Raw genomic sequence first — 144,179 nt, forward strand, 5'->3', positions numbered from 1 at the left:
GAGGCCACCCCTTCCAAAAATGCCACTGTCATTATTAAATTCCTTGAGACCAATATCCTCTCCATATTTGGTTGTCCTAGAAAACTCATCACTGATAATGGTGCAACCTTCAAATCGAAAAAGATTATTGAATTCTGCCATAAACACCATATCAATTTGGGAAATTCAATAGCTTATTACCCTCAGGGTAATAGGTTGGCTGAGTCCTCAAACAAAAGTTTGGTAAACATCATCAAAAAGATGTTAGAGGACAAAAGAAAGTCTTGGCACAACAAGTTGGTAAATGCACTTTGGGCTGACAGGCTTACCACCAAAAAATCAATTGGCATGTCACCATACCAGTTGGTCTATGGGATGGATGCAATTTTTCCATCCTCCTTAGGAGTTCCAGTCATGAAGATCATCGAAGAAGTGCAAGCTAAACCCAATGATGTACAGAGAAGGATTAATCAAACTATCCAATTGCAGTAGTCCAAGGAGGAAGTATACCACAGGACCCAATTTATTCAAGAAAATGTTAAAAAGATTTTTGACAGGAGAACAAAAGCTGACGACTTTGACATTGGGGACCAAGTGTTGAGATGGGATTCAAGGAGAGAAGACAAGGGCAAACATGACAAGTTTGATAATCTTTGGAATGGGCCATATGTTGTTCATGCTTTCAGGGGGATTAATGCATTCTACCTTAAAGAGCTAGATGGAGCAGACATACCTGGAGGTCCTGTCAATGGCAGGATGCTGAAGCACTTCATTTCCTAGCCTATAGATTTTTCTTTCATCATTTTAAATATCATAGTATTTATGGTTTTGATTGGGTAACTTATTAACAAAGGTTAAAGCCCGCAGCGAAGGCCCTAAGCCTGGATTAATGAGCTACCAATAGTATCCTAATCAACAAAGAAATCAGATGAATACATTACAGACATGGAGTACTCGAGGCTACTGGTCATATGTTCTTGACACTTCACTTTGAGAAGTGACATCCCCAGATGAAGCCACTATTAGGGTCCTATAAATTATAGGATCTCAAGGTGATTGAGTATTCTTTATTTTTGATTTCACATTGTATATAAGTTTCAATATTCAAATGATTTCCAAAAAAATAGAAAAATAGAAAATGAAAAGAGGGTATGTTAAAAAAAAATAAGAAAAAAAATGAACCCCACAAAAGAAAATATAGAAAATAACACTGAAAGTGTTGCAAGTCCAAGTGCCACTATTGATAAGGTAGATCTTTTATTCCGTTTTCAAATAAGGATTGTATGAAAATTGTTCTTGAATGCCACAATGATTAAAATTCTGTTCAGGTCACAGAGTTTAATCATGAGTGAACTCATTTAAATTTCTGTTAAATAAATTAGTGAATGAAGGTTTACCAAACAGTTTAAACTTGGTAAATCAATAGCTAGGTAGAAATAAAATTGACTCAACAATTTAATCTGAGTCAATGGCGAAATAAGTGGTAGGATAAGGTAGGTGTACATAAAAATAAAAATGATTTGGGTCTACTAGCTTAAGTGCACCCTATAAAGCAAGAAGAGAAAATGTTAGCTTAGAAAAAGAATGGATCGCAAAAGGGTAGGTAGAAGCAATATGGTGGTTAGAGGAAAAACATGAAGATTTTATCCTAAAGTCAAATATTAAGTATTATTTTCATGTGCAGAAGAAAAGACAAAGGATTGAAGTTGTACTCTAAAGAGTAATATATCAATTAATTTTTGTGTATTAATCCCCTATTCCTAAGTTTTAAAACCCTAAAGTCACCCCTCCGTTCATATTTTGGCCCACCCACCTATTCCTAAGTTTATTACCCTGCCATATACTCCAAATATTCCCCACTATGCATTAAATTATTTTCTCCCGATGCCATCGAGCAACTCGTCACCTCACATTAACACTCTGCCACATTTCCCTCATCTGGGCCCACTTCCCAAGATCTAACAACACACACAGCATTTCATCCCCCCCTCACCATCCGAACTTTACCATCGGGGGGGGGGGGGGTGGGGGGAGGTGGGTGTCCAAAATGGGCAGTATTCAAAACCACGCCCGCCACTACGTGTCAACACTACATCATTTTGGACCCCCCTCAGGCGAAACCGTTAACTGCCTCCCCCCCCCTCCAAAACGCAGTTTCTCCGCCTCCAGATACCACTCTTCTACTCGTTGTGCTCTCGCCACTCACCTTCAACCACATCTTTGCCCGTTGATTCCACCAATCACATTCTTTCCCTCCAAAATTAAGTTATTAAACAATCAATTGGTTTAGTTGTTAATCCAACAGACTCGCGCCACCTTCAACAGAAAAAAACAGGCTGTTATATAATTCTTCCTTTCACTCATTAACTGGTTACTAAATTCATGCATTGCCACTGTTATTGCTCTGTTATAGGTTTGCTGGACCAAACTCTGATATTTTCACCCGCCAGCGACACTGTCCACTCACTCATTTTCAGCCTCTTACCTTTGTTCTTATCTACAAATCCTAAGTCCTCTTTGTGTATTAAAGCATTTAATCTAGTTTTCACTATTGTCCTTAGTCTTACCCAAAGATGCCTCCTAAGGACAAGGGACTAGAAGAACCTGTCAATCCTCTGATCTATCCTCCCATTGATTTTCACCACATCCCTTTGGCTGACAGAGACCATAAAATCCATGAAACTCTCTGCGAATTTGACCTTTTTGAGATGTATTGTTGGCTCGAGGACAAATACATAGACAAATCCGATGACATTCAACTATGGGAATCCAATTTTCCCCACTATATTTTTCCCTGTACCCACAACACCCCAGATTTTTTTTGGAAGTGTCATACATGTTATTTTCCAAGCCAAAGAGCCATCATTGCCCCCACTAGAGAAATTCTATTTACTATCACTCCTCAAGCCATAGACAAGATGATGCAAGCCCCCACAGTAGAGAATGCCACCCCCTTTTCCTATGAAGCACTTATTGAATTGAACCAGAAATTGGACTTTGCCAAGAGGGCCAAAACCCTTGAAATTTTCTTAACAGAAGATGCCCCATTGCCAAAGAAAAATCCTCCCTATCCCTCCTCTATTTTCCCTGAAAGGGCCAAGCAAATTATCACAAGCATCTCTTACCTCCTTGGCTACTACTCAAATCAGTGGGTAGATGAGGCCATTATAGGATTTTTGTCCATTTTCTCTGCTGATTCTAAGCTCTCCATCATATTTAACTTTAGCCAATTTCTTGCAGATTCAATTCATGAGCAGTTTATCAAATTCCAGACTGAGGAGGTGTTTAAGTATGCTTCTATGTTAGTCTATATGTTCTTATATTTTCAGGGAGACAACATCAATCTTGCTTTACAAAAGCTGGATGCAGAAGGGAACCAATAGTCAGTCATCTTCTGGACTACTTTGGTGATGAAGGAACAAAAGGAATACACATACAAATAGTTCATAGAGATGTTTGTACATCCAACAATCAGTCTCTTAGGCAGCAGAACAAAACCAAGGATCAGTGAAGAAATTAGAAAGGTGTTGCAACTATCAGACCAAGTTCAGACAGGGGATTGGTACCTCTATCAGAATTATACAGAATTGAGAATATTTGGGTGTGAGATTGCCCCTTACAAGCTGCCTAAATTCCTCCCAATGAGGATTTTTTCTCTAGAGTACATAAGACAGATGCTTAATATGGATGAGATCCACTTTGTAGCTGCCAAGAAGAAGTCCCAATTCAAAATTAAAACACAGATAGGGCCTTTCATTTGCAACAACAAGGCAACAGGGGAAGAAGCAGATAAGCTACTAAAAGAAATGCAGTTCAGCCTTAGTTTCACTTGGTCATATGATCCATTAGGGGTCATTTCTAAATTAAGAGTGGAAAACAAATCCACTGCCTATTTTCACACAGCCAGACCAGAGATAGAGAAGTATAAAAACCAGCTAGAATGGGCTGAGAACACCCTACAAGAGGTAGAAGAGCAGCTGGTGTCATCCTCCACAGTACAGACTCCTACCATGCAGGAGAAAATAGCTAAGAGAAGCAGAGAAGAAGAGTTCCATTCAGGGACTCAAATTTTCAGTGAAGGATTCAAAATTATGTCTAGGAAGAAGGCCAATCTTAGTTCCAAACTAAACCTAAGCAAGGATTCAGAGCAAGAGAACATTATCACCACTAATGAGCCACTTGTTTCCTCATTAGTGGGTGATCAGACCACACTGTCTCCCACTACCTCCACGGCTTCACAAGATCAACAACAAATGCAGACCAACACATCTACTACAGGGGAGACAGAGAAAAGTATAATGGATATTTTTAAGGAGATAAAAGTAAGGAATGAGGCCTTGAAGATTAACACCTACAATCAGTTCTGGAAGCAGACTTCTGGTTCTCAAAGCAAGCTGTTGTCAACCTTTGATTCAGAGAAAGGTAAAATGCAAATGGAATTCCTCCAGGCACAGGTTCCCCAGCCCAAGGCAACATCAGACTACAAGAAGACAACATTTGAGTTTGATGTAAAAGACATACATCCCATTGACCAAATGGAGATGCACAAGCAGATTGGGGAAATTATTTTTTCCACTGTCACTAACACTGCTATGAGTTTGTCTAAACTGTAGGTTACATTAGCCAATGTTCAATCACAACTAAAGATGGAGAAGGTCTCTGCACTTGCCAAAGACACCAGGATCAAAACTCTGGAGGACTTGGTGATCAAAGTGGGTTATTACCATGTAAACTTCATTGCTGCAGAAGAGCTTGTAAGGAAAAATAATTTAGACATGGCAGCACTAAGGAAGCAGTTGAAATTATCAGCTACAAAAGATCCTCTGGCCAAGGATATTGAAGAAACAGAGACACAAAAGGCAGACATGATGAAGCTCATCATGGAGCAGAGTGCACAGTTGAAGAAAATGGAGACATAGATGGAAAATATGATTAAAGAAAAGGAGCAAGGTGCAAAAATGACTGTTGTCCTTTTGGAAGCACTCCCTATTACAACCATCCCTACAACCACATCTTCTACAACAAGCACAGGGGATGCTATAGATCAGTTGGCAAATGAAGTGCAGAAGATGTCTCTCCAGACTGAATAGATTAAAATATTGCAGGCTCAATTCAATCTTCTACAGTATCACCAAACAAAGACTGAGACTTTTCATGTAGCAGAGCTATAGAGAGCTCAAAATCAGAGAGAGGTATGGAAGAAGTCAAGCGCTAAGTCCTCTATTGGCTACACCCTGGACCATGTTAAAGAAATCATATGGAACAATATCATTGAAGAAATAGATGAAATCTGGCCATTTATCCAGATTATATTCGAGCAGAAGGAATTGATGGAGAAAGCCAAGCAAACTATTTCCACTATCAATGCCGAATTGGGAGAAATGCCTGTTACAACCAACAATATCATAAAGTTCCTCAATTCCAAAAATAGATATGAGCTGGAAGATCTAGGAGTAGATGACAGAATAGAAACCATCTTGGAAGTAAAGAAATTTCTAAAAAAGAAGAACTTGGTTGTACAACTGACAGAGAAATGTCACACTCTGAAGGTAGCAGTTAACAGGTTTTTCACTAGAATAGATGCATTGAACAAGAAAGGTCTGCCGTCTCTATTTATTGTCAATGACAAATTGATGACCAGGGAAGATTACAAGAAGAAACTTCAAGACATTGCAAAGGATATAGCTAAGTCTTCCCACATCAAAGGTACTATGACAAGGATAGCTTTTTATGAAGCTATGAGAAACATAAGTTTTATCCAACACAAGATAAAACAGATTTTTGCAGTAAAACCCACTTTTTCTCGATATACTGAGGTATATGAGATCTATCGCAAAGTAACAAAGATTGCTATTCCAGACGAAGAGCGGTGGGATAAGTTGTGTGAATTCTAGGATTAAAAAGACAGGTCAGCTTCACCAGCGTAACACCCGAATAGTGGCCACTCAACAACTGTTCTCCTCCAAAGCAATGCCAGATGTCCATATCACTTCACCAGATTCATTCCTTTTGATCGCATTATTTCATTTCTGTTAGTTCAAAGTCAATAATAGAATTCCATGTCATTGAGGCATTAATTTTAATCTTTTTGTAAATTTTGTTTAAATACTTCATTCTGTCGAAGTATTGAGGGTTGGTCCCTGAGCATTGTAACTCTTTCTATCAAGCATTGTACCTTTTTCATGTTGCTGGAGCACCATTAATGAAAAGAATTTTCACAGGATACTTGTGTTATGAAATACTGGTGATGTTTTTCCTACTGTAATTGTGTTTTCATTGTTATTCTTCTTATGTTATTCATCTAAAATCTAATTGTAAAACAAGAGATGTGAAAAATAGGATATGTTTTTGAACACCTTATTTGGACTGCATTTACAATCCGCATGTTTTCTTCTGAAAGTCTGATTGAGAAATTCTTCTTAATCCCTGTTGAATCACACCTTTTCTCCATTCCATATATTTAATTTAAAGATCCAATAAATCTAGCGAGCTTTCCCTATGATTACTCCTTTGAACTTTTGGTGCAACAATCTAGTTTTATTTGACTCCATAGCCTAATGGAAAGAAATTAATTTGATCAGATCAACCAACCAATCAACCAAACTCAAACAAACAACCAAGCATAATCATAACTAGCCTAAAATCAACCTAAAAACCAAGTTAAATCATAAAGAGAGAGCCCTCTCTGAAGCTGGCAGGGCTAGATCCCAACTTCAAAAGGTGGTTTGATGTTGTCCAATGTATTTACTCCCACAACCTCAAAAATATAGAATGATAACAGTCCACCGAAACAAGGGTGAGCTCTCCCCTTGGAAAACTCCGCGTTGAACATCACTGTGACCCAACTAAGCAATTCGAGCAACAAGAGAATGTATGATTGAAAAAAGACCCCAAAAGTTGCTAAGCTCCTTCTATTTATAATTTCCAAGCTACCTCCCCATGTGGGTCCCTCCATCAAGTATTTTGACCCCCTTCCTTAGCAAATCTAATCCCATCCTAAGGTGATGCGTATTTCAAGTGGGTGTGGCCCCCACGTCCCACCATCAAAATAATTTTTTGCCTCCTTTCCCTAAGTCCTAGCCCAAATTTTTTTGGGTCTCATAGTAAACAAAATTGCCAAAATTGTGATAATAAACTCAAGGAAAATTATTCTAGGAAGGGACATTACAATTTATGTAAATTTGGGAATTTTGTGATACACACAAAAACTTAATATATAGAGCACCATCATTGTCACTTCGATTCTATTATTTTAATAATACCATATCCTCCATAATTTATTGTCATTGGAACGATCCTCATCATTGTTTTGAACTAGAATTCAAAAATTCCCCATTGCATCATTGACTTGCCCTGTATAATCTCACCATTTTAACTCTAAATTAAGTTTTCCATCAATTTACTTCACCAACGAGAAATATACTAATTCAATGTATCTTTAACTAGCATGATTCTAGTACCGTTTCATTCCCTGGAACACATATTGTGCACAGATTCCATCTAATAGAAATACAAACATTGTGAATTCTGGGGCTTGATTCACCCCTAAATATGATTTTTCTCTCCTCACATGACACTACAACTCATATGATAATATATTTTCCCAATTGAAAACTTGGTCACGAGTCACCACTGCATTGAGTGTATATATCCAATTCTCCCCGAACACCTTAGCATTCTTGCACCCATACAACTAACAATACATGGCTACCAAATATTGGTATACATCTCTCAGAATCTTTGTTGGACAGACTGCGGATGGGCGATGGAAAAACTTGATAGGCTCTCAACACCATGATTTGATAACGTCACTTGTGTCGAGGTAGGCCCATCTTGTGTAAAGGTTATCAGTTTCATATTCACTGTGCTTGAGCATCTTATAATATGCCTACATGTCTTCACCATAATAGGTGGCAATCTGACTGCCACTCTTACTGCGGAGCAGAAGGTGAGAGTCATCCATATGTATAATGATCCATTCGATCACCTCTGCACATGGTATGACCGGAATCTGCATGCGATCCTATGCATTCTGGACTTTTTTATGTTGATGTACGCATATACATCTTCTAAGCCCTCAACAAAGTTTTCTTGCATGAATGTGTTGCATATCTTGCTCCATGTGACCTCTATAGTTTTATCAATAAAGCACTGGGTGTTTGCATATATGGGAATGTTTGGATTTGTAACTTCGATAGGTTCATCAGTGCTTGCTTTTGAGAGTTCTTTGGAGGCCACTTTACGAGGCAACATGGATCCAACATATGATGACAAAGTGACAATACTTGTAGCATGAGCACTTGTTTATGGCGACACACTCATAATGACAATATTAGCTTAAAGCAACCTACTTATGCAGCAATACTTGTAAATCATGTACAAAGAGCCATCACATGTAATTAGACATGAAAATCTATGAACAAAAACACAAAATAACTTGCATGCATGAGAAAATGGGCATGCAAACTAGGAGGGTGCACTTTCAAAGCACGAAGGAGTGTAAGGGGTCATTCAAGGCTTTATAGTGCGCTCATGTGCTTAAAAAAGTGAAAGGAAACCTCAAGGCTGCATTGTCCCACTTCGAAGGGTCAAAAGGGTGAATTGTTGTGTCTTCGGCCCTTCACCATGCACTCATGCACTCAAGGAGAAAGGGAGGGCACAATGTCGCACTTCAAAGGGATGAAGGATGATGTGGTCAGGTATTTAGGCCTTCCAGGTGTGCTCATGTTCTCAAGAGCAACGAGGTCACACTGTCACATGACAAAGGGACGAAGGAATATGCTTCATGTTTTCGTGATGCTTTCATGTGCTCAAGGGAGGGCACAATATTCGTGGTGAAGAAGTGCACTCAAGAGGAAAAATTAGTCAATCTAGGTGCAATTTTTGAGATTGATCAGGCTTCGAGCTCAAGAAGTGTTCTCTAGCTATTGGAAGCTCAGAAACAAGTTTAAACAATAGGTTTTGATGATAATATGAGGAGAAGAAAGATCCATAAGGTTATATAGTTTTTGTTGCAATCACAGTGGAATATGAAGGGTTGGAGAATGTGAAGAGTTTTTGCATGCGACAACATATTAACACTTTGCAGCATGAAGATTGAGCATAAAATTTGGCAATCAAATTGAAAAACCAAGAAATGACAACAAGAAAAGTAAGAACAACAATGAAATCATGAAAGGGAATGAAAAGATTCAACATGCAAAACTTACTTGTAGTTCTAGTTGATGAAGAGTTTCTTGATTCCCAGTTGTGCGCCCAACTTAGATGGAATGATTATGTAAATAAATGATTAACTGAGTTGATTTAAAGAAGTTAACATGCAAAACCGATTCATGTATGTGTGCCACTTGACGAGTGAAAGGATTAGTTAAGGGAAGTTAAGTGGGATCTTATTTTCTAGGAGTGCACCCACATGCAACAAGTTGCTCATGCATGCACCCAGGAAGAGCGCATGTCTTCGACATGAAGGAGTGTGCTCAAGAAGGGTGCACTTGCTCAACATGAAGGAGTGCACTCAAGGAGGGTGCACTTCTTCAGCCCAAAGGAGTGCACTCAAGTTGGGTACATGTCTTCACCAACTTGGAGTGTGCTTTTGCTTTTCTGAGTGATTTTCTTACTTTTGTTTGTTTTTTCTGTGCTTTTGAGTGTTTTTCTAGTGTGTGCATGGCGAGAAGGTAAGTTTCTAAGTCAAGATAAGTGATGTGTTCACCCAACCATGAACTATCTAACTCAATCACTTCTAATGGTTAAGTGAAGATGCTTAGGAAACATTGACTTAGGAGGGTGGGACACTTGGAGAAAACACACATAACAAAATCAAACAACGTGACGTCACTAAGGAGCTTGAAACGACAGTTGATGTAGGCTCCAAAATTGACATAGGAAAAAAATTTGGAGGGTCACTGTCATAACGACAACACATGGCTAGAGGCCCATTAGTCCAATGCTCTAGCTCTTACATGGATGTGTTGCTTATGAGTGGATCATGGTCCTATGAGAAAAGCTCCCCTTATTTGGCTTATTTGTGGACCTTTGAAGATAAATTGACATCACAAAGGTTTCCACACAAATGTGTTCCTTTGGAGCATCATATGAAATTTAATTTTCTTCGACAACAGGATGAGACTATTTCATCAAACTTAAAGGTAGTTATATTTCTACCTATAGCAACAACCAAAATATCCCACGAATCTGGTAGAGAACACAACAAACTGATGCACTTATCTTCATATGAAATTTCTATATCAATAGATAGCAACTAGCTTACCACAATATTAAAGGCATTTAGATGCTGTTACCGAGTCTCCATCCTTCATCCTTAGGTTATACAACTTTTTCCACAAGAACAGTTTGTTCACTAGAGACTTAAATTGGTACAAAGTCATTAAATTTTCCCACAAAGCCTTCATTGTAGCTTCCCCTGATACATTCAACAATAGTGAATCTAAGATACAAAACCGTATTTCACTTTTTTCCTTCTAATCCAAATTCACCTAGTCTTTTGCTGACATTTTCATTGGTTTAGTACCTGGATCTACCGTGATCTACTAATATTTATCCACTAATAGATCCTCCATAGTGAGCTTCCACAACTCAAAACCCTAACAATTAAATTTCTTGATCTCTATCTTTTGACTGTTCGCCATCTTCTTTCACCACAAGAATCGATCATGCAGATCTCCCACATAATAGGGTCTACCACAGGCCCGAGCAAAACCCATTAGTAGCAAACACGTCCCCTTGAAGTCGAAACAACTCTGATACCAAATGTAGGTTTTAACCCTGTACATAAATTACCTACAAAACAAATCTTAAAATAAAAAAATATACAAAGAAGAGAACATAAAACAAATATACACAAAGACTTTCCCCTGGATCCCAAAACCGGGACTACCAAATTGATTTTTCATTATGTTTCTTTCAATCTTACGATACATATATATAAATTCCGAAGCATTCATAAACTCCAATCTATTAACCCTGGATTAGAACATAACCATAGTTCCCTTCACCAAATCTACAAAATACCATGGGTAGAAAACCATCATGCCTAAAACCATGTGCAAAACCCATGCAAAAACCATGGGTCTAATCATGGAATAATATAACACACACCAAAAAAAGGATCACAACCATCCCATGAAGTAATCAATGGGTGAGATACCACTTGCTATACAAGGTAAGGATCATGACCATCCTATTGCCTTCTGATCTTCCTAGCAATGACCCTAAGAGTCATGTGGTAGAACACTAGCATCATAATCAAGCTTAGGTGAGATACCTGACCTACCAACGGTAAGGATGACACACCCCCAAGCCTCCTCAACCCATTGACCAAACGAGGAGGGAAAATCCCAACGAGACTGACTTGTGGGTATGTTTCCAACTGGGGCATACTCTGCTAGACTAAGATAGGGGAGATACCTGACTTTTAAAAATAGACAAGGATCATGCATACCCTATGGGTGACAAATAGGGGAGATACCCTATTATCCATAGATCCTTCAACCCCTAGACCTCTACGGCTCAATTCCTCACCTTGAGAGCTCAAACAGGAGGGAAGATCTAGCTCAGTGTTCTTTATCATCCCAAAGCCTTACTTATGAGGGTCACTTCCATAAATCCATGATACTCTCTCTATAGATTAGAAACATATCAACATGCTCATATCCGACACTGATTCAAACAATTCACTTAAGAGGTCAATCATATTGCTTTATGCAGTTCTTTTGAGCAACAATTATTTTTTTCCTTGTTCATATGAAACATCAAATCAAATATTATGTTTGACAAAATACATCATAAAAGGATACCTTATTCATCTTTCCTCTCATGGAGGCAACAACCACAAGCCTAAGTTTGTCTCATACAAAAAAAGGTTTCAATCTATGAAAATATCTCTATCCCAGCTCTATACATACAAGATTATTTGCTATTCAGATCCAACTCTTGTTGTCACAATATATCGTTTCCATATCCAAAATATGCTCAAACAACTCTCCAAAGAGCTTCCTTAACCAAAATATCTTGCAGATAGCCATGTTAGCAACAATGTACTCAACTTCAACCATGCTTAAAGCTACAAAATTCCATTTCCTGCTCATCCAAAATGTCATGGTAGATCCTAAACTAAAGAAACACCCAAATGTGTTCTTTTTATCAATAATGTATCTAGCCCAGTCAACATCAGTGCATTTATACAACCTTATATCTCCTGTGGTATATCTTAAACCAACATTTATTGTCTCATGCATATTATTTCAAAATTTGCTCAGGAGCAACCAAATTTGCATGAAGCGAATTAAACATGAATTGACTCAACGTGTTCACTACAAAGCATATATCCAGATGGGTGTTCAAGGAACATTATTGGCTCAATCAATTGTCGGTACTCAAAGGAGTCTGCCAAGTTAGGTCCAACAACTTATCTGCATAATTCAATTCCATAGAGGTTTCCAAGGATTTGCATTTCATATTTCTAAATCTTTCCACTAGCTTCATGTCATATTTTCCTTTTCCAAACTTCTAATCCTAGAAAGTAATGCATCATGCCAAGATCCTTTATTTCAAACTTCGAGATCAAATCCCTCTTACTTTGATTATCAAAGGCTCATTACCTGTCAAGAATAGATCGTCAACATATAAAACCAATATAAAAGGCATACCTTGGAGCACTTTGAAGTAGAGGTTAAGATCGACCCAACTTCAAAGCTTCACTAGGTAGTTGTCAATGCGGACATACCAGGTTTGGGGAGGTTGCTTCAAGACATACAATGCTTTCTGAAAACATAACGTTGACCAAGCCAATATACCAAGATTCAAACAAGTCAATAAAATCAACCTAGTCTGCTTATCAAGCCTTAAATGTCAAAACAAAAGCTAATATCAAAGCCATAGAAAATATCATTAGAAAACTTTTCAATCTAAGTAAAGTTCACACTCAAGTACCAGGTTACAACCTTATCTATTTTTATGTCAAAAATTGTCATTTACCAAGCAATATCAAGTCAAACTTCATCAAGTCATCCACATGATCATAATATGAATAATTTTTGCCACTAAATGTGAATGCATACACCAAGGACAAATCATAAAAGTTTTCGCCATCCATTCTTTGTGAAACATCTGTAATAACCAGAATATAAATTACTATGTACTGAGGACTAACTATTTGTTGACATAATAGTTCTAACATATTAGGACAAATAACATACTGATATGCAGACCCCTACAAACACAAGATAAGTTAAGATATTCACATTCTCTAAAACATAAAGATCTATGGATAATTAAGTCAATTATGAAATTCTCGTCATGATTCTATTAGTGATGATTTTTCAGCCTTGCAACATAAGTATGAGTAGATTCCAAAAGGTAGGTCACTACACATTTTCTAAAGAGGTCTTGCTATTAAACAATTTTCATTTTTATCCCTACAACAGGTCAAACATTATATCGATCTTATTGTTCTCATTCTCTATCCATGGGAATTTCTATCACACGTTTCATGACTATAGGTTTGTCTACTCATGGTGTGCTCTTGATTTTATGCATAAGGTTTTAGTTTTTGAATCTAAAGGCTCACCTGAACCCATAAGCCTTCTTATGTACAGTTGGGAGGCTTGTAGCCACACGCTTAAGCCTTTTTCCCAATGGTTGGGGATTTGGACTAGGAGAAACCTTCTTAGCTTAAACCAAATCTTTCCAGAACTAACAACATCAAATGATCATCTATGCATGTCCATAACTCTTGCTTCAACAATCAAAAGTCTTCTATTCATTTACTGCAAATAATAATAGATGTTGGGGTATAATGGAGAGTTTCTCCCTCTGAATGGTAAATTTCTTCAATCATCATCAATCAAGACATCAATCTGTCTCTCATAATATAATCATGCATAAACTTTCGAGGTCATGAAATCAAACTATATTAGGTTCTCAGACATATATCATAACGAATCATGATCAACTACTTGATCATCACATATGAGCATGTAATCAAACATTCATCAAGGGTTAGTGTCATATAAGTGTATCTTCATACTTTAAGGATCATAATAACAACAAGTTAGGGCATCCAATTTTGCCACATTATCAAATTTGTAAGCTCATCAAAACTTAACCAAGATTAACATGAATATCCTGAGTATTACTTTTACTATTAGGGTTACCATGCTTTTCATATGCATTAACATTAGGATCAAAATCAATGTTTCTAGCTTGCTTTATAATATAAGGAAATCCATCATGTCTAAAGTGTAAGATACTTTCCAAATATCAAGTGCACCAATATATAACATGTACTAGAAATCAAACTTACTTTCATATGCATGCATGAGTCATTAATGAAAGTGATATCCTCATCATACCTCAGGGCTCAACTTTCCATCCAATATTGCATATATAACACTAAAAAATACACTACACATACCTTGTATTATTCATATGACTTTGCAAGTTGTAGCACTTATTTGTTATTGGCAGTTGTAGCACTTGCATATTGTAATTTTCAAATGCTACTTTGAAAACTTTCAAATACTTTCCTCAAGTACTTCTTTCCTTTTCCAACACCAACTCTTCTCTTCCTGCACTAGCCCTTTCTTTTCCTGCAACTAAGATGATCCTCAAGAAGGATCTGCTTATCACATCTCATCTATAGGTTAGAAGTATTTAGATTCTCAAATATTCATGCAGGATGTATAAGAAATAATCGAAACAATAAGTCTAGTATCACAAAAAAATAACAAAAATCTAAAAGGTACTTATTTTTAATGAGAAGTGATCATCTTCTACTTGAACCAACCTTTAAGAGTTATTGCAATCCATTATTCATGTAACAATGTTGCCTTCAAATATTTCAACCAACTTCATCAACAACTAGGCCTAATTGAGACTAGCCCATCTAGGGTCACACTGAATATGTACTTAGTGCTAGAACACCATCTCACTCATCATGCTAGGGTTTTAAGACTACATAACTCAAACCTTTACCATAATCGAGGGTTTCTTCCAAACCCTAATCTCATGATATCCATCAAACCTTAATAACGAAATTACCTAGGGTTTCCTTCAAACCCTAGCATTCTTCAGGTCTCCTCTTGCTTCCATCAAAGGTGTCTTCTCAGGGATGTTCTCAATGACTTTCTACAACCCATTTCTGATACCATATTAACTTTTCTGAGGGCTATATTGTTATTTGATTTAGATAATCAAATTTCATCATTTAGACATTTAATTCACCCCACTAGATTATAACATCATTACATCATATGAAATTATGTAGAAAGAACAATATTATCAACAATGCAGCAGAACATAGAGGAACAATAGAAGAAAAAAATTCACACATAGAGACACCAAGATTGGTTGGAGACTAGGGCAAAACCCCACAAAGGGGGAAAACCTTTTGAAGTTCTTCTTATTATTAGATTGTCATAAAATGTTCAGCAACGAGAGAGTATAATAATCTATTTCTTCATTTACAAGGCTATACAACAAAACTAATCAAACCATATGATGGGTCCCATCAATAGGAATATTTAGAGGCCCATATTGCTATCCTCTATGTTGAAGGAAAATATAACTAGGTTCGGTATTTGTCAATATAACTTTGATCTTTGTACTTGTCAAGAAAAAGAAATATTATTTTTATAAATTATATGAATGAGTTTCTTGCTCATTCCATAGGTATAGGAAAGTCAAAGAGTTAAAGTTATGTGCAAAAAGCTCTTCTTGAGAATATATGTAAAATGTATACTAGTCAAGAACAACCCTCCAAGACAAGCACAATCCTCCAAGACAAGCACGAAGAAGTCTGCCTACAAAACAATGAAGAAAACAATTAAGTCAGCCTCAAAATATATATATTAAAGAACAGTCATGTTGGCTCAATTAAAGTGACATGTCTAGTCATGAATACAAGTCGAATTACCTACACACAAACCACTATATATACCCCATTGGGGTCACCATAGAAAATATATTCGTACACCTATGAAATTTTGTATGGTGCAGGAAGCTCTGAAATTTCGGATTCTCTCTGAATTTCAAATAGGTGTGGGAAGTACAGGAGGTTACAGGATCTCATATGTCTCAAGGATGATTGCAGTAAGGAATCTCAGATACCTACAATGGTTTGAAGTGCTATTACAGTATGTATTTAGGAAGTCAATCCATGATATTTTCGACCTCCTTACAGTCTCATAGTCACCACCATAGCAACATAACAGTCTCGTCATACTTGTGAATCAAAGGGTCCTAAAGTAACACCCTTTGTCTCGGCATACTCTCTAGGTGTCACTATAGTTTCAGCATACTTACTAGTGATCTCATTCCAACATTCTAGACACAATCAAGATCAAGGTGAAGTAGTAATGATGGTATTGGTCATGATCACTAACTCGGAGCAGCTAACATGAAAGTATAAAATACCTCGTTGATATGGTGATCTAGGTGGAAGTACAAGAAATTTTACAACTACAAGAACCTCTGTGGCACTATGATGATGATCTCAGTGAAGTAGCAACAATGATGATGATGATTTCTATAGTAAGAAGAGGATTGATGTCTTGGTCTTGGAGTGCCCTAGTAGGTCAAGGGTCAAGGTCTCGGTATTCGTCAATTGGAATCGCTATAAGAAGAATTGTGTTCGGGTTTTCCTCTCCAAGAGGGAGAGGTTTTGGCCTTAGAAGAAACCCAACATCTTGTGTTCTTGTCTCTTTGTTTTGATAGCAGTTTGATGAAGCAAACACACACACCAATAAGAATAAGAATATCAAGATAAGATAAATTGTAAAATCACTTCACAAATTGTTATCATGCTAAGAAGAATCACTCTAACTCTAACTGCCCTAGATTCTTCAACATGGTATCAGAGAAAAGGTTTAGAAGTCAAAGGAAGGGCAGCAAAGAGACATATAAGGATCAATCTTCAAAGGCATCAAAGTGAGGTTAATGGTTTTGTTATGAATAAAGGATAAAGTCTATAATAAGTAGTCTACATCAGCAAGGATTATCATCTTGGAGAAGGTAAAAAATCTGAGGAGAAGTCCTAATCTACACTACAACAAACAAAAAACACAGTACCTTTCACAGTCTTGGTGCTAGCCTCAAAATTTGGGTGTCATTACAACCCATGTCATACAACAACAATCTTAATGACTTAAGCAGTTTCGATGATTGGTTTGAACAATGCTCAAAGGCCACAAAGATCTTTGCTCATGCTAGTTAAATCAAGCAAGGTTCTACTCTAGGAAGGAGCATTGCAGCAAGGTTACAAAATATACAGTCACAACATACATTAGAACAATATGACTTTAGAAGGAGAACACAATGCCACATCTTGGGTGGACATCATGAAAATGCTCTCAAAATTATTGATTTCGATTCCATACCCTCACAGTCAAGGAATCAAGTAATATGAACATATCATAAAAGGTAGTAGTGCTTGGTGCTGAACAGTGCAAGGAAGTTTCAAGAAAGGTTCTGGAACTCTATTGTACCAGGCAGCTCAAGAAAGAATCTCATTGAAGGATATCATTCAAGAAAGCATCAAGGTGAAGATTTCATCTTCACATGACAAGTAAGTATCGTTTTATTCTATATTCAAGTTTGGTTAAATGACTTCATGATTGCAGGGACATCTATGAATTGGATGGGTTATCAAAATTCCTTGCATGAAGAAGGAGAATAGGCATAGTCCTTTAAGTAGCTGAAGTCATCAAAAGGTCTCTGAATTTATGAAAAGGGATATTTACGAAAGATTCCCTCACATAGTAAAAATTGGAGACATCAAAGTGATGTAGATGATAAACTCATTCCCTTAAGGTGTAATGAAGAAGGTCACATGAAATCTAATCTACATGAAAGTAAAGGGTATCAAAGGATGTAGTATATCTTCCATCTACAAGACCTATAAAGGAAGATAACCATAATGCACTAATAATAAAGATAACAAATTTTCCTGAACAAGAAGGTTACCTCATTCAACAACTTGTGGTCTCTATGTCAGATAGAGAAGGACAAGTTGATGGAAAAAATATTGAAGGTTAAAAGAACTCAACCATGTGCAGAAAAGGAAGGCAAGGTTGGTCCTCAAGCAAGGCAAAAATAAGTATAGTTAAGGTTCAATGCTATAGAAATATTTTGGAAGCTCATATCACTGAAAGATGGAGGAAGTTGAAGAAAAGGGCCAAGTAAAGAGGGAGTAACAAATCTCTCCAATGAGTAAGATAGTATCCTTCACAAAAAGGTCATATCATAAGCTCCTAGATCTTGTGTTATAAGATATGACAATGATAATAAGATGCATCATGGCATCATGGAAGCATTAGAAACAAGAGAACGTAACATATCCATAGGGATCATGAAGGACAAAAACCCATGGCAGAAAACATGTAGGATATTTTTATGAAACCAACTCAAGAAAAGATAGAAAAGATAGATCAACGCCTTAGAATTCAGCCTCTTCGAGGGGACAACCTCCTTTACATTACATAAATGAACAATTCCTCGATGATTCAAATGATAAAACCTCCTTTCTATATATACGAGTCTAAGGAGTCACAATATAACCCAGCTAACCTAACAATAATAATATAAAGCCACAAAAATAAAAATAGAGGGATTCTATGGGGCACAGTAATAACAATATGGGGATAATAGGGGCACAACAATATTAATAAGGGATGCAACTACAATAGTAATGGGGTAATCACTAGTATTATAGGGACCCAACATGCCCCTCTCCTTCAAAAAAGTGTTGTCCTCAACGCTTGAGTAGTTCTGGATGCTTCTGTATAAAATTCTCATCCTCCCATGTGGAATCTTCAATGGATAAGTTCTTCCACTTGATAAGATACTCCGAAATTGATCAATTTCGTAGCTGTCGATTTCTTGTTTCTGTGACTACTTCCGGTTCCAATATAATTTTTCCTTCCTCGTCAAGTTCTGGCAATATTGTTTGAACTGGGAGCTTGTCGCCTATAACCTTCTTTAAACATGAAACATGGAAAACTGGGTGCAATCAAGAAGCTACAGGAAGCTCCAATTTGTATGCCATAGTACCAATCTTTTGCAACACCTTGTACGGACCATAATACTTTGGTAATAATTTATTATCCTTCTTAGCTTGCTTGAGGGACATTTGCTTATATGGTTGTAGCCATAGGAATACCCAATCACCTACATCAAAACTTCTTTCGCTGCGATGTTGATCTGCCTGTTGTTTCATTCTATTCTGTGCCAACACGAGGTTATCCTTTAAGAGTTGGAGGACTTGTTGTTGATGTTCGATGTGATGTTCCACTGCTTGAACCTTAGAATTTTTTCTTAAATGTGATGTGATGGATGGTGGCTGATATCCATAAAGTGCCATAAATGGGGTCATTTTTGTTGCTGTATGGAAGGAAGTGTTATACCACCATTCAACCAGAGGCAACCATTTGATCCATTGTGTCTGTTTATCAGATACAAAGCAACAAAGATATCCTTCCAAACATTTGTTTACTATCTCAGTTTGCCCATTAGATTGAGGATGATAAGCTGAGCCATGAGCTAACTGAGTACCAAGACAAGAAAATAATTCTGTCCAAAAATTTCTAGTGAAAATGGGATCTCTGTCACTTACAATAATCTTTGGGTTTCCATGTAGCTTTTGAATTGTTTCCATAAATGCAGTAGAAACTATACTGGCTTTAAATAGATGTGATAATGCACAAAAGTGTGCATACTTGGTAAGTCTGTCAACTGCCACCATGACGACACTCTTTCCCTCAGACTTGAGTAAACCTGTGATAAAATCCATTGAAACCTCCTCCCAACATTGGCTTGGAATGGATAAAGGTTGTAATAGACCTGGTGTCTTAATTGTTTCAACTTTATTTTGTTGGCAAAGCAAACATTCCGCCACAATTTTTTGAATATCTGATTTAAGGCCATCCCAAAAAAATTCCTTCTTAACCCTGTGGTAAGTTTTTAAAAATCCTGAGTGCCCTCCTAAGGGAGAAGTGTGCAATTCCATAAGAATCTTTTGTTTTAGTTGGGAATTCTTACAGAGGTATAAGCGATCTTTGTACCATAAAGAATCATTTTGCCAGCTAAATGTATCAGACGTACTGGAATCTTGTTGTAACTTTCGAATAAGTGCCCACACTTCTTCTTCATTCTTCCATTCCTCTCTTGCTTCGTTTATCCAATCTGGTTGGATAATAGAAATGGCACACAACAATGCTTCCACATCCTCATCCTTTCTTGAGAGTGCATCTGCCACCACATTTTGCTTCCCTTTTTTGTAGATGATTTCAAAGTCATAACCCAACATCTTTGTGACCCACTTTTGTTGCTCTTCAGAGGATAATATTTGTTCTAAAAAGTATTTAAGGCTATCATGATCCGTTTTTACCTTGAAGTGTCTTCCAATTAGGTAGGGTCGCCATTTCTTAAGTGCATGGAGTATTGCCAACATTTCCTTCTCATAAATAGCTTTGTGTAAAAACTTTCCCTTCATTGGACGACTTTCAAAAGCAATGGGTCTTTCATCTTGCATTAAAACAACACCAATTCCATTTCCTGAAGCATCGCATTCCACAATAAAGGTTTTTGTGAAGTCTGGTGTAGCTAAGACAAGTGCTTGGCACATTGCCTCTTTAAGATGTTCGAAGGCCTTTGTTGCTTCTGGAGTCCATGAAAATGCATATTTCTTCAATAATGTTGTTAGAGGTGCTACTATTCTCCCATAATTCTTAACAAACTTGCAATAATACCTTGTCAACCTGAGAAATCCTCGTAGATGCTTTATGGATGTGGGGATTTTCCATTCCTTAATGGATTTAATTTTGCTAGGGTTTACCTTAACTCCTTCATGAGATACAATATGAACCAGATATTCCACCTCTGGTACTCCAAAGAAACATTTGGATCTTTTTGCATATAATTGTTTCTCCTCCAATAGTTGTAGCACCCTGTCAACATGTTCAACATGATCCTTCCAAGACTTGCTGTAGATTAGTATATCATAAAAAAATACTAACACAAATTTTATAAGGAATGGTTTGAAAATGGAATTCATCAAACCTTGAAATGTTGAAGGTGCATTGGTAAGGCCAAAAGGCATGACCAAAAATTCATAACGACCCTCATGAGTTCTAAACGCTGTTTTCGGAATGTCTTCAGTCTTCATTCTGATTTGATGATATCCTGAATGAAGATCCAACTTGGTGAAGTAAATTGATCCATGCAATTCATCCAGTAATTCATCAATGACGGGAATGGGAAACTTATCTTTAATAGTGAGCTTGTTGAGCTCTCTATAATCCGGACACATGTGCCATGATCCATCCTTCTTGTGCACTAATAGTATTGGAGCAGAGAAAGAACTTTGACTCGGTTGAATTATACCAACCTCTAGCATTTCTGCAACCATATGTTCAATTTCACTCTTTTGGGCATAGGGATATCTGTACGGCCTGATGTTTGGAGGAACACTTCCTGGAATCAGATGAATAGCATGATCATGATCATGAATAGGTGGGAGACCTTTGGGTGTCTCAAATACCTTGGAATGATTGTCCAAGACATTTTGGAGATCTGGAGAAATAGATGATTGCAATGTGGAAACATCTAGCGAACATAATTGTGCAATTACACCCCTTTGTTCCTTTTTAGAAGCTTTGTCATACCGTTAGAGCCGATTATCTTTCCCGGTTCCCTGCAATACCTCTTAATTCAACTTCCTTTCCTTCCACATAAAAATTCATGAAAAGTTCTTGAAAATTAAAAGATATTGTACCCAAGGATTGTAGCCATTAGACTCCTAGTACAACATCAACACCTCCCATCGGAATGGAAAGCATTGGGCTAGTTAATACATATTCTCCCATCGATAGCTTGATATTATGGGACTTTCCAGAGCAATTTATTGTTCCTCCATTTGCAACCATCACTTGACACTGGTGCTAGATATAAGAAGCAATTCAATTCTTTTGCTACCTTACAATGAATAAAATTGTGGGTACTTCCTGAATCAATCAACACTATTACCTTTTTCTTCTTGATTTGTCCTTCTATCTTGATGGTTTGAGGAGTGGTAATTCCCGCCAATGCATTACAAGATATGGTCAGATTCATTTCTTCTTTATCTAGGCTTTTTTCCTGGAGTATATCCTCTTCTTTTTCCCTTTCTTGCTCCTTTTCTTTTTCCTCTTCGCAATCTATGTAGAATAATTTCTTCTTAGCACACTTATAACCTTTAGTGTATTTGCTATCACAACTATAACAAAGCCCTTTTGCTCTTTTTTCTTCCAATTGTTGTGGTGTCAACCTTATAGGTTGTGGAAGACTAGGGGCAACAACATTTCCATCTTTATAGTTGTGAGTGGTATGCTTCTTGGTTGCCATAATTTTGCTTTCCATTTTTCTTGCTAACCTGAATGCCTTCTCTAATGAATCAGGTTCCCAACGGCGAACATCATGTTGGATATTATCCTTTAAAGTCCCTATGAACACATCAATCCTATGCTCCTCTGGAATATTTTTTACCCTTATGTTCAATTTTTGGAACTCCTCAATGTGCTCCATTATTAAACCCTTTTGTTTGAGACTTATCAATTGGCTAAAAATAGTGTTGCTTTTTGTATCCTCATAATGTGCTATCAATTCTTCCGTAAAAATTGCCCAAGTGATAATTTGTTTACGAGAGGAAAGCCATTGATACCATACAAACTGATTTGGTTCCAAATATAAAGTTTCAATACGTACCTTTTAAGTGTTTTTCACATTATTGAGATCGAAAAATTGCTCCATTTGTAATATCCATGTTGCGGGATCCTTGCCATAAAACTTCCTCATATCAATCTTTGGAATATGGTGGGTCTTCGATCCCACATTAGAGTCTAAGAAATCATGATTAACATTTCTTTTGTTCGCATCATGAGTTTCCTTTACTACCTTTTCACCATTAGTAAGTATTTCTTGTAGAAAATTTGTCAAATCTGTCTTCAAATTTGCCATGTCTGTCTTCAAATCTGCCATGTCTCTCTTCAAATCTATCTTCAAATCATCCATCTTAGCTTCCATGCCCTTATCTTAGATTCCACACCATTTATCTTAGCTTCTGTTAGCTTTTGTGAGGGTGACATTTGTTGCACTTGTTCTTGTAATTTTGATATATCATGTAGCATTTCTTCCTCTTCTTCATGAGTCATGCTAGAGCTTTCAGGTTGCTTACTAGGTGTTTGAATTTTCTTTCCTCGGGGCATCAGTTACCCATAATAATGCTCTACTATGCCTTTTGAATTCCTTCAAAATAATTTTTCAAACCAAGCTTTATCAAAAATTTAAAAAAATCTACACACCTTTTTTCACTTTGTAGGAGCTCACTATTGCCTCTGATGTATCTCTGTACTTTCTAATCATCTAGTTTTGAAAATGCGACCTGTAGTAGCCCTCTGTGTCCTCTTTCCAATGCCACTAGTCTGACCCAAATTGGATTCTCCAAGGAAGAGTTGTGCGAAATATCCCACAGTGACTCGATTATAGACTAGTTCAGTAGAGTGAACTTGTACGACGTGCCACGAGTCACTGTTTCGACCTTTGGCTCTAAAAAATATCTACAAGAAAATAAAGTCCGTCCTCTTTCTGTAACTTCTTACTAAATTTCAATCCGATGCTCAGAGAGAAAGTGATTACGATTTTTCCCAGGTCACCTGTTTGGAATGTAATTCAGGAGTCTGCAAAAAGACCAACTTCCTCAGATCATATCTCCGCAAATATAGCACGAAAAGATCTAAAATTTGGACCTGAGGTTCAGTGCGATGTCTTCTCAAATGGGTTTTTTTTTTTAGCTTCTGAAACATTGAAGAAAAAAAATTATAGCGAAAATTCCACGATGACCTATTTGGAGCAGCGAAACCCTAGAATCCAAAGCTCTGATACCAAATGTTATGAAACCAGCTCAAGAAAAGATAGAAAGATAGATCAACGCCTTAGAATTCAGCCTCTTCGAGGGGGAAACCTCCTTTACATTACATAAATGAACAATTCTTCGATGATTTAAATGACAAAACCTCCTTTCTATATATAGGAGTCTAAGGAGTCACAATATAACCCAACCGACCTAACAATAATAATATAAAGCCACAAAAATAACAATAGAGGGATTCTATGGGGCACAGTAATAACAATATGGGGATAATAGGGCACAACAATATTAATAAGGGATGAAACTACAATAGTAATGGGGTAATCACTAGTTTTATAGGGACCCAACATATATATAGCTCTTGGGAACCTCAGTGGACATTTAAGGAAAGAAAGGAGTCATCTAAGGCTCATCATACATCAATTCAAAAAGGAAACATCTTCCAATTGGGGATAAGGATTGAAAATATTTTCAATCAAGGAAGTTGCCGGGAAGCCTCGATGACTTGAAGGTAAAACAAGGTATGTATGCTTATGCTTAATATTACAATGTCATATCATATGGTTGCAGTTAACGTGGATAATTTATTCTATCGTGAGAAGCACGAACAAGAGAAAAAGGATCTCTTCCTCTGAAAATATGCAGGAAGTCATAAGTCACACTAGATGAAATCAACATAATATGTCCTCATATGAAGTATGAGGTGATTGACTACAATAAAGAAACTCTAATTGAAAGCTATGGAATGTGTGAGGAAGGGAGAGAGCATAAGATATGAAACCATGATGAAAGGCAATCAACATCCAAAAGACCAAGAAGATTTGACAAGGAAATCTCTCAGAAGGATATGAAGACTCTGATAAAAGTCTAAAAAGAATGAAGACCCTTGATAATGGATATCTTTGGGAGATGTGACAATGAGTTCATGCAGGGCTACTAGAACAAGACTTGTAAGTACAAGTGCAGCCATCATTCATGTGATGGATGGAAACTCCTGAAAGAAGCATGGAGAGAAAATAAGTAGCCATATGAAGAAGGTTCCAGATATGTACCAAGAAGGCCACTTTCCATGAAGAAAGGAATGACATGATAGAATAAGAAGGAAAATGATCGATGGTTTTTGACCTACAAGGAAGAAGCTCAACTAAATTTCATGACATCAAGGAGAGAAGCTCATCAACCAGTTGAAGGACCCACAAGAAAAAGTTGTTGATATATAGAAGAGTCCCTAGATAAAAGGGATCTCTGACAGGTCCCTGATCAAGAGGGAGTTTGAATTAAGATCACCCCTAATTACAAAGGAGTGACAATTTTGTTTTTCCATGTCATGTGTAATGCACTAGACCTGGACTAACAACTATAAGTCTAGATGAAGGCCATGAATGGAAATGTAGACACATGATAGACACAACATTCTTGTCTTCACTTGGGAAGAAATAATGGGAGGATTGGGTAATCATCTGGCATCCGATACTCTTTGAGGACATGTAGGGAATCCAAGATAAGAGTAGGAAAAAGGATCGATATTCTTTGAGGGCTAGGAACCCAAGATAAGAATATTCCTAGAAGGTCATTCTCAATGAACGCTCTGGTGGGTATGTACCTTGAGAGACAATGATGAATGTGTCTATAAATCATTGGTCTCGCCAACATTGTAGCACATGGTTTCGTGGAGAGATGGAGTTGTTAGTCAAGGCCTTGCACTATGACAATGCTGATTGATATGATTTTATATAGATGGGATTACCAATCCAATTCTTCTTATGAGAAATTATTCAGATTGAGAATAACTAAGTACCATTGTAAATACCTCCCTAGTTAAGAGGGAGTGTTGAAGGAAAGTATAACTAGGTTCAGTATTTGTCAATATAACTTTGATCTTTGTACTTGTCAAGAAAAATAAATATTATTTTTATAAATTATATGAATGAGTTTCTTGCTCATTCCATAGGTCTAGGAAAGTCAAAGAGTCAAAGTTATGTGCAAAAAGCTCTCCTTGAGCATATATGTAAAATGTATACTAGTCAAGAACAACTCTCCAAGACAATCACAATCCTTCAAGATAAGCACGAAGAAGTTTGCGTACAAAATGATGAAGAAAACAATTAAGTCGACCTAAAAATATATATATTAAAGAATAGTCATGTCAGATAAGTTAAAGTGACATGTCTAGTCATGAATACAAGTCGGCTTACCTACACACAGACCACTATATATACCCTACTGGGGTCACCACAAAAAATATATTCATACACCTATGAAATTTCGTATGGTGTAGGAAGCTCTGAAATTTCAGATTCTCCATGAATTTCAGATAGGTGTAGGAAGTACAGGAGGTACAGGATCTCAAATGTCTCAGGGATGATTGCAATAAGGAATCTCAGATACCTGTACTGATTTGAAGGGCTGTTATAGTATGTATTTCGGAAGTCATTCCACCATATTTTTTCCCTCCTTACAGTCTCATAGTCATCACCATAGAAGCATAACAATCCCGACATGCCTGTGAATGGAAGGGTCCTAAAGTAACACTCTTTTTCTCGGCCTACTCTTTAGGTGTCACTATAGTCTCAACATACTTACTAGTGATCTCATTCCAACATTCTAGACACGTCAAGATCAAGGTGAAGTAGAAATGATGGTCTCGGTCATGATCACTATCTCAGAGCAACTAACATGCAAGTATAAAAGGCCTCGTTGATATGGTGATCTAGGTGGAAGTACAAGCAATGGTGCAACTACAAGAACATCTGTGGCACTATGATGATGATCTCAGTGAAGCAACAATAATGACAATGATGATATCTACAGTAAGAAGAGGATCGATGTCCTGGTCTTGGAGTAGCCTAGTAGGTCAAGGGTCAAGGTCTTGGTATTCGTCAATTGGAATCTCTATAAGAAGAATTGTGTTTGGGTTTTCCTCTCCACGAGGGAGAGGTTTTGGCCCTAGCAGAAACCTAGCATCTTGTGTTCTTGTCTCTTTGTTTTGATAGCAGTTTGATGAAGCAAACACACACACTAATAAGAAGAAGAAGGTCAAGCTAAGATAAATTGTAAAATCACTTCACAAATTGTTATCATCCTAAGAAGAATGAATCTAGCTCTAACTGCCCTAGATTCTTCAACACTCTACCCCTTAATTTTTTTCTTTCTCCACATTAATTTACATTTTTGGCTATAATATGCTTAGTAGGAAGAGTAAAGGGTGCTTGTCATACTTTGTAGCCTAATGTGGTTTATGTGCAGGCAAGAAATCATTTATGGGTACATTTATGGTGCAAAGGCACGTTGGAGGCAACTAGAGGAAGTGTAGGAGGATTGTCCCATGCATTTACTCTCCTTTGACTCAAAGTGATCCCTAGAATCACTCATCTGTGCTCACCTACAACTTGAGATCCATTGACAATCGATGAACTCAAGTGCATGAGAGGATCTAAAAGAACTAGATCCACTTATTTTGAGATTTTTGAGGGAAGCAACCCTCCTCTCAAGGGAGGTACCCCTTAGTCACCTTTTGTATAAATAAACAGGCCTACGGGCTCATTAGGATTCAAACTTTTGGGACTTAGGAAGAGCTATTTAAGGCCAAGTACTTGAGACTATTATTTCCATTTTGAGATGATGTATTTGATTTCCATTTTTTGTTAAAGGTTCATTATTGGTCTACATCTGAGTTAACTTTGGAAGGGTGAAATCCTTGGGTTAGGGACCAACCCATAGGCTTTAGTCTCTCTCATGTACTTTTATTTTGTCCTTGTTTAAGTTGTTGTATTTCTTTCCTTGTTTAGGTAGAAGTTAGATTTCAAAAAATGTGGTTTTAGGCCTAATCACCACCTCTCTTGTGGGAAGTGTGGTTGAATAATCTACAACAACAAGCCAAAAAAATGTGTTTGTGTTTCTTTGGAAGTAACTACGCTTTGGTTTGTAATTATCTTGCATACTCTTTTTTTTCACCTTATAAGTTAATATCATGTCTTTGCAAATGGATTACATGCATGTTGTAGGATAGAATAGCTCTTGATGAAATACAATTCAACTCTTCCTTTCCACCTTGATTTATTTTGCTGCAATTTGATAATTAGAATGCATGTTCTTCCCAAGAATAAAAGCGGTTGATTGTTGGTCTGCATATACTAATAGTGACTTATAGGGATTAACACATTCATTCTAAATCCACTTTTTCATTTCCATCCTCCTCTTGGACACGTCGTACTGCTCTTAAATTCTTCCATTGATATCATCTTTTCAAGGTCATTGAAGGACATCGTGAGCATGTATTTTATGAAAAATGAGCCTCTGATGGGCGCTAGGCTTGGAAAAATGCCTCACATATACTTCATACACCCGCATCCACCTTCCTCCACCTTCAGAACAACTTTCTATCCCTCACTATGCTTTTGGACCCAATCCTGTAGTAAAACAGGGAAATCCTGTAGCAAAACAGGGTATCCTCTAGCATCCTATAACAGTCCTGTAACACTACCTAAACTTGGTCAGATTTTCTCTAAGATATTTATTTTTTCATTTTGGGATAGAATAATGACCTTAAGGCTTTGAATCCATGATTGGGGAGACCCAAGGACCAATCTAGACCCATTCTTCCTTCACTACAAGTACAAGACAACAATTAGAATTAAGAGGCAAATTTCCACATTTGAATCATAATGAGTATTATTTTATGCAATGAGTAAGGATCCTACTACTAAATCTAAAACCATCTTACACTCAGCAATATAAAGGGAAACTCTTCAATGCAAATATATTAGACCTTGTTTTTGAAGTTACACTCTTAGATTTTCTAGTAACTTGTTGTAGATTAAAGTTCCTCTTTCAAGGCAATTTGCAAACAAAGTAATTATTTACATTGTGCAAGTAGATTGTTGACTTGATTGTTTTGCAAGTAGAATAACATGGTTCATTGCTGAAACTACTATAGTATTTTCCCTTCCTGCAACTATAGTTAGTCTTTACATTTGATGAATGACACTTTCATTTATGCAATTAGGATAATGTTCATTGTCTTGCAATTAGAGTAGACTCTTGAATTTTCATGCAAATTCTCTTTGTAAGCTAGATGAAAGAGTGGTTCCTGCATGCCTTGATCTGATTCAATGACTGAAGGTGACATGAGTAGAGCTTGACCTACTGTGCAATAGCACTATCACCTCTAAGTTTGTAAAAACCCCGGGTTGATAATTTAAGTTTGTAGCCTTGAGAGTTGCAATGTTCTTGTTGCAATACCAGGGCTTATCCCGACATTCCCTTGTCTAGTGTATTTTCTACTTCTTGCATGACCACATTGTTGGTCATATATTGTGGCATAAGATGAGGGGATATATGACAGCCAAAACATCTGATGCGTGAATCCTCACCTGATTAGTCATGCTAGGAGTATCGATCTCGAATATTATCTGAAATATAACTGCAAAGAAGTGCTCAGACAATTTGTCATACACACCTCTAAAGCTTAATTCTGATAACACTCTGCAGTGGATGTAAACCGACAACTTCTCTTTAGGGGTCTAGTTCCATTTCATTCTTGAGAATGCATACTCTGCACAGATTCCATCTAATAGAAATATAGACATGTGGAATTCTGGTGCTTGGTTCACCCCTGAAGATGATTTTTCCTGCCCCACATGACACTACAACTCATATGATAATATATCTTCCCAATTGAAAAAACTTGACCTTGAGTCACCATTGCAGTGAGCGTATATATCTAATTCTCCTTGAATGCCTCAACGTTCTTGCACCCATACAACTAACAATACATGGCAAAAAAATATTGATATACATCATTGAGAATATTTGTTGGATAGACTGCAGATGGGCGATGGAAAAACTTGGCAGGCTCTTGACACCATGATTTGATAATGTCACTTGTGTCGAGGTCGTCCCATCTTATGTAAAAGCTATCATTTGCATATTCAGTGGGCTTGATCATCTTATAATATGTTTGCATGTATTCACCATAATAGGTGGCAAGCTGACCACCACTCTTACTGCGAAGCACAAGGTGAGAGTCATCCATATGTGTAATGATCCATTCAATCACCTATGCACATGGCATGACGGGAATCTACATGCGATCCTATACATCCTGGACTTCTTGATGTTGATGTATGCATGCACATCTTATAAGTCCTCAACAAACTTTTCCTGCATGAATGTGTTGTATATCTTGCTCCATGTGACCTCTGTAGTCTTATCAATAAAGCACTGGGTGTATGCATATATGGGAATGTTTGGATTTGTAACTTTGATAGGTTCATCAGTGCTTGCTTCTAAGAGTTATTTGGAGGACACTTTACGAGGAAACATGGCTCCAACATATGATGACAAAGTGACAATACTTGTAGCACGAGCACCTATTTGTGGCGACACACCATAATGACAATATTAGCTTAAATCAACCTACTTATGCAACAATACATGTAAATCATGTACAAAGAACCATCACATGTAATTGTACATGAAAGTCTATGAATGACAACACAAAATAACTTGCATGCATGAGAAAATGGACATGAGAACTAGGAGGGTGCACTTGCAAAGCACGAACGAGTGTAAGGGGTCATTTAAGGCTTTGTAGTGCGCTCATGCGCTTAAGCAAGTGAAAGGAAACCTCAAGGGTGCACTATCGCACTTTGAAGGGTTAAAGGGGTGAGTTGTTGGGTCTTTGACCCTTCACCATGCACTCATGTGCTCAAGGAGAAATGGAGGGCACACTTTCGCACTTGGAAGGGACGAAGGATGATGTAGTCAAGTCTTCAAGCCTTCACAGTGCGCTCATGTGCTCAAGAGAAAGGAGGGTGCATTGTCACATGCCAAAGGGATGAAGGAAGATGCTTCATGTCTTCGTGATGCTTTCATGTGATCAAGGGACGACACAATTCTTTGTGGTGAAGAAGTGAACTCAAGAGGAAAACTTAGTCAATATGGGCACAATTTTTGAGTCTGATCGGACTTCAAGCTCAAGAAGTGTACTCTAGCTATTGGAAGCTCATAAAAAGTTTAAACAATAGAATTTTATGATAATATGAGGAGAATAAATATCCATAAGGTTATATAGTTTTTGTCACATTCACAGTGGAATATGAAAGGTTTGAAGAATGTGAAGAGTTTCTACATGCGACAACATATTAACACTTTGCAACATGAATATTGAGCATAAACGCTAACAATCAAATTGAAAAACCAAGAAACGACATCAAGAAAAGCAAGAACAATAATGAAATCATGAAAGGGATTGAAAAGATTCAGCATGCAAAAATTACTTGTAGCGCTAGTTGAAGAAGAGTTTCTTGATTCCCAGCTGTGCACCCAACTTAGATCGAACAATTATGGAAATCAATGATTGACGTAGTTGATTTAAAGAGGTTAACATGAAAAATTGATTCATTCACCAGCGCCACTTGTTGACGAGTGAAAGGATTAGTTTAGGTAAGTTAAGTGGGCTCCTATTTTATAGGAGTGCGCCGGCGTGGAACAAGTTGCTCATGCATGCACCTAGGAAGAGCGCATGTCTTCAACACAATGGAGTGTGCTCAAGCAGGGCACACTTGTTCAGCATGAAGGAGTGCACTCAAGGATGGCACACTTTAGCCCAAAGGAGTGCTCTCAAGTTGGGCACATGCCTTCACTAACTTGGAGTGCGCTTTTTCTTTTCTGAGTGATTTTCTTACTTTTTCTTGTTTTTTCTGTGCTTTTGTGTGTTTTTCGAGTGTGTGCATGGCGAGAAGGAAAGTTTCTAAGTCAAGTTAAGTGATGAGATCACCCAACAATGGACTAAATAACTCAATCACTCACATTGGTTAAGTGAAGATGCTTAGGAAACATTGACTTAGTAGGGTGCGACACTCGGAGAAAACACAAAAATAACAAATCAAATAACATGACATCACTAAGGAGCTCGAAACAACAGTTGATGTAGGCTCCAAAATTGACATATGAGAACAATTTGGAGGGTCGTTGTCACAGTGTGACAACACATGGCTAGAGGCGCATTAGCCCAATTCTCTAGCTCTTACATGGATGGGTTGTTTATGAGTGGATTATGGTCCTATGTGAAGAGCTACCCTTCTTTGGCTAATGTGGACCTTTGAATATAAATTGACATCAAAGAGGTTTCCACATAAATGTGTTCCTTTGGAGCATCATATGAAATTTAGTTTCAGTATTTCATGATTCAAAATAATTTATGAATCATACAAATTTACAAACTATTTTACACAAGCAACACCCAAGAAAAAGTTGTTTGCCTTTTGGTGTAGGATTTTTTTTCAAAAATTTCCCAAAATGTTCACTATTATTTGAAAGACATTAAAGCTAATACCTTACATATTACAACATTTGAATAAAAGTCTCTTTGAAACTCAACTATAAACAAGGATCAAAACAAAAACATAGAAACCTGTTAGTTGCACTAAATGTGTTCAATTACTTTGTCTTGATTTAAATTTAATTAGTTAAAATTTAAATGCATCGAAGACAATATCCAGTAGTTGGTTTATTTTATTACTAATAATGTTTTTCTTTTGATTTTAGTGTGTTGGATTAATGGAGGGGAAAAACTCGATGTTGTGGGCAAGACAAGCAATAGAAAATCTTCTCTAGTCTTGGCCTTTTTTTGAATAGTTGAACCTCTTGGAGGAAAAATACTCATTGATGGGATTGATATTATTATCGTTGGAATAAGTGACTTACGGTCGAAGATCAACATCATTCCACAAGAACTGACTTTGTTTGAAGGAACAATTAGAGATAAATTAGATCCACTAGGTGTGCACATTGATCAAGAGATATGGCAGGTTTGTTCCAGTCAATAAACATCTAGGATAACCTTGGAGAAGGTTTGATTAGATGATACCATGATTCATTTACAAAAACCTTAAATTATCTCTTGATAATATCGATGCATTCAGTTTGTACATTCTCTGAACTCTTAAAATGTTTGCAGAAAATCAATAATATGTTGCCTCCTCTAAGTATCATAAGAGGCTTGAATTGTTGCAAATGAAGGACCTACAACTAAAACTTCATTTGCAACAAGTAAATTCAATTTCGTATCTTGTATCAAAACTAAAAATAGAAATGGAACTATGCCTAAAATTAGTTTGACCCGGGTTAAATTAGTTCACTTAATTAGTGTTTCTCAAGGTCCATGTGCGCCATGGAGTCATGGACGAGGGCATAACCTATATTTTACTTTGTTTGAAGGGGCACACAACCAAAACCCTATCCCTAAGGTTGCCATGAAGTTACCATAAAAACACCCAAAAGAAATGTGAAGAAATTTGTGACCCTGAAACTAACCCTACAAGTTTTGATGTTTCCTGCAAGAATCATCCACGTTCAACACATTCCATCATCACAGTACAATAAAAAAATTAACAGGTGATTATGTAGAGGATATTCATGAATTTTGGTTATATTTACAACAAATTTATTTATTTAAAAACTAATTCACAAAAACCCTATGATAATTTTGTACTAAATAGATTTCATTGAAGCCTTAAAGCAGGGAGTTCTTTCACAAGTCGAACAAACATTGCAACAAAAAAACCCTCATTTGTGATTTTCAAAATAGAAATTTCACTTATGAGACAAGGTATTTAAAAACTAATTTGCAAAAACCCTTCAAGTTTTGACATTTTCTACAAGAATCATCCACATTCAACACATTCCATGATCATAGTACAATCACAAAATTAATAGGCAATTATATAGAGGAGTTGAATGAATAATGCTTAGATTTACACCAAATTACTTTATTTAAAAACTAATTCACAAAAACCCTAAGATAATTTACGAAAAACTTGAGATAATTTACAAAAACCATATGATAATTTGTACAAAATGGATTTCTTTGAAGCCCTTGGAGCAGGGATTTTTTTCACAAGTCGAGCAAACATTACATAAAAAAGGACCTCATTTGTGACTATCAAAATAGACATTTCAACTCTCAGACATAGGTTTTCAAAAGCTCTAAGAAAGATGGTTGTATATTTGAGCAATTTACATCCACAAAGAACAAATTTTCATAACACCCACATAATGGACTACAATTCCCATCAGATGGATGGAATGAGTTGATAAACATAGAGTTGTAGTTGGGAGGATTAAAAATCCTTCCAGAGAGCCAACGACAAAGCCATCGCCATGCACAAACGTTGTTGCAATAGTTTTAAAGGCCCTAACACCTCGCTATAGCTTACTTGCAACACAGACAAATGGTGGAGTCAGGTCTCAAGCAAACTGCAAAAACCCATAAAAAATTCATGGAAAAAACCAGTGAAAACAAGCCTTACCCTCATGAAAATCGACTAGAGTACGAAACCTCCATATCCACCGCTGAATTGACTAAGATCTCACATATGGTCCAATGCAGACAAATATACCAACCATTGGTGTGCCATGGGCATGACACAATGGTCCATGGAAGGATAAAGCAACAACCACAACAGAATAAACCCTTAGCCCCCCACGAACCGGATGAAACAACAAAGAGTGTCTATCAGTGCAATGATCAAGTTCCAGGTTGACCAAAGAAGGAGGTCGGTTGTAACACCCCACCCCACATTTACCCACTTTTACAAGCTCTCCAGGGTAAACATGAGCTGAGAGTTACTATGACATGACCCAAAATCCAAGTTCTAGTTATGGAAGTGGGGTCTATAAACCAAAAACTTATTGAAACCCCTCAGTGGCACCTGATCACCAAGTTGCCAGATAATAACCACTAGTGATCAACCCCTAATCTGGAACTTTCTTTTTACCTAATCTCACAACCCATCTACATGCATGCCATACTGTGCAGGCAGCTAGAAGGCTCTAGCCACACACACCTTCCTTCGTGCGGTTGCAACCAAAAATTCCTTGTTCAGAGGTTGTGACTAGCAACCAATTTCTGGATTATCAGGGCTAGCTACAAGCCAACTACCCAAAACAACCGAAAACTTTCTAGAATTCAATCTAAGGTGATAATAAGTCAGTAAGATGAATACTAAGGAAAGATCTTGCTCAAAATTTGCCAAACACATGTTAAACATTTTTTCAAACACATTGTAAACATAGTAACTACAGGTCATGAATGCATTTTTGTTCACTGTCTTCTTAAATTCATCATAGAATCATCAAGAAGGTTCAATTCCCTCTCAACTACCTACAACAACACTTTTTATCGCATGCATTCATATACCATTCAGTAACTTATCAAGCCATAAAATTTTCATAACAAGAGCACATTATCCAACAAGAATATACCATGCCTATAACTTTCACTTAACTAGAATGAATCCATGACAAACCAGTCATAAAATTAACACAATAACCCATAGACGTGCTCATTGATATCAATAAGAAATAACACATAATAACATATGCGTAAGCCAACCAAGTTAGGTTCTTTCATGTACCATTGAGCATAGATAGGGCTGAACCAAATCTCTCTTTCAACCAACCACCCTCATACCATATTCCAAGCATGAATGTGGGATCATATGTGTTAAACCAAAATAGAACCAACAGAGGCTTCCAGAGGGGAAAACCTCCTCAACCCTCAACCATAGTGATTTCACCTACACCGGTCTAGAAATCACTAACACTAAACAAACTTGGATGCCTCCGACTTTCTTCACCAAACCCAGAGGAATTTTCCTGTCTCCACCCATCCATCAAGAGTTTCACGAGAAATCCCATCTCCACCCTCGACCCTTGGGAACTCTCCTGAGACAACCTCATTATGATCCAAAGTCTATTGACCATCCATAGCTTAATCACAATAGGGTACCCACTACACCATGGCTATCCAGGAAATGGCAAGGCAAGGCTTGAACCACTTTTAGTCCAGGAAAATCCCATGCCAATGACAACAAACCAACCATATCACCAAATGCATGTACCATGCATTTAAATCTCAGCAATTAAATCACACATGCAACTTGTTACCTGCAATGTTCTCCTACTGTAGCTGTTTTTCCAACCTTCTCTTTTGTTGCCCACAAATTACTTTGCTTTCTTGCTTTTGTTCAAGTGCTTTCTCTCTCTAAGTCCAAGTGAGAATGCATGAATGTCCAAGTCAATACTAGAATGATTTAAGAATGTTCTAAGTGTGTAAGAGTGACTAAGAGTAGCCAAGAGTAACCAAAAGAGGCATAGAATTTTCTCCCTCTCCTTTTGTTTTCCTTTTCCTTTCTTTTTCCCGCAATTTCCTTCTTTTTATCTTACATCATATTTGTGTCTCTTCATCTTCCTTTTCTCCTATTTTCCTTTATTTCTCATATTAAAGTATCATTTATTTCCTTTTGTCTTTGCCAATTCCATTACCAATTTCCATAGCTAATAATAAACCACAAGCGATGCCCACTATAATGTTTGTCCCTCCATTCAGCTTGGAATACGTGTCTCATGACCTTGGTTTAATTCATTTACATAGAAAATAAACCTAGGGTTGTTACACACCCCTCCCCCTTAGGAGAACATCGTCCTCAGTGTTCTATAACACTTTTTGACCAGTAAAACATACTACTTATGGAGCTTTATAACACAACTCGATGCAGTATTTACAATGACCAACTACTGAAAAAATGACAAACATACTGCTTATTGGAGCTTTATAAACACAAATCGATGTGGTATTTACAATTACACACACACACAACACATTGCTTCAACCGAAAAATAAAGAATGATATAATTCCCACATCTGATCAACCATCTCCCATGTAGCTTCATCGGGCCCAAAGTGCTCCCACTGCACCTTAACCTACTCTATTGCTTGGTTCTAGAGCATGCATTTTCTCTTCTGCAATATACATTGTGGCTCTGGCTAGAACTCTTCCTTTGGTTCCACCTTCAACAAAGACCAATGAATCACATGATCAACATCCTGGACATATCTATTAAGCAATGAAACATGGAAAACATCATGGAATTTCATTGATAGCGGCAGTGCACGTCTGTATGCCACTGGTCCAATACTCTCAAGGATCTTAGAAGGCCCATAGTTATGAGGTTCCAACTTGACACATGACCTTAGCCTCAAGGAGCTCCTCTTGGGCTTGATGCATAAGTACACATACTTCCCAACATGAAACTCCTTGAATGCTCTATGATGATCCACATAAATCTTTTGCTTGTCTTGTGTTGCCTTTAAATTCCTTTTAATAACCTGCATCTCCTGCTCCATCTATGCTAACATATCTAGTCCAATCAACACCTTATTCACTAGATCACTCCAGATGATAGGAGTATTATAACTCTACCCATAGAGAGCCTCAAATGAACTCAACTTTAATGATTCATGATACCCATTTTTATATGAAAATTCCACCGGTGGAAGATACTCCTCCCACTTCCTCTATTGATGCATGACATACTAATCTTCAACATATCCTCAAGGATCATGTTAACCCTCTTTGTCTATCCATCTGTCTGTGGATGATAAGTTGTGCTAAAGGCTAACTCTGTCCCCAAACTTGGAAACAAATCCTTCAAAAACCTGGAAGTGAACTTAACATTTCTATTTGATATAATCTTCCTGGGAACCCCATGCAACCTCACTATTTCCCCGATGAAGGTCTGAGATACCTCACTAGATGAATTAGTAGACTTCACTATAATGAAGTGAGCTACCTTGCTCAACCTGTCAACCATAACCATGATGGAATCATGCTGCCTTGATTTCCTCAATAATCCTGTAATGAAGTCCATGGAAATGATCTCCTATTCCCATTTTGGAATCGAAATAGGCTGCAATAGACCAGCTGGATGATTGCATTCATCTTTCACCTGCTGACTGTCCAAACACCTTATAACAAACTCAACTACCTATTTCTTCAAATTTTGTCAATAGTATAACTTCTTGATAGTTGTCAAAGTCTTTTAGTATCCTGGGTGGCCTAAATATGACTTGACATGAAACTCTCTCAATATAAGCTTCTTCAACTTGCTACTATCTGGCACATAAATCCTGATCTTGAATCTGACCAAGCCATCTGTTGTGAGGTGATACTTCTCATCCCCAATCACATTTACCTTGTTGTGGCAACCTCTGTTTTAACTGTTGGAACTTCTCATCATGTTGTCTTGTATTCAAGATCGGCCCTTGTAATTCTGTCCGATAAGAGATCACAACTAAAATATGATTCACCTGTGCTCTCCTACTGAGAGCATCCACAACCTAGTTCTCCTTGCCCTTAATGTAGCCAATCTCAAAATCAAACTCATTGAGAATAGATAATCAACTTGCTTTCCTTACATTCAGATTGGGTTGGTCAAAAAAGTACCTTAGTCCACGATGATCACTCATTAAGACAAACCTCCTACCAAGAAGATAATTCATCCACATCTTCAATGCATGAATGATGGCTTCCAACATAAGATCATGATTCACATATTTCTTCTCATGCTCATTCAGTTTCCTTGATTCATAGAAAACCACCTACCCTTCCTACATCAAGACTCCACCAAGTCCTTCATTGCAATCATTTCTACAAACCACAAACTCCTGATTAGGATCTGCAATATTCAAAATCATAGTGTTGGTAAGAAACTGCTTCAACTACTCTGTTATGCTCCTATACCAATAGGTGTCATATTTCATGATTGACTTGTTGAGCTCTGTAATATGTTCATTCCTTTCCTTGTTGCAAAGGTTTTCCATATTATCAAAAAATCAAAAAATGTAAAAAATGTAAAGAGGGTATACCGTAAAAGAAGAATCAAAGGGTGAAAATAAATAAAATGGTAAAAAAGTGAAAGAAATGAACCCGAAACAAAAATAGACCAGGAATGTGTGTAAGTCTAAAATTCCACTACTTTTTTATTTTCTGTAATAAGCATTGTGTGCAGCTTGTTAACTTATGCCACAATTGATGAATGACCAAACAACTTAATCTTGGCTAGTTCATGTTTGAATTTCCTGTTTTAAAGATAGAGAATAAAATCTGACCAAATTGTTTAATCTTGGCAGATAAGTAGATAGGTAGAGTAAATAAAAAGGAGCTCAATAGTTTTAATCTGAGCCTTTGGATGTTATAAGGGTAGACTTAGGTAGGCGTACTATGCAAAGAAAAGAAAAGTTGATGAGGGTTTGCCAGTCTAAGTGCACCCAAATAAAGAAGAAAAAATGCCAGGCCAAAGTAGGTAGGGTAGGTAGATGGTGTTGCATAATGATACTTGTGATGGATTATGTCTCTAAATGTGTTAATATTTATCTCTATCACAAGTGCAAGGCGGACATTATACCTGATGCAGCTCAAGCAAGACAAGGTTGGATAACTAACTCCCCTTCATACTTTTCCCTAATCATTCACTAATTCCCCCAAAAGTATTAAGATCTGTGCTTAATATCACCCATCAAATCATTTATTTCATTTCATGAAGTTTCTCTGAAGTAAATCCCTACTTTACTTAGGAAAACGCACAATCTCACCCATAAACCCTTTTTTCCCTTTCAAAGCCTAAGTTTAAATGTAAATTTAACTTAGCGCTTTCGTTTTGAAATCATATTAATTTTAAACTCTTATTATATAAATCCTGCCTTATTAACCTTCGCCGTATTACTTAATTATATACAAAACCCCGATATTTTATTTATCCCCTCCTCGGTTAATTATAACCGTAAATGCAAATTAAACGCTATTTATCAAAGATTGATAAGTTCATTCGTAATTTATCAAAAAATGTAACTTCCCCGCTGCACAAAGGAATTAATTGTCCCTCTAGGTTAATTAATAGTCATCCCTTAAATAATCACATCACCCCGATATAGTTATTAAACCATTTGATGTATCGGGCCCGCAGCAGTTAAACCTCCGCCATGTCCCCTGCCCGTCCGTCGTCTGATCTCCGCCTGTTCATCCGATGGTCGACGACGATATCACGACCCCCATTTCAACCTCGCTTTAACTCGCGATCGCCCGAGGTTTTCCGCCCATACCAAGGCCACGCGTCATCCGATTAATGTGCTCGCTCGCTCCCGGTCCAAAACCGCTCGGCCCCAAAAGCAGTGCGAGCAAACCGCTTACCGCCCTCCGCTGACATCATTCACCCGACAAAACCCGCCAACCTAAATTTTGTCAAAATAAACGGGAAAAACGATATTTTCTCTGTTATACTCTGCATACAGCGCTCTGGGCATAACAACGTCGAGTTCACAGTTCCAGTTTCCGACCAGCAAAACTACATCACGAGCTCCGCAACCTCCCATTCAACCTGCAATGTACGATCCTCCTCTTCGACACAAGTACCTTTAAACTTTCTCAATAATTGGCTATTGGTGCATCAATTACCGTGGCTTCTCAACAATCTCCATAGGACTTAACATACCAACCACATAAAGATATACTTCGCCGTTACCTTCGGTAAAAAAGTAAAATTTGGGCAATTTACCAGGGCGAGTGTTACACAGTAATTTGTCACTGTCTCCCTGTCAGTCTCCCTACTATGTCATGAATTCAAATTAATCATGCTCATGCTCTCTAATTTTGCCAAATGACCCACTTTGCCAAAGTTTTTCCCATCATCGCGACTGTTATTAAAATAACCGCGCTGACTGGCACCTCATAATACAACAAATGCGCTGCCAGCGCGAAAGCACACGTGTTTCCTGCGCTGGTCCAATTTCATGAACCAGCGCATCTCCTATTCATATTTGGTCGCGCTGACATAACCTTCCCTATTATTCAGATGCGATGTTAGCGCTCCAGTGCAGTTATCACCCGCGCTGATCCTGTAGAATTGAATTTTTTTCAATTTTGCCTCCTGAGCCTGTTGGTTTGACTATCCCCTGCTCTTTCCACCTGGTTTATGACTTGATTTCTATTGTCTGAACATTGAAGCACTTGCTTGCGAAGTCTTGTTGGGCGGATCTTGTTTTGTGTCTTGTGACCTGGTGTTATCATCCCGATTTCGTTGGATTGGCTTTGTTTCGTTACTCGTTCACAAAGATTCGTTACTACTTGCTTTTGCTTTTGCGAAAACCTTCCTCTTTGCTTTCTTTGCTTGGTTGTTTAGGTGATTGTTATTGAACCAGTCTTCGTATTGTTTCGATTACTTCTCACTACCCGGACACGGATTACAGTTGTTTGGAGTCAACCGGTTCTTTTCACATTTGTTGTGTTTTTCATTGAGTGATTTTATTTCTCTTTACTCGGTGTTGCTGTCTCTCAAAATTCATTTTAAGTGCATTGTGCCATTGGGAAAAGAAATCGAACTAATATCTTTTGCATTCAATAGTTAATGGGAAAAAGAGCGCTTCATTGATTTGTGTTCTCAAAAGAAAAAGTCTCATTTCCTTGCCATTAGTTGCATTAGATTGTTTGATTGATTGTGTTCATTTTGTTTGGTTGAAAATTCTTAACCCTCTCATAGTTAGAATTCATCGAACGAAATGGTATTCCTTGGCATGTAATTTGCATCTAGGCAATTGTGAGAGATCACACGATAGGACCTGAAACCGAAACTTAATTCAAGATCAACCATAAAATAAACTGAATAAACCTAAAAACGCATTGGAACTTAACGCAAACATTCAGAGGTCTAGGCTAGAGATGTGTTCCGACGTCTTTAAACATAGTCACTATTGTTTCACATTACGGTTGGGTGATTCCTCCTTCTGTGACTCGATAGTGGTCTAACACGGATTGTGCTCCCACGTACCGTCGCGTATATAGGGAGACCCCACTAGGATTTTATCCTTGATCCATAGGAAGCCGAGTCAGCCGCCTTGCGAGCCGTAACGCACCGAACATAGCATTCGGGAAGATTGACTGTAGTACGGAAAGTCCTTGGTTCTCATACGATTGCCAAGGTGTATAAGCAGTTTTACGGATTGCTTGGTAAACCCTTTGCCTAGAGTCTCCAGAGTAGTCACTTTTGATCCTTTTCGGACTCCTTAAAATAAAAGGTGCCAGTGAGCGTCTTGTCACTTCGTGCTCATTAAATATTCGAAGGAGACTAGAGTCATCTTTTTCCTTTTCTCGACTCTTAAAACATGAAAAGGTCAAGTTTAGTTCCTGTGTCTTAAAAATTTATTCGACCACGTTAACATCACCTGGTTAGATCTTGTGTGCGTTAGTTGAGTAGGGTCCTTTATCGTTAGAATCCCTTAGGTCTTGTTTGGGGTTTGTCATCCTGGCTGACTCGTCAACTCCCGTTCCAAGTGATCAAGGCTCTCCATCTTCCGCTGCTCCTGAGGTACTAGTTGTAAGTGATACTCTTCCTGTTATCCCGAGTATCCAGCCTATCAACTCTCGTGCCCCGGGTGAAGAAGATTACGAAGACGATTGGAACCCTATCTGGGAGCCTGATGAGGACGATATTCCTGTTACCCCCCCTGGTGTTTCGTCTCCAATGTCTACCTCCCACATGGATGAGACATCTCCTAGCACAAGTGAGACACCTGTGGTGTCGAATGTTGACACTCCCATCCCAGCTACTTCTCCACTCCCCCCGCGTTATCAGTCGTTGAGGGATAGGGTAGCTGCCAGGACTCCTGCTACGACCATGTGGGATCCTCATGTCACTCCCACCACGGGACCTTTTGTTTCACAACCCCATACTACACCTGTTACCTCAGTTCCCACGAATCCAACTGTTTGTGTAGCACACTCGACTCCGGTCGTTAGTGCCGTAACAACGTCTTCATCTTTGAACACTGGTGCTGGTTCCCCTCACGGTCAAGTGAGTAGTGGCCAGCCGGAACTCTCGCCTAGAGTCGTCCACCCTGCACAAAGTGCTCCACCCTCTTCTGGTCCTGTTCCAGGAGGGGGGCCATATGATGCCTATGGGCAAGCTGTTCAGGATCCGAACGCGCAAGGTCCACTCTTTTATTACGATTCTACTGGTCAATACCTCCAACTCTCTCAACCCTTGCCTACTCAACCTTTCGTTGAGGTTTCAGTACCGTTATCCATTGCTTGGGACTCTAGTACTCACTCTTTTCATGGGGGCCAAGCAATGCCTGCACAGCTTCAAGGACCGCCTAATCAAGGCCAGCCACCTTATGTGCAAGCCCCCCAAGGGCAGCCACTTTATGGCCAGTCTTACCCAGGACAATCTAGGGGCCCACAAGGACAACCCTATCAGGGACAACCTTCGGCCGCTGGTGGTCCATCGTTTACCTATCAGATTCAACCTTCTGGTTATCCGGGTAACCTGGTACCCAGCAAGGTTACCCGTCTAGACAACCAAGACAACCTTACATCCAACAAGGCCAACCTGGTCTCCAGCAGGGTTATCCCTCTGGACAAGCTGGGCAAACTTATGTTCCACAAGGTCAACTGGCAGTCCAACAAGGGTATCCTTCTGGGCAAGGGGGGCAGCCTTACGTACAGCAGGGCCAACCCACTGCTCAGTCTAGTCATCCTTCTGGGCAAGGGGGGCAACCCTACGTACAGCAGGGCCAACCCACTGCTCAGTCTATGCATCCTTCCGGGCAAATGGGCCAGCTTTCTACGCAGCAAGGCCAACCCACTGCCCGTTTTAGTCATCCTTCTGGACAGGCTGGCCGACCTCAAGGTCAACCGGCCGTCCAGTCCGCTCAACCATCTGTTCCGCAAGGACAACCCTTGGTTGCTCAAGGACAACCTGGCACCCAGCAAGCACATCCTTCTGGGCAAACAGGTCCATCCCAAACCCAACCAGGCCAACCTTCCGGCCAGATGGTCCAAGCCCAACCTGTTCAAGGACATTTTTCTGGGCCCCAAACTCAAATTGGTTATCAAATGCAAGGTGGGCCACGGCCCCAACCTTCTTACCAAGCGCAGCCTTCTTATCAGGCTCAGTATGGAGCTCAGCAAATGTATGGCTACCAGCAACCCCAGGGGCAAACTCAGTTTACCCCTTATCAAAATTATCAACAGATGCAGGTCACTCCTTACCAGAATTATCAGTACGCTGCACCTGCAGGTCAAGTTGCTAATCCATGGGGTGCTGGGGGGCAGACCCAGGGTCAACTGTCTGCATATGGACATAATACATATGGACAGAACCCCTACGGGCAAAGTCCCTATGGGCAAGGCCCCTTCGGGCCGGGCCCATCCGGACAAAGTCCATGGGGGCAACCACCACCTGGTTGGAACCCTGGTACTGCCTCTCTTCCACAGCCACAAATGTCCTTTAACCCTCAGTTGCCTTTCTTAGCGACGTTGGAACTTCCGGATGTGTCCAAGTTAACGAATGATCCCATTCTTCATAATCCGTATTGGCCACCAGTTCCGACTAAAATACCCGGTGATTGCCCAAAATTTGATGGCAAAGCTGGTGAAGACCCTCAAGCTCATGTCATGACCTATCACCTTTGGTGCTCATCGAATTCATGGCTTGATGACTCCATCCGGCTCAGCCACTAAGTGGTATATCGAGCTCAATCGCGGAACATTTCAAGATTTCAACTCGCTGGCTATGGCATTCCTAACTCATTTTCAGTTACCCATTCGGTATGAGACAGGGACACATCTCCTTACGTCTCTCAAACAGGACACGGCTACGCATATATCTGATCATATACATGAATGGAGACGGCGTCGTCGCTTGATCAAATTTTGGATTCCTGATCAACTCCTGACTGATTGGTTCACAACTTCCTTTGTCCCTGCGATCGCGCGAGACATCGCCATGGGAGCTTGTGTAACTGAAGAGCAAGCTATCACGCGTGCTCAGTACCTTGACTTAGTATACTCTCAGTCGGGTACTTTATATGATTATTTTCCAGACGCCCCGAGGCTTGGACAATCCAAGGCTCCACCAAAACCATCTGTTGACGGAGTTATTGGCTCTGTAAACTCGTCATCAAAGAAATTAGCCGCGAACCCTAGGAAGCAAAAACAGAACGCTTCTAATGGAAATGCTTCTCAGGGCCAATCTAATTCTGGAAGTACCTCCGAGGTAAACGCCGTTCAGTCCACCACGGCGGATAAATCCTCGAAAGGGAAAAAGAAAGGGAAAGCTAAGAATAAATCCGAACAACCCAAGCAGGATTCCCCTAAGCCTCCACCAGAGGAAGGAGCCAAACGAAAACCTAAGTATCCTTGTCTTATCTGTGATGAGGATCACTACACTAAGGACTACCCAAGGCGGTCCGAAGTTAGTCGATTATTGAAAGGTGCTCCTGGGCCTCCTGCCGTGCTTAAAGAACCTTTCCCTTCCTAGCAAACTCAAATGGTGGCAGACCCATCTCAACCCTCTTCCTCGTTCAGCTCTCAAGTGTTCATGGCTGGAACGATTCCCATCCATGTTTCTACTCGAGCAAAAGAATATCCTTCTCCTGCCAGGAAAGAGCCGGAGATCCCCTCCAGTGCTCCTCCGTCCAGTTCTGGTCCTCTCCACATCGAAAGGCCCAACACTGAGACGATCCCCCGACCCCCTCCGAAAGGTGTACTCCGGAAGTCGTCTTACAACCCTAATGCTCGTGCTGCCCAGCATTATAGCATTGTTGAGGACTTAGCTCAGGCTCCGTCTGCTATGTCCGCTCTAGAAGTCCTCCAGAGCTGCCCCTCCCAGAGGAAGTCCTTGCTATCAGCTATTGGTGGCATAGACCCGGCTGATTCAGATTTGATTTCTTTCGATCTCGAGGGCTTTACACCGAGACTGCCTCACCAAGTCGCTTTCCTTATACAGGTCATCATCAATGGCAAAACAATTCATCGTACAGTCATTGATGAAGGTGCCTCAACTTGCATCATGTCTGTTGCTTGCTGGAAAGCTATTGGTTCTCCTACGTTGAGTCAGTCTCCTACGACGTTAGAAGCCTTTGATGGAAGAGAGTCCCGTCCTTACGGTATCCTCCAACGCTTGCCCATCTCTTTGGAAGGGAAGACGGTAGAAGTGGAGGTCGAAGTTGTCGACGCCAATCTTACCTACAACCTCCTCCTCGGACGTAGCTGGACATACGCCATGCAAGCCGTGGCTTCCTCCCTTTTCCGTGTCATTCGTTTCCCTCACCAGGGGAAGATTGTCATGGTGGACCAGCTCTCCTTCTTCGCCTCTTCTTCTGAAGGTAATGTGCCATTTGTGGAGCATACCTCTAAGTCATTCGAGAGCGTGGGTGCCGGACTTTTCAAAGATCCCGCTTTAATGGGAGTCTTTCCCCTCCCACCTCTGAATCTCGCCCCTATTAACATGATCTCTGTATGTTCTGATCCGTGGGTCCTTCCTCCCGCTAATCAGATAGACTCTTGGGGTGATATGATGCCGTTGAGTCCTGCCGAGCTCAACTACGTCGAAATCGTCGCTGCATCGGCTCCCCCTGCTGAACCTGCTCTTCCGGGCAGTGTTCCCGATTCATATGTTCATTTCCCTTGGCTAGGAGATGATGCTACTTCGGATCCATTAAAGGAAATATTTCCTTCCGATGAAGCCATCATAGAGACCATGTCTCTCGAAGAGCTCCCTTGGTCAGATCATCACCACCGCTCTTCGTTTCTCCCTCCCCATCCGGAAATGATCGCATGTCTCGAGCGGTTTGCTTCGTGTATCCCATCCCCGCCCCTTCAAACACCTATTCAGCTTTACCAAGTGTCTTCTGAGGGCAATATGGGAAACATCACGCAAACCCAACCCATCGACATCTCTGTGAAACCAGGGATTGTTGAGTACATTTACATAGGAGTCACTTGTACTCCAGAGGAGGTTCAACTCTACACCGCTCTATTTCGCGAATTCCGTGATGTCTTCGCGTGGTCCTATGAAGAAATGCCCGGCATCGACCCCAGTATCGTGGTGCACGAAATACCTACGTACCCAGGTGCTAAGCCTGTCCGTCAGCGCCTACGCCCTGTGCACCCCCGAAAGGCCGCAGCCATCAAAGCAGAAGTCGAAAAGCTTCTCAAAGCTGGTTTCATTTACCCCATTCCACTGACGGATTGGGTTTCTAATATAGTCCCTGTGAACAAAAAGCAGGGCACTATCCGAGTCTGTGTTGATTACCGTGATATCAATCGTGCCTGTCCTAAGGATAACTTCCCTACACCCTTCATCGATCAGCTTATTGATGAGTGTGCAGGAAGCGAAATTTACTCGTTTATGGACGGCTTCTTTGGATAACACTAGATCAACATTGCACCCGCTGATCAACATAAGACGGCTTTTATCTGTCCTTGGGGCACTTTTGCTTATAAGAAGCTCCCTTTCGGTCTAAAGAATGCCGGTGCTACGTTCCAACGTGCAATGTCCTATGCTTTTCATGATATTCGTCACATTGTACAGCCGTACCTGGGTGACCTCCCAGCTCATTCAGTCAAGCGTCAGGACCATCCCTCTCATCTTCGCGAAATTTTTCTCCGCTGTCGACACTATCGCATTAGGCTCAATCCTCATAAGTGTGTCTTTTGCGTGGAATCAGGCCGACTACTCGGGTTTATCGTCTCCCGAGAAGGCATCCGTCTGGATCCCCTCAAAGTCGAGGCCATCCTGAATCTTCCTCCCCCTGCTTCTTTGCAGCAGTTGCAGAGCTTGCAGGGCAAAGCGAATTTCCTTAGACGATTCATTCCGAATTATGCCGAGGTGGCTAAGGGTTTCACACGGTTATTGAAGCGAGACACACCCTTTCATTGGGATGCTATCGCTCAGGAGTCTTTCGAGCGACTCAAGGGCCTCCTTGTCTCTGCTCCATTATTAAGACCTCCGAACTACCACCGTGATTATACTCTCTATCTGGCTGCCGCCGATACCACTATCGGCATGGTTCTAGTGCAGGATGATGATGACGACAATGAGCACGTTATCTATTACCTTAGCCGCAACCTCTTGGATACGGAAACTCGCTACGCTTACGTCGAGAAGTTGGCATTGGCTGCTGTCTGCGTCGTCCAACGTTTCCGGCATTATATCCTGTTGCGCACCACGACCGTGATTTCTGACTGCAACCCAATGACGTACATTTTGTCGCGTCAGTTGCTGGGGGGAAAATACTCGAAATGGATCGTAATCCTCCAAGAGTTTGACTTGGAATTTACTGCTGCCAAGTCTAAGAAGTCTCTGGTCTTTGCTGAATTGCTTTGTTCTTTGCCATCTCCTTCTGCACCCTCTCTTTCGGAAGAGCATATCCCGAACGAAACGTTGTTTCTAATCAGCACCCTCGACCCTTGGTATGGGGACATCATAGTATATTTGCAGACGTCTTCTTTCCGTCCCAATGTATCGAAAGACGCTCGACGGAGGATTCGTCATCAATCTCAACCCTATCGCATTATTGGCGATACCCTGTACCGCCTCGGCGCTGATTCTGTTCTCCGCCGATGTTTGACTTTCGAGGAGGCTAAGCGAGTGTTGAATGACTGCCACTCCGGTGCTTGTGGCGGTCACATGTCCGGATATGCCATCGCCTAGAGAATCCTCCGTGTTGGTTATTTCTGGCCTTCTATCTTCAAGGATTGCATCCTTGCCGTCCGTTCATGCCATGAATGCCAGATCTACCACCAGAAAATGCGTGCACCTCCTGCACCACTGCACCCTGTTGTTACCGTAGGTCCTTTTGCCAAATGGGGCATCGATTATACATCTTGTAACCCTCGTTCGGCCGGGGGGCATGGGTATATCATCATTGCCGTGGATTATTCCACCAAATGGGCCGAAGCGATGCCTACATTGAATGAAGACGGTCACACAGCGGCGCAGTTTTTGTTTAATCATGTCATTACTTAGTTTGGAGTCCCTCAGGCTATTCTCACGGATCACGGAAAACATTTCCGTAATCACATGATGACGGAACTAACGACCCAACTAGGCTTGCGTCAAGATAGTTCGACGCCGTACTACCCTCAATCCAACGGCCAAGTTGATGCTGTGAACAAAGTCTTGATCACAATGCTCCAACATACCGTTGGTACACACAAGTCTAATTGGCATCTGATGTTGTTCCCCGCCTTGTGGGCCTACCGGACCTCTGTGAAGGACGCCACTGGTTTCACCCCTTTTCAGCTAGTTTATGGACTGGAGGCCACCCTTCCTATTGAATGTGAGATTCCTTCGTTAAAGTTAGCTGTCGAGTTGCTTCCCAACACCACTCCGGTGGAGGAACGGCTTCTTTATTTAGAACGGCTAGACGAGACCTGTCGCTTAGCTTCTCTAGCTATCGAAGCACAGAAGAAGAGAGTTAAGGCTCACTTCGACAATACCATTCAACCTCGTTCCTTTGTTGAGGGAGATCTAGTACTGCTCTATGATCAAGCTAAGGATAAGCTAGGGGTAGGTAAAATCGAACCCATGTGGCTAGGCCCCTATATTGTGAAGAGAGTTTTGCAGAAGGGGGCGTATGAGCTGATTGACTACGAAGGAAATCCTCTCGATAAGCCCCGTAACGGGTTTTATTTGAAAAAATACTATGCATGATTTCGTGCACCTAGTTTGTACATACGTGTCTTTTTAGCAAGTGTGTTATGTGTGTATGATTTCACGTTTTGCTTTGGTGTGAAGGCGTGTTTGCCTCTTATTGTGTTTTCTTCTTCTTGTGCAGATGTCTAGTGCACCTTATGTTGGTTTCGCTGATGGTGCCTGCCGTAGCACTTGCAATTTGTCTTCTGCAGCGTGGGTGATCTATGATCCTCACGGAGAGTTGCTAGATCTTCAAGGTGTGTGCTTGGGTCGTACCACTAACAATGTTGCCGAATACAGTGCTGTAATTGAGTTATTAGCCGAAGCAGTTGATCTCGGCATTCATGCATTGGTGGTGAACCTGGACTCTCAACTTGTCGTCCATCAACTCAACGGGCGATATTCCGTCAGAGACCAACGCATTCTAAGGTTGTATTTACGTGTAAGATTGTTAGAAAGGAATTTTGATTACATCACATATCAACATATTCCGAGACGATTAAACACATTAACTGATGCATTGGCAAACCATGTATTAGACAGACATTTGCGTAACAGATAAACATTATACAAGAAGACATAGAAAACATAATAAGACCATAGGATAAGCATATGTATATATATAAGTATATCATAATGTTTGCACTGTGTGCATCAAAAATAAAATCCTTTTCCAAGCATAGTTTGCATGTGTGTTGTCATGTGTGCTTTTAAGCTTGCGTAAAAATGAAAATATGTGGGTCGTATGTTATCCAACTGATACATTAGATTACATTTGTGTTAGACATTTGCATAGCATATAAAAACATCATCACATGTAAAAGATCCCATCCAAAATCAGTATATATATATATATCATGTGGCGCACCAAGGCGCTCAAAAATAAGTGTATATGTCTAGATAAGGCCTGTGTTCTCAGTACATCTGAGACGCATGTCTCTCAAAAACATCAGTAGGAAATAAGACCTAGATGTCTACTATGGTGGGTTATGCTCTCTGTATAATACATCTGCCCGTGCCACCCGCCTCAAAAGGCGGTGCATCTGGGGTTCTACCCCCACTGTATGGATCTGAGATGCTATGGGGACCTCCTCTATCCCCTGATAATCTGGAATCCCCGCCAGTAAGCCCTCGAGGTTTTGTATCACGGTCTCCATCGTATCGACTCCTGGAGGAGCCAGGGCCAGGGCTCCAGCGCCTTGTGCCTCTCTTCGCGCCTCTGGGGCCAGACCGAGAGGTCTCGCTGGTCCTACATCTTCATACCATAGCATTCATCGTAAAGACATGTACATGAAAAATTAAAAAACATTACAAAAAAATAAAAATTAAAAAGAGATCAAGTGGCTTACCACCATCGTCCCAATGCTCTCCCGTAGGCAGTGGCATGTCTGGATCTCCACGGAAGTCTATGCCAGCATATGGCCAGTCCTCCACAAAAATAACCTATCGATCCAGCCACTCTCGGAAATATACTCCCCATGCCACTGGTCGGCCGCCACCTCCTCGCGGCATGACATGGCCCCATCGACTAGCCCTCGTCTCCCGGGGGCCTCTGGGTGGATCCACGACCATGTCCTGTAGCTGTAATGCCGGCACCCGCTCCAGCATGAGCGGGAGTAAAAGCGACCCATAACCAAACTGCTTCGACTCACCGCGTCGGCAGTTGCTCAGCTGTCTCTTCATACTGGTTGTTACTGCTGCTGCCCAGTTGAATATGGTGGGATGTAAACACTCGAGAGCTAATAGAATATGGGTCTTCGAAGCCTCGTGATTGGCCAAGGAGCCCGGTGCCCAGGTCACCATGAAGAGTATGGTTCGAAGGACGATGTCCTCCACCGTAGGAATAGCTACCTTCCCACTTTGCGTTTTGCGTGCCCGTGGCCACACCCGAGCCATCAGCATATCTAGGGTTTCACCACTGGGTCGCTGCCCCTCCAGAATGGGCATCTCACCTTGACGTGATAACCCGGTCAAAAAATAGATATCCATATAATCGAACTCGATATCACGGCCTCGAATCACAAACTTCCCATCAACATGATTCCAGGCTCTGATTAGGAACTCGAGAAGATCAGGTTGTGCTCGCAGGTGCGAAGTGAGGAAGAATTTGAGCAACCCGCATGCCCGCATTGCATTACGACACCCAGCATCGGCGAATGCCGCTATATCCTCATTATCGTGAGCTCACTCTTGCCAAACAAATGCCATTTTGTCCTGGATGGCCACAAAAAATCATTAGAGCCCTGACCGTTGAAATTTACACGTTCAAATTGTTAAAAATTTAGTTTCACGGCGTCAGCGTGACTTTTTTTAGAATAGTCGCGCTGATAATGGCGCCCTTTGTTTTTTTCCTTGGGTCAGCGCGGAAGCACACATGTTTTCCGCGCTGATCCGGGGGTGGTATGTGTAAATATTATTCGATTAGCACGGACCCGATGAGGAAATCCGCGCTGACCGAGAGCGAATTGAAGTCCAAAAAATTCGCCCAAACTAACACTTCCCACTATGAAAATGCGGCTAAAATGATTCAAAATGGAGCGCAGGAGAAGGAGAACCTACCTGGAACAGATTGCAGGGTGGTTGATGTCCGCACGGGATGGAATTTGGTTCGTCAACCTCGCAGCTCCACAACGTCCTCCACGGCTCAAAATGGTAACAATGGTAAAAACCTCCTTTTACCCCCCTATTTATGGTAAAAATTTTATAATTAACTATCATTTTTCATAAATGTGGGTTTTGTCATGTTTTTTACCATGTGCTTGATGCCAACATCGTTTTACTATGTTTTTATTCATGTGGTACATATTATCTCGAACAGGTTTACACGTGCGATGTTTCTTGTGCAGATTCTCATATCGGTGGGGTCACGACGGTCCTATACACACTTGGTCCCAAAACGTCGTCTTTAAGCTCTTTTTCGACGTAAAGCAAGAAAAGATGGCCGAGCCCCCCCTCTCGGCTCGTTAAAAAGAACGAGAGGCGGTCGCCTTTAAAGCTCTTTTTTCGACCGTTTAAACTAAAAAGATTGCCGGGTGTTTGTCGTTTCGAACTCGTTATTGGCTCTAAAACGACGTACTTCTGACCGCTTTTCTACTTTTTCGGGTCAAAGTCACTACTTACGAAAAGTACTCCTCGATCGTACTGGTCGGGCGGTTCTTTGGAGCATTGTTTTATACTTTTTCGGGCTCGAGAGACACAACTTTACGAAAAAGGACCCCCCTGGAGTTTTCTTTTCCACTGTCTTTTCAGACTCTCTAAACAGGAAAAGACGCCGAGTTCTTCCTTTGTCAGACTCGTTAAAACTTAATGACATCGGACACCGTCGAAATGACACTTTCCAAGCATATGCTATCTCCGTCAAGCTTGTCGTCCAAAAATAATCGGGGTACCTGCCAGAAATGGTGGGGAGAATGGAACTGTAATAATTGTCGTGTCGGAAGTATGTCGCTTTTGAACATGGCACTAGTCTACATTCGTGTCTGGGTGGGGATTTCTCATCTTGTTTTACACTAGCCTCCGTGGGTTTGGGTTATCCTATTTGGGCTCTCATCTGCTCATTGCCTTGTCACCATGACCTCTGCTCATTTGACGTCAGATACTGCCAAATCCACTGTCGTGCCGCCGATATGTTCAAGAGAAGTTGACCTCTGCAAACTTACAACCTCCCTCTGATACCTCACACAAAATATCTTATCCTTCTCTGTCTCGTGTTGATGATGTGGGAAACATTATGGCCCACCTTCGATCAAGGTTACTTCCTGTCGACTTCAGCTCATTATCCAGGAAGGTGACTTAGAGACTCCCTTCAGGTGCCTTAGAGCCTGCATGCCTCAATGGCAGGTTCTTCGTGTTCGACGTGAGGTTTTCATCATTGGCTTCCGATCGAATGATTCTGCGGGTGTTCGACACCAGCTCATTGATTCACACACCGCAGATTGTACCTATAAGTACCTTGAGGACCATTGTCATTATTGGTGGTACCTCTCGCGTCTGTTAACAGTTTTCATTATTGGCTGGTAATCAGACGATGTTAATGCATGTTCGACTTCAGCTCATGTATTCACATGCTTGGACTTGTACTTTGTTCGGGTCGGGTTGGAGCGCAAGACCCTGGTCTTTGTCTGTTGCAAACCAAGTTGCGATTTTGTGGATTATTATTACATGACTCATTGATGGATGGCTGCGCCCATACCTGAGTCTTTCGGGATGGCTGCGACCATACCTTATTATCATCATGGTCTCTTTAGTTGGGTGGCTGCGTCCATACCATAGACCTTCTTCGTATGTCTTTTGGATGGCTGCGCCCATGCCTAGACTACATGTAATAGCGATATCAGTTGTACATACGTGCAGATTTTTCCTGGTGGTGTTCCAGTTCAGCGAGTTTTGTAAAGCATTTCACCCCTCCCACTCTCTCGGGCTTCATGCTTTAGGGGGCATCTGTTACACAGTAATTTGTCACTGTCTCTTGTCAGTCTCCCTACTGTGTCATGAATCCAAATTAATCATGCTCATGCTCTCTAATGTTGCCAAATGACCCACTTTGCCAAAGTTTTTCCCATCATCGCGACTGTTATTAAAATAACCGCGCTGACTGGCGCCTCATAATACAACGAATGCGCTGCCAGCGCGGAAGCACACGTGTTTCCCGCGCTGGTCGAATTTCATGAACCAGCGCATCTCCTATTCATATTTGGTCGCGCTGACATAACCTTCCCTGTTATTCAGATGCGATGTCAGCGCTCCAGTGCAGTTATACACCCGCGCTGATCTTGTTTGGGCGAGTTTGTTCTAACAGCCGGCCTTCCAGATGACTCCAGACCTGGTTGTTGGCCTTGTGAATGTCGCCCTCCCTTCTCTGGCATATTTGTTTCGTCATTTGAGCCACCTTCCTTGGAGATAAGCTCATCCTCCCACCATTCATGGAGACTCCTCCTATTTAAGCCTCTACCATTGCCATGAGCAGCTAGTTTTTGACAGTGTGGAATTGATAGTGCTTAGAGTGCTGCTGTTAGTAGGTAGTTGGTGTGACAAGTGTGGGATTGCTAGAGAGCTTAAGGAAGGTTGTGAAGTGTTACTTTCTTGTGTGAACTTGTGTGAGAGAGAGTTTTTGTCTTGGGAGATCTACCTCCAAGGGTGAATGCTTAAGAGACTTGCTGGCTGGACCCTCTCGAGAAGAATTCGACGTCAGGACTTTGGTTGTACTCTTCTCTGTTATTGAATAATAATAGATGACTACTATTATGGTTCCACTCTCATTTGTATTTGTAATGGTTAATGTGAGTTATGTCCTTTCTGACTGATGTATAGTTGCATTTATTAGATTTCACGCTTGTGTTTGTGTTTCTCTTTGTGTGTGCAGGTGTCTATCCACAAGGATTGTGGAGGATTGTGACCGGCCAAAGCGAAGGAACGAGAGCAACGTCTCTTCATCAAACATTAGCGTTGGAATCCAAGTAGGTCTTCATTGCCTACCTTTTATTTGCAATTAGGAACTTGCATAGTAGCATTGACTGATTTTTGCTAGACCCATTCTGGGCTAGTAGGGATCGCCTCAATCCGTAGAGGGGATTTACCTCTCCAACAACGAGATGAACAAAGGTAAACAGGTCAAAGAGTATCAGATCAGAGTTAAAGAGTATCAGTAAAAATAGGGCAGCCAGCACCGAGTAACTGAAGAAAGCAGCTGCATAGCCAAATCATAGGGCCTGCCTCCAGCGCATTCAACAAAAATAGGACCAGCACAACATCAGTTTATCTTTTTCCTATTTTCGAGACTAGGTTTCTATTTTCTTGTAAACTATTCTTAGCCATCCTAGATATTATCTCACTTTGTTATGAGATATTTTGTTGTATAATTTTTGCATAAATACCCCCTCGATTGGAGTATTGAGGGGTGGATTCCTAGACTTTGCTATAATATTGAATATTTTGGAATAAAGAGCTGTTGGAATCAAATGTTGCATGGCTTACTGGATGAAGAATTTAAGCAATGGACTTCTCATAGATTTCTTGAATCAAACACCGGATCAATAAGTCCTCTATACTTTGTGTTTTAAAGTTTTCTTTGTTTATTATATCATCTCTGTTTCACAATCTGAATGATAAAGAAAGAGATTAATTCAGAATATGCTTGATTGCACTCTGTTTTCAATCATTATTGTTCTCTATGTTTTCTTCTGAATTAGGATAAACAGTGAAATCTTAATTGCTCCTGTTTGCTAGTTCTTTCATTTTGATTATTTGTTAAAGAATACTTAACTGCTCTTTATCAGTAATCATCCAATTTCCCTCCTGAAATAGGTTGAAGGATTCTTAATTTCCCTTCACTCATTTTGAAACCATTCCATTGATTCCAATTTGTTATTTGTTCCATGTTTGACCATCTTGCCCTGTGAAACCATCCTTTGTCAAGAAACCAAGTCCAGTTAAGCCAGCTACTTTGACTCGATTAGCTCAATGGCCTGAACTACTTAGTCTTACCCCTCTGCTCCATTGAATCTCACCACCCAAACTCGAACAAAAACTCCTAAACTTCATAACTAGCATAATATCTTTCAAAACAAAGCTAAATCATAAAGAGAGATCCCTCTCTGGATACAGATTGGCTAGATTCTGTATCTAAAATATTTTTTTTGTGGTTACCTCGGCCTCCTTTCCCTTTCTTACAACTTTTGGGAAAACCTGAGTGATGACATACTCAAAGCTAGCTGCACACTCAATAGTCCATTCAAACTTATTCCCTTTCCTATGAAAGGATGTGATATTCAATATTCAAAATCATAGCAACTACATCAACTACTTCAACTTCTCAAAGCAATTAATTCAACTTCTCAAAGCTAGATGCACACTCCATAGTCCATTCAAACTTCTTCCCTTTCCTATGAAAGGATGCGACAGGATAGACAATCTTGGAGAAGTTATTGATGAACCTCCTATTATAACATGCTATTCCCATGAATGATGTGACCTCATCAACATTCTTCAGAGCTTCCCACTCCATGATAACTTTAATATTTTCCAGATCCACTATTATCCCTTCCTTGTAAACAACATGTCCCAAGTAAAGAATCCAAGTATGAAAGAAAATTCATTTGCTGAGCTTGGCATACAACTTATGCTCTCTCAATAATATCAATACTGCTTGCAGGTGCTTTGCATTCTCCTCCTCATTCTTTGAATATTCCAATATAACATCAAAAAAGACTATCACAAACTTATCTAGGTAAGGGCACAGCACACTATTCATCAAAGACATGAAAGTGGCTGGAGAATTGGTAAGGCCAAAAAGAACCACCACAAACTCATAGTACCCATATGTTGTATGAAATTAAATCTTGTAAATGTCTTCTTCTTTGATGTGCACCTGATGATATCCCGATTTTAGATCAATTTTCAAAAATACTGCAGCTCCATTCAGCTGATCAAACAAATCAACAATCTGTGGCAATGGATACATGTTCTTGATAGTCAACTTGTTCAGCTACTTGTAATCAATGCACAATCTTATAGTATCTTCCTTTTTCCTTACAAACAGCACTGGTGCTCCCTAAGGAGACACATTTTACCTTATGTATCCCTTATCAAGCATCTCCTTAAGTTGCAAATTCAACTCCAGCAACTCGGGCGTTGTCATCTTGTTAGGTGCCTTAGATGATGGTGCCACTCCTGACATCAATTCAATAGAGAAATCCACTTCCATATGAAGTGGAAGCTCTGGTATATTTGTAGGAAACACATCCTAAAACTATTGCAAAACATGATACTTCCTCAAGACTTCATCATCCTCATCTTCCTTCCCTTTGCCACTGGAAACATGTACTACAAACAATAAACATCCTTTCTATGGTAGTGCTTGGCTTGCATAGTTGTAACCATTCTCACTGATGTAGGCTTCTTCTTTCCCTGCAAGATTCCTTTTCTCCATCATCATCTAGACACTCAATGGTCTTTTCATAACAATCCACCTTGGTCCTATAAATGAAAAACCAATCCATACCCAAAAGCATGATATATGAACCCAAAGGAATCACATTTAGATGTGCTGATGTAGGCATGCCATTAAGCTCAAACACATAATATCTCTCCCAGTGATGAACTCTTCTCTTCGTCCCTGTAGCTAATTGCACCAACCAAGATGTTGCATGCACTTCTTTATTCAACCGACACTGTTCCACCAGGTCAGGACTAACATAGTTATAGTTTGGTGTAAGATCAATTAAAATAGAAACAAATTGATCAGAAAGCTTTCCTTCCATCTCGATAATAAATGCCTAATGATCTGCCTACCTGTTATCAAGTGATTCATAGATCTGGGGAATTCTTTGACCAACATCCCCAACTCTCTGTGCCTTTTGAGCATTGTAGATCTGAGGCCTTCCACCCTAATGTGATGGAAAATCCATCTTGCAATGGTCTCCACCACAAGTCCAACACCTTAAAGGTTTTCTGCCATTTCCTTTATTCTATTGCTCCTTAGGCTGAGACCCATGTGCTCTTGAATTTGGATTTTAGACATCTGTGAATTTCTTATGAGGTGCCACATTTTCCTTGTCGCCTACATCCTCAGATCTTCCTCACTTCTTAGGCCATTTTCCTTTAGTATTCTCATTACCTTGCCAATCACACTTGAACTCAGGCTTGCGCTTTGACTACACATAGCAATGATTTAGATTTATGATGGCTTTCTCAAATGACTGAGGCTCATCAAACTCAATCTAATATTTGAATGCTACTAGCAATGCCTTGATGAACCTTTGGATCTTCACTTTCTCATCCTTGAGATAAGGCACATATCTCAATAAATCTAGAAATTTGGTTGTGTACTCTTCATATGTCATGGAACCCATCCTGAGCTCATAGAATTCCTTGGCCTTTCCATCATAATATCTCTCAGACATGTACTTCTTCCTGAAGAGTCTTTCAAACTCATCCCAAATCAACTCCTCTTCTCTGATGCCTTTGACATGCTTAACATATTCCCACCATATATCTGTTTTTCCCTTGAGACTGAAGGTAGCTATCTTGGATTTCATGTTCTCTGAGTAATCATGCAATTTGAATAATTTCTTCATCCCAAGCAACCATGCTTCTGCATCTTCTGATTTCTTCATTTCTCCATCAAAAGTAGGAGGCTTGGATTTCTTGAAATCTTCTGGAAAGTATCCCTTCTCACTCCTCCTATAAGGATGTTGGAAGTGATGGTGATGATGTCTTTTAGAATCAGAGCTAGGATAAAATCTGTGAGTACTAGCCCTCCTCTCAAATGTGTCCAAGGATCAACCACTCTTCACTGTATCATATCTGTGCATCCTGTACCCTTTCCGAGACCTACTTCCGTTTGCACCATTATTATTTTCTTCCTGTCCATGACTAATCCCCAATTGTCCTTACTTCTACAAATCTAAAATGCTATGGAGGATGACTGCATTAACCTCAAATTTCTTTTCTTGAGCTTTGTCAAGCCTTTCCTATGCCTCAATTAAACACTCATTGTCTGCCTTGCAACTTACGATCTTTGCCTTCAAAATTATCATTGTGTCTGCCAAACCAGGAGAATGTTCCTCCCCCTACTACTCAATTGATCTCTCCCATCCTACCAATGTCTATTCCCGCCTCTACGAAGATTCATATGAACTATATTCAACTGTTATGCTCTTCATCTCTTGACCTTTTATTTCTTGCAATATGCCACTATTAGATAAATAAAAACAGAATCAAAATCATACCTCAATGTATCTCAAGGGAAGCTATTTCATATACATATACCAATCCAAATTATCATGATACAACATCTCAATCATAGCAGCTCAAACACAGATATCATAACCATGAAAATAATTAGCTAACATGCATGCATAATAACATATAGGCATGCTGACATGCATGAATAATGATCTGCATTACCTCAAGGTCCAACGCTACAACCTTGCTCTGTTACCACACTGTAACACCCCACTCCACATTCACCCACTTTTATAAGCTCTACAGGGTAAACATGAGCTGAGAGTTACTATGACATGACCAAACATCCAATTTCTAGTTATGGAAGTGGGGTCTACAAACCGGAAACTTACTAAAACCCCTCAAGGGAACCTGATCACTGAGGTGCCATACAACAACCATTGGTGATCATCCCCTGAGATGGAACTTTATTTTTACCTGAGCTCACAACCCAGCCGCATGCATGCTAAGCTGTGCATGTGGCCAGAAGGCTCCAACCACACGTACAAGCCTTCCTCTGTGCAGTTGCAGCCGAAATTTCCCAGTTCAGAGGGTGCAACTAACAACCTAGTTCTATATTTTCAGGGCTAGCTACAGGTCAGTTAACTAGAACAACCTAAAACTTTCCAGAATTCAATCTAAGATGATAATAAGTAAGTAAGATGAATACTAAGGTAAGACCTTGCTCAAAATTTTTCAAACACATGCTAAACATTTCGTAAAACACATGGTAAACATAGTAACTATAGGTCATGAATGCACATCTGTTCACAATATTCTTAACTTGATTAGAGAATCATCAAGAATGATAAATGCCCTCTAAACTAGTTGCAACAACACTTGTTAGACCATGATTTCATATACCATTCAATAACTTATCAAGCCATAAGCAAGATTCATAACAAGAGCACATATCTAACAAGAATATACCATGCCTATAACTAATATTTAGCCAAAATGAATCCATGACAAAATGGTCATGAAATCAACACAATAACCCATACATGTGCTCACTTATCTCAATAATAAATAACACATAATAACATATACATAAGAGAACCAAGTGAGGGACTTCCATGTACCATCTGACCATAGATTATGCTGAAAAAATCTCTATTTCAGCTCACCCCCGTGCCATATTCCAAGCATGAATGTGGGATCATATGGGTTAAACCAAAATAGAACCAACTAGGGATTCCATAGGCCAAACCTCTTCAACCCTCAACCACAGTGATTTCTTCTAAACTGGTCTAGAAATCACTAACACCAAACAAGATTGGATGCCTCCAACTTTCTTCACCATACCCAGAGGAATTTTCTCGCCTCCACGCATCCGTTAAGAGTTCTAGGAGAAATCCCATCTCCACCCTCAACCTTTGGGAATTTTCCTGAGACCACCTCACCAGGATCCAAAGTCTACTAGCCATCCAAAGCTTAATCACAACAAGGAACCCACTACACCATGGCTATCTAGGAAATGGCAATGCAAGGTTGAAACCACTGCCAATCCAGGAAAATCCCATGCCAATGATAACTAAGCAACCAAATAACCAAATGAATGTACCATGCATTCAAATATCAACAATGAAATAACACATGCAACCTGTTACCTGCAATGTTCTCATGGTGTAGCTATGTTTCCAACATTATCTTTCGCTACCTAAGAATTCCTTTGCTTGCTTGCTTATGTTCAAGTGCTTTCTCTCTACAAGTCCAAGTGAGAATGCCTCAATGTCCAAGTGAATGCTAGAATGCTTCAAGAATTCTCTAAGTGTGTAAGAGTGACTAAGAGTAGACAAGAGTAACCATGAGAGGCATAGAATGTTCTCCCTCTCCATTTTTTTCATTTTCCTTCGTTTTCCATTACCATGCACATTTATGTCTCTTCATCTCCCATTTATCCTATTTTCCTTTATTTCTCATATTAAATTATCATTTATTTCCTTTTGCCTTTGCCAATGCCATTGCCAAATTCCATAGCCAATAATAAACTACAAGTGATGCCCACTATAAATATTTTCCCTCCATTCATCTTGGAATATGTGTCCCATGGCCTTGGTTTAATTTATTTACATAGAAAATCAACCCAAGGTTGTTGCACCGAGCGAACAAGAGTCGGGGCAGCAAATTGTCCACACATCGGGTCCAAACAACATAACAAAAACTTGACGACCACCTCCACCAAAAACCCTAAACACCTTAGTAAAACCCATCATATTACATCACATTGAATTGCCCACCCACCATGATAGGTGTCACTCCTAGTAAAACACCTATCGTACAACCTTCGTGGCACAAATATTATTATATACATACATGGAAGGGAGGGCATGAAACAACTGGCTTCCCTCCCCTACAAACAAATTAATGTGATTGACATTTTCTATTTAAGAACAATATTAATCAAGATATTTACTTAATACACAAAGGGAATTTATTGTTTTAAACTAAACGATAAAATATATGTGATATTAATGAAGATCCTCACTTAATACACGAAAGGGAATTTTTTTTTTTACACTAAATGATACAACATATGTTCGACATATTTTGTCAGGTGAAATATGGATCGTCAACTATTAATTTTTCTTTTCATCTAATTGCAATAGAATTGATTATGCGAAATATTATGAATTTCATATATTGTTATTTTCATTATTCAAATTGATTTGAAGAGAAGTCAATCATTAATTTTTTTCTCTTTTTCTTCGTTTCATTATTAAGAAAAGTCAATAATTAACTTTATTCCAAAATCTGAACATAATATATAATGACGTTGTTTATGAGGCATCAATTTCTGCAAAAAATTGCCAAAATCCAATCATCTTTTGGTAAAAATATGACAATAGAGTGCTTCAATCTAGCATTATAAAAAACTTCAGGGGTACCCAAAATATTGAATTTCTATAATTATAACCCAAATTTCCAAAAATTTATGCAGGGTTTTTTCAAAATCATGCCAAATTTTCATTGTAAAACACAAAACACATATGATCACGCCAATGTCTACAACAATTCCTCTAACATGGCTTGGAAATCCAATCGATTTCCTTGTACTAACATCACTTGCAAAGTCATGAGAAATGATAGATAATAATTCAAGAAGGGACAATATTGAAAAATAACCATAGGTAATAAGTGCAACTTCTATAGTTATTCATAGGAACAATAGTGATATATTCCCTATTACAAAGAAAATGAATATGCAAAATTTCAAGAGTGGCACTTGCATACAAAGAAACTAAGAATGCAAAAATTTAAGAAGAAAATTTGCATAGAGAGGTAGGTATTTTTTTTGATCCAGAGTCAATATAGTAACATATAAGATTGTAAGCAATTTTAAGGATAAACTTATGCTGACTCTGGCTTCTTAAGGTTGAGTATTGAATATGCTTGGATGTAGTTGCAAACATGGCTTAGTGACAAATGAAACAGAAAATCTCATAGCTTCACAAACTAAATGACGACGTATTTCATATATTTTCCAACACATAATATGATCTTCAAAGACATATTTCTCGCGATACAAAATCTACAAGCTTTCTGAAAGCTTGTGAAGATGTCTTTCAGTTCATCCTTTGAATTTGGTTTCAATCATGCCAAATATGTGGTCTTGAAAATTCAAAGAACAGACAAGATTTTGATGTGTTTCTTTCTTAGGCAACTTGTAAACAAAAAACAAATAATATTTGATTTTTTTTTCATTGTAAATGTTACTTTTTTGTTATTCCATGGAATAAAAAAAATACATGCCCATTGCTGAATACTGCTTTTCAACTTTTTACAAATGGACTGCAAGTGGACCAATACATAACTATATTTTCAAGACTATTTGAGTGATACAAAAAGTCTACAACTATCCTTAGAACCTAAAAAATTAGACTATATTATAATATGTATAGTCTGATTTACGATGGATAGAGACATACAATAAGTTCCAACCAGGATTTAAAAAATTGAATGTACAACGAGTCAAAAAATTGTGACCTGCCATGTTGAAAATTTAGTACCACTTTGGTCTTAATTGCTAAAAGGTCAACCATCTGTCATTCGAATCTACCTTAGAATGTGCTATCGCTTCATAGGCTTGACGAGCTCTAATCTTTCTAGATGAGAAAATTCATCTCTAAACCAAAGTGTCCCTTGAATTGCTTAATCTCTCCCGATTAAGGTTTATCTCATTAATGAATAAATTCCATTCCTGAGCTAGAGAACCAACCATTCCTATCTCAACTGAGGTCAACTAGTAGTTTATGGAGGCAAGATAGGAATCCGTTGTTTTCACATTGTGCAGGTAGTAAATACCCTTGGACCTGGAATATAAGTATGGTATCAATTTAGAGGATATCTTGCGGACATGGGCACTACCTATGAAGGGGTCCTTTCCAAGGATGACTAACTTTCCATCCCCAAATTTCCATGCTGGCTAGTTGAAAATGAAGGGGGAGGAGACAAAAAGCTCTTTCCAGACTACAAAGCCTCTTTTGGAAAATTTATTGGCACGACCTATAATCTAGTCCACCACCGAAAATTTGTTTAAATACTTCCCATTTATAACTTGGAACCAAAGTCCCTCACTGAACAAACCTCTCCATAGATTTTCCAGAGCCAAAGTTTTTGCGAACTAGGTCATATTTTTAAATCCCCATCCTCCAAGACTTTTTTGGATAGATAGAGAGGACTAGTTGGCAAGATGAACCCCTTCTTTACAGTTTTTACCAATCCACAGAAAGTTGAACATCAATTGTAGGATAGTGGTAAGGATAACATTGGGAATCTTAGCTAACGACGACCAATATACATGAATATTTTCCAATACATATTTAACCAGTATCATTTCCTCCCTCGGTGACAACCAATTGTAACACAACAATTTTATTTTATGCTCCACCCTTCTGTTCAACCACATCCAATCCCTCTTATGATAATCCTTTGGTTTTAGAAAGAAATTGAGGTACTTAATACCATTTTATGTTGAGACAATATGCAAGGGAATAAAAGACTGAATATTCGAGAGGATATTCAAGCTGAATGGGAATTGATGAAAGGAAGATTTGTTAATATTGATCTCCATTCCAAAAGCACTGCAAAAACGTTTTATGATTATGTGAAAATATTTCCATTCAGCTACAAGGCCAAAACCCAAAAGAAACACATAATCCACGAACAAAAGGTGGGGGATGTATTGATTATGTGATATTTTAATGTCCTTTATATTAACCTTCTTTCTTTTCCTTTAGCTGTAGGCAGCTCAATCCTTAAATCACAAGAAAAAACAACAGAGGTGATAGTGGGCATCCTTGCCTGAGTCCCCAAGAACAAGTAAAATTACCGGAGGGCAAGCCATTGTTTAAGATGTAAAATTAGCTGAGGACACACAACCCGTGATCCAGTTTGTAGCTTCCAATCCCATCCAAATTTGTAGGAGGACTAGTCTAAGATAGGTCCAATTGACTTTGTCAAAGGATTTGTTGAGGTCCATCTTGAACACAAGGGCTTTCTGATTTTTTGTTTTAATAGAATGGATGACTTCTTGTGCAATACTAATGGCATCAGATTTGCCTATCATCTAGGGAGCCAAATTGATTTGTAGACATCTTCTCAACTAGAAACCGCTTGATCCTATTAAATATTACATTTGTGATTATTTCATATACTAGGTTACACATGGTATAAACTTGAAGTCAAGAAATGACTTAGGATTTGAGAATTTTGGGATCAAAGTTATGAAGGTAGCATTGATGGATGCTGAGAATTTCCTAGATATTTTAGATTCCTCCACCATTAAGAAAATATCAGGTTCTATGGGCTCAAAGAATGAAAGGAAAAGTTTAACCATCCAGCCATCGGGGCTCATAATTTTGTCTTTTGAGTACTTCTTTAGAATTCCTTTAATTTCCTTAAGTGAGAGAGGGCAACCAATCTAAACAGATTCTTCATGGTTGAAAAGACACAAGTAATGATTGATGAGATGAAGTTGGGAATTGATATTGGTCAAACCCATATCTTTAAAGAGAGAGAAGAAGTAGGAAGAGGTTGCATCCTTTAATTTTTTGCAGGAAGAGACAATATTTCCCTATTTTATCTCGAGCTCCCATATAGAGTTAATATTTCTTCTATGATTAGCATAATTGTGGGAAAAATTTGTGTTACCATCCCCCTTATTTATCTAGGTTGCCTTACTTTTTAATCTCCAAGCCTCTTCTTCCATTTTTAGGATTTGAATTTTCATAGCTTCTAGGGAGCTCATTCTATAGGCTATTTCTATAGGGAAGGAAGAGTAAGAGAAAGTCTAAGAGATGTGCTCATATTTTGTTTCAATGGCCAAAATTTCTTCTTATTGTTCTACTTTCCTATTCCTTTCCTAGACCATCAACACATTCCTTAGCTCCATAAGTTTTCTAGCCAAGGAAGCCATTGCAAAAGAGCTATTGTTGACCAAACATTTTTTCCAGATATCCCTCACCAACGATCTAAAGGACTTTTTCTAACGATGAATGGTTGAATGTGAAGGGATATTTTTTTGGTGCAGATCAAAGTCCAATTCTATGAAGATAGGCAAGTAACCAGAAATCTTATCATGAGTAGTCTAAGATCCAAGCTCCCCCACCTTTTTGGCCAACTGGCCAACCATCAAGAATCTATCCAGTCATGTTGTGATACCATCAATGCCTATCCCACCATTTCTCTCGGTGGGACATAAAGGGAAATGATTTATGTCTCAAAGGTTATGTTTTTGCAACATCATTGAGAACTAAGAGCTCAAAGGATCGGGATGGGCACAGATTCCCTAGGATTCCCATGCAAAAGTAGTAAAGTTCAAGTCTCATGCCAAGAGGAAGGCATAGTTAGAGAGAAGGTTGCTTGCTTGGACTAAGTCCCAGAAGGCTTATAAGTCACTATAAGGCTCGTAACAATTCACTAGTTTGATGGGGAGAGGGCATCCTCTAAGATATCTATTTAAGATGATACAAATTGATGATGAGAAGGCCTGTAAGGTGGTAGATTTTGGGTCCCATAAAGAGAACAACCTGCTCGACAAGCCATTTGATTCCATTGCACATGAAAACCAACTTGGACATGGTTTTCAAAAGGACCCTCTGACTTTATTGCCCAAGACCACAGTCTCTTGCAGCAAAATGATGGAGGGATAGTGGATGTCAATCAATCTCTTGAGAGAGGATAATTTAGAGGTTCCCCCAAACCCTTGAATATTGAGAGACAAGATGACCATTATTTGGAGTTGAATGCAGAGTTTTATTCTCTAAGGGCCCTTCAAATGATTTCCAAGTCCGGAGGAGGTGACAGACTTATTCCACCCTGTATAGGCTCTGGAGGATTGCCTTCTTTAGCAAGATATTTTTTATTATTATTTTTATTTCTAATAATGATGTTTTAGAATAAAAAATAGGCTAAGTTGGGAAATTGTCAATAGGTGTAACCCTTGTGAATGAAGGGATGGGGGTTAGATTTATCACATATTTATATGAAGGCACAGAGTAGAGGTAAAAGGGATATGGGTGCCAAAAATGGGAGGAGCATGAGTCATCGAAGAGGTGGGCTCCGAATAAGAAGAGGTAAGACATGATTGGAATAGTGCAGTCATAGGGTGACCATTTGATCTCAGTATCGGATTTTTACAAGCCTCTTGGTGATTAGGCTTATATTTGTTATGGTAAGTGTTGAATGATGATATAGGGTTATGAGCAACGTTTGATAGGCTCTGAGAAATGGCTTGACATATAGAATAAGAAGTTGGACAGCTAGTAAAAGAATTAAGAGCATTTTGTTCTATTTGATCAATAATATGAGAAGTTGATCAATCCATCATGTATAAGGATGTTGCAAGTTATTGATTATTAAAATAAATAAATAAATAATTTATTATTATTATTATAATAAGTTTACAGTTAAATCAGATATCAAAGTGTATGATACCTTCTTGTTTATGGAAGAAGGGATACATTTCTTAGCATCCATTTGACTAGTATATTATTTTATTAAGTATTTAATCACCCATTACATTAAATGTGTGCAATTGAATAATATATAATAAAATAATAATGGTTTTGATGGCTTTGGAGTTATCAATAAATATATTATTATTTTAAAATTAACTCAATTATATAAATTAAATGGTTGGTAAATGTGGATACACATTAATTCCTAATAAAAATCAAAACATTTACTTCATAATACATGTTGCTAAAATAAGGGGAGGCAAGAGTGGGAGGGGTAATTTATCGCCTTGAGGAAGAAATAGAGACACAATTTGCCTGGGGATTAGGAAGAAAAACAAATAATCAAGTAGAGCTTCTTTCTCTATGGCAAGGACTCGAAGTGGCATTGCAAAGAAGATTTATCATTTGGCAGTCTTCAGGGACTCCATGATTGTAATTCAAAAAATCTTCAAAGCTAGAGAGGCTCTAGAAATTGATCTCCCTTCAAGGATTCTCAGAATCCGGATACATGTTCAGAAATTTGAACATGTTGAGTTTTATCACATTAAAAGGCATCACAACTAAGTTGTGGACTCGTTGGCTAACAAACGTGCAACCCTAGAACAAGGTGTGTTAATTACGGACTATGGTACTCCAACTATAGTAAATATCCCATGAATAAAAATCATATGTTGATTTGGGATTTAATATCTTGATCCATTTAGATTTAGAGATTGAATAACCTTGAATTAAAGATTGTCAAGATATTAATTGTCTGCACAAGGAATAATTCCTTGGAAGTGTAGAGTTGGTGGCTCACAATTTTGATGTATTACATCAAAGTCCTCCCCATCTATGTCACTGAGGGGGAAGGATCCATGCTCCTTTCCAGGTGGAGGATTTGGATTCTCTTTTTAATATAATGTGCTATGGTCAAGCAAGCTCGCATGCAACAAGTCTTGAAATAATTAATCTTGTTTAAGGCCGCACACAACATAGGTGAATTAGTGATGGAAAATCTAGGAAGAAGGAATTGAATGCGAGTAGAGTGTTGGAGGTAGATGTGGATGGGGAGAGATGGTTTATAAATGGAGATTGTTGGTCCTAGAAATCTCATTAAGATGGTGTAATTATGAAATTTTATGTCGGATGTGGTGCTAAGTTTAGTCGGAAAGAAAAGAAGACATGATGTTCATCTGGAGTCGAGTATTTCATATTTGGAATCCCTAGTATCTAAGCAGGGTGGCAATGTAACCATGGAGTCGTGCTCTCATTTCGCCTTATTTTTTCAACAACTTGAGTCATTGCAAGCCTATGTAGATCGCTTAGAGATGCCAGTGGATAGGTTGGCATTCAAAGTGGATCACATTGAACTATCTGTGAAACAAAAACATTGGGCATCCTTAAGGAGGTTTTTGGAATTACAAATATCCCATCACAAGGAGCATGAGAAGGGAAACATTAGGACGAACTGTTGGACCAATCCATGCACAAGGACCCTCCCCATCATGTGGAGTCTGTTCAACTAGGACAAGAAAGAAATTCTGAAACTGGGAAAGTCGATAGTGTTTAGTTTTTAATGGTTTTTTATGATCTACAAGTATATAATGTATAATGGAGTCCTTTGGAGACTTTATAAAATAAATGCTACTAGCAGTTTAGGTAGTTGTTGGAAAGGTAGAAGTAGGACTCTTTTTGTGAAATTATGGAACAATGAAGATGTAGATTTTTATATGAATGTAAAGGTGCTAGCCTGTTTTCCAGTTGAATTAATATAAATACATGTTTCTTAAAATAAAAAATATTTGTTGCTAAAATTAAAAAATATTAAAAACTAACTAAATTATAAATTTATTATTGTAAAAAGAATGAATATGTAAAATAACATATAACTTTAAAAAAATATGAAACAAGATTCTTAACCATGGAGATTTATCCCTACTTTATCATAGATATTCTTAATCTATAAATAGGCTTTGATACAATATCATAGGCCAATACCATAGCTTATCAATGCTACATGTCCGAAAAACAGTAACTCACTCCATATGACATTTAACCAAGTTAATTAAAATGGAAAAAAAAATAAAAATACTTTGGATATAAATCTTAACCTTCTATTTGTGTATAATACTAATAATATTCTAGAATATTTAGTTGAGGTTAAATCCATACCAATGACCTAATAATTATTGATAGCTAAATCAAAATTGTGGAAGTCCTATTCCAAATTGAGACCGTGTAATTATTTTTATATTTTATAAATAAAACATTTCAATATTAATTGGGTTTAGTTTGGATTATTAGAAAAATGTCATCGTTAACTTTTTTTTTTGTCGATACTAAACAACATGTTTTAGTTTTTAATTGATATATTGTGGTGTTAGCAAGATATCAATAACCTCACTTTGTTTTAGGGAAACTATGATTCCAATGCCCAAAATATCATCTTAGAAGAAAAAATTTCAATATCCACTTTAAATTTTATAACTTTATATCAATTTTATTTAGAGATACAAATTGATTTCCACTTTCCAATATAAAGGAGAAATTCAATTTTTTCACTACTATGAAGTTGATACATGACATTTTAAAAGAACATTAATAAAAAAAATCATATTTCAAGGTGGTCTATAAATAAATATTTGAAGGTCTATGTTAAATAAGATATTCCTCATCATATTTAATCTCTAGTGAGTTGTTTGTTTAGGAGATTGTTAGTTAGTTGGCTAGATATTCCCCAACTAAGTTTATTAGCTAATGTAGGTTTTAACCCCGTACAAAAATTACCTGCATACGAATTCTAAAACACATAAAATAAATAATGCGAGAGCATAACACATAAAACACATATACACAAAGATTTTCCCTTGGATCCCAAAACCGGGACTGCCATCTTGATTTTTTCATTATGTTCCTTTCAATGTTACAATACATATTTATACATGCTGAAGCATCCAATACCATGGACCGAAAACCATCACGTCCAAAACCACATGCGAAAAACATGCACAAAACCATAGGTAGGTTCGCCCACCCTAATATAGGGTCCAAAACCAAAATTTTCCGGGGCGCTGCCCCAGACCCCATAGAGTGGGTTTACCTGCACCCCTCAAACCCCCTATGACTTCCCCCGCTACGCAATCAACGCAACGAAGGGGGGGTTTCGCCCCCCTTCTAAACCCTCGGTTAACTACGTGGGCTAGTCATGGAAAGAATATAACCCAACCCAACATTCTGTCACTTGTTGTTTTCTTTCCACAAGGGGCCACAAGATAGCTTAGTCATTTATCCAGCCCTACAACGCCCATTGTTTCTATACACCAAGAGAACTTCTCAGAGCTCACAGATTTTGTCAATGCATCTGCGGTATTCTTCAAAGTGTCCACCTTTACCAGCAACACCTTTTTGTCTTCTATCATATCCCTCACAAAGTGATATTAAACATCAATGTGCTTTGTCTTTGAATGATATGCAGGGTTCTTTACCAAGAAAATTTCACTTTGGTTGTCACAGTCTATCGTTATAGCTCCCTGTACTAACCCCATACTTGAACACAATCTCTGCAACCAAACTGCTTCCTTGCTTGCATGAGTGGCTGCCATGTATTCTGCCTCTATAGTTGATAGTGCCACTATAGATTGTTTCTTGCTTATCCAACTGACTGCACCTCCAAATAGGTTAAACACATACCCACTTGTAGATCTTCTCTGATCTAGATCTCCAACCTAGTCTGCATCAACAAAGCCATGAACATCCAACACTCTGTCCAATCTTGGTCTTCCTTGGTAGCACAAACCATAATCACTAGTGCCATGCAAATACTTGAAAACCTGCTTCACTGCTGTCCAGTGCTCCTTCCATGGTTTTGACATAAACCTGCTCAATACTCCCACTGCATGTGCAATGTCTGGTCTAGTACAGACCATTGTATACATCAGGCTACCGACTGCACTTGCATATGGAACACGAGACATGTCCTCTTCCTCTTCTTGTGTCTTGGGACACTGTTCAGTAGATAACTTTACACCTACAGGAATAGGAACCTTCACCGGTTTACTATTCTACATATTAAATCTCTACAATATTGTCTCGACATACTTCCTCTAGTTTAACCAGAGCTTCCTCTTTGCCCGATCTCTTTTAATTTCCATGCCCAAAATATAGTTTGCAGCACCAAGATCTTTCATGTCGAATTTGGAGGACATTTGGGTCTTCAAATCCTGGATAATTTCTTTGTCATTTCCAACTAGCAACATATCATCCACTTACAAGACCAGATAAATATCATGGTCACCAATTAATTTAAAATACACATAGTGATCTGCTTTGCTTCTGGTGAAGCCAAGTCCCCGTATAAATGTATCAAATTTCTGATACCACATCCTTGGTGACTATTTTAACCCATACAGAGACTTCTTTAACTTGCATACTAGTTATTTCTTACCCTTCACCACAAAGCCTTCAGGTTGCTTCATGTAGATTTCCTCTTCCAGATCCTTGTGAAGAAATGTTGTCTTCACATCCTACCTCAAAATCAAAAGCAACAGCAACAGATAAAAGTAATCTAACAGAAGTTACCTTGGCAACATGAGACAAAATATCACCAAAATAAATTCCCGACACCCGGGAATAACCTTTTTCTACCAACTGAGCTTTGTATTTCTCCACCTTTCCTTCTGCATTTGTCTTCTTCTTGAACACCCATTTGCTGCCAATGGGTTTTCTTCTAGCCAACAACTCCACTAGATCCCAAGCCTCTTTTTTGTGCAAAGATGCCATTTCATCAACCATGGCCTCTTTCCAGAGTTTTCCATCCTCTGAATCTACTGCTTCCTTCATAGTTCTGGGATCATCATCAGTAATAGATAAAGAAAAATTTGAACAGAAAGAAAATGGACTATACCTATCTGGCTGCCTTCTTTCTCGAACTGATCTTCTCACACCCACAGTTTGTGGCTCTTCATCTTTTGATTCCTCCTCTACTGTAGAGTTTGATTCTTCCTCCTTTAGCTCAAACTCTATCTTCTCAGGTTCCTTTGGTTGGACTTCATGTTTAATAATGTATTTCACCTCTATGAACACCACATCTCGGTTGTACATAACCTTCCTTGTTACTGGGTTCCAAAGCTTATAACTCTTTAAACCATCCTTATACCCAATAAAGATGCACTTTTCAGATTTACTATCCAACTTGGTTCGTTTCTCCTTTGGAACATGTACATATGCATCACATCCAAATACCCTCAGATGTGAAAGAGAGGGTTTCTTACCAGTCCATACCTCTTGTGGAGTTTTATCCTCCAACGCTAATGAAGGTGATCTGTTGACTAGGTAACATGCTGTCTCCACCGCCTCTACCCAGAATTCCTATCCTAACCTGACACCACTGAGCATGCTTCTTTCCATTTCCATCAACGTCTTGTTCATTCTTTCCACAACTCCATTTTACTGAGGTGTATATGGATTAGTCTTCTTCTGTGCTATACCACACTTCTTACAGAATTCTTCAAATTCCTTACTGCAAAACTCTCCACCGTTATCTGTCCTCAGCACCTTTATCTTCTTCTCTGTCTGGTTTTCCACCAGAGCCTTAAATTCTTTAAACCCGTCAAAGACTTCAGATTTATTCTTAAGGAAATATATCCATGTATTCCTTGACAAGTCATCTATAAATGATAGATAGTACATAGACTTACCTAGTGATGGAACCTTCATAGGTCCAAACACATCACTGTGCACAAGTTCTAATATCTGTTTCATCCTCTTACCACCAGAGGGGAAACTCACCCGATTCTGCTTCCCATATATACAATTTTCACAGAAATCAAAATCTAGAGAGCTATTACTCATACCTTCTACCATACCTTTACCATGAAGTATTCGAAGGCCTTTCTGTCCAATATGTCCAAGCCTTTGATGCCACAACATGGTCTTCTCTCCAGAGACCACTAGATTTTTTGCTCCACTTTCAGGAACCACAGAACTGTTGAACCCATCAACAACAGTGCTACCTTGCAGCTTGTACAGAGTTCCAATCCGAACTCCCCACATCAATACCAGTGCTCCCGAACCATCTTGCAGGTATCCTTCTCAAACACTGTTTTTACACCTGCATCATCTAGCTCGCTTACAGAAATTAGATTTCTGGCCAATGCGGGAATATGTAAAACACCCGGAAGTGTTTTAACGCTTCCACCTTGCAACTTCAAATTTACTTTTCCACGCCCAATGATTCTAGCCTTCCTATCATCCCCTAAGAAGACATCACCACCATCATATTTCTCATACTCACAAAACCACTCTCTATGGGGAGTGAAATGAAAGGATGCGCCTGAGTCAATCAACCATGCCTCATGATCTACATGTGTACTTGAAGAAGCCAAGTACACATCCCCACCTTCATCTGAGGTGGTTTTCGCCTCTGCAGAAGGAGCATCATCAGATCCCTTTCCTTTGTCAGGAGATTTAGATTTACAGTCCCTTTTGTAGTGCCCTTCCTTTCCGCATTTCCAGCACACCACCTTTACAGGTTTTCCTGGAGATTTATATCTCCCTCTAGATTTAGATCTCCCACTCGATGAATTATTTTTGTTTCTGTTCTGGGACCGTCCTCGTATAAACAAGGCATCACCATTCTGGCTCTATATATTTTTCCGTCTCATCTCCTTCATCAGCAAGGATGAGACTATTTCATCAAATTTCAAGGCAGTTGCTTTGCTACCTATTGCAATAACCACACTATTCCACGAATCTGGTAGAGAACACGACAAACTAATGCACTTATCTCCATATGAAATTTTGATATCAACACACGATAATTAACTTACCATAGTATTAAACGCATTCAGATACTCTGTCATCGAGTCTCCATCTTTCATCCTCAGGTTATACAACTTTTTCCGTAGGAACAATTTATTCACCAAAGACATAGATTGGTACAAAGTCCCTAACTTATCCCACAAAGCCTTCACTGTAGCTTCTCCTGATACATTCAACAATATTGAATCTGAGACACACAATTGTATTGTGCTCTTTGCCTTCCGATCCAACTTCTTCCATTCTTCATTGGACACTCCCATTGGTTTAGTACCCGGATCTACCGCAATCCACTAATCTTTATCCACCAACAGATCCTCCATCTTGAGTTTCCACAACTCAAAAATCTGACCATTAAATTTCTCAATCTCTATCTTTCCACTACTCGCCATCTTCTTTCACCACCAGAATCGATCTCACAGATCTCCCATTGAACAGGGTCTACCACAGGCCTGAGTGAAACCCCTCAGCAACAAAGGCATCCCCTTGAAGCCAAAACAGCTCTGATACCAAATGTAGGTTTTAACCCCGTACAGAAATTACCTGCATACACATTCTAAAATACATAAAATAAACAATGCGAGAGAATAACACATAAAACACATATACACAGAGATTTTCCCTTGGATCCCAAAACCGGGACTACCATCTTGATTTTTTCATTATGTTCCTTTCAATGTTACAATACATATTTATACATGCCGAAGCATCCAATACCATGGACCGAAAACCATCGGGTCCAAAACCACGTGCGAAAAACATGCACAAAACCATAGGTAGGTCCGCCCAACCTAATATAGGGTCCAAAACCAAAATTTTCCAGGGCATTGACCCAAACCCCATAGAGTGGGGTTACCTGCACCCCTCAAACCCCCTATGACTCCCCTTGCTACGCAATCACTGCAATGAAGGGGGGTTCCGCCCCCCTTCTAACCCCTCGGTTAACTACGTGGGCTAGTCGTGGAAAGAATATAACACAACCCAACAGCTAACATAGTCAATATATCTTAAGACTAACTTGTTGTATACATATGTGATATTGTGATAATAATGAAATTTGTAGAATAAATTGAGTGTGCAATAATTTTAATTTGGTATTAGAGCTAGTTTGGGTGTAACTCCCTCGGGGGCGAGCCTAAGAATATGAGAGAGATGTGAGAGCATTCTGATGTAAGAATAGATTAAAGTAGGTGATATTAGATTATCTAGTTGTTTAAGAATGATTTCCTGTGTGTGCACTGACCTGGATTCCATGCGTGTTGCTATGTGGATTGCATGATTATGAGTTATGGAATGTTTGTATGTGCGCTATTAGGGAGTTTCCATCTCTAAGACATTTCAATTTGAAGAAATTATTGTCAGTTTCTCCACTTTACTCTGCCAACTTAAGTTGGTTAGTTTGGGTATTGAGATAAGATGATAGTAAATGCCATTCAATTCCTATGTTCAAAATATGTCCAGTCCATTGTAACGTAGATCCACATTGCATGTAAAGTAATTCTCACCATAGATAATTTATATTGTCCCTAGAATTGAACCCCTTGCATTTGGGTTTGATTTATTTGGATCTAGTTTGTTTATGAGGTTAATCCATGCCATCTACCACCCACTCTTGCACTACGACTACAAGCCATCACCAATTGTATGACACAAGCAAATTAAAGGAAATGAATAATACCAACTCATATGGGGCATAAATAGAAATGAGTACTCATAAAGCTCAAATATCCAACAAAGAGAGCAAGTACTTCAGGTTTGAATAAATCCATGAAAGCCTTTGTCACATTTCTAACCATAGTTCTACAAATGCATCCATCCACAAATTAACATGAAAAAATTCAAGGAGGTTTGAAGCTATGTAGCTTGCTCGATGCTCCTGAATTATTTTGGAGCATTTATATATTGTTACATTGAGCACAATGATGCATTGCAATTCCATTAAACATGCCTAGCACTTGCCTGAGGAGTACAAGACTAAAGCTGTTTTGAATATCGTGTTTGGGGAAGCAAGAGACGGGGAGATTTTGGCTATTCTAAATCACAACGAGTCTAGGAAATCGATGGTGATCAACACTTGGTACAAAAATTTAGAATTCCTATTAGGAAGCTCTTGGTGGTGCAGTTGTATTAGTAGCGGAAGACAACTTTTTTGATTTAGTGAATTTTTTTTATTAATATCATATTTTTATAAATAATGATGAATTGTCAAAATTAGGTAGAGAGAGCATGTTTTAACATTCAATATCTACACTACTTTCTTAGATAACTAGTGAGTACAATTGATGACACCCATGTATCTCAATAAATGGAATATTTACCATAGAATAGTTCAGTCATTACAAACAATGAATTTATTTAATGGTCTAAAGTAATTGTATCTTTAATGGATCAAGTGAAAGTGCAACTCAATATGGATGGTTGTCCAATTAGTTTGGAAGTTGTGGATCCAGGGAAGGATCCCTCATTAGTTTTTGAGACCTATGTGGATTGTATTCTACTTGTGAGGTTATCAGACTGGAATTTTGTTTAGTAATTAACTTAAGGAGATTCATGATTCTATATTTTTCCTCGGAATCCTAGACTTGGGAACTACACCTTTATGAGGGTTATGAGACAAATTGATGGAGTTTAGTTTATTTTTTTTTGAAATGATTAGAAATGTTAATGAAGACTCAACAAGACAAAATATAATGAAAGATATTAACTCCTACTTGTCTTGTGCTTAATTTGTGATATTTCTCATCATATGCAATCTCTATGTGGGAACTTGTTTTCTTAGGAGATTGCTAGTTAGTTTGCTAGTTTTAGGTGTAGTTGAGATATTCTTTCCACTAACTAGATTGCCTAGCTAGCATAGTTAATCTATCTTAATGCTTATCTTGTTGTATAAATATGTGATATTATAATTATAATGAAATAAGTAGAATAATTGAGTATACAATAATTATCAATATATCTATATCTATATCTATCTATCTATCTATCTATCTATCTATCTATCTATCTATCTATATATATATATATATATATATATATATATATATATATATATATATATAGATATATATATCCTCATTGGAAAGTCTACAAGGGAGATTGTAATTCCTTGTGCTGACTTAAGATGTGAAATTTAAAAAAATACTAACAAGAAAAAAAATATGTTAGTGTTAACGATTGTTGACGGTGTTGGATCCCACCAACATACAAGGGGTCTCCCAAATATGAAGTCCCAATTAGACCTCACACCGTTTGGTATAGAAGCCACATCCAGAAATGTGGCTCGACCGCCATGTACTTAAAGATTTTTCTTGGCTACAGTAGTTAGCATAAGAGAGTAACACACATGTACTTTTGAATGAGCAAGTAAGTATGCCTTGTGAAGTGTTCAATTGCACAATGTATCAAGATTCTTTCGTTGAAGGGAAATGAAAGTGAGTCTTTATGAAAAAAGTAATAGAACTATTCTAATAAAGACACACACATATACCTATGAAAGAATCGTTAACCATCAAATGAAATAGTTCACATAGATGTAATGATCATTAAAGCAAGTACAACACATATTCAATAAGATGAGCTTCAAAGCCAATGAAATAGTTCAATTTATTTGGTACATAATAATACCAACATATAATGCAAACATCCAAGGAATAATTTTAAAACATTCATGATATACACATGAAAATGTGTTGGGTCAATGAGCTTCATATATTAAGCGAAAGTTCCAAGAGACATTGATACAATGAAACACCACTAGCTCCAATAGTGGAGCTTTAAGCCACTACTCGCTCGCCAAAAGAACTATCTTCCTCTCTAATGCTCGGTTGGAGAAGCCAAGGTGAAAAAGTCCTTTCTTTGAGTTATGAGGCTCCTTTTATAACAAGAGGAATGAAATTTCATATCCCCATGACTCTTGGACTTCTAATGTGACCTTTTGACTTCTATATGACTTTTGGACTTCTCCATGTGACTCTTTTGTCCATATATGACTCTTGGACTTCCACATATTTACATTTACAATATTTTCAAAAATTAAATCATCATTTTCCACATGATCATGTGACGACAACATGACAAGTCATTGACATTGATGACTTGAACCCATGGTGACTTGTACATAGATTTATTTGAGAAGTGACGACACTACCTCTATGTCTTCAATACCCGTAACAAATCTTGCACTGTGATTTCCTTCTACCTTGCAAAGGGTTCCTTGAAGTTTTGGAGTTTTCACGAGTCACTTTGATCATCAAAATGCATTCTTCTTTCAATTGTTGCAACATGGTACCTTTGTTCCTTTTGTCTTCAAGATGCTTCCTTGGGAAGCCTTTCTTGACAGATCTCTTCACACAACTTTGCCATGCTTTATTGAACACTTGGAAGTATAGATCACTCATGGCAAGTAAACATTAGCCCAAAAATATCCTATTCTATCATGCTTCATGTAGATTTTATGACTGTGGATCAACATTGCACCAAGGGAAGAGAAAGAGACCTTTTGGGCACAGGGCACACTTGCAAGAGATAGGAGAGGCTTCATTGATCACTGAGTCTACGTAGTGCGCAACAGTGGAGGAGAAGGAGGCTTGATGGAGGGCGTAGGGCACAATTCCAAGGGACAAGGCAACATGACTGTTCAATGAGGATGCACTGTGCACTGGGATGGAGAGCTAGGGCCACAAGGAGGGCACAGGGCACAGAAAAAAAGGCACAAAAGGAGACATTATTTCCCACTGACAATGTGTAGTGTGATCAACTTGGAGACAAAGGCTAAGGCTAGCGTAGGGTGCAGGAATAAGCAATAAGAAGGAGGGTTTGACGGCTGGGAATGCGTTGTACCCTAGAGAGAAGGCTTCTGGGCATGGGGCCCAGTTCCAACTGACAAGGAGGGTCTCCACTAGGCCTCAGGAGTGCACTATGTGCTCTTCCTAGCCTAGAGGGAAGGCTTGCAAAGTCAGGAAATTGTCTAAGTTTGGAAGGGTGAAACATGAAAAATGCATTAAATTAGAGGTATAATCAAGCGCAATTCATCTCAGCTCATCAAAAAGACTTGGACAGGACCCATGACTATGGAATATACACCAAAATTCCAGTTCACAAATATTCTCCAAGTGTAACAGACAAAGTATGTGCAGTTGCAACCAAAAGTGTTGTTTTGTGACAAAAGTGTATTATGACTTCAAAGTGCATTATTTTTACTCTTGATGATCCAAAGACACTTATGAAAGGACATGGGCACTTGAAACATGTGTAGAAACATGAAACAATACTTGACAATGAAAAGTGACACTTCACATGACAAGAGGCAGGCTTTAAAATTTGAATATAGCAAAACTTTGGAGGGTGTTGTAGCAGCGACAACACTTAGAGATACACTGGGTGAACTTCGACTTCTTTGTCTGGGAATAGCTTTCATCAGAGAGTTATCCCTTCAGGAAGTATTGATTCATTACGGGGATTACTTAGGATTTCCCACCTAACCTGATTATAGATGTAGTACCCATCTTCCCTTCCTTGGTTTAAAACACCAACAAAAAATTTCCATTTTTGCAATTGTTTCGATCTAGGAGAAGGGTAATATGTAATTGTGAGTTGAATATAATCATAGTATTAGTTTTCATCTCTGGTGTTGCTCCACTACTAGTAGGACTATTTAGTACCTCAACAGAGTCACTACAGGAACACAAGATTTCTTCATTGTCAGCAATTCGATTCAGTACCTTGACAAAGTTGCCTGCTTCACCTCTCTACGCAGGAAACCTTTCTCTTCTTTCACCCTTTATTTATTTTATTTGTTGAACTGTGTTTAGGCACGTAATATTTCATAGGGGCGGAAGAGGGATCCTGATTTATCGAGATCAAAAGAGGTTGTTCCTTCAGAGAAGGTTATATATACCTCTAATATTGGCTTGCTTGCAATTGATTCTCCCCTTTCCTTTCTCTACTTTATTGGATTGTCATGTAGAACACTAAGAAAGTTCAATACCAGGTTAAGGAATCATGATGCTAGAATAGATACGTGTATCACGGTTCCACTCCAAGGTTTCCTCTTGAATGCATCGTATTTTCTATCTGTACATTACTCGACTTAAGGCATATTCCCAAACAAAGAAGGAGAAATAACATACAACCAAGCGTTGAGGTTGTTACAATCCCTATTTGTTTCTCCACATAGCATTTTGAGCCATACATGCGTTCTCACACAAGGTCTTATTTATTCACATTGACCAAGATAAAGGGAGAAGAGATAAGACTCGATAGGATATAACAACAAAAAAGCAAGAAAGGGAACTGTATACAAGAAGGAGCGCAACCCAAGGCTGCTACTAAAAGTAATGTTTAAGATCTTGACCATTGACAGGAAGAGGGTTAATCCTCCCATATAAGGATTTCAACTTGTAATAATGGTGGCCAAGCTTCTCAATGATGGTATATGGTCTAATCCAAAGAGATTGAAACTTAGTGTGCTTTCCTTTCTCTTTGTGGACTTTATCCCACTTCAATACCAGGTCACCCACATCAAAGTTTTTGTTCCCTGTAGACTTCTTATCAGACCAATGCTTAATTTGATTCTAATGTACGAAAAAATTCTCTTTTTCTTTGAGCCTTTCTTCCTCAAGCTTAAGAAGAGTATTTATCCGACTCTGAATAAGGAGACATGGTTTTCCTTGAGATACCTGAGAAAGTTGCAAAGCGGGAAGGTAAATGTTCGGCGAAAGGATAACTTCTTTTCTGTATATAAGGAAGTATGGAGAGGATTTTAGAGAGGGTTTGGGAGTGACATGGTCAACCCAAATGCATTCACCAAAGCGTTATGCCAGTTCTTTTGTTCATAGAAAACAATTTTCTTGATAATATGAATTAGACCTTTTTTTTATGGACTCATCCAAACCATTTCCTTGTGGCTAGTAGTTTGATGCATGCTTTAAAACAATACCATTTTATAATGCACTAATAAAGCTTTAACAAATAAAAATAGGTTGCATTATCAAAAACACGATGTAGGAATGCAAAACCTGGCTATGATGTTCTATTTGAGAGATTTTATGACTTCCTTACCAATAAATTGTCTTAATGGAACAACTTTAGTCCATCGAGTAAAATAGTCAGTTGCGATTAAAATATATCGATGTTGCTTCGATGAATGAGGAAATATTTCACCAATAAAATCCAATCCCCATTGTTTAAAAGGTTCCTCAACTGCTACAAGTAGAAATAGGGTGATTGAATTCTGATAATGATTAGCACACCTTTAATATACTAGGCACTTTCAGGCATATGCGCGAGCATCCTTAAATAATGTGGGCCAATAGTAACCAACCCTCATCACCTTATGCATAATGGTATCACTGGTGGAGTTTCCACCTGCTGGTCCATCATGCAAATCCTTCAACACACTTTCTGAATTTGGAAGCTCTAGGCATCTAAGAAGAACACCATTATGATGTTTTCGAAAAAGCACACTATGCACAAGTTGATAAGATAAAGATTTAAGGTAGATTTCCCTCTTCTGTTTGTTCAATAAATGCGAAGGCAAAGTGCCATGCTCTAAATATTTATATATGTCTGAATACCAAGATGTGGTTGTACTTGTAGGAGGAACTTTCTCAACATTATACATCTCTATTTCCTATTCCCACCCTGATGGGTCTTCTTCTGGTGAATCCATTGCTTTGGCTACAAGACAACAGAGACCATGGCCTTTACAGTATGAACTAGCTTGAATTCAAGATCATATTCTTGCAAGCACATCATCCATTTCATTCTCCTCTCATCCAATTCTTGTTGTACAAAGAGTGTTCTAACCGCTGGATGAGGCACATAGACAATCATATGAACTTTCAAGAGGCAAGGCCTAAAATGATTAACCACCTCGTAGACGGCATATGCTTGCTTATCATTGGTGAGATAATTCATTTTAGATCCCTGTAATCCAACACTCATAAAAGATATAGGTCGTTCTTTCCCTTGATTGTCTTACTGTGTTAATACAACCACAATAGATGGGTTAGAAGCAAAAGTATATAGCATGAAATATTTTCCAAAATTTGAACTCCATAAGGCTGGAGCATAAAAAATGGGTTGCTTGATCTGGGTAAAAGCATATTTCTCCATCTTATCCGATTTATATGGAGCATCTTGATTTATCATTATTTTGCCTCCAAAATGTCATCCACTTTCACATTCATTTCCATCATTTTACCCTCATCCCGTAACTCTATAGCCCCATAACCTTACATTACGTAACCATTTTCATTATCATATGGGTTTAACATTAATATTTTCCAAGTCATTAATTTTAAGTATTTTAAGTGAATTTGTGATTAAATATTAGGAAATTAACATGTTTTCATATATATCTAAAAGTGTTATGAGTTTTGTGATATTGTAGGTCTACTTGGAGATTCTAGAAGGGTCCTACTTGGCCATCCAACCACAAATTCGAATTTAAAATTCCAAATCATGAGGATTTATGGAATAATTGTAGAAGATGTGGATTATTAACTATGCACATCCAAAGAAGAAGAATCATGGATGAGAGGATTTGTATCTTACATTTTTAGGGGATTGGTTGTAACCACGAGATAAATGTGGATTTAGGAGAGATCTAAAGATCTATATTTATTGTATAGTTATCCTCAATTTTTGTATAAATAGGAGTGCACCCTTCATACAAAGGGTTGTTAACTGTAAGTTGTAGATAGTGGTTAGAGGTTAGAGGTATCTAGTTGTTAGTTTCTAGTTGGAGGTTTCAAGTTCCATCCAAGATGTGATTTGTAAAGTGAGGAAAGAGAATTTTTGTAATATCTTGTAACTTCATCTTTATGAAATACATACTGCTACTTTGATCTCCAAGATGTGATAGTTATTTAGTGTGCTTGCTGAGGAATGGATGGCCCCCATCAACCATAATTTGCACATATTTGTACATAGTGGTAACATAGTGTAGTTATTTGATTTCATTTCAATTCAGCAAGTGTGCTTTCATTTTATGCAAGTGTGCTTTTCCTTTCAGCAAGTGTGATTTCATTTCAACATATGTGAGTGTGATTTCCTTTCAACAAGTGTGATTTCATTTATGCAAGTGTTGTGTGATTTCAATTATGCAAGTGTGGCATGATTTCAATTCTACAAGTGTGATTTCATTTATGCAAGTGTGTTGTGATTTCAAGTATGCAAGTGTGATTTCATTTTCAAGAAAATACGATTTCCTTTATGCAAGTGTGATTTCAATTTATTTATGTTTGGTTTAGTTTGGATTAGACAAATTTAATTTAATTTGTAATTAGTTTTAATTGCATTAGATTAATCTATTCTACAAAATAACCATCTAGTACATATAGTACAGGTATACCTCGTCAGTTCTATGAACCCCAGGTTGACAATTAATGACAAGAAGTTAAATCGCAATTAAATCACCCAACATTTTGGCATCATTGTTGGGGAGGTATACATAGGTGTTTATTTTGAAGCTTAGACAACTCATTATAGTTGCATTCATTTTTAGATGCATGGTTAAAAGCATATTAAAATCATTTTGCATTTTAAATTCCAATAATTTTTTAAAACTTTGTACTAATATGTGTGCACGGTAGAAATTGTCAACTAGTTGGAGTAATTCATAGACAATCAAGAGTTTGAAGAATGTCATTCCAAGAACTTTCTCAAATCTTAGAAATATCTGGGATATTTGCCTCTTAGGAAGAGTTTATTTTAATTGCATACAAATTTTTTTCTATCTCTCCACCTTCACAAGAGGATCTTCAAGTTTCTTTTGATTCCTCCTATCAATAGATTGAAGAGACTCAAGAATCATGCAATACTTTTGATGAGAAGAAACTAGTGGAATCTAAGATTGAGGAATGCATAATAAATGAGGATATTAAATGTGATCTAAACCAAGAAAGGAATCAAGAATTTCATGGCCTTATTAAAAGATGGTTCCAATCAAGGATCAAGTCACATCACTCTTCTGTTCTTCCTTACTTCTTGATTGTATTATCAAAATAAATGGTCTTTCATGCTTTGATGTGTTTTAATGAATATTTTTCAAAACTAATCATGAATATATTTTTACTTCTGTTACGCACATGCTCACACTAGAGATATGCATACACTTGATAAAATTTTCTATTTCTAGTAGAGTAGAGTAGGATAGAATTAATGAATAAAAAGCAAGTTTGGTGATGTTTTTTTTTTTTAAAGTTTTTAAAGTTAGATTTCATTTTATTTACAATTTTATTTATTAGTGGTGCAGTAAGAACCACCTAGCTCAATAATCAATTGTAGGAAGATGAAGAAAGAGAAGGGATATTTGAGAAGAAGGAGACAAATAGAGTTTTGAGAGCCACAATTTGAAGTTAGAAATCAAATCATTTTGATTTGTTTTTGAATAAATAGTTTCAATATTGCTAAGTATTCTCTCTTCTTGCGCTCTCTGCGACCTGGAAGATCAAAAAAGAAAATTGAACCAATTTAGTTTTAAAATTTTGCAATAAAAATTGGATAAGAAATCTAAATTCACAATAAAAAGTATAATTACATGATTTTAGAAATCTCAAACATAAAAAATAATGTCTCCAATGGATACAACATTGCCGAAAACCACCGTTTTGACTCTTTTTGCACCTCATTGGGCCAAAAATTGAGTAAGATATCACTGTTTTAAGTTTCTACCCAATTATGCTGTTAATAATCCTACAATTGGGGCTAAATCGGACAAATATGCCCCAAACGCGGAAAATGCATGCAAATCTGGCCTATATTCCTGATCTGCGACCGAAATTGTAGGACAGTTAAAATTTGTACTTAGCCCCCTTTTTTATGCCGATGTGGTCATATGGAGGGCCATACGAACATGGGCTAGCCCCATTCTCCACTTGCACCTTTAAGTTTAAGCGCTAGTCATATTGTGGTATGCATGATACTATGGGCCAGGCTAAGGCCTAGCCCTCGGCCCCTATCCATGGTCATATGGCAGAGAGGTCTAGGGGCTAGGGTTTAACCCCAACCCCTTTCCAAAACGCGTGACCATCAAATGTTAAATACATATTCGGGAACTATGTTAACCAAGGAGTAATGTAGTCGAGTTGGTAAAGGGATTTTTTTTTAGTGAATAGGTTGTGGGTTCGAATCGTGGGGAGGTTGTTTGCCCTCATAAAATTTTAGTCTGCCACGAGGATGCCACGTGGCAACCAATTTTTGGTCCATGTGGCACTCCCTCGTTGGACCACCATAATAAAACCATAACCAATAAAAACCAAACATGTGTAAACCAATAAATAGTGACAAGTGTCAACCATATATTGGTCGATGAGAAACAATCAAACTTGCTATGTCATGACCAAATCAGCGTATAGACAACTGACTGGGCATTCCTGCAACTCAAAATTCATTTTTTAGCTGTTTCCTAAAACGAATAGAATGCGATTCTTGGAGCATCTAAAGTCGAATTTTAGTGAAATGAATTGCATTGGAATTAGAGCAAGGAGATCAACGCTTTGGCATTGGTTTCAAGCTCATTCGAGAATTTTGAATTTTGAGAATTTTCTTGATCCATGAGATCATGGACAAGGGTGGAGCACTAGAGAAAAAGAAAAAAACGCAGTTACAGACTTAGAATTTCATACAAACTTGAAAATATTAAAAATCCAATTATGATAATTGATAAACCACCATCCGAGTCTAATTGCAAGTTGTAAATTGATAAGACAATGCAACGACCCATGTTTTTTTTGGTAGCTGTAGAATCGACACAATTCAGTAGCTTATGCAAATTTGGTTTATGATTTATTGATGAAGCATTAAGTGTGTGGAGAAGAGGTCTCAAGATAAAAATTGGTTAGAAACACAATGAAGGAGTCACCAACAAAACAATAACAGTTGATCCATGGTTCTGATAAGGTAAAAGTGCATTTAACTTTTCGTTCTTGAATTTGTTTTATTAGTATCATTTCTGAGTTTTTTTGTGTATATATCAAATGAAGAGGGACTAATCACCTCCCTCTTTTGATAGTCTTACATTTTATTGTAGAAAAAATATTCAGTTTTTGCAGGTTCCAAGATGATGAAGGAAGATGAAACTATATGAACAAGTACCTTTTTAAAGACCAAGTTTCTTTCAGAAGAGCATAATCATTTAATGTAAAATCAAATCCACTACACCATTGCTACTAAACACATACCAATTTTTTCCATTGCTACACATTTTAATCCTGCAGTCAATCCATAACTGTCCATATCCCCACTACTGAAAACTCATTTCCCTTTGCAATGTTCATATTTTCCAGCCTCATTTTCACTCACCCTTAGCCCAAAAATAAAGTCATTCAGTTCCCTTACAAAGCTTAGTCACCTCATTTTATTTTTCCTTTCTGTCAAATAAACCTTGCTTCAATGAAAACTTGCCATCTATAGTTCTTCAAATTATTATTTCATACTTGCATTAGATGATGGAGGATTCATTAAGGCCTCCATTCTAACAAGTTTTGACCCATCGACTCCGACACATCATCTGGGATCAAGACTAGAGTATGTTGAGGCTTGTATGCCTTAATGAAAAGTTCTCTCGCTAATAAACAATGGGAATACATAAATGTCCCCTGTTTGTCAGATCTTCTAGGTGACTCAACTACGACACATCTATTTGTACCTAGTAAGATGTACTTAGGCATCTTGACTCTCATTGACATCAGTGGTGAGTAGTCTCATGTTGGTTAATTAAATTCATTAATGGAAAATAATCCAACAATTTCTTTCTATGTTCGACATCGACACATTTATTCACATAGATAAGGAATATACCACCGAGTGGGAACATATGAAGACTATATGATTTCAGCAGTTTGCAACAAGACTCAATTCAGCAGCCATAGAAATAAAGATTCCAATCTCATCCTCTATTCATACAACCAAGAGAAAGAAGAAGCAAGATCAGATTATTTTACTTCATATTCCATGATCCAGCAGCAAAAGCCACAATTTTCGATATACATAGCTTATCAACTTTTCAGGGAAGTGAAGGTATGTAATTTTCTAATATTTAATCATGTAATTCCTTAAATGCTAAAATTATGATTTTGGAAAATCCTTCACCACATTCATATTCCCTTTCTTATTTTCCAAAATCTGAAAAAAACTTTAGTTGGGGTGAAGGGATATCAATTCATAATCACATTTCATGCCACATGTCACATTTCATTTCATCCTAACCAACATATTTTTCCCAAATCAACTATTATTGCATTTTGATTAAAAAAGAAGAAGGTTAATATGTTTTGCAATTATCAATTGATGAACACATTAAATGGCTGATAGTCACTATGGGACTAAAAAAGGAATTCTCAATGTTTTCAAGTATTTTGATGCAACAAAAAAAATAACAAAAGTATTGTTACACATAAACCAATACTCATAAAATTTTGGTTGTCACACAAGAACCAACCATAAAAAATATATGTTGCAATCAAATTTACTTCAAAGTACACTTTGAAAAAGGAATAAAATTTTCAAATGATATGATTATGCAAAGTTAAAAGAGAATCAATACAAAGCCAAAAATCATATAGAAGCAAAAAAATTCAAGAAGATAAACTTAAGATTAAGTGAATAAATGCAATAGTTGCATGAGGACATGCAATATCTTTAGTTGGAGGGTATGTTGGGCCTCCAAAATGTCATCCACTTTCACCTTCATTTCCATCATTTTAGCCTCATTCCGTAACTCTATAGCCCCATAACCTTACATTAAGTAACCATTTTCATTATCATATGGGTTTAACATTAATATTTTCCAAGTCATTAATTTTAAGTATTTTAAGTGAATTTGTGATTAAATATTAAGAAATTAACATATTTTCATGTATATCTAAAAGTGTTATGAGTTTTGTGATATTGTAGACCTACTTTTAGATTCTAGAAGGGTCCTACTTGGCCATCCAACCACAAATTCGAATTTCAAATTCCAACTCATGAGGATTTGTGGAATAATTGTAGAAGATGTGGATCATTAACTATGCACATCCAAAGGAGAAGAATCATGGATGAGAGGATTTGTATCTTACATTTTTAGGAGATTGGTTGTAACCACAAGAGATAAATGTGGATTTAGGAGATGTCTAATGATCTATATTTATTGCAAAGTTACCCTCAATTTTTGTATAAATAGGAGTGCACCCTTCATACAAAGGGTTGTTAATTGTAAGTTGTAGATAATGGTTAGAGGTTAGAGGTAGCTAGTTGTTAGTTGCTAGTTGGAGATTTCAAGTTCCACCCAAGATGTGATTTGTAAAGTGAGGAGAGAGAATTCTTTTAATATCTTGTAACTTCATCTTTATGAAATACATACTGTTACTTTGATCTCCAAGATGTGATAGTTATCCGGTGTGCTTTCCGAGGAATGAAGGCCCCCCATCAACCACAATTTGCACATATGTGTACATATTGGTAGCATAGTGTAGTTATTTTATTTCATTTAAATTTAGCAAGTGTGTTTTGATTTTATGCAAGTGTGCTTTTCCTTTCAGCAAGTGTGATTTCATTTCAGTAGGTGTGAGTGTGATTTTCTTTTAGCAAGTTTGATTTCAATTATGCAAGAGTGATTTCATTTATGAAATTGTGGTGTGATTTCAATTATGCAAGTGTGGTGTGATTTCAATTATGCAAGTGTGATTTCATTTATGCAAGTGTGGTGTGATTTCAATTATGCAAGTGTGATTTCATTTTCAAGCAAGTACGATTTCCTTTATGCAAGTGTGATTTCAATTTCTTTATGTTTGGTTTGGTTTGGATTAGACAAATTTAATTTGATTTGTAATTAGTTTTAATTGCATTAGATTAATCTATTATGATAAATAACCATCTAGTACATATAGTACTGGTATACATCGTCAGTTCTACGAACCCCTGGTTGACAATTAATGACAAGGATTTAAATCACCCAACATTTTGGCGCCGTTGATGGGGAGGTATAAATAGGTGTTTATTTTGAAGTTTAGACAACTCATTATAGTTGCATTCATTTTTAGATTCATGGTTAAAAGCATATTAACATCTTTTTGCATTTTAAATTTCAATAATTTTTCAAAAAATTGTACTAATTTGTGTACATGGCAGGTATTATCAACCAGTTGGAGTAATTCACAGAAAATCAAGAGTTTGAAGAATGTCCTTCGAAGAATTTTCTCAAATATTAGCAATAGTTGGGATATATACCTCTTAGGAAGAGTTTATTTTAACTGCATGCAAAAAATTGTCTATCTCTCCACCTCCAGAAGAGCATCTTTAAGTTTCTTTTGATTCCTCTTGTCAATCGGTTAAAGAGACTCAATAATCGTGCAATACTTTTGATGAGGAGCAACCAGTGGAATCTAATATTGAGGAATGCATAATAAAGGAGGATATTCAATGTGATCTAAACCAAGAAAGGAATCAAGAATTTCATGGCCTTATTGAAAGATGGTTCCAATCAAGGATCAAGTCACATCACTCTTCCATTCTTCCTTACTTCTTGATTGTATTATCAAAACAACTGGTCTTTCATGCTTTGATGTGTTTTAATGCATATTTTTCATAACTAAGCATGAATATATTTTTACTCCTGTTACACACATGGTTACGTTGGAAATATGCATACAATTGATCAAATTTTCTATTTCCAGGAGAGTAGAGTAGGATGGAATTAATGAATAAAAACCAAGTTTGGTGATGTGTGTGTGTTTTTTTATGATTTTTAAAGTTAGATTTCATTTTATTTGCAATTTTATTTATTGGTGGTGTAGTAAGAGCCACCTAACTCAGTAATCAATTGCAAGAAGATGAAGAAAGAGAAGGAACATTTGAGAAGAAGGATACAAATAGAGTTTTGAGAGCCACAATTTGAAGTTAGAAATCAAATCCTTTTGCTTTGTTTTTGAATAAATAGTTTCAATATTGCTAAGTATGCTCTCTCTTGCACTTTTTGTGACCTGGAAGATCAGAAAAGAAAATTGAACCAAGTTAGTTTTAAAATTTTGCAATAAAAATTGGATAAGAAATCTAAATTCATAATCAAAAGTATAATTACAGGCTTTTAGAAAGCTCAAACAGAAAAAATAATGTCTCCAATGGATCCAGCGTTGCTGAAAACCCTTGTTTTCACTCTTTTTGCACCTAATTTGGCCAAAAATTGAGTAACATATCACTGTTTTAAGTTTCTACCCAATTATGTTGTTAATAATCCTACAATGCGGACAAAACCTGACCTGTGTGCCCCGAACATAGAAATTGCTTGCAAACCTAGCTTATATTCTCGATCCATGGTCGAAATTGTAGGACGGTTAAAATTCATACTTATTTTTTTAATTTTTATTTTATTATATATAGATATATAGATATATACATATATACATATATATATATATATACATATATATATATATATATATATATATATATATATATATATATATATATATATATATATATATATATATATATATATATATATATATATATATATATATATATATTATATTATTTATTTATTTATTTTATTTTATTAATTTTAATTTAATTTTATTTTTATTTTTTATTTTTTATTATTTTTATTTTTTATTTATTATATATATTTTTTTGCCAGTGTGGTCATGTGGAGGGCCATAAGACTGTGGGCTAGCCCCATTCTCCACTGGCACCTTTAAGTTTAAGTGCTAGTTTTATTGCGGTATGCATGAGACTGTGGGTCAGCCTAATGCCTAGCCCTCAGCCCCCGCTTGTGGTCCTATGGCGTTGTGCGGCTAGGGGCTAGGGCTTAACCTTGACCCCTTTCCAAAACTAGCACCCATCAAATGGTAAATACATATTTGGGAGCTATGTTAGACAAGGAGTAATGTAGCCGAGTTGGTAAAGGGCTTTGTTGTTAGTGAAGAGGTTGCGGGTTTGAATTGTGGAGAGGCCGAGGGCCCCCGCCTGTGGTCCTATGGCATTGGAGGGCCAGGGGCTAGGGCTTAACACTGACCCCTTTCCAAAACACGTGCCCGTCAAATGTTAAATACATATTCGGGAGCTATGTTAAACAAGGAGTAATGTAGTCGAGTTGGTAAAGGGCTTTGTTGTTAGTGAAGAGGTTGCGGGTTCGAATTGTGTGGAGGCTGTTCTTGGCCTCAAATTTTTTTAGTCCGCCATGAGGATGCCACGTGGAAACCAATGGTTGGTCCATGTGGCACTCCCTCATTGCCCCACCACAATAAAACCATAACTAATAAAAACTAAACATGTGTCAACCAATAAACCAATGACAAGTGTCAACCATATTTTGGCCAATGAGAAACAGTCAAACTTACCACGACATGACCCAGTCAATGTACGAACTACTGACTGGGCATTCCAGCAACTCGAGATTCATTTTTTATCTGTTTCCTAAAAAGAACAGAACACGATTCCGGGAGCATCCAAAGTCATATTTCAGTGAAACGAATTGTGTTGGAATCAGAGAAACGAGATATATGTTTTGGCGTTGGTTTCGAGCTGATTCAAGAATGTTTAATTTGGATAATTTTCTTGATCCACGAGATCATGGACAAGGGTGGAGTGCTAGAGAAAAAGAACAAACGTAGTTACGGACTTATACTTTCATAAAAACCCGCAAATATTAAAAATACAACTGCGATAATTGATAAACCACCATCTGAGTCTAATTGCAAGTTGTAAAGCGACAAGACAATGCAACGATCTGTGTTTTTTTTTGGTAGCTACAGAATTGACACAATTCAGTAGCTTATGCAAATTTGGTTTATGATTTATTGATGAAGCATTAAGTGTGTGGAGAAGAGGTCTTAAGCTCAAAATTGGTTACAAACACAATGAAGAAGTCACCATCAAAACAATAACAGGTGATCTATGGTACTGATAAGGTAAAAGTGCATTTATTTTTCGTTATTGAATTTGTTTTATTAGTATTATTTATGAGTTTTTTGTGTATATATGAAATGAAGAGGGACTAGTTACCTCTCTCTTTTGATAGTATTACATTTTATTGCAGAAAAATTGCTAGGTTTTTGTAGGTTCCAGGATGATGAAGGAAGATGAAACTATATGCATGGGTACCTTTTTAAAGACCAAGTTTCTTTCAAAAGAGCATAATCATTCAATGTAAAATCAAATCCAATACACCATTGCTACTAAACACATACCAATTTTACCATTGCTACACATTTTAAGCCTGCAGTCGATCCATAACTGTCCATCTCCCTACTACCAAAAACTCATTTCCCTTTGCAATATTCATATTTTCCAGCCTCATTTTCACTCACCCTTATCCCAAAAATAAAGTCATTCAGTTCCCTTACAAAGCTGAGTCACCCCATTTTATTTTTCCTTTATGTCAAATAAAACTTTCTCCAATGCAAATTTTCCATCTATAGTTCTTCAAATTATTATTTCATACTTGCGTGAGAAGATAGAGGATTCATTAAGGCCTCCCTTCTACTAAGTTTTGACCCATCGACTCTGACACATCATCTGGGATCAAGACTAGAGATATTTAAAGTTCCTTGAGGCTTATATGCCTTAATGGCAAGTTCTCTTGCCAATAAACAGTGGGAATACATCAATGTCCCCAGATTGTCGGATCTTCTAAGTGACTCGACTACAACACATCTATTCGTACCTAATAAGATGTACTTAGGCATATTGACTCTCATTGACATCAATGGTGAATAGTCTCGTGTTGGTTAATGGAATTCATTAATGGCCAGTAATCCAACAATTTCTTTCTATGTTCGACATCGACACATTTATTCACATAGATAAGAATTACGCCACCGAGTGGGAACATATGAAGACTATATGATTTCAGCATTTTGCAGCATGATTAAATTCAACAGACATAGCAATAAAGATTCTAATCTCATCCTCTATTCATACAACCAAGAGAAAGAAGAAGAAAGATCAAATTCTTTTACTTCATATTCCATGATCCAGCAACAACAACCACACTCTTTGATATACATAGCTTGTCCACTTTTTAGGTAAGTGAAGGTATGTAATTTTCTAATCTTTAATCATGTAATTCCATAAATGATAAAATTATGATTTTGGAAAATCCTCACCATATTCATATTCCCTTTCTTATTTTCCAAAAGCCATAAACAACTTTAGTTGGGGGGAAGGGATATCATTTCATATTCACATTTCATGCCACATGTCACATTTCAATTCATCTTAACCAACATATTTTTCCCAAATCAACTATTATTGTATTTTGATTCAAAAAGAAAAGGTTAACATGTTTGCAATTATCAATTTATGAGCACATTAAATGGCTGGCAGTCACTATGGGACTTAAAAAATAATTCTCAATGTTTTCAAGTATTTTGATGCAACAAAAAAAGAAGAAAAAAGTATTGTTACACAAGAACCTATGCTCATAAAATTTTGGTTGTCACACAAAAACCAACCATAAAAAATATATGTTGCAATCAAATGTATTTCAAAATACACTTTGCAAAAAGAATAAAATTGTTAAATGATATGATTATGCAAAGTTAAAAGAAAATCAATACAAATCCAAAGCTTATATAGAAGCAAAACATTTCAAGAAGATAAACTTATGATTAAGTGAATCAATGCAATAGTTGCACGACGACATCCAATATCTTCAGTTGGGGGGTATGTTGGGCCTCCAAAATGTCATCCACTTTCACCTTCATTTCCATCATTTTAGCCTCATTCCATAACTCTATAGCCCCATAACCTTACATTAAGTAACCATTTTCATTATCATATGGGTTTCACATTAATATTTTAAAAGTCATTAATTTTAAGTATTTTAAGTGAATTTGTAATTAAATATTAGGAAATTAACATGTTTTCATATATATCTAAAAGTGTTATGAGTTTTGTGATATTGTAAGCCTAATTGGAGATTCTAGAAGGGTCATACTTGACCATCCAACCACAATTTCAAATTTCAAATTCCAACTCATAAGGATTTGTGGAATAATTGTAGAAGATGTGGATCATTAACTATGCACATCCAAAGGAGAAGAATCATGGATGAGAGGATTTGTATCTTACATTTTTAGGAGATTGGTTGTAACCACAAGAGACACATGTTGATTTAGGATAGATATAAGGATCTATATTTATTGTATAGTTATCCTCAATTTTTGTATAAATAAGAGTGCACTCTTCATACAAAGGGTTGTTAATTGTAAGTTGTAGGTAGTGGCTAGAGGTTAGAGGTAGCTAGTTGTTAGTTGCTAGTTGGAGGTTTCAAGTTCCATCCAAGATGTGATTTGTAAAGTGAGGAGAGATAATTCTTGTAATATCTTGTAACTTCATCTTTATGAAATACATATTGCTACTTTGATCTCCAAGATGTGATAGTTGTTTAGTGTGCTTGCTGAGGAATGGAGGGCCCCCATCAACCACAATTTGCACATATTTGTACATATTGGTAACATAGTGTAGTTATTTCATTTCATTTCAATTCAGTAAGTGTGTTTTCATTTTATGAAAGTGTGCTTTTCCTTCCAGCAAGTGTGATTTCAATTATGCAAGTGTGATTTCCTTTATCCAAGTGTGATTTCAATTTCTTTATGTTTGGTTTGGTTTGGATTAGACTAATTTAATTTTCTTTGTAATTAGTTTTAATTGCATTAGATTAATCTATTGTGATAAATAACCATATAGTACATGTATACCTCACTAGTTCTACGAACCCTGAGTTGACAATTAATGACAGGTATTTAACTCAATTAAATCACCCAAAAATCATCTCTTGTAATGGTTTAACAATCTGTGTGTAGTCGAAGATGAACCTTCATAGGAAATTAATCTTTCCCAAGAAAGATTACATTTCCTTTTTTTTTCATGGGAATAGGGATTGAGCAATAACTTTGACCCTTTCTGGATTAACCTTAATTCCACTCTTAGCAATGATATGTCCTAAGATATTACCTTTGAACATACCAAAGATTCTATTTTTTAAATTCAATGAAATACCATACTTGTGACATTGCTCGAAGATCTGCTCAAGATGACAAACATGGTATGATATATTCTTAGAAAATATTGTTACATCATCCAAGTAGAAAACTACACTTTTTCCAATCAATCCATGGTATGCGAGGTCCATGGTCCATTGGAATGTAGCGCCAACATTGATAAGTCCAAATGGAATGCACTTGAAAGCAAAAGTTCCCCACTTTGTCCTGAAGGCGGTCTTTAATCGATCTGGTTTTGCTACTAGCACTTGATTATATTGAGAAAATCCATCTTGTAGTGAGAACATTTATGACCCAAATACCATATGGAGTATCTTCTCCATAGATGGCACAGGTTAATTATCCTTATATAAAGCCCGGTTGAGGTTGCGAAAGTCAAAACATAGGCATATCTTGCAAGAATTCTTCCTAATGGGAATCAAGTTGGAAACCCATGTAGAATGTCGAACTTTGAAAATGATCTGAGCATCCAACAATTTCCTTAACCCCTTTTGAATCAGAGGTTCAATCATTGGATGAACTTTCGTTAATTTATGCTAAAATGAATTCACGACTTCTTTAATAGGAATGACAAGTTGGATGATACATGTATCATATGTCTTTAAATCATTTTAAATCCACGCATATACATCTTAGTACTATTCGAAGATATGAATAAAATCTTGTTGTTCTTGAGGAGTACAACATGTACCAAGATTCACATACTTTGAATCTTCTTTGGTTCCTAGATTGAATTTTTAATGTAACAACGTTGAGCCCTCGGTCTTTGTGTTCAATGGTCCTCTAAATTTTTTTTGCAAGTCATAAGTTTCTCAAGAGATAGCACACCTTTGGGCATGGTGTTACCTTAGATGCTTGAACTAAATCCTGCAAAGCCTTCTCGTGATCATATTCTTCAATAACCACATCTTTGAACATGTCCACATTGGCCATGAAGTGCAGTATCTGCTAGTCATAATTAAATAAGTGAAAATTAGTTACATTGTTGGGCACAAATGGATTATAAATAATTTCACTAGAAAAACCATCTTTTAATGGTGACATTCTAGCAGCTACATTGGCTAATATATATGCGACCACATTACAAATCCTAAGAACATAAATAATATTAAATTCTTTGAAAAATTAAATGAGTTGCCATACCTCTTATTGATAGTTTTTCAAACTAGGTGAGACATAGTGAATGGTATTCCTTACTTGATGGGTAATGATCTCTGAATCACCAATTACCTTAAGTACATATACCTTTAGGTCTATGGTTTTCTTTAACCCCGAAGTGAGTGCTTCATATTCAAAAATGTTATTTTTGCACTCAAACTCCAAACAACATTATAAGATATACATTTGCTCCAAGGATCGATGAGAATACAACCAGCTCTTGAACCATCATGCGTCTTACAACCATCAAAATATAAGGTCCAAATATCGACAACTACTGAGCTAGTTCCTACACTAGTATTATGTACATCTATATTACAAAGTTCATTTGCACTAGTTGAATGTAAGGAAGGAGCTCCAACTGTGTATCTAATGGTACATGTGATGGTTGTGATTGATAACACCCATGGTCAACCTCTAAGAAACATTTCCAAAAACAATGTCTACAAAGCCAACTGACTCATTATGTCCCTCAAGTGGTGTCACAATGTACTTCATGTATTTCTTACTTTCCATTCAAATATGATTGTTTATGCCCTTATAAGGAAGACATAAATGTGTCCAGTCTGTTGAGAAATATCCTTGTAGTTTGCTGGACTATTATCTACTCAAAAGCAAACCATAAGCTTATGGAATGTCCAAAATTACAATATTAATGCACAAGTGAACTCTATGGTTTGATGGAAAATGGATGATAACATTATTGAGTTCACCAATTGCCTGGACCAATGATCTGTCCAGTTGTATGATTCAGGCATTGATCTTCTCCCATTTAGCATTAATCTTCTTGGCAATAGATAAAAGTATAACATTTGCAAATGCTCATTAATCAATGAGACAATTATGAACATCATAATTGAAAATTTCAAATGTTAACAAGATCAAGGGCTAGAGTGTGTTAGCACTTATATTAACAACATTAACTACCGACTCAAGAATATCATGAGACTTACCAGACAAAACTTGAGAAGCAAAAAATTGATTACCTAATGGAGGTTGTGATGAAAATACTTGGATTAATATTTCATGTTGTCATGTTATCTTTCCAAGCTCAAAGATTGAGATGTTGACACAAGCTATTTTCATATCCTCAATAATGTTGTAATCAATACTTTCATTCTTAACATGTTGTGTTGAAGTATCAAGTGGTGTAGCTTTGTTATAATCTACAAGAGTGATGGACTTATTCTTTATTAATTTTTCTTAGGGTTATATTGTTCTTTGCTTTAGATAATTGCATTTCATCATTTACACATTTAATTCACCCCACAACATTATAACATCATCACATCATATGCAATTATGTATAAAGAACAATATTATCAACAATGAAACAAAACATAAAGGTACAATATAAGAAAAGCATTCACACATAGAGACACTAGGATTGGTCGGAGACCAGAGAAAAACCCCACAAGGGGGAAACCCTTTCAAATTATTCTTCTTATTAGATTGTCATAAAATTTTCAACAAGAGAGAGTGAAATAATCCATTTCTTCATTCACAAGAATTTCCAACAAAACTAATCAAACCATAGCCCATAGATTGTAAAAATGGCAAGAAATTTGCTACTACTAATGAAATCGAACTGGAATCAAGAGACATAAATTTCTTCTGCTATTCTGTGGAAAGGAAAACACATGATAGAAACACATGCAATAACATGCAATCATCAAAACACAAGGAACAAAATTATTTTACAAGGGAAATCAACTCGGAAAAACCCCTTCGCTGCTTTGCATTAATTCATATGAGAATATGGATTAATTACAATGTCTTGCTTCAATCCTAAATCACACCTGCACTACAGTTCTAATCTCCTGCTCACTGATCTACTCTAACCAACACGTAGCCAATTCAAGCCTCAACCTTCCTCCTATTTCCTTGTGCAATATTGGAGGAAATTAGCCCCTAAAAAATAGGAGAATTCCCTATTTCCTTACACAAATCCTGAAGGAATTGACCACCTTCTCAATGATAAAACATTGTAAACTCAACTAGTATACAAATGATATTTGCAATGTGCCTTTTCGTCCACTCCAACTAGGCAATTCAAATTACATGCATCATTGGGACTATTTTTAGTAAATTGATCAGTTAACTGAGAGAACAGTGAGTTAACAATTGTTACAACTACTAAATTGAACTCCTACTGACTCCACTAAAGACCGAAGATTAGTTAACTGAGTTTAGCTAACAATAACTCCACTAGATTACTAAATTTTAGCAATAAACCCTGTTGAAAATAGCAACAAGAAATGCTAAAAATAGAAATGCTATAAATAGCATTTCAGGTAGCAGTGTTGGAAATAACAAGAAGGAATGATAAAATATAAATGCTAAAATAACATTGCTATAAATATCATTTCGGGATAGATTCCAATTTTAATTAGTCCCTGAAATAAAATTCGAATTTAGTCTCACTAGCTGTTTGAAAAATAATTAATAATTCATCTTGAGTTAATTAGTTAGAGAAAATCAAACATGAAGTCTATGTGAAGACATGCAACAGTTATCCCTTTGATTGAGGAAGTTATCCCTTAATTAAGGAGATCAGGATGAGTTGTACTTTGAGTTGTAATTAGTTAGCTCAGTTAACTGAGTTAAGTCTAGTTAGATTAGTTCCAATAGTTTGTGGAATTGATTGTGAGTTCAGTTAGTCAATGCATGCATGCATGCAACTAGTTTTTTCCAGATAACTGAATATTCTCTCATAAATAACTCATGCATGTCAGTTCAGAGAAAGATCCAGTTGAGATTAGAGGAAGGGACAATGTACTATTAGTTGGAGGAATTTTCCTATATAGGAAACTCATTCATGCAAAAGGAAGGTTCCTTGAGGATTGCGCAGTTTTATAGGGTGTGAGATCAGTGTGAGTGATCAGTGTTACACTTGATAATAGTAGGATCACCCAGGAGAAACAACGCAAGGAAATAGGAGGCTTGGAGGGCAGAGGAGAAGGTTTGTGAGAAGCCTTGTTTTCCTGTGAGCATCCAGGAGGATTGTACTGAGAGTTGGCTAGATGTGAGAGGTAAGGCTTTGTGTAATCTTGATGTATTTCCACCTTGTATGATAATACAGATAGCGAGGTTTTTAGCTGAGGCTTTCCCTAGAGTATTCTTATGTGTTTCATGTATGATTTCTTCTTCTCTGTTATATGTGTTCCGATTGATCTTGCTCAAATTGATTAAGCTTCCGCAAAGTTTGATAGTAGAAGTAGATCAAGTATTTTTTTTAGTACATTGCATTATCAGGTGATCTACAGTGAGAATTTCTACATGGTATTAGAGCAAAGTTGATCAAAGCGGAGAATAATATACAAATAAGGGAGAAGTTCGAAGTTTGAAGTTCTTGACTATAGAAATCGAATTCTTTTCACATCTCAAAGTTCACCAATGGCGTTCAATGGTTTACGACTCGAGTATGCCCTAGATGGCAGCTCGAATTATATAGCCTGGAAGGATTGCATGGAAGTGGTATTAGAGGACAACGGTTTGAAGGACTTCATTGGTCAAGAAGTCCCCAAGCTAGCAGCAGCTAATTCCTAAGAATTGGCGGAATGGAAGAAATGTGTGGCTAGAGCGAGGAGGATTCTTCTGGAGGGAGTTTGAGACCACATTGTCTTGAGTCTCCATGGGAAGGAGACACCGTTTTCAATGTGGAAGACATTGAAGGATCTATACCAGAACAACAGTGATCAGAGGAAGTTGGCACTGAAAGACAAGCTTCGGAAAATCAAGTGTGAAAAGGCCGACACGATCTCTACATATCTGAACAAGCTCACCACCTGCAGGGATGAGCTTGGAATTGTAGGAATCACGACAACCTATGATGACATGGTGAGTCTTTCTCTCCTCAGTCTTCCTAAGAGCTGGCATAGCTACTGAGACTCAGTGAACGGAAGAGAGAAATTGCCAGATTGGGAATGACTGTGGTCGGATCTAATGCAGGAGGAGATCAGGAGAAGCACCAGAGATGGTTCTTCATCCAAGGAGGATGAAGAAAATTGCGCCTTAGCGAGTAAGGCAAAGAAAGGGAAGGAGAAGGATTCTCATCCCAAATCAAGTTCTTCTCATGGAGGGAAGAAGATTGACAAATATAAAGTGCGATGCATTAATTGTCATGAGGTGGGCCATTATGCAACTAATTATCCATTGAAGAAATCCAAGAAGGGATCTAAGGAAAGATTTGAAGGTGAGGCATTGGCCTCTTAGTTTCAATTGAATTTTACCCTAATTGCATGCATGGTTTCATCGATGATGGGTTGTGGTTGGTTCCTTGATAGTGGAGCCTCATTCCACATGACTGGCGATAAGAGTTTGTTCAGTACCTTGGAGGAGAAAGACCTCAAGATACTCATAAAGATGGGTAATGATGAAAAGTATAGTGTTTCAAGAGTGGGCATGGTTTCTTTTTAGAGGGAGCATGGAGCTCACATTACTTTGACAGATGTGAAGTATGTGCCAGGACTGAAGAAGAACTTGGTATCGGTCATGATGCTGGAGGACAAAGGCTATGATGTAGTCTTTAGTAAGGGAAAGGTTTTCCTTAGACACATCACCACGAGACAGGTGAATCAGATCGGTTCACGAGTCAAGAAGCTGTATGCTCTTGAGGTTCAAGATGCATGAAAAGCCTTGAGGAGCAAGGTAACTGTTGGAGACTTGGTGGTTTAGAGGGAGAGTACATCACCTCTCAACATGCAGTGCCAAAAGAGGTCTTAGACAATTGTGGAGGAGACACAATTGGTGAAGCAGCTTCAGGAGGTTGTGGAGCAGCCACAACTGGAGAAGCCGAGAGGAGATCAAGTGGAGGCATCCACTCATGTAGAGACCTCCAATAGGGGGAAATTTCGAGCCAAGTGGGCAGAGGGATCACATGCATCCATACCTCCAGGTGTGAGGTGCAGTGATGTGAAGTGATAGTCCCAAGAAGGCTGAAATAGGGGTAGGATCCTTGAGGTACCCAGCCTCTTTGATTAGACCTTTCTACGGGAGCCTCGAAGAGGAGTAGCAGGACTGGATGAGTGGGTATATACAGATGCGGATGGAGCGGCAGAGGGAGCTTCAACATTAGAGGGTGTTTCTAGCCCAACAGGGAGGTCAGTTGGGAGATCAGTTACTTACTTCTCAGTAACTGAGTTGCAGTGCAACAGTGGGAAACATGATGCAACATGATGAGAGGAGGTGCAGTGTGGATGCAGTGCTGGGAGACAGGACCAGCAACAACAAGGATGCAGCAGGAGGAATCAATGTGATTGATGCAGTCAGAAATCAAAGTGACAGAGGCTAGAGAAGTCAGATACTGAAGAGCACAGAGGTGTAGTGTTTTTAGTCGACAGAGGCAATAACAGTAAGACAATTTGATGATAGAGGCATCATTATAATTCAGGTTGGATATTTTTTGTGTTTCTAAAGTTGCTGGAACAACAACACTTGAGAGAAGTGTTGCATGCAGAACATTCCAAAGGTTTATGATCGGGTTCGAGTTGAATGCCTTTTTTGTTGAGAGGAAGTGTTGAAAATAGCAACAAGAAATGCTAAAAATAGAAATGCTATAAATATCATTGCTATAAATAGCATTTCAAGTACCAGTGTTGGAAATAGCAACAAGGAATGATAAAATAGAAATGCTAAAAATGTCATTGCTATAAATAGCATTTCGGGATAGATTCCAATTTTAATTAGTCCCTGGGTTAAAATTGAGAATTAAAATTCGAATTTAGTCTCACTAGCTGTTTGAAAAATAATTAATTAATTCATTTTGAGTTAATTAGTTAGATAAAATCAAACATGAAGTCTTTGTGAAGACATGCAACAATTATCCCTTTGATTGAGGAAGTTATCCCTTAATTAAGGAGATCAGGATTATTTGTACTTTGAGTTGTAATTAGTTAGCTTAGTTAGCTGAGTTAAGTCCAGTTAGATTAGTTCCAATAGTTTTTGGAACTGATTGTGAGTTCAGGTAGTCAATGCATGCATGCATGCAACTAGTGTTCTCCAGATAACTAAATATTCTCTCATAAATAACCCATGCATGTCAGTTCAGAGAAAGACCCAGTTGAGATTAGGGGAAGGGAAAATGTACTATCAGTTGGAGGAATTTTCCTATATAGGAAACTTATCCATGCAGAAGGAAGGTTCCTTGAGGATTGCGCAGTTTTACAAGGTGTGAGATCAATGTGAGTGATCAGTGTTACACTTGGTAACAATAAGATCACCTAGGAGAAACAACGAAAGGAAATAAGAGGCTTGGAGGGTAGATGAGAAGGTTTGTGAGAAGCCTTGTTTGCCTATGAGCATCCAGGAGGATTGTACTGAGAGCTGGCTAGCTGTGAGAGCTAAGGCTTTGTGTAATCTTGATGTATTTCCACCTTGTATGATAATACAAGTACCGAGGTTTTTAGCTGAGGCTTTCCCCAGAGTATTCTTATGTGTTTCATGTGTGATTGAATCTTCTTCTCTGTTATATGTGTTCTGTTTTATCTTGCTCAAATCGATTAAGCTTCCACAAGTTTGTTTGTAGAAGTAGATTAATTATTTTGCTTTAGTATATTGCATTATCAGGTAATCTACAGTGAGAATTTCTACAAACCCATGAACAACTCTACTTGTAGCATATAACTCGAATTTACTGACTTAACTAGGAGGAAAAGCCATGTAACTTCAACTAACTGCAATCCAAGTCATCCTACTGATGTCGAAAATTGAATTTCTCCATTTGACTAAGGCACAAGTCAAATGAAGACTTTTCTTGCTACATTTTAACACTCCCTCTTAGCAAGAAAATGGTTTTGCACCACCCTTATCCCGCACCTGTGGAACTTGAATTTTCCTCTTGACAATGCCTTTGTTAAAATATTTGCATCCCACTCCTATGTGGGAATGTACTGCAACATCATGATTCCCCTTTGCACATAATCTCTCAAGTGATGGCACCTGATATCAATGTGCTTGGACATTTCATGAAATATTGTATTTTCAAAGAGTTTGATACAACTCTAATTATCACAATAGGATCCATCTCCTGACTGAAAAGACCAACAAGAATTTTCCTCATCGATATTACCTCGCTTTCTACTTGACTAGTAGCCATATAATCGTCCTTTACTGAGTTGAGTACTACAGATCTCTGTTTCCTGCTATACTAGGAAATAAATACTAACCTAGCACTAAAGATAGCTCCTAAAGTTCTCTTCCTTTCTATTGGACTCCTTTCCCACTATGCATCAGTGAAGCCTTGGATCTTCACACCATCAGTCCTCCTGTACCATAGCCCAAAATCTGTTGTGCCTTTGAAGTATCTATGCACACGTTTTGCTGCTTTCGAGTGAAGCTTGGTAGGCTTCACCATAAATTAACTCAACTGATTAAATGCATAACATATGTCAGAACTTGTGTTCACCAAATACATCAAGGACCCCACCAGCTGTTTTTGGATGGTAGCATCTACTGCCTCTCCTATAGAGGCATCCTCCTTCCTCAAGTTGGTAGCTAGAGGAGTGTCCATAGGCTTGCAGTCCTACATATGGAATCTTTGAAGTATTTCAGAGGTATATTTCCCCTAACCCACAAACAACTCTCCATCTCACTACCACACCTCCAAACCAAGGAAGTAGTGCATCAAGACCATGTTCTTCATCTCAAACTCTCTTGCGAGATCCTCCTTACAAGACTAGATCAACTTCTCATCCCTTGTCAGTATCAAGTCATCTACATATAGGATTAGAATGAGCAATTTTCCATATACCACAATGTAGTAGAGATTGGAATTTTCTTCACTCTTGGTGAAGACCAATCCATTGAGATATGTGTCTATCCAAGTGTACCAAGCATAGGGTGCTTGTTTGAGACCATAAAGGGATATCTTGAGTCTACACACATGTGTCTCCCTATCAAATGTATCAAATCCATCAGTTTTCTCTATGTAAATCTCTTCCTAAACCACTCCGTTGAGGAAGGAATCCTTCACATCCATCTGGTGGATCTTCCACCCCATCTGTGCAACTAATGATAGAATAGTTTTGATGGAGGAATATCTTGCCACAAGGGAAAATGTCTCCTCGTAATCATCTCCCTCTACCTGAGAGAAGCCTTTGGCCACAAATATGGCCTTGTACTTCCCGATACTGCCATCAACTACATGTTTCACTTTGTATATCCATCTAGAACAAACCACTAACTTGTTCTCTGGTACTGACACCACCTCCCATACATTGTTCTTCATGATGGAGTGTTACTCCTCCATCATGGAATCTACCCACACTGGCTGGGAAACTTCCTCCTCAAATGAATAAGGCTAAAAATCAATAATTTATGTGATGAGTGCCATATAACTAGTATACATGTCTGGTGATCTCCTGTGTATGTACAAGGATGTAGGATCTCCCACATGCTCCTGTGCATCCCGCACCGACCTATCATCCTCTTTGGTTTTCTTCCTCCCCTCTCTAGAATATTTTGGTTGAGGGGGTGCCTCCATTTGACCTCCTTTATGATCCTCCACATGTTGCTTCTCCACAACATATTGAGGCTTTGACTAAGGCTCCTTCTTTGGAGCTAGAAACTCTTCCTCTAGTGGAATACTCAGCTCTCACTCTAGAGAGCTTCTCATAGCCTTCTCCTCATTAAATATGACATATTTACTCATCATTGTCATCCTAAGTGAGGGAAAATACACCTGATAGTTATGAGGTTCCTCTATGTATCCTTCAAATATCCCCATCTCAGCTGCAAGCTCCAACGTTTTCCTGCTATCCTTGGAGACATGACAATAGACTGTAGCTCCAAAAATTCGAAAATAGGATACTTATGGCTTCCTCCCAGACAAATCTTCTTTAGGTGTGATCATGCCAAGTATTTTGTGAGGGCTCCAGTTTTGCAAATAAACTATTGTATTGCATGCTTCTGCCCACAGATATAGTGGCAGTCCCTGATCATGCAACATCGCTCTTGCAACCCCTACAATGATTTTGTTTTTCCTCTCTGCCACCCCATTTTGCTGTGGGTTGTGGGGTGCAATCAATTCTCTTCTAATGCCTTCCTTGGCACAAAAATATTTGAAAGCATTAGACACAAATTCTCCTCCATTATCACTTCTTAGGGATTTAATTTTCTAACTAGTCTCATTTTCAACTAATGCTTTGAATTCAACAAATTTTGCAAACACTTCATCTTTATTCTTCATAAAATAGATCCATCACTTGCAGGAAAAGTCATCTATGCAAATTACATAATACCCATGTTTTGCAACTGAGACTGTAGAAAATGGCCCACACACATCTAAGTGGACCCACTCGAATATGGCTCCGACTGTGCTATCTCAACCCTGGAAAGAGGTTTTGAAATATTTTCCAAGAATGTATCCCATGCAAACATCATATTGGTCAAGGGTGAATTTTGGAAGTCCAATGGTGATTTGCTGTGTGATTTTCAAAGCTCCATGGTGTAGGTGACCCATGTGCCTATGCCATAGTTCTCAAACATATCGAATCTGAACATGTTCTGCTTTTCTGTTCAATGCAGTGCATGCATCCACCTCTAGCTTATAGATATTTTTCACTCTAACACCAAATTTTTTTACTTGTCCAGTAGCAACATGCTTTAGATAAGATTTCCCCTTACTAAACATCACATCATAATATATGTCCTCTATTACAACTACATAATCAAAATTTTCTTCATCCTAGACACATCATTACATTTTCCAAGTGAATATGGGAGCCTAACTCCCTCTTAAAGGTGAAAATACCAATCCCTTTTGTACTATACCACCCATCATCTCCAAGTTCTATGTGTAATTGTAGGTCCTTCTCCTCCAGTCTACTGAAGTACTTCTTAGATCCTGTCATATGAAATAAGGCTCCATATTCTAAGTACCATAAATTGCATTGTATAGTACTTTCCATCCATGAAATGAGGGTGAAATACAATTCGAATTGTGATGCAAGAGCATCACCTCCTGCTCCTTGTGCATGCTTCTTCCCGAATTTCTTGTGCAGACACTTGGTTGCATAATGTCCATATTCATCGAAATGAAAACACTTAATCTTGCTTAGGTCCTTATTCTTTCCCTCGTTTTGGCTGGATTCTGGCTTTCCTTGGGCCTTCTTTCCCTTTCCTACCAAGGAAAAGTTTTCTTTCTCCTCAACTTTGGTCATGACACCATGTATAGTGTTTCTTCTGATCTCCTCCTACACCAAATCATCCCAAAGTCTCTCCCAATCTAGTAGTTTGTCTCTTCCATTAATTGAATCTTGATAGTTATGCCAGGATTTCAGAAGGCCAAGGAGTGCTAAGCACACAAGTTTGGATGACGACACATTTTCTCCTACTCCTCCAAGTTCATCTCGAACCTGAGTGAATCTGGATAGATTTTGTGGAATAGTTTCATTTTTTTGCATTCGAATACTCCTAAGTTTACCTCTCAATTCCAATTTCCTAGCATCATTACTACTATGGAAGAGATCTGTGAGATTTTTCCACATTGAAAAGGGAGTCTCCTTTCCATGAAAGTTCGAAACCACACGATCTCTGACACCCTCCAAAATAATTGTCCTGGCCTTTGTTGTGTGTTTCTTCCACTGAGAAAGTGCTTGTGCATCTGATGCCACTGGTTTCAGAATATTAGTTTGTGTATATTACCATACTCCATTGTCATTCATGACAACTTCCATCGTGTCTTTCCAAGCACAAAAATTTGAGGTGCCCTCAAATTCATACTCAAGCCTCAATTCGTTGAAAGACATTTTTCCTGCACTAAAGAGAATTTGCACCAAAACTCTACAAATCAAAATTTCTTTGAGAGAATATATAGAACAAGGTTCCTATGTAGTCTTCCGATGCTTTGGTACCGTGTAAAAATTGCAAGAAATTTGCTACTGCTAATGAAATTGAACTGAAATAAAGAGACATAAATTTCTTCTACTATTCTGTGGAAAGGAAAACACATGATAGAAACACATGCAATAACAAGCAACCATCAAAACACAAGGAACAAATTTTACAGGGGAACCCAAATGGGAAAAACCCCTCCACTACTTTGCATTAATTTAGATGAGAATATGGATAAATTAAAATGTCTTGCTTCAATCCTGAAGCACACCTTACACTGCAATATGATCTCTTGCTCCATGACTTGCTCTGACCAATACTTAGCTAATTCAAGCCTCAACCTTCCTCCTATTTCCTTGTGCAATCTTGTAGGCAACCAACCGCGAAAAAATAGGAGAATTCCTTATTTCCTTATGCAAATCCTAAAGGAATTTACCACCTGATCAATGCAAAAACATTGTACACTCAACTAGTATACAATTGACAATTACAATGTGCCTTTTCCTCCACTCCAACTAGGAAATTCAAATTCCATGCATGTCTGGGACTATTTTTAGTAAATTGATCAGTTAACTGAGAGATCAATGAGTTAACAACTATTATAACTACTCAAGAACTCTTGTTGACTCCACTAAATACTGGAGCTCAGTTAATTGAGTTTAACTAACAATAACTCCACAAGATTGCTAAAGTTTAGCAATCAGCCCATGCACAAATCTACTTCTAGCGTATAACTCGAATTTACTGAATTAACTAAGAGACAAGGCCATGTTGCTCTAGCTAACTGCAATCCAATTCATCATGCTGATGTGGAAAATCATATTTCTCCATTTGAATAAGGCACAAGTGAAATGAAGACTTTTCTTGCTACATTTTAACATAGATGAACCCAACAATAATACTAGTCAAAGTCATGATTCATAAACCTATGGTCAAATGTCAACATTTGTGGTCAACTGATGAAATCTGTGATCAACTATCAAAATGAAACCCTAGGTCCCAGCCACAGAGAGAGAGATATGCGTATGGCTGAAACTTTTCCACTGCATGCAGAGGCTTGCGTGTGTGCGGTTACATCCAAATTTTTTCTTTGGCAACCTTGTATTTATGAACCAAAAACCCTAATCACACGTGCGAGCTTCAGGCCCTACAATTTCAGACCTATGTGAATCAATTTCCTGCAAACCAACTTGAACCCATGTGATCCAAAAACAAGGAAGAGAAAATAAGAATTCTTGATAATTGTCTCTAAATGAGGGTCACTTTACTTGTATTTATAACCATCCAAGGGTGTCCAATTTCTCTTTTGGGCTGGCTTGTCCTTTTGTGCACATGTGGTTTTCCATATTAAAATTATATTTTTCCTTAACGAAATTAAATTCTTCCAAGGGCTAGAAGGGGTCTTCCTTGATTAGGAATATTGTACAATGGAGGGAATTTGTCCCTGAGCTTCCAAATTAACACTCCCTCTCAACCATGGAGAAATTACTGACTGCAAAATATGTCCCATCACAAGTATCTTGTCATCAACAAATGATGATACTGTTCATCTTTACTCATCTCTGTTTTTCTTTGCTTATCTCAACTGATCTTTACTCTTATGTTGAACACTCTCGAATCTAAAAGAAAAATAATTTGACATCGTATAGGAGCCCAAGCTACCATGCTCTATCCATCGGGAACCCACTACTACCACCCAAAATCTCTCCCAGCAGGGAGCCCAATGCTACAATAAGGGAAACCCGTCATTGGGGAGCCAATGTTACCACCCAGAATCTAATGAAAATGGGGAAGGTTCTATGGGACACTATCACCTCATGTATATGATAATGGGGAAGGTCCTATGGGATACTCTCAACCCATGTGGAGTAATAGGCGAGATACCACTTACCAAGCAAGGTGTACACTTACCATCCAAAGTTTCTGCCCAACTATTATTGGGTCCTCTGATACCATTCTCCCACTTGTTGTTTTATTTCCACACAAGGGATCACAGGGGAGATTAGTCATTGGTACATCCCTACAACGCCCATTGTTTCTCTACACCAAGAAAAATTCTTAGTGCTCACAAACTTCATTAATGCATCTGCAACATTCTTCAAAGTGTCCACTTTTACCAACAACACCTTTTTTTCCTCAACCATATCCCTCACAAAGTGATACTGAACATCGTTGTGCTTTGTCTTTTAATGATAAGCATGGTTCTTTTCCAAGAAAATTGCACTTTGGATATCATAGTCTATCCTTATAGCTCATTGTACCAATCCCATACTTGAACACAATCTCTGCAACCAAACTGCTTCCTTGCTTGCATGAGTTGCTTTCATGTATTTTGCCTATGTAGTTGAAATTAATTTCCACTACAAACTGTCTCTTGCTCATCTAACTGACTACTCCTCCAAATAGGTTAAACACATACCCACTTGTAGATATTTTCTGATGCAGATCTCCAGCCTAATCTGCATCAACATAGCCATGAAATTCCAAAACTATGTGCAATCCTAGTCATCCTTGGTAGCACAAGACATAATCACTAGTGCCATAAAAATACCTAAAAGCTCACTTTACTGTTGTCCAATGCCGCTTCCCTAGTTTTGACATAAACCTATTCAATACTCCCACGACATGTGCAATGTCTAGTCTAATATACACCATTGCATACATCAGGCTACCAACTGCACTCATATATGGAATATGGGACATGTCTTCTTCCTCTTCTTGTGTCTTTGGACATTGTTCAACAGATAACTTTACACCTACAGGGATTGGAACCTTCACCGGTTTACTATCCTGCATATTAAACCTCTACATATTGTCTTAACGTACTTCCTCTTGTTTAACTAGAGCTTCCCCTTTTCCAGATCTCATTTAATTTCCATGCCCAAAATATAATTTGCAGCACCAAGATCCTTCATATCAAATTTAAAGGACAATTGGGTCTTCAAATCCTGGATAATTTCTTTGTCATTTCCAATCAACAACATGTAACCCACATACAAGACCAAATAAATAACACAGTCACCAATTAATTTAAAATACACAGAGTGATATGATTTGCTCATTGTGAAGACAATTACCCATATATATGTATCAAATTTCTGATACCACATCATTGGTGACTTTTTCTAACCCATACAAAGACTTTTTTAATCTACATACAAGTTCTTTCTTACCCTTCACTGCAAATCCTTCAAGTTGCTTCATATAGATCTCTTCTTTCAGATCCCCATGAAGAAATGCTATCTTCACATCCATCTGTTCTACCTCAAAATCAAATCCAACAACAACAGATAAAAGTAATCTAATAGAAGTTAACTTGACAACGGGAGAAAAGATATCACCAAAATCAATTCCTAGCACTTGGGAATAACCTTTTTCTACCAACAGAGCTTTGTATTTCTCCACCTTGCCTTCTCCATTCATTTTCTTCTTAAACACCCATTTTCTTTCAATGGGTTTCCTTCCAGCCGACAACTCCACCAGATCTCAATCCTCATTTTTGTCCAAAGATTCCATTTCATCAACCATGGCCTCTTTCTAGAGTTTTTCATTCTCTAAATCCACTGCCTCCCTGATATTTTTGGGATCATTATCAGTAATAGATAAAGAAAAATTTGAACAGAAAGCAGATGGACTATACCTTTCTCGCTTCCTTCTCTCTCGAACTGATCTTCTCAAAGCTGGAGTTTGTGGCTCTTCCTCTTTTGATTCTTCTTTTGCTGTAGAGTCTGATTGTTCCTCCTTTAGCTCAAACTCTATATTCACAGGTTCCTTAGGTAGAACTTCATGTTTAATAAAATATTTGACCTCTCTAAATACCACATCTTGGCCATACACAACCTTCCTTGTATTTGGGTTCCAAAGCTTATAACCTTTTAAACCATCCTTATACCCAATAAAGATGCACCCTTCATATTTACTATCCAACTTGGTTTTTTTCTCCTTTGGAACATGCACTTATGCATCACAACCAAATACCCTTATATGTGAAAGATAGGATTTCTTACCAGTCCATACCTCATGTGGAGTCTTATCCTCCAACGTCGATGAAGGTGATCTGTTAACCAAGTAACATGTAGTCTTCATTGCCTTTGCCCAAAATTCTTGTCCTAACGCGACACCGCTGAGCATTCTTATTGCCTTTTCCATCAACATCATATTCATTATTTCTACAACTCCATTTTGTTGAGGTGTGTAAGGAGTAGTCTTATTTCGTGCTATACCACACTTCTTACACAACTCTTCAAATTCCTTCTTGTAGAGCTCTCCACTATTTTTTGTCCTTAACACCTTGATCTTATTCTTTGTCTGATTTTCCACCAGAGTCTTAAATTCTTTAACCCTGTCAAAGACTTCATATTTCTTCCTGACGAAATATATCCATGTAGGAAGAGGAAATATATCCATGTATTCCTTGATAAGTCATCTAGAAAATCATACATAGTACACAAACTTACCCAGTGATGGAACCGACACAGGTCTAGACACATCACTATGCACAATCTCTGATATCGCTTTCGCCCTCTTAGCACCAGAGGGGAAACTCACCTGATTCTGCTTCCCATATACACAATATTCATAGAAATTGAAATCTAGAGAGAAATTAGACATACCTTCTACCATACCATTATTATGCAGTATTTGAAGGGCCTTCTCTCTAATAGGTCTAAGCCTTTGATGCCACAACATGGTCTTTTCTCCAGAGGCCACTAGGTTTTATGCTCCACTTTCATGAACCACAAAACTATTGCACCCATCAAAAATAGTGCTACCCAAAAGCTTGTACAAAGTTCTAATATGAACTCCCTCCATCAAAACCAGTACTTGGAGAACCATCTTGCATGTATCTTTCCCGAACACTATTTTTACACCTGCATCATCCATCTTGCTTACAAAAATCAGATTTCTGGCAAATTCAGGAATATGTAGAACACCAGGAAGTGTTCTAATCCTTCCATCTTGTAACTTCATCTTGACTTTTCCGTGACTGATGATTCTGGCCTTCCTGTCATCCTCTAAGAAGACATCACCACCATCATATTTCTTATACTCGCAGAACCACTCCCTATGGGGAGTGAAGTGAAAGGATGCACCTGAGTCAGTAAACCATGCCTCATGATCTACATGTCCACTTGAAGAAGAAGCCAAGTACACATCCTCACCTTCATCTGAGGTGGTTTTTGCCTTTATAGAGGGAGCAACATCGGATCCCTTTCCTTTTTCATGAGATTTATATCTACAATCCTTTTTCTAGTTTCCTGCCTTTTCGCATTTCCATCACACTTTTACAGGTTTTCCTGGAGATTTAGATCTCCCACTCAAGGACTCATTTTTGTTTATATTCCAGGAGCGTCCTCGTACAAACAAGAACTCTCCATTTTGGCTCTCCATATTTTTCTGTCTTTGTTGGCTTAGGGGGTCTTGACCCAGGTTTAGAGTTAGTTGCGCCAACTAACAAATCCTTACACTACTGGCCCTTTCCGCAACAACCTGCGTAGTGCAGGCTACAGTCTCACCCAAAGTAGTATGGAGGGATGCAAGAACCAAGTTTCTGCATCGAGAGATGAGTGTGATGTCTCTTAGTGCCTCAGATCTGCCTTCATGCAAATCAATAATCCCTTAGGGCTCGGTACTGTAACTCTTTTAAAATAACCTCCAGACCTTCGCGAAGGTCTACGATCAGCCTTTGGAGACCCTTAACAGTTGATTTATCCACTTATGTGCATTGGAGAACAACCCTAAATTAGTGTTCACACAGATCTACTTGAGTTACTTAATAAACATAACAGAATTCATCACAATCTTCGTGAAAGTATTTAACATGCATTGCGTACATCTATTAAGACTTATTCAAGAGAATCATGCATCATTAGATCAATATTCCATAAACACATTATTCATCAACAACATATATCATAAACAGAAGTAAACAAATATAAACATATATACACAGGATTTCTTCAGTAACTTTCTTTATTGATCTTCAGTTCAACTTTACAGACTCAAAACTACCCTACGCACTCAGCTGCAGGGGTCCGCGCACTCAGCTGCAGACTCTACCTAGGCCTCTGCGCACTCAGCTGCAGAGCCTTTCTCTCTTATCTGACCCACTTCTTTGCGCTATCACTTCTAAGACTCCATCTGTTATCCATATAGACATGACTTAGACTCTCTAAGACACACCTATTTATAGCCTTTTACATATAATCCCATGGTTTGCGGACCATGGGTGGATCTCAAAACCAACTCGAACTTTACATAAAGAAGGGGTTAAAACCCCTTTGACTCCTAATCCTCTACGCACTCCGCATCCTCAAATCACGGAGACTTTACATTACTTAAAAAAAGTACATCAAAAATTGGGTTATTTTAACCCCAAAACTAACCCAGGGGACTCCATCCCAACAGGAACCCAACACAAAGATCGTGACTCACCCTTGAGTCACTCGGCTGGCGCTACGATCTTGCTGCGAAGATACCCCAGCTCTACCTGGATCATGACAACTTCGCAACGCTCTGAGTGGCTGCGTGCTTGACCTCCTCGACTAACTTCTCTGTAGCTGGTCCTTTTGTGGCCAACCTGATTGTCCATTGCATCTACTGCAAGCCCTTTAGCTTATCATAGATAATGGTCATTACTTGATAAGCCTCCTCTAAGAAAGGCTGCAACTTGGCCTTAAGAAAAGCCTCCTTCTTCTGTGCAGCCTCTACCTACACTAGGAGCTGCTTCCCTTCCTGTAATTTTGCAAGGAGTTGTGTTGGTGTGATGGAGCGTGTCGTTGTCATGACCTCATCATACTACCACTGCAACTCCCTTATTTTTATATTTAGTTTCTACAGGTTTGGATCCTCTTGCATATTTATGACCAAATCCATGACTTGCTCAAATAATGATGTGCAATCTACAACTGTGGCATCCATAGTGGCCATTCCTTCCTTGTTTACGGCTCTGTGCTTCTCCTGGACCTCGAAAGGAGTTGTGGACTGCAAATTTAATTGCAGCTCAGTGATCTTCATGTTGAGTTCAAACTGAACTCGATTAACCTCAACTTTGGCTTCGCGCACACCAACAACTAGTTTTTTGATCTTTGCTTCTGGCTGTGCGTCCTCAGGGATATGAAGCTTAGGCACTATCCTACATGTCTCCGCTACTGCTTACTCCAGTTGTGAACTGTGCGCCTAGAGCATCTCCTTCTCTTGCAGAACCTGCTTCTTTTCAGTGAGAAATTGCTGATTATTGACTTTTATTTCATTGACAGCACTGAGTGCTCACTGTTCCCTGATGCGAAGCTCTTCCATGAATCCCTGTAGTAGCGCATGCAATGACTCCAGTGATATTGCGGCAAGGTTCAGGCCCATATTTGGGATCTTATCAAGGAGGGTGTGCTGTTCCTTGGTGTCAGTGTGGATTGAACCCACAGGCAAGGGGAAGACTCACACATCCTGTGGCCAAGGAACCATCTCGGTGCCTATACTTTGACCCTGTGCCAAACTGCCTAGTGCGCTGCTCACTTTCCCAACATCTGCTTGGATCTTGGTTGCTTGGAGTTTCAACTCTTGGAGATCCTTCTGAACTCCTCCCAATGTTTGCATGTATTATTATTCCAACTGCTGCAGCACTTCTATTGCGGTGTCTCTGACTTTATCACTGATCTCATCTAGATTGATTTCTATGAGAACCATGGGATCAACCTATGTTTTATGAGCTTTCTTCTTCTTTCGTGATCCACCTTGCTACTCCAGTTCACGCCTTTTTAGAATGAAGGGGGTGCGCTGCCCTTCCTCGCCTCCACCGCCTTGTCCTGTAAGCTCTTCTGTTTCTGTTTCCGGCGAAGGTGACTTGTCACCTTTTTGGGTCTCGTGTTACTCCTATTCTTCCTTCTCCTTGGTAGCATGTTCCTTCTCAACACAAGCCTTCTCTGCAACATCCTTCTTTTTCTGTGCGACCAGGTTTTGCACAGCTTGCTTAGCTACCTCTTCCTTTTCTTTGCGGCAACACTCTTCGCACCCGTGCTTGGCCCAACAACTAGATCTGAAGGGTCGCACCACTTGAATGGCCATCGCGATACTACCTCTTGCACATCGGTCTTCGTCACTAAATATGGCAAGTCATGCCACTTTTGCGCTAGATCCTTCCGCACCCGGATATACATCCTGTTAAAGTCAGCCTTAAATGTGGCGTAGGTTGACAACTGCGTGTACAAGGTTGGGGACAACCTTAGACGTTGGTTAATTTCCATGCAGATACTCGATTCCATCAGGACCCAAAAGATCTTTGTCTCTGTGATCTGCGCGGGGTCCTTGGTAGCCCATAAAGAGGTGAACTTTGCTGCCTTCGACAATCATTCTTCAAGGGGAGGAAACTGGCTATCCTTCGGTATTTCCCATGCAACTAACACAAAAGACAAAAATAACCAAGCATAATGAAACGACTTGGTTTCATCTTGGGCCTTGCAACATTTTTCCAGGGACTCTTGATAGAGATACCTGGACCAGTTAAACTGCACGCCCTTCGCGCACTGTGCAACTAGGGACACTACGGGCGCCAGAACTTCATCGGCCCGACATTTCCTCATCACCTTTCCTGCTAATATCCGCGTGGCCAATTGAACCGCGAGGTTTGAGATAAATAAAATTGAGTACCCACGCAACTTCTTTACAAGCTCGTAATCCTTCTTCATTGTTTCTGCAAGCTCCTTCTCTCCCGTCTTTCCTCCAAACTCCTTGGCTGGGTTTAGACCTTCATATGGAAGGTGCATAATCCTGTGAATGAGCATATCTATGATGGGTATAGGCCCTCCTATCCATAAGCACCCATCGTGCACCAATGTAAGAAGTTGGCGTATAGAAATTGTGTAATGGGGGTGTGGTGATAAAGTGGCACCCATAGTAAGTTGAGGAATTTGGATTGCTCGACACCACAGACCCATTCCTCCATTTCCAACGCTGTAACACCTGTTTCTTCATAATACACTCTCTTCATGTATTTTTCCATCGCTAAGTGTGGGAACTTAGTGTGATCCACGAGGTCCCAATCCTCCATCTCCAATAGTGGGATTCATGCTAGCCGTAGACCTTCAAAAGGCACCTGCTCAGGTAGAAGGGGCGTGGAGATGGTGAATTTCTTTGAGCCTGGGTCTTTAGTGATCTTCACCTTTCCCTTTCTTAGAGGGATATACCTAAGGAGATTCGTTATAGGTTCTGCACCTTTAGCATCAATATATTCCGTTCCCTAGCCTTCTTCCACCTCCAGGTTTAATACCTTCTGCTTATCCTTCGCTGGCTACTTATCTTTCTTCTGGGCTGGTGTCGCGGTATTCTTCCTTGGGGAGGCACGCACCTGCACTAACTTTTTCTACTTCTCCTTTGCTGCAGGTTGTTTTTCTTTTTCGAAAGGTTGTTTGTCTTTTGCAATGGACTGTTTTGGCCTTGGTAACCTCGGCACCGTGGGCACCACAGGCGTAGCTTCAACACTGGATACTTCATGTCCTGGAGCTTCAGATACATCAGCTTTCAAGCTCAGGGCTTCAGCGGGGTTGGTGGCAGTCATCCTTTCCATAAACAACTCATGGGCTTCTAGAGAAACATCTATGTGTGCGAAGAATTCCTCCCAAAACGCTCGGCTCATAAGCGACATAAAACAATTTTCAACAACAATTCTAAGGGTGTAAAGTGTTCTCTGTTGGGCTGAATGTGGAATTTATAGGGGGTTTTGAATTCAAATCCGACTGTTCCCCCCAAATTTTGACAATTAATGTTGTTTTGGCGGAATATCTTCAAAGATTTTTGCCTTAAATGCCGCCAGCCCGCTCCCCTTAACCGTCTCCTAGCTTTCAAGTCATTAGCAGTGACTCTAATGGTCACTTTTCTGTCATGCTGCGCGAGACCTCCCTCCAAGGCGCAACTGCATGTGCACAACTCCTTGGATTTCATATTCATCATTGTCCACGCAGCTCGCCTGCTGCTTAGTTCTCCAACCCTAACAGTGTAGTTTATAGTCCCGCGCTCCCTTGCAACTACCCAGAGCACTAAGACTGTCCTGCTGCCATATAGTCATTGTGCAGGATCTCCTGTATATAGCTTCAATTGGCTCCCATTCACTCTTCTCGGAAAAGGTTCTCCATTCAGCTTCGCGAGTTGAACTACGCCTCCATTTGTAATTTCTTTGATAATATATGGCCCTAGCCAATGCATCTGAAATTTCCCTAGAAACTTAGTGAACTTACTATCATATAACAAGACAAGATCATTTACCTTGAACATACGGAGCTTGATGTGGCAATCGTGCCAAGATTTTTCACGTTCCTTCTGTACTTGCTGATGGAATCCATCCAAGAATCGGTCCTCTTCAAGCTCCATCAGCTGCGCGAGCCGTTCTTCCACGACTTCCCTATCTTCCATACCTGTGAGAGCTGCTATGTGTAGACTATGCATAATATACTCCATTGGCATCACAAATTCTACACCATAGACCAATCTAAATGGTGTTTTCCCTGTTAGCTTCTTGCAAGTAGTCCTATAAGCCCATAGCACTGTAGGTACGCACACATCCTTGTCATTTCGCTGCGAGTTGCAGATCTTCGTTAGCGCGTTCTCCAAAATCTTGTTGAATGCTTCAATAGTTCCATTGGCCTTTGGGTGATACAGTGTACTCTTCTGGTGGTAGACTTGGAATTCTTCTATCAACGCACTAATCGTTTCGTACAGAAAGTGCGTACCTCTGTCGCTCATCAACACTTTCGGGTAGCCAAATCTAGTTAATACATACTCAAACGAAGACTTTGCTGTTGTAGCCCCTGTACAATCCTTAATCGGTTGTGCTTCTACCCATCTAGTTAGATATTCCGTCGCGGTGATGATATAGCGCACACCAATTTTCTTCCCTAGGGGCTGAATTCGTCCAACAAAGTGAATCGACCATTTTCCAAATTGCGGCTGGTTAGGATACTCAGCTCTCACCTGAGAGACACAGGTTCAAGTCCCGGAAACAGAACCATTTGTTGGCTTAAGGGGCCTTGACCCAGGTTCAGAGTTAGTTGCACCAACCAACAAATCCCTACACTACTAGCCCTTTAGGAAAGAACCCGCATAGTGTAGGCTGTAGTCTCACCCGAAGCAGTATGGGGGGATGCAAGAATCAAGTTTTTGCATCTAGATATGAGTGTGATGTATTTTAGCACCTCAGATCTGTCTTCGCGCAGATCGATAAGCCCTTAGGGCTTGGTACTGTAAATATGTTAAAACATCCTCCAGACCTTCGCGAAGGTTAACGAGCAACCTTTATGGACCCTTAACAGTTGATTTATCCACCTACATGCATTGGAGAACAACCCTAAATTAGTGTTCACACAGATCTATTTGAGTTACTTAGTAAACATAATAGAATTCATCATAGTCTTTGTGATAATATTTAACATCCATTGCGTACATCTATTAAGATTTATTCAAGAGAATCACACATCATTAGATCAATATTCCATAAACACATTATTAATCAACATCATATGTCATAAAAAAAAGTAAATAGAGATAAACAGATATACACAAGATTTCTTCAGTAGCTTTCTTTATTGATCTTAAGTTCATCTCTAGAGACTCAAAACTACCTTGCGCACTCAGCTACAGGGGTCCGCGCACTCAGCTGCGGACTCTACCTAGGCCTCTGCACACTTAGCTACAAAGCCTTTCTCTCCTATCTGACCCACTCCTCTGTGTTATCACTTCTAAGACTCCATCCATTACATCCATATAGACATGCCTTAGACTCTTTAAGACACACCTATTTATAGTTTTTACATACAATACCATGGTCCGCAGATCATGGGTGGATCTCAAAACCGACTTGAAATTTACATAAATAAGGGGTTAAAACCTCTTTGACTCCTAATTGTCTATGCGCTCCGCATCCACAAATCGCAGAGACTTTACATTAGTTACAAAAAGTACATCAAAACTTTGGTTATTTTAACCCCAAAACTGATCCATGGGACCCCATCCCAACAATCTCATCTCCTTCGACAACAAGGATGAAACTATTTCATCAAACTTCAAGGTAGTTATATTTATACCTATATAAAAAACTAGAGTATCCCGTGAATTTGGTAGAGAATACAACAAAATGATGCACTTATCTTCATCTAAAATTTTTATATCAATAGATAACAACTGGCTTACCACAATATTAAAGGTGTTAATATGCTCTGTTACTGAGTCTGCATCCTTCGTCCTTAGGTTATACAACTTTTTCCACAAGAATAGTTTGTTCCCCAGAGACTTAGATTGGTACAAAGTCCCTAACTTGTCCCACAAAGCCTTTGTTGTAGCTTCCCCTAATACATTCAACAATACTGAATCTGAGATACAAAACCGTATTGTGATTTTTGCCTTCTGATCCAACTTTGCCCAGTCTTCTATTGACATTTTCGTTGGTTTAGTACCTGAATCTACCACGATCCACTAATATTTATCCACTAATAGATCCTCTATCTTGAGCTTCCACAACCGAAAACCATGACCAATAAATTTCTCGATATCTATATTTCATCCGTTCGCCATATTCCTTCACTGCAAGAATTGATCCCATAGATCTCCCACTAAACAAGGTCTACCATAGGCCCGAGCAAAACCTCTGAGTAGAAAAGGAGTCTCCTTAAATCCGAAACAACTCTGATACCAAACCTAGGTTTTAACCCTGTACATAAATTACCTGCAAAACGATTCTTAAAATAAAAAAATATATACAATGACGAGAACATAAAAAAAATATACATAGATATTTTCCCTTGGATCTCAAAATCGGGACTACCAAATTGATTTTTCATTAATGTCCTTTCAATGTTACAATACATATATATACATGTTGAAGCATTCATAAACCACAATCCATGTTACAATACATATATATACATTCCGAAGCATTCATATACCCCAATCCATGTTACAATACATATGTATACATGCCGAAGCATTCATAAACCCCAATCTATTAACCCTAGATTAGAACATAACTATAGTTCCCTTGACCGAATCTACAAAATACCATGGGTAGAAAACCATTATGCCCAAAACCATGTGCAAAACCCATGCAAAAAACCATGGAGCTAGTAATGGAAAGAATATAATACACACTCAACACAAGGATCACAACCATCCCATGATGAAATCAATGGGTGAGATACCACTTGCTATACGAGGTAAGGATCACAACCATCCTATTGCCTGTTGGTATTCCCACAAATGACCCTTAAGAGTCATGTGGTAGAGCACTTGCATCATAATTGAGCTTAGGTGATATACCTGACTTACCAAAGGTAAGGATCATACACCCCCAAGCCTCCTGAACACATTGTCCAAACGAGGAGGGAGAATCTCAACAAGCTTGACTTATGGGTATGATACCAATTGGGGCATACTCTACTAGACCAAGATAGGGGTAGATACCCAACTTGTCAAAATGGACAAGGATCATGCACACCCTATGGGTGAAAAGTAAGGGAGATACCCTAATATCCAGAGATCCTTCAACCCCAAGAGCTCTACAACTCAATACCTCACCCTGGGAGCCCAGTCAAGGGGGAAGATCTAGCTCAGTGTCCTTGATCATCCCAAATCCTTACTTAGGAGGGTCACATCCATCAATCCATGCTACTCCCTATGTAGATCAGGTACATATAAATGTGCTCATATCTGATATCAATTCAAACAATTCACTTAAGAGGTCAATCATATTGCTTTATGCAGTTCTTTTGAGTAAAAATTCTTTTTTCCCTATTCATATGAAACATAAAATCAAATATTATGTTAGAGAAAATACATCATAAAAGGATACCTTATTCATATTTCGTCTCATGGAGGAAACAATCAGAAGCCTAAGTTTGTATCATACAAAAACACTGTCTCAATCTATGAAAATATCTCTATCCTAGCTATATATATACAAGATTCTTTGCTAATCAAATCCAACTCTTATTGTCACAATATATCACTGCCATATCCAGAACATGCTCAAACAACTCTCCAAAGAGATTCCTTAACCAAACTATCTTGCAGATAGCCATGCCAGCAACAATGTACTTAACTTCATCCATGCTTAAAGCTACAATATTCCATTTCTTGCTCATCCAAGATGTCATGGTAGATCCCAAACTAAAGAAACACCAAAATGTGCTCTTTTTATCAATAACGTATCTAGCCCAGTAAACCTCAGTGTATCTATACAATCTTATATCTGGCTTAGGTGAGATACCTAACTTACCAAAGGTAAGGATTACACACCCACAAGCCTCCTCAACCCATTAGCCAAACGAGGAGGGAGAATCCCAAAAAGCTCGACTCTTGGGTATGTTTCCAACTGGGGTATACTCTGCTAGACCAAGATAGTGGGAGATACCCTACTTGTCAAAACGAACACAGATCATGCACACCGTATGGGTGACAAATAGGGGAAATACCCTATTGTCTAGAGATCCTTCAACCCCAAGGTCTCTATGACTTAATTCCTCACCCTGGGAGCTCAGACAGGGGGAATATCTAGGTTAATGTCCTTGATCATCCCAAAGCCTTACTTAGGAGGGTCACATCCATCAATCCACGCTGCTCTCTCTATAGATAAAAAACATATCAACATGCTCATATCTGATACCAATTCAAACAATTCACTTAAGAGGTCAATATGATATTGCTTTATGCAGGTCTTTTGAGCAACACTTCTTTGTTTCCTTGTTCATATGGAACATCAAATCAAATATTATGTTAGAGAAAATACATCATAAAAGGATACCTTATTCACATTTCCTCTCATGGAGGCAACAACCACAAGCCTAAGTTTGTCTCATACAAAAAACCTGTCTCAATCTATGAAAATATCTCTATCCCAGCTATATATATACGAGATTATTTTCTAATCAGATCCAACTCTTGTTGTCGCAATATATCATTGCCATACCCAGAATCTCCTCAAACAACTCTCCAAATATCTTCCTTAATCAAAATTTCTTGCAAATAGCCATGCTAGCAACAATGTACTCAACTTCAGCCATGCTTAAAGCTACAAAATTCCATTTCCCACTCATCCAAAATGTCATGGTAGATCCAAAATTAAAGAAACACCCAAATGTGCTCTTTTTATCTATAACATATCTAGCCTAGACATCATCAGTGCATATTTACAACCTTATATCTCCTGCAGTATATCTTAGACCAATATTGATCGTCTCATGCATATTATTTCAAAATGTGCTCAAGAGCAACCCAATTTTCATGAAGCGAATTAAACATGAATTGACTCAATGTGTTCACTGCAAAGCATATATCCATATGGGTGTTCAAAGAACATCACTGGCTCAATACACTATCGGTACTCAAAGGAGTCTGCCAAGTTAGGCCCAACAACCTCCCTGCATATTTCAATTCCATCAAGGTTTCCAAGGATTTGCATTTCATATTTTCGAATCTTTCCACTAGCTTCATGTCATATTTTCCTTTTCCAAAATTCTAATCCTATAAAGTAATGCATCATGCGAAGATCCTTTATTTTAAACTTCGAGGTCAAATCCCTCTTACTTTGATTATCAGAGGCTCACTACCTGTCAAGAATAGATCGTCAACATATAAAACCAATATAAAAGGCATAGCTTGGACCACTTTGAAGTAGAGGTTAATATCGACACGACTTCCAAGCTTCACTAGGTAGCTATCAATGCAGACATATCAGGCTTGGGGAGGTTGCTTCAAGCCATACAATGCTTTATGCAAACATAACACTAACCAAGCCAATATACCAGGCTTCAAACAAGTCAATAAAATCAACCAAGTCTGCTTATCAAGCCTTAAATGTAAAAAAAAAAACTAATATCAAAGCCATAGAAAATATGATTATCAAACTCTTCAATCTAAGTAGAGTTCACACTCAAGTAACGGGTTACAACCTCATCTATTTTTATGTCAACAATTGTCATTTACCAAGCAATATCAAGTCAAACTTCATCAAGTCATCCACATGATCATAATATGAATAATTTTTTCCACTGTATGTGAATTCATACAGTAGGGACAAATCATATAAGTTTATGCCATCCATTCTTTGTGAAATATTTGTAATAACCAAAATATAAATTACTACGTAGTGAGGACTAATTTTTTGTTGACATAATAGTTCTAATGACCAAATTAGGACAAATAACATACTAATATGTAGACCCCTATAAACACAATATAAGTTAAGATATTCACATTCTCTACAACATAAAGATCTCTGGATAATTAAGTCAATTATGAAATTCTTCTCAAGATTCTATTAGTGATGATTTTTTAGCCCTGCAAGATAAGTAAGAGAAGATTACCAAAGGTAGGTCACTTCACATTTTCTAAAGAGGTCTTTCTATTAAACAATCTTCATTTTTATCCCTAGAACAAGTCAAACATTATGTAGACTCTTACTGCTCATTTTCTATCCATAGGATTTTCTATCACGTGCTTCATGACTCTAGGTTTGTCATACTCATGGTGTGCTCTTGATTTCATGCATAAGGTTTTAGTTTTTGTATCTATAGGCTTAACCACACCCATAAGCCTTCTTCCGTGTAGCTAGGAGGCTTGTAGCTTCACCCTTAAGCCTTTTTCCCAATGGTTGGGGCTTTGGACTAGGAAAAACCTTCTTAGCTCAGACCAAAACTTCCCAGAACTAACAACATCAGATGATCATCTATGCATATCCAGAAATATTGCTTCAATAATCAAAATTCTTCTATTCATTTACTGCAAATAATAATAGATGTTGGAGTATAATGGAGAGTTTCTCCTTCTGAATGATAAGTTTCTTCAATCATCATCAATCAAGACATCGATTCGTCTATCATAATATAGTCATGCATAAAACTGTTAATTCATGAAATCAAACTATATCAAGTCCTCAGACATATATCATAATGAATCATGATCAACTGCTTGATCATCACATATGAACATGTCATCAAACATTCATCAAGGGTTAGTGTCATATAAGTGTATGTTCATACTTCAAGGATCATAGTAACAACAAGTTAGGGCATCAAATTTTCCACATTATCAAATTTACTAAGCTCATCACAACTTAACCAAGATCAATAGGAATATCATGAGTATTACTTTTATTATCAGGGTTTGCATGCTTTTCATATGCATTAACAATAGGATCAAAATCAATGTTTCTAGTTTGCTTTATAATATCAAGAAATCCTTCATGTCTAAAGTGTAAGATACTTTCCAAGTATCAAGTGCACCAATATATCACATGTACTAGAAATCAAACTTTCTTTCATATGCATGCATGAGTCATTAATGAAGGTGATATCCTCATCATACCTCAGGGCTCAAATTGTCATCCAATATTGCGATTATAACACTGAAACAATATACTACACATTCCTTGTAGTATTCATATGCATTTGCAACTTGTAGCACTTGCATTTTGTATTTTTCGAATGCTACTTTGAAAAATTTCAAAGACTTTCCTCAAGTACTTCTTTCCTTTTCGGTTCACTTCTCGCTGAATGATCTACCGTTGATCCAGAATTGATCCGAGATGGCGAGTGCTAGGGTTTTCTCCTGCAGAGTCTTGTTTTCCTCCGCAGCCGTCCCTAAGCCTGCTACAGGGGTCAATGGCGATCCATGGCTTGGGGTTACAGAGAACGTTTCTCTTTACGGTGCTGAAAGGGTTTTCTTAGTGCAATCGTCTACAGAAAAATGGCTCCTCTCTTGCAGCCAAACACTCGAGTTCAGGGTTTTCGCAAACGGGGCTCTGTTCATAAAATCTGATCAGATCCACGCAATTGGTTCTTCTTCCTATATTCTGAACCAATTTCCAGATGAAGCTGCCGAGGTTATTGACCTGTGTGACCGCGTTTTACTGCCAGGATTCCAACTAGATCACGCGGTGAGGACATCAACGGAAGACCACCGCCTTGTGTGGTTATACGAGGAGGTTTTAGGGTTGCAGAGAATCGAGGCGCCCAACTGCGAATTTGAGCCATGCAGCCATCATGCCACAACGCGTATAGAGGCCAGGCTGTGCCATACCCAGAACGCACAAAGCAATGGCAGGGGGGAAGAAGAAAAGAAATCTGGGATGGATCTACATGTTTTCACACCGGTTTGGTCATTGCAATCAATGAAGGGGGACTGGATGGTGCAGATCCGCTTCCTATCTCAATGCATAGGCCCAAACATTGTAGATCAGGCCTGGATCTACCTGATCTAGCCAACATTTGAGAACAGCCAGATCCCAGGCAGCAGATCGGTGGCAAGAAGAATAGATCGAGCAGACTTTTTGCAGATCTAGACATGCACAAGGAAAAACGACCCAATACGAGGCCAGATATGGAAGATTGTTTACAACCAGAGCAGGTAACAACAACTCGTTTTCAGATTTTTATTAAATCCCCTGAGGGGAAAACACGTTTAGTGTGGGTTCACGCAGGAAGCACCATATTGCAGCTGAAACAACAAATATGGGCAATGACGGGATACCCAGTTCAGATCCAACATTTGGTCAGTGGTAGGTGGTCCCTCCAGGATAGTAGAACGCTGGAAAGCTATGAGATTAGTCCAGGGACAATCATTGCTTTAAACCTTAGGCTGAGAGGAGGGGCTCTGCCTCAGGGACAGCCAAGCTCCTCAGGGGGAGATAAGGGGAAAAAGACAACACCTCAGCATCAACACAAGGGAGGTTACTCCTACAAAAACATTTTACAGGGCAACAGAGACTCAGGGTCCTCTCCAGATCAAGGTGGAAATACACCTACACCATACATAGTAGATCAGATAGGGCAAACCCCAGCCCTTAACTTTGATTCTACAGGGCTGGATGATTTTGTTAAGTCCTATGAAACGCAGACCCTAATCTGCCATTTTAACAGTTTTTGGCCAAAACCAATGGATCTATTCCACTGGATCTTCACTAGTTGGACCATGGAATGTGATATACATCTATGCTCCAAGGGGTTTTTTATAGTAAGATTTGCATCCAAGGAAGTCAGAGATACAATCATCAGTGCCGGGCCTTGGTTTTGGGGAACATTGGGGCTGTTTTTGACCCCATGGTTTCCATATTTCAATCCAAACAAAATGACTGTATCCAAAGTGCCGATCTGGGTCCGCCTATACAACCTTCCCCTTCACTTCTGGAGTGAACGAGTACTGGAAGAACAACATAGGGAAATATATCAAAACAGATCTGGAAAGGATTGATGAAAGGGTCTACACTTTCACACGCATTTGTGTGGAAGCAGATCTAAGTAAAGGGCTGCCGGACAACATAAGGCTGATCTACAAACAACAAAATTGGTTGCAAGCACTAGACTATGAAAACACAGCTTTTAGATGTAGGCTCTGTAGGCAGACAGGACACTTGCAAAGCACATGTCCAGAAGCCAAGAAAGTAAACAGTAAAAAGAAGCAGAAAGGGAAACAGAGGAAAGGATGGCAATTCCCCCCCCTAGACTCAGAGGACGAAGAATCAGAAGCAGAGGAGGAAGAGACCCCTGCAGAGAATGCCGAGGTTTCTCAAGAAATGGAGACTCAGAAGGGAACCACATCAGACAACAAGGCTGCACAGTTTCACTCAAATCAGGCAGAGAAGACAAGCGAGGAGCTGAATATGGGAGGGATCAAAAGGCATCACCACTCAGACACTTCAGACTCAGACAAGGAAACAGCATCACAGAAAGCAGAAACACAGTTAGTCTTAGCTTCGATTGAGCCCACTCAAGGAGAGTGGCGCAAGTTCAAAAAGAAAAAGGGGAGAAAAACTTGAAGGGTGAGTCCTTTACTCACTACCGGATTTCCAGTTTTTCTGCCCCTTTCTCCCTTCTTCTCTCTTTCTCTTTTTCTTCTTCTAATGCAAGTTAGTTTTGTAACGTTGCATGGGGTGCGAAAGCACTTGAGCCCAATGGGCATCTTACGGAAATGCTTCAATGCATCTGTTAGTGTAACTTTTCATTTTTTAAATAAAAAGTTACCGATTTTTTCCTTGGAAAAAGTACTTCTTTCCTTTTCCAACACTAACTCTTCTCTTCCTGCACTAGCCCTTTCTTATCCTGGAACTTAAATGATCCTCAAGAAGGATCTTCTTATCACATCTCATATGTAGGTTAGAAGTATTTATATACTCAAATATTCATGCAAGACGTATAAGCAAAAGATAAAACAATAAGTCTAGTATCACAAAGAAATAACAAAAAATTAGAAGGTACTTATTTTTAATGAGAAGTGATCATCTTCTTCTTGAACCAAGCTTCAAGAGTTATTACAGTCCATTATTTATGTAACAATGTTGCATTCAAATATTTCAACCAACTTCATCAAAAACTAGGCCTAACTGAGACTAACCCATCTAGGGTCACATTGAATCTGTCACAGGTGTTAGGACAACATCTCACTCATCATTCTAGGGTTTTAATACTGCATACCTCAAACCTTTACCATAATCCAGTGTTTCTTCCAAACCCTAACCTCATGATATCCATCAAACCTTAATAACCAAATTACCTAGGCTTTCCGTCAAATCCTATCATTCTTTAGGTCTCATTCTCTTGCTTCCATCAAAGGTGTCTTCTCAAGGGTGATCTCAATGAATTTTATACAACCCATCTCTGATACCATATCAATTTTTCTTAGGGCTATATTGTTCCTGGATTTAGATAATCACATTTCATCATTTAGACATTTAATTCACCTCACAAGATTATAACATCATTACATCATATGCAATTATGTAGAAAGAACAATATTATTAACAATGCAACATAACATAGAGGAACAATATAAGAAAAACATTCACACATAGAGACACCAAGATTGATCGGAGACCAGGGCAGAAGCCCACAAGGGGAAAACCTTTTCAAATTATTCTTGTTATTAGATTGTCATAAAATGTTCAACAAAGAGAGAGTACAATAATACATTTCTTAATTCACAAGGCTATCCAATAAAAATAATCAAACCATATGATGGGTCCCATCAATAGGCATATTTTAAGGCCCATATTGCTATCCTCCAGCCCACAATTTCTTTCTTTCTCCACATTAATTTACATTTTTTGCTATAATGTTCTTAGTAGGAAGATTAAAGCATGCTTGTCATAGTTCGTGGCCTAGTGTGGTTTATGTGCAGGCAAGAGAGAATTTCTGGGTACATTTATGGTGCAGAGGCACATTGGAGGAAGCTAGAGGAAGTGTAGGAGGCTTGTCCCTTGCATTTACTCTCCTTTGACTCGAAGTGATTCCTAGAATCACTCATCTTCACTCACCTACAACTCAAGATCCATTGACAACTAATGAACTCAAGGGCATGAGAGGATCTAAGGGAACTAGATCCACTAATTTTGAGATTTTGGAGGGAAGCAGTTCTCTCAAGGGAGCTGCCCCTTAGTCACCGTTTGTATAAATAAAAAATCCTAAAGGCTCATTAGGATTCAAACTTTTGGGAGTTAGGAAGAGATATTGAAGGCCAAGTACTTGAGACTGCTATTTCCATTTTTAGATGATGTATTTGATTTCCATTTTTTGTTAATGAAAGGTTCATTATTGGTCTACATTTGAGTTAACTTTGGAGGGGTGAAATCCTTGGGTTAGGGACCAGCCCAGAAGATTTAGTCCCTCTCATGTATTTTTATTTTGTCCTTATTTATATTTCCTTGTTTAGGTAGAAGTTATATTGCAAAAATTGTGGTTGTAGGCCTAATCACCACCTCTCTTGTGGGAAGTGTGGTTGAGTAATCTACAAGAACAAGCCAAAAATATGTGTTTATGTTTCTTTGGACATAAGTAGGCTTTGATTTGTAATCCTCTTGCATACTCTTTTTCTATACCTTAGAATTTAATATCATGTCTTTGCAAATGGATTATATGCATGTTTTAGGATAGAATAACTCTTGATGAAATAAAATTCAACTCTTCCTTTCCACCTTGATTTATTTTTCCGCAATTTGATAATTAGAATGCATGTTCTTCCCAATAATAAAATCGGTTTATTGTTAGTCTGCATGTGCTACCAGTGACTTGTAGGTATTAGAACATTCATTCTACATCCACTTTTTCATTTCCATCCTTCTCCAGGACACCTCATACTACTCTCAAATTCTGCCACAAAGATTATCTTTTCAAGGTCATTAAAGGACACCGTGAGCATGCATTTTTATGAAAAAGGGGCCTCTAAGGGGTGCTAGGCTTGGGAAAATGCCTCACATATCCTACATACACCCTCATCCACCTTCCCCCACCTTCGGACTGACTTTCAAACCCTCAGGATTCTCTTGGACCCAATCCTATAACAAAACAGGGTATCATGTAGCATCCTGTAGCACTGCCTAAACTTGGCCAGATTTTCTCTAAGATATTGATTTTTTCATTTTAGGTTTGAATAATGACCTCCACGCTTTGAATCCATGAGTGGGGAGACCCAAGGACAAATCTAGACCCATTCTTCCTTCACTGCAAGTACAAGACAACAATTAGAATTATGAGGCAAATTTCCACATTTGAATCATAAAGATTATTCTTTTATGCAATGAATAAGAATCCTACTATTAAAGATAAAAAAATATTACACTCAGTGATATAAATGGAAATTATTCAATAAAAATATATTAGACCTCGTTTTTGAAGTTACACTCTTAGATTTTCTAGTCATGTGTTGTAGATTAAATTTCCTCTTTCAAGGAAATTTGCAAACAGAGTAATGATTTACATTCGGCAAGTAGAGCGTTGAGTTGATTTTTTTGCAAGTAGAATAACATGGTTCATTTCTACAACTAGCATGGTATTTTCCTTTCCTACAACTATAGTTAGTCTTTACATTTGATGAATGGAACTTTTATTTATGAAATTAGGATAATGTTCAACGTCCTGCAATTAGAGTAGACTCTTGCCTTTTCATGCAAATTATCTTTGTAAGCTAGTTGAAGGAGTGGTCTCTACATGCCTTGATCTGATTCAATGACTGAAGGTGACATGAGTAGAGCTTGACCTACTGTGCATATAGAACTATCACCTCTAAGTTTGTAAGAATCCCCGGTTGATAATTTAAGTTTGTACCGTTGGGAGTTGCAACATTCTTGTTGCAATACAAGGGTTCATCACTTTTTGGTGATGTTGTCGGGGAGGTGCCCATGGAGGTATTGTTTCTACTTAGAAGTTTCTTATTTTTTTTCCCTCCATTTTGCATCAGTACTATTGATTTGAAAACTTAAAAAAAAAAAGAGAAAATAGAGCTAGTTCTTTCATGCCTCGTAGGAGTACGGATAGTCAAGGGAAATTCCTACCAAAAACACCCACCCCTTCAAGTAGGCAACCGTCATTCTTCTTTTGTGACTATGGAATTCTCTCTCTGACTATAGGGGAGTTAGACAACCCTCTAGGTGAGTAACCTGAAATTTTTGAGGAACCCATAGGGGAGGAATATCCCAACCCACCTACCCAACAATGGTTAAAAATAGACAAAATGAATTCTTTCTTATTTGAGAAACCTATGGGGAGGCCAAAATGAAGAATATAAACCCTGCTGCCCTTCCACACTTCCATGGCCTAATCTTTGAGGACCCTGACACATTCATGTTTGAATTTGGTGTTGTTTGTAGGATATATGACTATACTTATGGTGAACATAAGCTGAAGTTGTTTCCATCAACCCTCAAAGATGCAACCTTGCATTGGTTTATGATCTTACCTTGAGGCATCATCACTACTCGGGAACAAATGTAGCTAGCCTTTAATGAGAAGTACATGGATTACTAGAGGTCTAAAGAGAAAAAGGATGAAATATTTAGGATGATCATAGGACCAGATGAATCCTTAGAGGACTATGAGGAAATATTCCTACTCAACTATAGGAGGGATAATTGTACCCTTGACCTTGAGTCACTCAAGCTAGTACTTCTCCAAAGGATCAGGGAAGATGTAATGGAGACACTCAACATGTTGTTTGGATGAGACATTTACCAACTGCCTTATGATGACATCAAGATAGTATTCAAGAATAATTCTAGGGCTATTATGAAAAAGGGTAGGTCTAGTGAAGGCCTAGTAAGCTCATCTCCCTCTGCATCTGTAGAGCTATAAAAAGGGTCTCTTTCACATCTAATTACATCACATTAATATGTCAATCTGGGAGCGTTTTGTTATTTCAAAGAGTGTCTCAGTCTGAGGCTATCATTTGCCAGAGTAATGCTGGTAGTACAGTGTTCAGAAATACAAGAGTAAACGGATGCTTGTCTACAACTTAACTACTTCAAAAGATAAAGTCACACATTCAAAAGACTAAGCAACTTATCAGTCAAGGGTTCAGTAGCAATAACCCATCCCTTTGGAAACTGATGGAAAAGGAAATCAGAGAACAGATCGTGGATCTGGGAGCCAGACAGTAAATGCCAATGCTCACTATAGCCTTAGATCGTTCCTCACACCAAAATAACAAATGACAGGAAATGGAACAGCAATTAAGAAATCGAACAGTAAGTCTGCAATGGAACAACAAATCCGAAATGGAACAACAATTCTTAAATGGAACAACAACTAAGTCTCACAAGCAGTAACAATCTTATCTATCAAATCAAATGCATTAATCGTAATCAAATGGCAATCTTTCACTCTTAAGGGCGAATTGAACAACACACACCAATGGAACAACACTGATTACTGATAAACTATGGAATGACGCTCGAAAGCCATACACACACACAACACACTTAAATAGTAATCTGATCCAAGTATCAATCTCAGTTAAAAGGAATACGACTGCGTTTCAAAATAGAACAACATTGTTCATAAATCCAACAATCGTAAAGAACATAACTCCAAAGATGTGAATGAACAGGTGCACAGCACAAAAGCTCTATAATGGAATAGTAACAGTATTCTGTTAAGACTTAGCAATATTAGATCAACTCTTAAAAGAACAGTAATATGATGCAGAGTTAATACAATAGTTCTTTATGTGGAAACCTTAATGAATTAAACATAACAGAGCATGTGATGTAAACTTATAAAACACATCAGATTACCAAATAATGACGATAGGCAAACCACGCATAAACCAACGTAATAATACAGGAGAAAGTGTCCTCCAGGGCCGGGCCCTTAGCCTCCAGGGGTACACCATTTGAAGTTAATCCAGACTCCGAGATGAAGTAATCACCAAGTTTGTATTAATGCATAAAGAAAAATTACAATAAACCAGTTCTTAGCGAGACTCGATGATCAAAGTTTTGATCTTAAAAGAAATTACATAAAAGCATAACCATGTCTAACCCTCCCCCGAGCTAACAGTGTTGTCCCTTTTATAAGGGTGACGACGGAGATGTCTAAGTGCAAAAATAGATAAAACAACGATCCCTCAGGATCAAGGATCCTGAGGGATTCGCCGAACCGTTAGTCCTCAGTCATTTCTTTTCTCTCCTGCATCGAGTTGATATCTCCACCTCCTTTTTCAGGTTGATTCGCTTTGATTTGCTTTGCCTTGTTTGCATTCGGTCTCCTGTCAAAGGGACATCGGTTAATCCGTCCTTGTCCTTTCCTTTGGAACGACAACTTCTTGTTTTCACTCCTCCCTGCATAAGGAAATGATAATTGTCAGCGTTTTAGTCTTGCATATTAATCTCACATGTTTTATTATAATTCTTTATTATTTTCCGAGTTCATGATGCGAAAAGGTTTGCAATTTCTAATGAAAAGATACTGAAATAAACATTAAAAACATACCTTCTTTAGTACTCCACACACCCCCCCGCTTACCCGGTTTCATGCCCTCATGAAAACATTGTAGTTGACATGCAAGGCAGTGAGAGAATAGGCTGGAGATGGAATCTCATGTGGAGGCCTACAGCCATGATGAGTAACTAGGTAGTCAAAGAAATGGCCTGTCTGACCCTCGGGCATCTCATACAGGGCTTGGTATCCGGGTGCAGGGTGCCAAATAATTGGACTCCGGAACCTATATCCTAACCAGGATGGCCCTGCCCTCAAAACGATTTTGCCATAGAGGTGCAAGCGGTTGGCAGCTAATTTAAAATTCTCATACTTAAATGGTTCCCTGAGCTGGATATTCGGATTAGAGATTTGATACCGAAATTTAGCTGCATCAATGGCAAGGTCTTTGATAGAAAGAAAGTATTCTAATCCCTATCGAATGAGTGCCTCATGCATGGGTCCTAATGTTTCAATTACACTCGGAGTCTTCATGACGTTTCTATGTGCTTTCCACAACTGTACTGGGTTCCTAGGCTCAGCCCTTACCCACAAATCTAAGCCATTTTCTTGCCTATGGAAAGTATTGTAGGCTTTAAGCCATTTAATTTGATTAACCCCAAATGAGATGAACGCTTGCAATTGGATGTCTCCAACAAAAGGGCCAGGGTTCAGCTCGGTCTCCTGGTCTAATACAAGGTTATGTAAATAGAACTCACACAGCAGTCTCTAGAATTTTACCCCATAGTGCTTACAGCAGTCTATAAAATCATTGACAGTGTTAATTTGTATGGAAGCACCTGCTTTAACAACTTTTATTTTTAATTTCAAATACCGTTCCAGTAGAAACAAGGCATAATTCTTGGCAGGGTCTTTACATGCTAAGACGCCATTGTATAAAGAACACAAGGTATCCATCTGCTTGATAACGATATCTAGCCTACGAGTTACCTTTGCGACTTTCTCTTGTTCCTTCCGCTAACCTTCAAAAGCTTGGCTTTCGGATTGATTGGCGTTCCTAAGCTGCTGCTGTAGCTCTTCATACTTTTCGCGAGGGACCGTTTGCTCTCTAAGCTTTTCTGCTTCTTGCTGAGCTTGCTTCAACCCCTTTCGCAGGGTTACTGTTTTTGGATCTCTTCTCCATGCAGCGGTGGAGGCCGGGAGTTTTACTTGAACTTTCCTATTGCATTGCTTTGAGTTCAGAACCCTTATCACTCCTGAAAGTGGTGCCTCTGTCTAAATTTCCTTATCACAGGTCATCATTTCATCCATTTCTATTTTAACGTGAATATCAGTCTGTTGCTGCTCCTTTTCAATTGGAACAACAGTCTGTTCCTTAGCATCATTTGGAATAACAGCTTAGTTCTCGACAGGGTTTTGAACAACAGGATGAATTCTAGTCCTCCGCCCCTTTGCCTTGCGGGGTTTTGTTGGAGTGGTCACCTTTTTCCTTCCTGAAGTCCTTTTTACCCTTTGCCTTGCTTTCAGGATCCTAATCTGCTGGTGGAGCTGGACTATTATATTCAATAATCTCTGCTGTTCCTTTCGCAATTCTTTAATCTCCAAAATTTCCTTAGAAGGAACAGCAGGCTGTTCACTGCGGCCTGGACTGTGACTAGTTCCCAGATTTTCCTTCTGGGGTGTTTCTTCATTGTTCTGCTCTCGCTGTTCTGGGGCAGGAACCTTAACTGGTTCTGTCATTTCTTGGGCGACTTCTCTTTCTGCCCCTGCTTCCTTCAGAATTTCTTCCGGTGTCTTCTGGTTAGGAACGGATTGTTCCTGTTCAGTATCTCCTATCATCTCTTCATCATGAACAGGCAGATTCTCTTCTTCTGCCTCCTTTGCATGCGATTCTTCAGGTGCATTTTCCTCTTGGGGTTTCTTTTCATCATGGAGGTCTGATGGACTGGAAGGTTGGCCATATTCGCCCATATTGGCCAAGACTTCGGCCAATTCATCTTCTCCCACTAGGTCCTGCAATGGGCTACCTTCCTGCTGTTTCATTTCCTCCTACTGCTCAGATTGCTCGGCTTCTTCTTCAGAATTCTTGGCTCCTTCTCTAGATTTCTCAGCCTCTTCTTCTTCTTCTTCAGATTGCTTGGCCTCTTCTTTTTCTTCTTCTTCAGATTGCTCGGCCTCCCCTTCTGGCTGTGAGGGTTGCTAATCTTCAATTTCTAACGGCCAGCTGGTGTTTTCTTGGAGCTTCTCCAGCCTCCCTCGTATCCATGCTAGCCAGACCGATTTCCTGCGTTTTTTTGGCCGTTCGGGTGTACCGGTGGCATGCTTACGCTTTTCCAATTCCTTGTATTTTTCTGGACGCTCGGATGTACTGGTGGCATGTTTCTGTTTTGCTAATTCTCTGCGTTTTTCTGGACGCTCTGGTGTACTGGTGGCATGCTTACGTTTTGGGGATGGTGTTGTCAACCCCCCATCTATCATGGCAATTAGCTCTTCCCAGCTGCTCTGCTGCTGGGTGAGGCTATGACTGACAATTAACCAAATCAACCCATGATGACTAACAACTGACTCTACATGCTGTGCCTTTTTTATGCTCCGTGCAACGTCATGAAGTAACGAATTCAAAAATGTAGGTAAATTTACAGAGCATTTCTGCTTTAGTACAACTAAGAGTTTAAGATGTCGTGGTCTTACCACGTCTTTTCTGCCTTCATAGGTGATGTAGCTTTGAACGGTCCTTGCCAATTCTACCCAGGGCTCTCCTAGCGTTGCTGACAAAACTCCCTTTCCTCTAATTGCCAGGCTCTGGCCTTCGTCTTAGAAGATTTCTATAATCTTCTGCAATCTATCCTTTTTTAACGTCCATACAGGTCCGGTGGCTGGTAGTCTCGAGACTTCTGCGATTATGTCATCGGTGACTGCTATATGTCTCCCCCTCACTGTGGAGTAATCCTCTTGCAAATTCTGCAGGAATTCAATTGCCACCGTCTCGTTAGACTCCTGCAAGCGGTTGAGATAAGTCAGCCACCCTGCTCTTGCCAGGATTTCCCGAGCAGCAGCGGAGACTGTCAACACCTGCAGTTCCCTTTGAATCGATCTTCCTCCCATGGTTTCACTGTAAGCTCTCAATGGAACAGCAGTTGTTCATGCTGTTGAAACACAGAGAGGCTAATAGACGTAAAACTTGTTCAAAAAACAGAGTATACAATAGAAATGGCTTATGAACAGCAATTCGTGCGAAAAAAATAAAAATAGTATGCCATTGAGCCGTGCCATACCCTAGTACACAACTTTCCCGAATAGTGAGTTGACACGTAATCCAGGGAATAATGAGGTTAACCTCCCCCCCGCAATGTGATAGGCTATCCCAGCCGTGAAATAAAGGAGCAACGTCCGCTCTGAAACAGAGTCATAAAGGAACAGCGTATGGCAATATGCCATGTTTACAAAAACAACAAATTACCGAAATCGAGGCGTAGATTTAGATTTCTTATTACGTAAGAGGTTGCTGTGATATGATGCGAGGCTGGGAGGATAGGACACCTGTCGTACTTTCCAAATCTCCAGCGGTCATTGTCAATTACTCTGCCATGATTGGTGATAATAAATTTACATGCGCTATATAATTCGGGAAATGATATATGATTAATTACTAAGGTATAAGAAACAAAAGGGTGTTAATAACTCACCTATTGGTGTAAATAATGTGACTTCAATACCATTAACAGTGCTCTGCTGTCGACAGGTGTCCATAACCTTGGCAGAGTTGTTTATTTCACCCATGGAACCATGATCCTTTATGTATACGTAGGGAATGTTGTATGACGTCAAAATGTAGGCCATTATGCTGGCTTGGTAACCAGTTAACCATAATGCCATTCACGAGGAAGGAGCGGAAAGTGGGCAGGCCGACTCCTGATGAGACCTCCTGTTCCAAGGGTTGTTTATTTGATATACCTTTTGGACCATATCCCTAGTGTGGTAGCCATAGTGGGAATGCCACTTCGCTTTCATCGTCATGATCATGGTAGGCTGGCTCTTGATGAGACCCCCTATCCTGCATTTGACAACTTATAAGTCATGTTTACTTTTTTTCTTTCTTTTTCATAAAGTAATTTCCCTTATTTATACACAAGGGGTGGTTCAACACTCCTTAAGAGTAGGAATGATGAAAGAAGTCTTAACATCTCAATAGGAAGATATAAACCCTTTGCTCCTATTCCTAAATAATAATCAAAGAGGATTAAAAAGGGGTCGTCATGATAAAGATGAACAATCATAGCAGAATTAGTAGAACAATGACAACAAAAGATGATAAATAAGTGTGTCCTTCCTTTTGTCCTCTTACCAATGCAGAGCCTTATAAAGATAGCGATTTATGATTGGCTGATTTCAGTATGTTGTGATTTTGTATCCATTGCATAAGTGCATAGCTGTATTCTAAAAGACTTGAAAGAACAGGAGAAATAAGCATCCTTAATTTAGATCAGCAAAAGGAACAAGGTGTTTCATAGGGAGAGCAAAAGAATGCAAGAAGTGTTTCTTTTGGAAAAAGGGCCAACAAGAGACCTCAAAAAGTAGAAAATGCAAATGCCGTTCCTTTGAAAAGGGACAGCAGAACACACAGATGCTGTTCCTTTGGAAAAGGAACAACAGAACATTCCAATGCCATTCCTTTGAAAAAGGAACAACAGAAATAAAAAATGCTGTTCCTTTGGGAAAGGAACAGAAAACACACGGAAATGCCATTCATTTGGAAAAGGAACAACAAAACATGCAAAAATGCCGTTCTTTTGGAAAAGGAACAGCAGAAATCGAAAATGCCGTTCCTTTGGAAAAGGAACAACGGAAATCGAAAATGTTGTTCCTTTGGAAAATGAACAGCAAGACACGCAGATATGCCGTTCCTTTGAAAAAGGAACAACAGAAATCGAAATGCTGTTCTTTTAGAGAAGGAACAGCAAAACAAGAAAATGCCGTTCCTTTGGAAAAGGAACAACAAAAATCAAGAATGCTGTTCCTTTGGAAAATGAACAACAAAAACACACAAATTCCATTCCTTTGGAAAAGGAATGACAAAAATAAAAAATGCCGTTCCTTTGGAAAATGAACAACAAAACACGCAAAAATAAAGAAAAAGATCCAAATTACAATGAGATGACGGCTGATCCAAAGGGATTTTCTCTTTTGAAAAAGGAACAGCCAGAAGAAAATGCTGTTCTTTTGAAAAGGGAACAGTAAAAATGACAGCAAAACATTAATTCAAAAATGTGTACAAAAAATGATTAAAAAAAGAAGAACTTATGTACAAACTGTAAAAAGAAATGAATTCCTTAATGAATTACAGGTGAGGAAGACTTCTCTTCCTCCCCCAAAATCTCCATATCTGAGTCTCGGCATAGCTGCTGGCAGAAGGACTCCCGAGTGAGTGGTTTGCGATAGAGATAAACGCGGTGGCCATTTGCCTTGAAGGCATATCCAGAACCGTCAATAGTGATTAGAGTAAGGGTCCCATTGTCATTTACCTTCTGGATTTCGTATGGTCCCAACCAACGAGTCTGGAGTTTCCCAGGGAAGTCCTGAAACCTGGAGTCGTACAGCAGAGCCCAGTCTCCCTCGTGGAAGACTTTATTTTTAATGAGAGCATCATGCCATTTAGCTCGCTGCTGTTGGATTAGGGCAGTGTTTTGAAGTGCAGAGAGCCTAATTTCGTCTAGCTCATTGATCTGCTGCAATCGATTAATCTGTGCTTCGGTTAGATCTAAGCCAACTTCCTGTGCTGTTCGTAATTTTTGGATTTCGAATTCTATGGGGAAAATGGGTTGTTTTCCAAACACTAATTGATAAGGTGAGTAACCAGTGGTGCTTCTCCATGTTGTTATGTAAGCCCACAATGCTTCAGGTAGTCTGGCAGCCCAATCACGTCTATGTGACGCAATGGTTTTCGTTAGAATTGCTTCTATTATTTTATTGCTGCTTTCTACCTATCCATTCGCCTATGGGTAGTATGGAGTAGTGATTTTATGCTGGACATGATAGTTGTTGAGTGTTGCAGCTATTCTATTCCCAGCAAACTGTGGTCCACTGTCTGTAATTATTTCTCTTGGAAGGCCATAATGTTCAAATAGAGGGAACAGGAACTGTATGACAGAGTCCTCCGTAGCTCTAGGCAATGCTTCTGCTTCAACCCACTTGGTGACATATTCTGTTGCCACCAAAATATATGTTTCCTGTTTTGATGATGGGTTAATTGGTCCAACGAAATCAAGAGCCCATCGCTCGAATGGTTCAATGACTAACTGTGGTTTCAGAGGCATCTCATCAGACTGACCAAGGCGTCCTGCTCACTGGCAACTGTCACAGGCTTGGACAAATTTCTTTGCATCTTTGAAAATCTTGGGCCAATAAAACCCTGTCTGCAACACTTTATGTCCAGTTCTGCGCTCAGCGAAATGTCCACCACATGGTCCATCATGACAGGGTTTTAAAATGTCAAAGATTTCATCTTCTCGAACGCATCTCCTGATATGCATGTCTACTCCTATGTCAAACAAATATCCCCCAACCCACGAGAATCGAGCACTCTTCTGAACAATCTGTTTCCTCTCATTAGGGGTTAGATGTTTCGGTAGTTTACCTACTGCTAGGTAATTGGCAACATCAGCATACCAGGGTGTTTGAACAGCAACAGCAAACAGATGCTCGTCCGGAAATTGATCTTCAACTGCTGCTGCATCGATTGGCTTTGGCATTCTTGAGAGAAAATCGGCTACAGGATTTTCTTTGCCAGGTCGATCCTTGATTGTGATATCAAATTCCTGCAATAGAATCAGCCATCTAGTTATTCTGCCATTTGTGACAGGCTTATTTGCTAGATATTTTATGGCAGAATGATCTGTATACAAGATAACAGGATATCCAGTAATGTAATGTCTAAACTTATTGACAACATGTATTACAGCTAGGAATTCTTTTTCAGTAACAGTGTAATTTAATTCAGCAGGGGATAAATTTTTGCTGATATAATAAATTACATATGGTTTTTTATCCTCCTCCTGCCCAAGGACCACTCCAATGGCTGTATTTGAGGCATCAGATGATATCTGGAATGGAAAATCCCAATTTGGTCCTCGAAGGACTGGGGCTGTGGATACGAGCTTCTTCAGATCCTTGAAAGCACGTTCACATTTTTCTGTACAAAGAAAATCAACGTTACCAGTTAGTGCATATAGAGGTGTAGCAATGTGCGAATAATGTTCTATAAATCACCTATAATAACCAGAAAATCCAAGAAAACTGCGTACCTCTGTTTGAGTGGTAGGAGTGGGAATAAGCAAAATTATTTGGATTTTGGCTGGGTCTACCTGAATGCCAACTGCTGAAATATAGTGTCCTAGGATAAGTCCTTCAGTCATCATCATATAACATTTTTCGTGGCTTAAACAAAGCCTAGTAGCAATGCAACGTTGTAGGACTTTTTCTAAGGTATCCAATGCTGGATCGAAATCATCTCCATATGGTGTGAAGTCATCCATGTATACTTCAAGTCCGTCATTTATTAAATCTGAAAAAATGCTAAGGATAGCCCTTTGGAATGTGGCAGGAGCATTGCATAAGCCAAAAGGTAGAACTCGGTAGGCAAATGTTCCCCAAGGACAAGTAAAAGTAGTTTTGTCTTGGTCTTCAGGGGCAATCTGAATCTAATTGTATCCACTGAAGCCATCTAGGAAAGAAAAGAATTTCTTTCCTGCTAAAGTATCTAATACTTGGTCGATGAATGGGAGAGGAAAGTGGTCTTTTTGTGTTGCTTTATTTAGCTCCCTGTAGTCCACACAGATTCTCCATTTCCCATTCTTTTTTGGTACCACCACAAGCGGAGAGACCCATTTACTATCAGAGATAGGATAGATAAAATTGACATCTAAAAGTTTTTGAAGTTCAGCTTTTACCACATCTTTTAGATGAGGATTAAGTCTCCTTTGAGGTTGACGAACAGGTTTGGCATCCTTTTCTATATAAATGTGGTGTGTACATAATTGGGGGTCAATTCCTTTCATATCAGGGTAATCCCATGCAAATGCTTCTTTATATTTCCTTAACAAATGGATGAGCTTCATTTCTTGTTCAGGTGTGAGGTTGGCATTAATATTTAAGGTTTTTCCCGGTTCAATTTCCACAATTTTACTATTTGCAACATAAGTAACAGGTATTGTTTGATCATGTGTATCTTTCAGAGGATCTTCTTCTAATTCATTATCAAATGCTGCTTCTATCATGTGACACTGTGTGCAGGATCTAGATTCAGTTTGACTAATGAAATTATTAATGGCATCATCTTCTGTTTGGTCTTTGAAATCAAGTGCCTCTTGTATAGTTAATGGAGATCTAATGTTATCAGTAAGGTATGATACAGGGTGCTTATTAGTTTTGATTATTGTGACACTTCGCTGCGCTGGAGGATATAGAGCTAAATTCTTAATATTTGGTCCTCTGGTTATGGTCATATTTCCTTGCCGGCAGCCAATATAAGCATCGGCAGTGGCAAGCCAAGGTCTACCTAAAATCAGTGGATGTCCATCAAGTCGGGGTTTAGGATTTATTATCAAGAAATCGGTTGGATCTTCCCAGGAATCAACAGAGACCATGACATCATGTACAGTACCCTCCGGCCTAACCACAGATCGGTCAACTAATTCTAGCAAGGTAGAGGTGGGTTCTACAGATGTAATGCCTAGCTTTTGGCAAGTAGTGGTTGTTAAGATATTAATTGCAGCTCCTAGATCAACTAAGGCATTGGACAGGGTCTGACCATAAATTTGGACAGTTACAATTGGATTTCCTGGGTCTTCATATTTAATGGGTGTTTCTTTCCCTGATAGTAAGTCAGATAAAGTGCCGACTACTTGGACTCTTGGATTATTTGTTATATTCCTCCTTGGTTTCTTTATGCACAATTCTTTGATAGTTTTTGCGTATATCGGGATGTATTGAATGGCTTGGAGGAATGGAATTTTTATGTACAGATTTTGTAATTCTCCCAGAATGTCAAAATCAGAATATTGTATAGTTCGAGGTATGACTAATCGTTCTGGGAACGAAGGAGAGGATGTGGTTGCTTGATTATGCATTTGTTGTTTATTCACATCCTCTTGTTGTGACAGATGTTCTATGGGTAACTGATCTTCAATCTGAATTGTCTTATCTCCCTCGGTTTCAATAATGCGCCCAGATCTTAACTGAAGATCATTACACTCCCTCAAATCGGCTCCTATTTCTGGTGTTTCTATAATTTGGAGAGATTGGACCGGTCTGTTATTTGGATTGGGGTTGGGTTGGGCTGGGAGTTGCGGTCTCAGATTAGACTGGGGATTTTGTTGTAAGGTCGACAGTGTAGGTTGAGGGAGCGGAATGGTTCCTACCAGCTGATGCATCGGTCTCTGCCAGTTTGTCTGCCAGGCTGAACTTTGTGAAGTAGGGGGAGTCCATTGTGGAGGATATGAGTTACCTTGCCAATATGGTGGAGTATAAGGAAAATTCGGCCAACCAGATTGGTTTGCCTGATTCAGCCACGGGTTTGAAGAAGGAAACGACTATGGTGACCAGTTTGGAAACGGGGGTTGGGATTTGCTTTGCCACATATTATATTGTTGAGCATTATACTGCGGAGGCTGAAAAGAAGAAGTTGGGTTTGAAAACATACCAGATTGTCTCGACTGCCACTGACGGCGCTGGTTGAGCAAATACATCGATTTTGGTTCTTCTTCCGCTTCCTTATATATCGCTTTCAATCTAGGAAGTGAGGGGCAGCTCTCCGTAAGGTGATCTTTTGTACAGATGGCGCATGTTTGGACTGTATCCAGTGGATACTCCTTGTGGCTATGCTTTTTCCTGCATCGGGGACAGAAGATCACCAAATTCTGTTCTGCCTCCATTTGCTTCTGTTTGGCCTGCATAATATCAAGTTGTGTAGTCATTGTCCCTAGTATATCAGTTTTAAAATTTTCCAATAAATTTCCAATTTCTATACGTGTTACTCCTTCTGTCGAAATTTTATTATCTCTTACAAACCGATCATGTTCTGTCGGTTTTACTCTTGTGCTGCCTCTCGAGCTCCTGATACATAAATCAATAATGTCAGTGAAATTTTCTTGATAAATATCCCCTTTTCCCATAATGTTTAATGTTTCGATCCATTGTTCCTTCATGCCCCTTATCAATGTTGTTTTTAACACATTATCAGGTAAAGGTAGTGATGCATAAGGAGACCTTTGTAGATTATACTGGAAACGTTCCACATACTCCTCTAACGTTTCATTCGGTCTAGCTGTCATCTGGAATATTTCGTCCTTCAGTTCTCTAGACCTGCAATAATCCTGATATTTTTTTTAAAAAAGATTCTTTCATTTGATCCCAATTATTTATAACCCCGCCACCTAATCCCATAAACCATCTTAAAGCAGCCCCTTTTAATGTAGAGGGAAATAGTTTCAGTTTCTGGGGGTCGGTGGTGTAATCATATTCCCTGCACAACACATCAAATTCAAATAAAAATGCATCCAGATCCTCTGATGTAAGACCGTGAAATGTAGGGATATGTTGAAGAGGGATTGCTTTCATAGGCACATTTTCTGCAGAATCCACTATAGGGTATTGTAATGTACAGGTTTGGGTGTTTGGCTGATTTTGAGCCATTGGGTCGAATATATGCCAATAACCTTCTGGGATATCTAGGAGGGTATTCCTAGGTTGAGAGGGAATGGCTTTGACAGGAATAGTTTTAATAGCACTTCCTCTATCTGGGATAATGAGAATGCCTAATGTCTGAGGAGATTGAGTTTCTTCAACAATGATTTTTGCAGCACTTCCCTTGTCTGGGCTATTTAATGGCTAAGTTGTTCCAATAGGAGATCTTGGTTCCTCAGTTTCCCTTGTCCCTCCTTCTCCTTCACAAAGATTGCTGAAATTCCCTTCCTGCAATAGTTCTGGAGTAGAATTTTCAATTTCTTGAAAGTCCTGCTCTTCAGTTTGACTATGCACCTTAGAAAAGGCTATAGATGGTGATCCTGTGGCCTGAAGGGAACTAGTAGGGTGTTTAGAAATGACTTTCCTTGGTCCTACTGAGGGCTGAGATTTTGCTTTCTTGTAGATTTCGTCTATGAAGGTTGTTCAGCCAAGGTTCACCAGCCCTTAGCTTTTTCTGGCTTGGGTAGAGGTTTGGTATTTTTTTCTGGTTTTTTCTGCTTAGTCATGCACTCAAATTAACTACTAAATTTTATTCAAACAAAACAACAACAAATCTGTAGGAAAGCGGACAGAGGAGCAGAGCTTTTACATGCTCCGCACGTAGGTTCTTACCTTCCGTTTTTAAAATCCAACTCTTCCCTAGCAGGTTCGTACACTACTCTAAAAAAAAGAACAAATGGCTACACTCTTTCCCCGATAATGGCACCAAAATGTAGAGCTATAAAAAGGGTCTCTTTCACCTCTAATTACCTCACATTAATATGTCAATCCGGGAGCATTTTGTTATTTCAAAGAGTGTCTTAATCTGAGGCTATCATTTGCCACAGTAATGCTGGTAGTACAATGTTCAGAAATACAAGAGTAAACAGATGCTTGTCTACAGCTTAACTACTTCAAAAGATTAAGTCACACATTCAAAAGACTAAGCAACTTATCAGTCAAGGGTTCGGTAGAAATAACCCATCCCTTTGGAAACTGATGGAAAAGGAAATCAGAGAACAGATCGTGGATCTGGGAGCCAGACAGTAAATGACAATGCTCACTACAGCCTTAGATCGTTCCTCACACCAAAATAACAAATGACAGG

The sequence above is a fragment of the Pinus tabuliformis genome, chromosome J (assembly GCF_031772625.1).
Source record: "Pinus tabuliformis cultivar Carrire ecotype Pingquan chromosome J, CPIR1, whole genome shotgun sequence".
In the NCBI taxonomy this organism is placed as follows: Eukaryota; Viridiplantae; Streptophyta; class Pinopsida; order Pinales; family Pinaceae; genus Pinus; species Pinus tabuliformis.